General features: G+C 42.4%; 4 protein-coding genes across 9 annotated transcripts in view; 2 read left to right on the top strand and 2 right to left on the bottom strand.

Moving 5' to 3' along the window:
* Positions 1-3,798, top strand: part of HDAC10 (histone deacetylase 10) — a 19,639-nt gene extending 15,841 nt beyond the window's left edge. The window contains exons 17-20 of one of the 2 annotated variants that reach the window (XM_069850360.1): positions 19-103; positions 546-731; positions 2,457-2,616; positions 3,737-3,798. In XM_069850360.1, the coding sequence (XP_069706461.1) occupies positions 19-103; positions 546-731; positions 2,457-2,616; positions 3,737-3,762 (457 nt within the window). In that variant the 3' untranslated portion in view covers positions 3,763-3,798. Of the gene's footprint in view, positions 1-18; positions 104-545; positions 732-2,456; positions 2,810-3,736 lie in introns of those variants that run through there. The other variant, XM_069850351.1, reaches the window with a different exon arrangement.
* Positions 3,799-6,346: 2,548 nt separating this feature from the next.
* Positions 6,347-31,958, top strand: TUBGCP6 (tubulin gamma complex component 6). The gene is made up of 25 exons (XM_069850338.1): positions 6,347-7,187; positions 8,625-8,788; positions 10,158-10,368; positions 10,885-11,058; positions 12,072-12,193; positions 12,527-12,602; positions 13,112-13,221; positions 15,329-15,420; positions 15,518-15,657; positions 17,052-17,201; positions 17,833-17,914; positions 17,992-18,080; positions 18,265-18,380; positions 19,052-19,190; positions 19,280-19,396; positions 19,631-20,942; positions 21,350-21,405; positions 21,658-21,844; positions 22,111-22,279; positions 23,614-23,755; positions 27,145-27,339; positions 27,618-27,750; positions 27,984-28,197; positions 29,283-29,482; positions 31,271-31,958. The coding sequence occupies exons 1-25, from the start codon at positions 6,441-6,443 to the stop codon at positions 31,360-31,362; spliced, it is 5,229 nt and encodes a 1,742-aa protein (XP_069706439.1). The 5' UTR covers positions 6,347-6,440; the 3' UTR covers positions 31,363-31,958.
* A 5,282-nt stretch (positions 31,959-37,240) lies between these two features.
* SELENOO (selenoprotein O) lies at positions 37,241-52,677 on the bottom strand. 3 transcript variants are annotated; one of them, XR_011336814.1, is made up of 10 exons: positions 52,249-52,677; positions 51,163-51,366; positions 49,795-49,975; positions 46,813-46,943; positions 46,134-46,414; positions 45,665-45,815; positions 43,207-43,392; positions 41,285-41,441; positions 38,496-40,625; positions 37,241-37,919 (listed from the first exon to the last, which is right to left on the bottom strand). XR_011336814.1 is itself a non-coding variant. In XM_069850265.1 (9 exons), exons 1-9 carry the CDS (start codon positions 52,671-52,673, stop codon positions 40,431-40,433), a joined length of 1,911 nt encoding a protein of 636 aa, XP_069706366.1. In that variant the 5' UTR covers positions 52,674-52,677; the 3' UTR covers positions 37,241-40,430. The 3 variants fall into 3 exon arrangements, 1 of the variants encoding a protein (XP_069706366.1); XR_011336813.1 differs by having other exon boundaries at positions 37,241-38,566; positions 39,159-40,625; XM_069850265.1 differs by having other exon boundaries at positions 37,241-40,625.
* A 14,875-nt stretch (positions 52,678-67,552) lies between these two features.
* Positions 67,553-104,734, bottom strand: TRABD (TraB domain containing). 3 transcript variants are annotated; one of them, XM_069850371.1, is made up of 10 exons: positions 104,711-104,734; positions 93,889-93,951; positions 89,613-89,691; positions 88,468-88,634; positions 87,337-87,477; positions 82,437-82,547; positions 80,932-81,071; positions 78,520-78,692; positions 76,014-76,125; positions 67,553-70,749 (listed from the first exon to the last, which is right to left on the bottom strand). In XM_069850371.1, exons 2-10 carry the CDS (start codon positions 93,910-93,912, stop codon positions 70,548-70,550), a joined length of 1,149 nt encoding a protein of 382 aa, XP_069706472.1. In that variant the 5' UTR covers positions 93,913-93,951; positions 104,711-104,734; the 3' UTR covers positions 67,553-70,547. The 3 variants fall into 3 exon arrangements, with proteins under 3 accessions (XP_069706472.1, XP_069706482.1, XP_069706490.1); XM_069850381.1 differs by lacking the exons at positions 93,889-93,951; positions 104,711-104,734 and adding an exon at positions 93,754-93,852; XM_069850389.1 differs by lacking the exons at positions 93,889-93,951; positions 104,711-104,734 and adding an exon at positions 88,767-88,903.
* Between the last annotated feature and the right edge of the window lie 16,080 nt (positions 104,735-120,814).

Here is a 120,814-nt window from a genome sequence, read left to right as displayed (position 1 = left end):
TGTAGTTTTTATTTACAGAAAAATACTCATAATACAAATTTGTGAGAAAGAACAGTCTGGAAAGAGCAGCTCCAAACACTGTATTTCTTTAAACTGGAAAGAGGTAAGATTCACTTTCTGGAAACAACACAAGAGAAAAACTTTTTAACAGAAATGGTAGAATATATTTACATATTAGTAAAATTATACTGAGAATTACATGCTTCACAGCAATTTGGACCTTTGAAAATATTTCCTGTTCTTGCACTTGTCAGGGTACTGCTATTTTACAGATCTTTATAGTGAATTAGGATACATAGGTTTGAGGAAACCTTCACTAACTACAGTAGTTCATCCTCAAGAAGGCAGAGTTAAGAGTGTGAAGACACTAAGGAAAACATGAAAAATCTGCATGTTTAATATAAAAATTGCTGTGAAAGTGAATCAGTATCCTGTTTCCTAGGTTAATCAAATGCTTTTTCAGATTTGCCTTACTGGGGTTTTTTTTATGTCTGGGAATTTGAGGCTTTACATTTGTGCTGAACATTTTTTCATTATTGTTAAAGGACACTGAAGGAAATGACTTCTTTTCTGCTGTACTTGGATTCATTCTTCCTGTAGCATACAGTTATCAACCTAACTTGACGGTAGTAGCTGTCGGACCAAACAGGAGCCTTGGAATAAGTGGGATTTCTCTGCTTTTTACTTTATTACAAGGATTAGCTGAATCTCGAATTTTTGCAGTGATTGAGGTAAGTGTTGCTAAGCTGTGGCACTTCAAAGTGCCTAGGGCAGAACTTGCATCAGGCAGCAGAGCGCGTGGCATGAACTGCTTGAAGCTGCCCAGTAGAAAACACTGGCTGTATCTATACTGTCTTTGGAACCTCCGAGTTCATGATGCAGGTAGCCCACATTTCACTTCAGCCTGAGAACAAGATCTGACACAGGCGCATACCAAACTGCAGGAAGCCTGCATGACTGAGAAACTGAGGCATGAATGCAAGCCTGTGGTTATGTCTGGGGACTAACTTCTCTTCCCACCTGGGATTCACGGCTCAGAGTTGTCTCCTGAGATGAGACACTTGTTGTCTATTAATTATATGGCTTCTTCCCCCCATCTTTTATCACACACAACTTGCATCATGAAGAAAACAAATAAAACTGGCACATATCCTTTACGTGAAATTAATTGCTGTAATGCATAACTGAGAACAAATCAACCTGAGCTTTGTGTTTCTGATAGAGAGCATGGGAAAGGAAATAAAGAATATATAGATCTTTCCCTTATCTAGTGTTTCCATACACTACCACATTAAGGATTTGCAAATCTAGGAAGTCTAGGTCTGTATCCAGACCAGTTTGTGGTAGGTGCCAGTCTGTGTATCTTCTGTGAATTTTCCTCATCTCCTAAAAAACTCAACTGACACTCTTGGCCTTTGCAGCATCTTGTGGCTGCAAGTAACGCAATTTTCTGTGTGTTCTGTGAAATGGTAACTTCTGATTGCTTTTGTGCCTTCTAGCTCTTTAAAGAGAAACCATGAATAATTGTTAATGTATGCAATTTTATTATAGTCTGTTTCCCAGCAAGTACCCAATTAAAGGCATACTATCCATTAAGCTGCCAATTAAGTGAATTTTAACTTACTTTATTCTGTAATCTTCTCAAATGTTTTGCTTTAATTGCTGATCTGTAAATTGTCTAAGCTAATATAACCTATACATTGATATGCAGTATACAGAAACAGTGTATTTGCGTATTAGTAATTAGGAATATGAAATAGAAAGAATTACTGATATTCTGAACTCTCTGATATTCTCTGGTAACTCAGAGATAAAAGGAAGTTGAGTATAAATCTGTAAGAAATGACTGAGTCTCTTATATCGGTACTTCACAGGTAACTTCATAACTGGTTTATCTAATGTGAGGGGATTTTCCAGCTCATGAGCTTGGCTTTTTAGAATAATTGAAGAAAAATAAAATAAATTAAATCTTTTTTTTAAAAAAAAAGAGTTAAAATCTTCAGAAGAAATGTTAATAATCCTTATATGCTGTGGACACCTCAGAAAATAATTTCTGTGAGAAAATAATATTGATTTAATATTGATTTAGACTGTCAGGAATAAAAAGTCACTTTTTAACAGTTATAGAATAAATTATGCAGGAAGTTAACAAGCTCCATGCTCCCCTTCTCTCCTAATGTTTTCTACCTTTACCCAGCACTATTTGTTTTCAATCACAAAAGAAAAACTGAGGTTCTTCCTCCATTTGAAAAAAAAACAAGCGTTACAGGAGATAAAAATCAATTTATCTTTTTCAGAAAGAACTCTCATTTGACACATTTTTATTTTAAAATTAAAAGTTGCTCATTCTTGCTACTAATACTGACAGTGTAATTGCCAAAGCTTGTTTTAAAATATTTCATGTATTACTGAAACAAAGTTTGGTTCCCAGGATTATTTTTTTTCTTCTTAAATAGGACACAGATGAGAATTTAATGCAAAGTGTAGCCAAAGCATTAGTGGGTGCCTCTACACCTCAGTTTGGAGTTTATGTACCTCCTACCCAGGAGAAAGTACATAAAATAAAAATATTAAGAGAACAGTTTCAGCAGGAATGGAAAATGCTTCAGTGTTCAGGTAAGTTGTTTGTTTTTATTTTTAGTTCTTATTAAAATAAACAAGATTCTCAAAAGATGATGAAATCCTGTAAGTCAGTGAGATATTAAAGTCAGCGGGAACACACTGATCTAATGTGAAAGGGATGAAACTCTGAATGCATTTAATTCTGCCATTTGAGCCAGAAAGCACCAAATTTTATAGCATAACTGTGCCCTCGGGGACTTCAAGTACTGTTACTCGAGAACTTTGAAATTACTATCAAAATATTAAGTGTTTAAAGAATGGTTAATAAGATCTGCACTGATGTCCTGGGTTTGGTAGGGGGATAGTTCATTTTCACGTAAAGCTGGGAGCAGACACAGCAGGGGCAAGTCTCCCAAGTTGGCCAAAGGGATATTCTGTACTGTGTAACATCATGCTCAGTGAATAAGGGGGGTAGTTGGCTGGGTGGTGGGGTTGGTGACACAGTTTGAGGCTTAGAAGCATGCCAGGCATTGGCTCCCAGGCAGTGAGCAATTTGCAATGTGTATCACTTGTTTTGTATATTCCTACACTGTTAGTATTGTTGTATTCTCTCTCCCTTTGCTGCCCTTTTAAACTGGTTTTATCCCAACCCATGAGTTCTACCTTCTTTGTTTCCAATTCTCCTCTCCATCCCACTGGAGAGAGGAGTGAGTGAGCAGCCATATGGTTCTTTGCTGTTGGCTGAGGCAAAGCTGCAGCAACTGGCTCTGACTGCTAACCTGTTTTCTGAATGTAGTGCAGAATCAGATTATGGGGTTTTTGACATTTAACTTTTCCATAAATAGCTTCACTTAACTCCGTAGTGGTTAGACATGCTTAAAGTACATTGACGAATAGCTGAGGATCAGTTGCTGCATTTGTATAGGAATCAGGTTAGCAGTGTGTATGTTTTCAAGCATGCTTGTCTAGAAACATTTCTCTACTGAATACCTTTCGGTTTTCAATAAAAAAAGCAATTATAAATGTGGGCATCTCTGGAAGAAAGTGCCCTGCTTGATCACAGAAGAAATGGGCAAGAGCAGTGGTGTGGTTCCAATAAAAATGTTCTTATGGGGCTGGGAATTCGGATGTGAGCCTGATGAGTAACTGTATTTCTTATTGCTGTTCTTTTCAGTGAAAGACGGGATTCCAAGAAACTGAATTTGCTTCAGAATTATTTTACACAGCAGAAGAAAACTGTGGTGCTATTCACTTTGCCTTTTAAATCATCAGGAAAAGACACACTTAAAATCCATATTCTCAGCTGGAAAATTGTGCTTGCAAACTATATTAGCACTAATGATTCAAGAGTGACACTTGAAAACTCCTGTACTTCATTACTGCAAACTGGGGCCTTGTGTCATTTGTGACACTGTAAAGTCAGGCTTGCATATGCAGTAGCTTGCTTGCATGAATGTTGAGTCCAGAAGGCAGGAATCTGAAATGAGCAGTCATAATAGCCAAAATATTTTAATATTAGTCACCACACTACCCGAGTACTTGCATGGCCTTGCCTACCAAACCATGTCCTGAAGTGCCATATCTACACATTTTTTTAACACCTCCAGAGATGGTGACTCCACCCCTTCCCTGAGCAGGCTGCGCCAATGCTTGACCACTCTTTCAGTAAAGAAAATTTTCCTAATATACAATCTAAACCTCCCCTGGCACACCTTGAGGGCCATTTCTTCTCATCCTAGAGCTAGTTATTTGGGAGAAGAGACTGGCACCCACTTTGCTACAGCCTCCTTTCAGGTAGCTATAGAGAATGATAAGGCTTCCCTCAGGCTCCTTTTTTGACTCTGGACACGCTCCAGTACCTCAAGGTCTTTCTAGAGTGAAGGGCCCAAAGCTGAACACAGTATGTGAGATGTGGCTTTACCGTTGCCAAGTACAGGAGACAATAATTTCCCTAGTCCTGCTGGCTACGCTGTCTCTAGTACAAGCTAGGATGGTGTTGGCCGCCTTGGCCACCTGGGCACGCTGCTGACTCAGGTGGCTGTTGACCCACACCCCCAGGTCCTTCTCTGCCAGGCAGCTTTCCAGCCACTCTTCCCCAAGCCTGTAGCACTGCACGAGGCTGTTGTGTCCCAAGTGCAGGATCAGGCACTTGGCCTTGTTGAACCTCATCCTGTTGGCCTCAGCCCATCGTTCCAGCCTGTTCAGGTCCCTCTGTGGTGCCTTCCTGCCTTCGAGCAGATGACACTCCTGCCCAGTCTGGTGTTGTCTGCAAACTTGCTGAGAGAGCACTCAGGTGAGGGGTCTTGAGAGTCATGAAATTTCATTTCATAACCTGATTTAAATGCTTTAGATTGGAAACTGGGAAATGGCCAAACTTTAGCTGGGGAGGGACTGTTTCCAAAGGCTTGTAGTGACAGGACTGGGGACAATGGGTATAAACTGGAGAGAGGCAGATTAGATCACAGAATGGGTCATGGGGCACTGGCAGAGGCTGCCCAGGGAGGTGGTTAAGTCCCCATTCCTGGAGCTGTTTAAAAGACGGGTAGACGAGGTGCTCAGGGTCACCGTTTAGTGGCAGACAGGAATGGTTGGACTCGATGATCCAAGAGGCCTCTTCCAACCTGGTGCTTCTATGATTCTATTCTGTGATTCTTTTTTTTGACAGTTCAGCATTTTCAAGGGAAAAGCATTTTCTCGGCACTATCTGTTCGTTCCCTTTCACCCGAGTTCGTTCAACCCGCTTCCTACACCCAGCGTCTCAATAACGTTGTTTCGATATGTAATTTTCTGTGAACGCGATCGAATTCATTAAAACGTGAAATAAGAGCACAGAGCGTTCGCTGTCGGTCCGAGTTGGGAGGAGGCCGCGGCTCGGGCAGGGGCGGCGCCGGTGTCCGCGCCGCGAACCCGCCCCCGGCGCTGCGGCCCCAGCCTCGGGGCGGCCCGGCGGGCGCGTGACGTCACGAAGCCCCGCCCCTCCGCGGCCGGCGCGCGCGCGCGTGACGTCACGAAGGCGCGCGGGGCGCTGAGAGCGGGAGAAGGAGCGGCGGCCGGCGGCGGGGGAGGCGCGGGAGGTACGGCCGGGGCCGGGGTTGGTGCCGAGGCCGGGGCCGGTGCTGAGGCTCCAGGTGCCGGTGCCGAGGCTCCAGGTGCCGGTGCTGAGGCTCCAGGTGCCGGTGCTGGTGCCAGTGTTGATACCGGGCTTGGCGCAGGAGCCCGTGTTAGTGCTGGTGCTGATGCCGGTATTGGTGCTGGAGCCGGGGTTGGTGCTGGAGCCGGTGCTGTCAGCGTGCACTGGCGGGGAGGGGCGAGCAGGCGTTTCTCAGGGCTAGGAACCCTGGGCACAGCTCCATCTCTGGGTGAGCCCCCGCCACCCGGAGCTCCCCCGGGGCGGTGCCGGCACCCCCGCACCCTTTCGGTGCCCAGGGGAGCCAGGCGCTGTGCAGGCCAATCCTGCGCCACTCGTCACCATCAGCATCTTCCTGCTTGCTCCTTGTGCAGCCCCACAGACCCTGCCTCTCAAGGAAGCCGGCGCAGTAACGCGTTTGGAGTGTTCGCAAATGGGTCCTCTGTTAGATCGGGGCGAGCTTCTCAGTTCTATTTCAGTCTGCCCAGCAAAATCAGGTGTCTGGAATTAGGCTTGTACCACCGTGACTTCACTTGTGATCAAAGTCATAGTATTTTTATAGCGTGTGTCCTAAATATGTGCTAGGTCAGTCTTCTTTCTCATTTTGGGCTGTCTCAGTTTAAGTTAAAACACGCCCACTGATTTCTCATGCGTGTTATGAATTTTTCTTCCTTTTCACACATTTTTCAGGTCCCCACATGAAACCAGGGACCCAGACTGCGACTGCTGTAACCTGACAGTTTGATTTGAAATGGAGAGTATTACGCAGTTGTTCGGTGATTTGTGTGAAGTACACCTGGCTGGTTTGCCATGGAAGGTCCACTTGGGCAGGCGGAAGATCAGCAAGAGAAGGGCTAAGCAAAATTTGAAGAAGGTTGCTTATAATGCACTGTTCATAAACCTGTTTCAAGATGAGGCTCGTAAGCTGCAATCAAATGTTTCCAGGCTTCCAGTGAAGAACAAAATTTTGATGCTGTCTTTCAACTTGAGAGTTGGTGGTCTAGGTGCTCAAGCGGATAGACTGGAGAATCTTGTGGAGGAACTGGAAACAGCTGAACGCTTACCGTTTACTGAAGTTAATTCTGTCTTGGATCTCTTAGTACAGCTTGCTGGAACAGGTCCTCCCCAGCTTGTACCACATAAAAAGGACTATTTTGAGAACAACAAATATGTGGGGAGAAACGTCAAATATCAGGGTTATGATTATTATGATGTCAGTGTATTTGAAGCTGATATACAGTCTCTGATAACAAATGAAGAATGTCAGTTCAACGACACCATTCAAAAGACGCTTCAGATAATGGAGGCTGCACCTGGTACTGGACTCCCTGCTATAGGCTTATTCTCGCAGAACTATCCTGCTGGTGACAAGTTTGAGAAAGAAACGCGTGTCTCTCTCTTTGGTGCTCTTGTCCATAGCCGTACATATGACATGGACATCAAGTTGGATTTGCCACCAGTGCCTGACAATGCAGATCTGTCTGGACTTGCAATTAAAGTATGGTACCGTTTGTTTTGGGCTTAACAGTATATGCATGCTTTCAATATGCCACTTTGAAACTGTAGTTTAAAATATAGGTTATCATTTATTTTTTGATAGAAGCATACAGTGCCGGAATTTATGGAGCAGGGATCCTTTTATTTGCAGAGAACCAGTTAAGCTTTTCTGGGTACAGAGATGCATTACAACAAAAACTTTGGTCTTGTGTAAAAGACCATCACGTGGCCACAGGCTTTATGAAGTTAGGCCATCAGCTATGTCCGTGCCTTCCCCACCCTAGTAATCTTTTGCTTGTGCTTTTGCCTGCTTTGTATATTGAACTCCTTTGTGGTTTTGCTTGCTTGTTACTGTTCAGCCTGACTGCATAAGCGTTCATGTCTGAATGTATGGGTTTTGCTGTTCAAATTACATTACCTAACTTGTATTTTCTTGGCTTGTTGTATCTTAAACTATCTTTTTCAGTTATTGTATTTCATTGAACCTACTAGTTCTCTCCGCTCTTTCATCTTTTCAGTGTGTACAGTTTCTACTTTATCATCTTCCCCGCTTTTGTTGTCCATTCTGTTTATTTTTCCTGTTATCCTTATAAAGGTACTAGATGAATTTGTTGGGATTTCTCTCCTTTTCTCTGATAGGATTTTTATACTTCTGTACTTTTACCTGTTATTTTGTTGCATCTACTTTACGTATGGGTAGCTCCTGCAGTTCGCTTAACTCAGGGTCTTAATTAAAACTTGAAGGCACACATGTTAAAAAACAAGATCTCTGTGCCAGTCAATTTACACATGCGGATGTAAGCTGTAACTGAGGGGAGCCAGAACCTTTTTGAGTTAAGTGCTGCATTTTTTTCCATCAGGCTGGAAAATCTGCATTTTCTTGAAGAACATGCTGCTTTTTATATGGATATGATTGTCTTCTAGTAAAATTGAGCACTGTTCTGCACATACAACTCCCGTTGAGTGGGAGTGGAGGGTGTGGAATATATATTGTTTGGACACCTGCTGATCTGTTGCATATGAATAAGCATAAGGGAACAAAATATGTTAATCATAGTTAACAAAATATTTACAGTTTAAAGAATTAGAGCCTGGATCATTTGCTCAAATGAAATACTGAGCAGTATGATTATATTAGCGTTACTAATATTTTATTAGTGTTTACCAGAGGAGTAGGTTTCGTGTTTGACACCAGCAAACTTAGTGTATTATTTTGATGGTGATTGCTGGTTCTTATATAGGCGTTGATACCTGTAGAGACTTATCAAATTAAGAGAGTGCTTACAGGAGAAACTTAAAATAGATGGAAAAGAAGGGTGGACGGCACAGGTTGAGTTATGTAGAGTCACTTGATCACAAATGATAGCATCAATTCTTTATTAGCATATGTTCCTTCAGTAAATGTTTTCCTGTATAACATTTGAACTCTCTCTGTCAGGTTCCCCAAAGTATAGACCAGTCAGAAGATGAGGGATTCCAGTCAGCATCCAATCTGACTCCTGATTCCCAGTCAGAGCCAAGCATGACCCCAGACATAGACTTGTGGGATGCAGTGCTAACATATGGACCCAGCAAACGAAGATGTTGGGAAAGAATTGGATAGTACGTATCTGATGTTACTATGTATTATATGCAAATGTATGAAAGTGCATTTCATCTTGGTTCCAAAAGACTTCAGTATAAATAGTGAAATATGCATATTTAATTCACAGAATTCAGTATACTGCATTAATGACTGAGAAAGGAATAAAGGCTGTGCAGTTGCAACAAACTAGTTCTAAGACTGCAGCTGTTTCATAGGAAGAGATAAAACAAAATCATCTTGTCAAAAACACCAAAGGGATTATGGGAGCACTTTGTGTTTGTGTGAAATGCGACATTTTTTTAACTAGTGTGACTTCATATGCACTACACAATTTATCTCAGTCCAAAATGATTTCATATTTTCACTTTCAAAAGAGAAAGCGGTAGTTGTTGAGTACTAGAATAATTAGAGCTATATTTCCCAGTATTGTATTCCTTTTTCCCTGTCTAACCAAATCAGGAATAATTATAACAGATTTCTTGATGGTGTAGTTAGACTTGTAGATCTTTTGGCTCTTGAGTAGAAAATGCATCTCCTGAGAGGAAGGCTCGCTATGGACCTGTTAAAGCTTCCTAGCTTCCCTAAAATGGAAGAAAAAAAAACAAACCTCAGGTGTGGCAGATATCTTCCTCACATTCCAGGTTGACAGTGGCATACCTGATTCTTGGAGAAACTTTGCTCTGTATGTTTTCTGTAATTTTAAGTATTAATCTAGTGATGTGCCTGCAGCAGAGTTATACAATGCTTTTTCAACTCTAAGCCTGAGAAGCTCAGAAACTCAAAAGTTCCCTGATCTGATTTTTCAAAGCCACTGTAGCACGCTTTAGCTTTGTCCTAGTACAAGACAGTTTTTCTTGCTACCATTTAGACTGTAAGAGTCTTAGAGTCAAATAGACCATGAGTCTGACAGCTTTCATGTGATACACACAACTAGAATTAGGATTTTTTGTAAGAATTAGAAAGATAAATAGTTTTGGAGGGGATAGTAGTAATCCTCACTGGGAAGAGCTAAAATATATTAATACAAGTCATTGTAGCATTTTGAGCATGTTGTCCTTTAACATATTTCAATAATAGTATTACACGAACCCTGGAAATCTGGCATATATAGACCTAATTTCAGGGAAGGCCACAGAAGCAGATGGTAATTCTCTGTTGAGGTTTCTGTCTCTGAACCGATGATCACATTTCTTCACTGTATTGAGTCTGGGCTACAGTTTCGTTGACTGACTACGCATTCCCTTGAAATTGTACTATATTACTAGTAGCTTTCTCTGTGATCAATACTGGCTGTGCAAAGTTCTGAAATGCTTTTTTTTTTTTTATCAGATAAGTTTTCTTCTTTTTATATAACAACCTTGTAATATTGTGTTTACTCTGACACAGCCCACCTGGTAAAAAAGAGGAACCATACCTCACTGAAGCTGGGAGAGAAGCTTTTGACAGATTTTACAAACTACGGGAAGGGGAATTGCAGCAGTTCAGTAATACTGTACTTGAGCTTCCTCAGCTTGTGCTAATGAAAGAACCTGAACTGGTTAAGGATGTCCTGAATGTCCTCATTGGTGTGGTATCCACTACATTTTCACTCAATCAAGTATGGAAGATTTTCAACTGTGCTTCTTATTTGCATCTTTTTCTTTTTTTCTGTGTAGAGGTTTCCTTTTCTGTACGTTTATTTCTTTTGAGATCTTTGCAGTTGTGGATACTGTTAAAAACTTGAGTGAGACCTAATGGCGATAAGGCAGAATTTATGTATCACAATAATTATGTTATTACAATAGGCTAAGAGTATTTGTACTCTTCTAACTGAAAAAAGGTTTGTGAGAACTCGGAAATAGATCTGTAAATAGTTTTGTAGACTGGATTTACTTTAAGGAATTGGATAATGAGTCTTATTCTGTATGTTTGAAAATACCCTTCACACTCCTGAAATTTTGCTACAATTTAATATCATTATCACACTGTCCTAGCTATATTGTCTCAGTCACTGGGCTATCTAAACTGAAAATGTCTGCTGTTATTTTTGTGTGTAAATGTTTTCTATTTTAAATGAGACTACGACTATGAAATATTTGAATCTGCGCTTTTCTTCCTCCTTATGTCCTTTTAGGCTGCTCAGGCCTTTGTGATAAAGGAGGGGGTATATGTATCTGGAACTTCACCAGAGACAATGCACAACCTGCTCTCAGAAGTTGCAGAGTATGGAACCTATTACACACGACTAAGTCGGTTTTCTCTTCAGCCAGTTTTAGATTCTTCGTATAGCAAAGGACTTGTGTTTCAGGTAAAACAATTGTATTAAACCATCTAGATTTAAGGGGCCAGTTGTCTTGGAAAAGAAGGTAACTCTGATTTTGTTTGAACCTGGAATTTCTGCATTCTGCTAAGTGTTTTAAATATAGTACTCATCCCAGCGAGCAGTGCCACTGTATTTAAATCGTAGCCCTGTGCTTAGGGCTTGCTTGCACTGAAACAAATGGTAAAAGATCTTTGTTACCTGAAGTGTAATCTGTTTATTCGTGTTGTTTTGTTGAGGACTAAAGGAATATAATTTTTCAATTATTTAAAAACATTGCATATTTATACATTAAGATGTATAACATTAGAATACAAGTACTTTCTTGGTACAGTACATATAAATACTGTATATATATGTATGTTAAAACTGGAATAGAGAAATATGGTATTTAATAGCTTTCATTACATTTTTCAGTTCAGAATTAAATGCAAATTTTCCCCGAGTCCTCTGTATATCGCGTTGAACTGTGTTTACACTGTGTGAGGATTATTTCATCTCTTTTTAATGCATAGAATTGAGTTAGGATTGGTTATGAAAATGTGTTCCTTCTGAATATTTGATTTACAGCCATGTTAATAGAAACTGAATAAGAAGGTCTCTGTCCTTGTCATGCTACAAAAAGTTTTGGATGAGTTTTTTCCAGTATCCAATCTAGGCATGAAAGTGAGGCAACAGGTTTCCCTAGGTTCCTGTTATAGCTGTTAGACACCAAGGAGCTCCTCGAAGGGCAATTCAAAAAAGCAGAACCGAGATGCTTTATATTGTGAGTACAGGCTTCGTGCATTGGATGTATAAAGAGTTTAAAGGAGTCACCTGGCTAATTTGAAGGTCTGACATTGCATGCACTCTTATTTTCCCCTTACTTTGATATACAAGTCCCTGTTACCTGGGTATGCAAATTATTTTAGTAAAAGATTTGTTTTCATACTGATGCAATTGGTTGAGACATAGAAAACAGCACTAGCAGTAAGATGTTAAATATTCTCTGTTGATACTAGGCGTTCACAAGTGGGCTGAGAAAGTATCTTCAATATTACCGAGCCTGTGTTTTGTCAACACCTCCTACTTTAAGTCTTCTGACAATCAGCTTTCTCTTCAGAAAATTAGGTCGTCAGTTGAGGTAAGAGAATAACATGAAATATTTAAGCATTTCATAGCAGGAAAGAACTGCAATCCATTTCTTCATATAGACTACAAGAGACAGTATTACACAGGCATTCTTATGTAGTTTTTCAGTATTTTTCCTCTATCTTAACAGAAAAATTTCTTTATATCCAGAAGATTCTAGAAAAAAGATGTAAGGTCTTTACATTCAGTTTCTTTGTTATCCCTGTTATCATTCAGCTGATACAGTAGAATTGTGTGAGATTCAGCCTCTAACAAAGTTCGTCACTGTGATCTCAAGAGACTTCTGGTTGATGTTATTACAAATGTTTTAATATTTTTCTTTTAGGTATTTAGCTGAACTTTGTGGCATAGGAACAGCAGTGCTGGGGATCAGTGGTGGAGCTGGTGCTTCATTTCCTACGGTGATAATTAATTTGATGGTTTTATGTTTGTTTCGGGTTATAGTGTTAATATTCTTCAAAATTAGGTAGGATTTTACATCAAATATTTAGTGTTGCTATCTCTGCTACCAAATACATGACCATGAACCTCCAGTTAGAATACAGCGATCCTTTCCCCAGATATTTTGAAATTTGGAATTTTGTCCTGTGTTTTCAGTTCCTAAAGTAAATGAAGGACCCAAACTGAGGCTTAGAGTGCATTTCATTTCATTCTAAAGGAGATGTTTGTAGCAAGGCAAATGAATCCAACTCTGAATATATCTGTTTCCCTCTAGCGACTGTAAAGTGCGCTTAAGGTCACTAGCTCAGATAAAGTGATCTGAACTGCAGATAGCTACAGGAGGTGAGATGGATCCTACCTTCTATGCCTAGTGAAACATGTAGAGCTTTGTATTTATGAGTCTTTTGCAATTAAAGCAGTAGTGATGTCTGTTACCTAAAATTAGATTATTTTTCTTTTTTTTTTTTAGGGTGTTAAATTGCTTTCCTATCTGTACAAAGAAGCTCTCAACAACTGTAGTAATGAGCATTATCCAGTTCTTCTGTCTTTGTTGAAGACGAGCTGTGAACCTTACACAAGGTGTGTTCATACTGTTCTTCGCATAATGTGTTTAAGAGCAGTTCTGAATTAGTAATCTGGTAAGAAACTCTGCTGACTTAACAATGGCTTTTCACATTTTCAAAGAAAATACAAGATGTGGCTATATCTGCGAAATGCATTCGTTCTTTAAAATTAATTCATTTTGCTGAATCCTTCTTGCCCTTTTTTTTTCCAGCTCAGTAAAAACATGGGGCGTATATGTGTGACTAGATTAATAAATAAATACAGGTAAATAACACTTTTTCTTGCTGATGGTCCTGTTAATTCATACTGGACTTGAATAAACTTCTTTTTTTTTTCCTCATACCTCTAATAAAATCCTGGACTTGGCAGCTAACAGTTGTCTCTTGATACTGCACAAATTGGGAAAGTTCATGCTTATTCCCACTGTCTTTTTCTTATGGGCTTTCCAGTAAGCAAAATTATTTAAAATCATAGAGTAGTTTGAGTTGGAAGAGACATTAAAGATCATCCAGTTCCCAACCCCTGCCATGGGCAGGGACACCTCCCACTAGATCAGGCTGCCCAAGGCCCCATCCAACCTGGCCTTGAACACCTCCAGGGATGGGGCAGCCACAGCTTCCCTGAGCAACCTGTTCCAGTGTCTCACCACTCTCATTGGGAAGAAATTCCTCCTCGTATCTAGTCTAAATCTGCCCCCTCCAGTTTATACCCATTGCCCCCAGCCCTATCACTACAAGCCTTTGTAAACAGTCCCTCCCCAGCTTTCTTGTAGCCCCTTCAGGTACTGCAAGGCCCCTTTCAGGGGGGCTGTTGTTCTGTAAGCAGATGTAACTAACTAACAATAACTGTTCCTTGGATAACAACAGTTTTGTTAAGCAGTGCACTTCAATTTGAAAATTATTATTTTATTGACTTCTGAAGAGATGCTAATTTTTTTTAATAGCTATTTATAGGGTTATAGCTATAGTCCATAATCAGTTTACAGTGATACTTAACAGATGTAAAGATACTTGAAAAAGAAAACCAAAATCTGTCAAAATGCTCTAAATGTAAGATTCCTCCCGTGGTCGTCCTTTTTGGTTTTTCTTCCTTCTGCATAGAATGCTCTTTGGAGAAATTTAATTTTAGATTTACCAGATGACTCATTGAAATATCCTTGCGGCTTTTGCCCTGCCATTTATAGAAGGTTTGTAGAAGATCTCTGAAATACCAAGGGTAGGATGTCGTGACATCACAAGGAATCTAAAAAAACATGACAGTATGTGATACTTAAAGCATTGACTCCTAAATGTATTGCAGATCTCTGTCGAAACACCAATCATGTACAGTCAGGGCTGCTGTGGAAGGAGGCCTCCATCACCAGACAGAAATTAAATAATAGAAGTTGTTGCTCAAATGCATCACAGAAACCTCAGATTTAACACTTTAAAAGCTCTTAACTTTTTACTTAGAAGCTTAAAATTGAACTATGGTTCCTATGCTAAACGCTTCATGTTTGTTACACTCAGCCAGTGGCTAGAAACTGTGTTGGTAATGTAAGAAAAGAAAGTATTAACTTCAAAGTACTCCCAGCCTTTTTACTTATACCTTCAAATACAGAGGAAATATGAAAAAGCGTGAATAAATAGTCCAAAATAGTAGTTCTCGTTATTGCACATGTATTAAAAATGTCTCTAAGGTGGGGGAAAAGTGCTTGGTGTTGCGTATGTTTAAAACCCTCTCAGTTTCTCCGTGCTAATGTTGCCTATCTTTAAAATAAATCCTTCCTGCTTATCAATATGCTTTTGATGTGCTGCAAAGATTTCTAGACATTTTTAGTATATACTTAGTAAGTTAGTATACAGAAATAAAAGATTGGTTTAATTAAGGCAATGTTCTTTCATCTTAACTAATGATAACTGAAATGTTCTGTATAAAGATGGCTTTGTTTGAGAAAAATATGGAGACACAATCTTGTGTGTATCTTTAAATATCAATGTGACAGCACTTCATTGCTGTTTTTTATCCTGCCTATGGCTTTTGTGTTCTGATGTTTCAAAGAGTATACTCACTGTTTAGTTATAGTAAAGTTGAGAAGGATTAATTTTCAATGTTGTTCAATTTTTTTTATTTTTTTTTTTAGATTTATTTATGATTGGGTCTACAGCGGTGTATTCAGAGATGTTTATGGAGAATTTATGATCCAGGTGAATGAGGATTATCTTTGTTTCAGAGGTACAGTATGTATATGGAGCATTTCTAATTTATATAATTTTTGCTATTAATGAAATAATTGAAAATATTTTCTTTCATCTTTTTGTTTGATATGTAGATAAGCATTACTGGACTCATGGTTATGTTTTGATTTCAAAAGAAGTAGAAGATTGCGTCCCTGTGTTTCTTAAACATATTGCTAATGATGTATACATATGCGGGAAAACCATAAACTTGTTGAAACTGTGCTGCCCTAGGGTAAGTTTTGGGTTGGATCCTTGCTATTACATTGAGAAAAATAATGTCTCTTTAGAGCAAGTTTCTAGGTTTTTAGCAAGTTCATTCCTGTATTGAAAACTGGTATTGTGTAAGTAGGATATTGATTGATGAAAGGCATTTAGTTGCTCTCACATACTTCTGAGCTGATTATCCACTCTACTTGCTAATACTTCATTGCAGAAATATAAATTTTTAACAGCGTCAGATTTATTGTATGCCATGCACATGCTATATTTCTTATTTTCCTTTGTATTGAAAGCAGAAATATTTTAGGCTTCCAAGCAAATGCCTTCCATTTTCTACACAACCCACACTACCCTTTTTTGGTTTAAACATGCTTCACTTACCAGGTCTTGACTTAGTTCGACATAGCTCTTGTATTGTAGCTTTATTGGTGCATTTCCAAGAACTGCTTAATTTCTTCTGTTTATTCATATTTTGCAGAATGACTTTTGTCCTTGATTAAAAAAACATGCTAAGCTACTTTGTGTCTTCCCTGTTCTATGTATAACAATGACACAACCACAGAGGTGTCTGAAGTCTATAGGCAGTCTTTTCTAAGCAGCTAATATTCTCTTTCTTTTTAAGATCAGAGCTGCCCAATCTTGTCAAAGCTAAGCAGCTCAGCATCAGATATCTGATGTCAGATATCAGGCATAAGCCTAATATCTCAAACGAGGTGACCCTGTGCTAGTTCTCCTGAGTCTGCTCTCATAAGCGTTCTCAAACCATGATTCAGGTATGCCAGTAGTAATGGAACTTTTTATAAAACAGTGTCAGGCGTCATTTCCATGATAAACTGCAGCTTTATCAGTCACTAACACAGTATCCTAATAGACAGAACATTCTCCTAGGGTGTGCGCACCCAGGTTCAATCATCTTCCATCGGTGTGGAAGTACCAGTCACATTCCACGTCTTTCCATGATAATGCCCTAAATAGCTGGCTCCAACCTTTTACTTAGGCTAAACAGTCCTTCTGTGTTTTCTGCACGGAGTAGAACAGCTTCAGAGATTTAGGGTTGTTGAGGTCAAGCAGAAAGGCCAAAGATACTTAAGCATAATTTTAGGCATTTAGAACGTGGCTAGTATAAATGTATGTATCAGATTTTAGACTCCTGTCCAATTCAGTGGGAAAGGAAGGACCCTGAGAATTTGACGTGTGATCCCAGTTCTGGAACATTACACCTTTTTCTTCTACTTTGAATGACATAAACACTAAACCCAAAGATATTAGTAAAAATTTTAGCTACTGTGTAGAGGTTTGTTTCAGTATCTTGAAGCACTGCTAAATTAAAAAAAAACAATACGAGTTCATAATGTAACATTTTACAATTTTTAAAATGCATGTAAAAGGAAATTTCTCATTTTTCAGCATTATATATGTTGGTCGGATATACCTGTTCCCCGGATTTCAGTTATTTTTTCACTTGAGGAGCTGAAAGAAATAGAGAGAGATTGTGCAGTGTATGTTGGTCGAATGGAAAGAATTGCTCGATACAGTTCTGTAAGCAAGGAGGAAAAGGTAAATGAATAAAAGAGTAAAGACCTTATTGTTGGGATTTTTATTTAATACTTGTTTTTTGGTTTTGTTTTAACTTTGAAAGAATTTGTATTAATCGTAAGAAATTTTTTATTGGTCAATTGTTGTTATTGCAGCAGACATATATTTTATATAGCTCTTAAAAGTATAGGTGGTACGTTATCATTTGTTGGCATTTTCATATATTAAATGAGTTTTGGACTTTCCTCTTTGTTCTTTGCAGCAGCAGATTTGCTTTCCTGCTGAAATATACTGAAAAGATTGTTAGATTCTAATTTAACAAACATGACAAGGTGATTAGTAACCACATGAGACTCTTTTTGTGGTTTGCATAGCTAATTGCTTTTTCAGAACTCTTTTAGTTATAAAAAGATTTATTATAGTGTATATATCAGATGGATGTGGTTTGTCATAAGGTCTGGAATATTACCTTTCAATATTAGTTTATAGACTTTCTGTTTAACTACCTGCTTTAATCATATTTCTGTACTGTAATCCTAAATTGACGACCATTATGAGGTGTGTACCTGTCTTTGCAATGATGTATTTTCAAGTCTAAAATAAAAGGAAAAAATTCCAACCTGTGTTTTCGTTTGCTTGGGTTTTTTCCTAGGATTTACGCATGGAAATAGCCAAACAAGAATTAATTGTTCATGCTCGAGAAACTGCTAGCAAAGTACTAAAAGCCATTAATGGTAAGTTGCGGTGCTGTTGTACGTGTTTTCTAGTGGGTTTGTTAATGTAGACTAACAATATCTTTACTTTAATGCAGATCAACAAATATCAGAACGAATGGCTTTGGATGCAAAGAAACGGGAGCAGTTCCAGAAACTGAAAGAGCAGTTTGCAAAAGACCAAGAGGTATTTCTCTCTGTGTTTCTAAAGGCCAACTGTATTTCTTAGGCAAATATTTGAAAGGATATATTGATTTATTGTGCTGAAGTTGAATGAATAGCTTATGAGGTACAAATAAGAACTTCTTGAGTATGCGTGCATTACAGTTGGTATTAAGACTTCATTTTAAAAGTGTTAAATATTTATGCAGCGTCGCCTTGCGTTAAAGCAAGAGGAGATTGATGATGATTTCAGCTATGCCCGAGAGCTGAGAGAGAGAGAAAAAAGACTGAAAGCTTTAGAAGAGGAACTGGAAAAAAAGGCAAGGTAAGCATATCTGAGTAGTCTCAAAAACACCTCAGGAGAACATACTGGATGTTAAAATATATGATACTAGCATTTCCCAGACATTGCTCTGCAAAGGTTATGTTTGCAGTTAAAAGATGGATTTAAGGATTTTTTGTGGTTTAGGAATGGTTTGTGGCCCAAAAATCTGGGACCCACAGATGTGCGCCAATCCTATTCAGTCTGCTTTTTGTTATGACCATAATTTCAGGAAAAAAATTAATTGCATCTCACAATTGAAAGTTACCTGTGTGTCAAAGCAGAAGTAAAAAGCAGGTAGAGGAGCTAGACTGATAATTATTTGAATTGCTCGTAGTATGCATCTAGTTATATTTCACTTTCTTCTGTTATATCTAATGATATTTAGGATGAATGAGTGACCTACTAAGAGTAGTTATATTCTAATGACTAAGAATGCAGTCCTGTTTTCTCTACCTGTTTATTGTTTGTGGTTGACGCCTCTGGCTTCTCTTTTTAAAAAATTGCTTCTCCGTTCTGAAGGTCTTATAAAATACAAAGAATAAAAATATAAAAAAAATAAAATAATATAAAATATTATATAAAATATAATAAAAGATCTTATTCTTTAGAAGGGAAGATGAAAATCAGTATGTGAAAATCTGTAACTTGGCATTATTTTTACCTTCATTTAGGCAGGAATTAATTGACCATTATAGCAAACTTTCTGATGATGCAGCCCGTAGGGAGCAAAGAGCATTATGGAAAATCCAGCGACACAAGTTGGAAACAGCCCGTCTTAAGTTTCTATTCGAAGATCAAAAACGCATTGAGGTATCTTCTGGAAAAATTTAAGAAATGTTATTTAGAAAATTTGGCTCTTGGTACCTAAAGACTTCTGGTTTTGTCGTTTTTACTTACAGGAAATGCTTGAAAAACTTCCAGGTGGAAACTACAGGCAAAAATTAGATATTATTCCTCATAAACACTGCCAGTCTGCTTTGGGCAAAACCCCAGTTGTGAAAGATCCACATTCACAGGTGAGTTTATTTACTTACATAAACTCCAGATTGCTGTTCCAGATTGCCCTCAAGGGAGTTCATTTCATGATTTGTTTCAGTGAAGGTTCACAATAACAGCAGGGTGAGTACTTATCACATTTGTAGAATATATGAAAAATTGGAAAATTTTAATCCTTTGTTGTAATAAAGTGTCGCCCTGATAAGCAGGTTGATTATTTGTCTAGCCATACAGTGTAACTGTTTGGTTTTTAGGTGTCTTCTGTGAAACGTCTGCATTCTAATGAGACAGCTGGCAGAAAAGAATCTGAGTCTGGACTGGAATATGCTACGTCTGCTGACAAAGCACTGCCCATGCCAGAGCCGACAAATAATGATGCTGATCAGCATTTTCAGCCTAAAGCAGTAGGATCTGAAAGCACTCTCCAAACTTCAGAGAAGGCACACAGTCTTCTGTACACTGCTGATTCCTCGCCTGAATCTGATGTGAATATAGAAGATTTCTTATCAAAGCCACAAGAGGAACAACCTGTTGCTATTAGCATACAAGGATCTTTGCTAGATGAAGCATTCCGAAATATTAACTCAGATCTCTCTGAGAGTTCTCAAGTAAATGAACATCAGCCTGTCTTGAGAGGAGCACTGATAGAAGACAGTGCATCATTGCATCAGCAAAATGAGTATGATTTTAAAACAGTTCTCAGACCATCTGCAGCTTGGCAGGGACACATTAGAGTTGGAGAAAATGTATTTGATGTGGAGTACAGAAGGCCCAGGTGGAGTATTCATGGACATGCATCAGATGCCAGTATTAGGGTGGGAGAATATGTACCTCATGTAGACACGTATCAGCCACGTTCAAATCCTTACGGACATTCTTCAGACTCTCATATAGAAATCAGCAGCTATACTTCCAAAGGTGAATCTAGCCGACCCCGATGGAATGTTCACGGGCATGTTTCTGATGCTCATATTAAAATAGGGGAATATGCTTCAGAGGTAGAGCCCTCAAGGCCTCGGTGGAACATTCATGGCCATGCTTCAGAAGCCAATATTAAGATTGGAGAATACGTGTCAGATGTAGTTCCTACAAGGCCTCGATGGAACATCCATGGTCATGCATCTGATGCCAATATCAAAATCGGTGAAAACATGTCAGAGGTCATCTCAGCTAGACCTCGTTGGAACATCCATGGGCACGCTTCACAGTCGCACATTAAAATTGGAGAACTGGTTTCAGATACAGAGCCTTTGAAATATCGTTGGAGCCCATTTGGTCACACATCGCAGTCAAGCATTGAAATAGGGAAGTGGGCCCCATCTACAGAAGATGATCCAGTACCTCATCGTAAAACCATTTCAGGTCCTTCATCTGACTCCACAGTTCAGACAGTTCTGTACGGTGATCAGTTATCTCCTGCTGAAGGAAGCAGAAAGGAAGCAAAAATGTCACAAGTTAAGGAAAAGACTTTACCACAGTCACAGTCATCTGACAGTGTTACAGTCTCTCCTGATGCTAATATTAAAGATGACAAAAAAGAAAATATAATGGAAGAGAAACAAGAAGGTAAAATAAAATCAAGTTTATTCAGTCAGTGTTTGTTTAAGGGCTCATGAGAGTAACTGTAAACGTGTACGCTCAAAATGGGTACTTATTACTTCATTCCTCGCGTAACTTTTCAGGCACTGTTAAAATTCAGAGGAAAGAATTTGAGCTTAGTCTTGTCTCCTATGTACAAGAAACAGAGCATTAAAAAAGTTCTAGTCTGAAACTTCATGTGGACTCGTGTGGTCTCAAGTGGAGAACACACATGAAACTGCCTACGTGAGACTGTCAGCAGGGACTAATTGGAGTGGTTGGTTGTGTGATAATCTGTGTAGGAACGCTGAAGAACTTTGAGAGCAGATTTGAAGTATGAAGAGTTATGAGCAGGTCTAAGTAAATGCTGACTTTTAATTTACTTGTAATTACAGTAATTGCAGATGTGGTCAACAAGGACATTTCTCCAGATTCATCACAGAGTTTACAGGTAGGAAACAAAATAGTTGTTGATAAGACTTCCTTTTTCTTCAAAGGACTAAACACGCTGGTAGTTAAACTAAAGTTTCTGTGTTAATCTAGTAATCACTGTAATACTGTTTTTACATGCCAGAAAAGTAAGAGTGAGTAAAATCCTTTGGTTTTGGTTGGATCGTCTTAGTCAATTACTTGTAAGAACACATTAAGTGTGAGTTGACAAAGCCAGCGTGTCTCATGAAATTTGCCCATTTTTTTGTTTTAGACAGAAGTACCTGAAAAAGCAATTCCACAAGATACCGTGCCTCAAGAAACTTTGTTTTCTGAAGCTAGTGTACCCAAGACTAATGAGGAGGAAGGGGAAGATACATGGAAGAAAGAACAAGCTTATTTGAAAGCCTTATCGGATCAATATTGTATTGAAAAATATCAAGATAGTTATGATCTGATGTGTAAGTACAACTGTTGGTACAGTAGATAAATAGAAGATATGGTAAGCTAGAGCAAGAGAGCTGAGTGCCACCAAAATAACTGAATTACTAATAAACTACTGATATTATGAACTGTAGTTCACAATTTGCTTCTAGGCACAAAGATGAGAAATGTGTTTTGACATGTGATTTTCTAACTCAGAGGAGTTTTGTAGATTTTTGCAGGAACGTATTGTCAGATTGCTTAAATATAATAACTTACAGTGTTTATGTGTTTTTAAATTTAGCAGAACTACCAGTTTCTCATCTCTTGCATCATGTGATACCAAGATCATACACTTTTCCTGTGGATCCTACGGTACAGTCAGCAACAGATGAAACGGCTGTACAGCTGAGTGAGCTCTTATCTCTGCCAGTGCTAATGAAACGTTCTATTACTGCTCCACTTGTATCTCAGTGAGTATTTGTTAGTGATAGTGAATCCATAATTAGGCATCTAATATTGTGATCTTTATTACTTCTTTTTTGAGGCAAAAGTTCCACATAGGTCATTCTCTTAAATTTTCTCTTTGCTCCCAAAAGTGGCTCCGCGGATCATCTATTACTACCTAAAAAGTTCAGATTTACGTTATAAATAGTAACATAAACTTACATTTTTATGCTTAAATTAAAAATTTGAAGGTCTATTTGAAATACAAGGGCTTGAAGGGAAGTGTTTGCTCTCAGACTTATGGATTATGCAGCAGTGGTTTTGACACCATTGGTTTTCTTGTTCTTATAAAAAGATGTACTATTTATAATGTTTGTGCTAGTTTTTATTTGGCAGAGGAAAGATAAAAGGAATCAAAGAAAAATAATTTGATGATGTAAAAGCTCATACATATTGATCAAGGTATATTTTTGTTTTCTATGGAAACTCCAGCTTCGAGTCTGTCCTGAAGTTTAATAGAAGCTGTTCTTGTTACTTGTGGAATATGCAGGGAAATCACATAGGTTGGAGCATTTTATTAGTATATCTAATGATATCTTAAAGAAAACGTTTTGTTACTATGCACAAGATTAGCTTCTGCCATGAGAACACTTATTCACAGATGTGTTCAAATGCTTCCTGTTTTGGAATCTATTTTGTTGTAAGTTTGGATTTCACTTTACTGAGTATGCTGTACTCAAAGTTTGATGGAATGTAGAAAGATATAATTATCTAACTTAGTTTGAACATCCAGATTGGCTACTGGAACAATCTGTATACAGGTTAATGTAGTCAGCAAAGCAAAGTAAGTGAGTCTGAGTTGTGTGCTGATGGAACAAGCCTATGATAAGCAAGTTAAATTATTTAAAGTAGCTCGTATACCTATACTGTACTGCAACCTGTAGTATAGATCTGCCCACAGTATCTTCTGTTAGATCTTTACTGATTAGGATATTCTTCTCAGGGATCCAATAGTCTTTCTCAGTCTGTCTGTGGAGGTGACAGAGGTAAGACAGAAGGCTATTGATAAAATGTTGGTCCAGGCCCAGCAGCATGTTCTAAAGATCATTTTATGTAGCCAGTCTTGAAATACTTCCACAGTTCAAAACCCAGTTACCTGAAGCGGTAGGTTTTAATTCTGGTGTATTCTGTACGAAGACTTTTTTGTCTTTTTTTTTTTTTTTGGATATGTGAATATCATCCTGTCTCGGATGTCAGGGTTGAGTACTGGAGCATTAATCTGACGTAGCTACAGCTGAATGTTAAAGTAAGGAAGGAATAGCTTGTAAGAGTAACACCTTTTCTGTGTGTTTATTCTTAGCGTTTCTCTTGTGAACAAAGCAATAGTTGATTACTACTTTGTGGAACTGAATGTAGAGAAGCATTTTGAAGCACTGAGACACTTTTTGTTAATGGAAGACGGGGAGTTTGCTCAGTCACTCAGTGACCTGTTGTTTGAAAAGGTATTTACTTTGTTGTCTTAACTCTTAGGTTTGGGTTGTCTGCTTCAGCTTGGTGCCCCTGGATTAATTTGGATGGGAATGAGGGTACAGTGTGAATTAAAACCCTGGCTTGTGCTGTTTCTGCTCTTCTGCTATGTCAAGTAGTCTTGTAGCAAGGACTTCAGTTAACATTGTAAGGATCGAGGCAAAAGAAGGTCAGAAGTGATGCCTGTGCCCAAAAAAATCCCAAGGAAGACAGCAGCATTTCCTACTGCTAATCCTAGCAATAGAGAGTACATCGATTTGTCATGTTAGGGAGAGTAATGTCAAACTTTGACCGATAAGCATTAATGGAAGGGTTTTTCACTCTTTAGAATCATAGAATCATAGAATAACCTGGTCAGAAGAGACCCACTGGATCATCAAGTCCAACCATTCCTATCAAACACTAAACCATGCCCCTTAGCACCTCGTCCACCCGTGCCTTAAACACCTCCAGGGAAGGTGACTCAACCACCTCCCTGGGCAGCCTGTTCCAGTGCTCAATGACCCTTTCTGTGAAGAATTTTTTCCTAATGTCCAGCCTAAACCTACCCTGGTGGAGCTTGAGGCCATTCCCTCTTGTCCTGTCCCCCGTCACTTGGGAGAAGAGACCAGCTCCCTCCTCTCTACAGCCTCCTTTCAGGTGGTTGTAGAGAGCAATGAGGTCACCCCTCAGCCTCCTCTTCTCCAGGCTAAACAACCCCAGCTCTCTCAGCTGTTCCTCATAAGGCCTGTTCTCCAGCCCCTTCACCAGCTTTGTTGCTCTTCTCTGGACTCGCTCCAGAGCCTCAACATCCTTCTTGTGGTGGGGGGCCCAGAAGTGAACACAGTATTCGAGGACGGTCTCACCAGTGCCGAGTACAGAGGGAGAATAACCAACCTGGACCTGCTGGTCACACCGTTTCTGATCCAAGCCAAGATGCCATTGGCCTTCTTGGCCACCTGGGCACACTGCTGGCTCATGTTCAGTCGCTGTCAACCAACAGCCCCAGGTCCCTCTCCTCCAGGCAGCTTTCTAGACAGACTTCTCCTAGTCTGTAGCACTGCATAGGGTTGTTGTGCCCCAAGTGCAGGACCCGGCATTTGGCCTTGTTAAACCTCATGCCATTGGACTCTGCCCAGTGGTCCAGCCTGTTCAGATCCCTTTGCAGAGCCTCCCTACCCTCCAGCAGATCGACACTTCCACCCAGCTTAGTGTCGTCCGCAAACTTGCTAAGGGTGCACTCGACGCCATCATCCAGGTCATTGATAAAGACATTGAACGGGGCTGGACCCAGCACTGAGCCCTGGGGAACCCCACTTGTCACTGGCCTCCAGCTGGATTTCACACCATTTCCCACCACTCTCTGGGCCCGGCCATCCAACCAGTTTTCCACCCAGGAGAGTGTGCGCCTGTCCAGGCCAGAGGCTGACAGTTTCTGAAGCAGAATGCTGTGAGAAACTGTGTCAAAGGCTTTACTGAAGTCCAGGAAGACCACATCCACAGCCTTTCCCTCATCCATCAGCCGAGTCACTTTGTCATAGAAGGCGATCAGGTTAGTTTGGCAAGACCTGCCTTTTGTGAACCCATGTTGACTGGGCCTGATCACCCGGTTCTCTTGCATGTGCTTCATGATAGCACTCAAGATCACCTGCTCCATGACTTTCCCTGGCACTGAGGTCAGACCAACAGGCCTGTAGTTTTCTGGGTCCTCCCTGCGACCCTTCTTGTAGATGGGCACAACATCAGCCAGCCTCCAGTCCAGTGGGACTTCCCCAGTCTTCCAAGACTGTTGGAAGATGATGGAAAGGGGTTTGGCCAGCACATCCGCCAGCTCCTTCAATACCCTTGGATGAATCCCATCCGGCCCCATAGACTTGTGGGTGTCTAGTTGGGCTAGCAATGCTCTGACCACTCCTCTTGGGTCATGGGAGCTTCATTTTGCTCCTCTAGCTCCTGGGTTTGTACACAGACGGAATGACTTTCTTTACAATTAAAGACTGAGGCAAAGAAGGCACTAAGTACCTCAGCCTTTTCCTCATCCCCTGTCACTGTTCCTTCTGCGTCCAATAGGGAGTGTATGGTCTCCCTAGTCCTCCTTTTATTATTTATATATTTATAGAAGGATTTTTTATTATCATTCACAGACTTTGCCAATCTGATTTCTAGCTGAGCCTTAGCCCTTCTGATTTTTTCTCTACACAATCTCACTTCCCTCCTGTAGTCCACCCAAGAGGCCTGTCCCCTCTTCTAGAGCCCATAAACATTTCTCTTCTTCTTGATGTCACTCAAGATCTCTCTGTTCAACCAAGCTGTTTTTTTCCCCTGCTGGGTTTTTTTCCGGAACATGGGGATGGCTTTCTCCTGAGCTGCTAGGATTTCCTTTTTGAAGAGCTCCCAGCCCTCCTGGGCTCCCTTGCCCTTGAGTACTGTCTCCCATGAGACTTTGCCAACCAGCCTTCTGAAGAGTTCAAAGTCTGCCCTCTGGAAATTTAATGGTACTGTCCTGCTAACCACCCTCTTCACTTCACCTAGAACAGAAAACCCTATCATCTCATGATCGCTTTGTCCTAGGTGTCCACCTACTGCCACATCCCCCACAAGGCCTTCTCTGGTCACAAACAGCAGGTCCAGGAGGGCACCCTCCCTTGTTGGTTCACTCACCAGCTGTGCAAGGAAGTTGTCTTCCACGCACTCCAGGAGCCTCCTAGACTGCTTCCTTTCTGCTCTATTGTACTCCCAGCAGATATCAGGCAGATTGAAGTCTCCCACAAGAATGAGAGGCATTGATCTAGAGATTAACCCCAGCTGTTTATAGAAGAGCTCATCAGCTGCTTCTCCTTGGCTTGGCTGGATTCATATACCTGGTTGCTAGTGGAGGTACATGGCTGTAGGATAATTAATGCGTTTCTCTGGTTCCTAAGAATGCTTTAGACCCAACTGCGGAAAGTGCTTTGGGGATTTAGACTTGACAAATAACTTTATTTGTAAACCTCTGAGGGTGCTGAGTTGATGAGATAGGCAGATTGGAGTCAGATAGGTAATGCCAGTCCTGTCACTGGCTTTCTGCCCCTGTTAAAGCCTCAAGGCTGTATTCTCTGCAGTAGGGATGTAGAGCAGCTCCTGAACCACAGCAAATTGCAATCCAGTGTATCAAAATAAATTGGTACAGGTGTGAGGTTACCTTCATGTTGTGAACAGCAAATACTTCAGAAGTTGCTTCTTATGCAGTTTGTGCATCCCTATGGTAGAAGCAGAAACTTCCAGTTGGAATGGTGGGACGAGGCAGGACAGTCACCACTTTACCATTCTGCTTTAATTCCCCTGTGTTCAGGAATCAACATTCTTTATTAATAATGCATAACCAGGATTTTCTTTTCCCCCCTAGCTTGGCTCAGGACAAACACCTGGTGAATTGTTGAATCCACTGGTTCTTAATTCTATCCTAAATAAAGCATTACAGTACAGTCTTCATGGTGACACCCAGCTTGCTTCCAATCTTTCTTTTGCCCTCAAATACCTTCCAGAAGTGTTCAAACCCAATGCACCGGATGCTCTGAGTTGCTTAGAGCTAAGGTACAAGGTAAGAAATCATGCTAAAAGGTAGTAGTAGTGCAATTGTACCATAGTTCTTAGGTACCATGTGAGAGCGAATATGTTCTTATTAATGGATTAGCTTTAAGAATAGAGTAAAAAAAAAAGTGACATGGAAATTACGGGATTAACTTATCCCAGTCATTGCATTACGTTATTGAAATACATGTATTGATTTGTATGTCCCTGAAATACTTACATCTGACGTGTTCTTATGATTTATAACACAAAGATGTAGTATGATCTGCACTCAGTTATTTCTTTTAGGTTGACTGGCCTCTGAACATTGTCATTACTGAGAGCTGCATGAATAAATACAACAAGATCTTCTCCTTTTTGCTTCAGCTGAAGCACATGGTGTGGACTCTCAAGGATGTTTGGTTTCACTTAAAACGCACTGGTAAGTATAATGAGTGAACTAGAGAGCGTCCTGTTTAAAATGCTTCAGCATCCTGTGCTAGACAGTTGCTTATCAACAGTCATGTCAAGCTTCAGAAGCCACAGTTTAATAAATAAACTTCCTTGGCATTTTAAACAGGCTCTACTAATAGAAAACTTCATTCCTTTAAAAATCCTGATTTTAGACAGTGTCTGTGAGTGCTGCTGGTAATATATTTGTGTTTTTATTTTCAGCTTTAGTGAGTCGTGCATCAAATTCTGTTCAGTTTCGACAGCTCCAGCTGTATAAACATGAAATGCAGCATTTTGTGAAAGTTATTCAAGGTTACATTGCTAATCAGATTCTTCATGTTACATGGTGTGAATTTGGAAACAAACTGTCTTCTGTAGGCAACCTGGAAGAAATTCACAGAACGCACGCGGAATACCTCAATAAAGCAATCTTCAGGCAAGCTACCATGTTTATTTTTACTTCAAATATTTAAGTTAATGAAGTGGCCAGTATAGCCTAAGGTGTTTGTGCAAAACTGACTTCTACCTGACATATTAAGTAGTCTTTACACATGGAAGTGTTCTTATGTAAGGGCAACAAACTTCATGGCATGTTATGAGGCCCATACTTTGATGCTTTTCCTTAGCTATTTATCCTGTTTGTTTCTCTCCAGACTCCCTGCAGGCCTTCACCCTGCTTCAAGCTCCAGGTTCACTCAGGACAGCTCTAACCTGAAGACTAAGGGCACGCTTGCCACAGTTCTGTTTTCCCCTCACCCCATTCTTGTCGTAGCCATTGTAAATGAATGCTGCTTCATTTAGCCAGAGTAGTGTACATAAGTAAGCTGGGCTTGAGTATCTTAAAAAGCCTCCTCTGTACATTATATAGGTCTTTAATACATGTGCAGTGACCAGGGGTGGACTTTGAAGGAACAAATGTGGCCTTATGGCTCTGTCCAGATTCATCAGCAGTGCAAAAAAGACACCTGTCCTTTAGGAGTCACAAGCTTTTAGCCGTTTGTTACTTTGTATGAGGGAAAAAGGGTGGTTGGGAATAGGAGGAGAGCAGCTAGGGTCTATTCGGTTTGTCCTCAAAGGGTGTGCATTGGAATAATAAAGTAGGGAGCTAGAGGGAGAAGAGATGATAACAAGAAATCTGTCCTTTCATGTCTCTTTTTCAGATTTAATAAGAAAGAACTTGCCTAAAGCTGCTGTTTGGATACCAGGTGATGGGATGAGAGGAGATTAAAGTTTAAGGAAGCTCAGAGCGTGATAATGTTTTTAAATGTTGCCTCTTTTGCAAATGCAGATGTCATTCTAGAAATCAGATACACCAGTGCAAATATCAGTTTCTCGGAAGAGCAAGCAACCGATGTTAGTTTTAGGCACTATTTTTAAAATCACCATTACAGTTCACTGCAGTCTTGTGGGTTTTGGTTTTTACAGCAATTAAAGAAAGAGGATTGTCACCCCTTTGTATTTTTCTTCCTACAAGTAAATTAATGTCATCTACATTTCTGAAGTTGTTTTTTGTTTCATTAGGGGCCTGTTGACAGAGAAGGCAGCCCCCGTGATGAACATCATACACAGCATCTTCAGCCTCATTTTGAAGTTCCGCAGCCAGCTGATCTCTCAGTCGTGGGGCTTTGATGCAGGAAAGCAAATGGCTGTTCACCCCAACTTTGCTCTGATGCAGCAGTCGTACAATACCTTCAAGTATTACTCCCACTTCTTATTCAAAGGTAAGAAACTGCACGCATCCTAGATAGATGGAAAAGTCAACTGACAACTGAAAAAATTACAAAGAGGTTCTTGATGTGTAGCGTAAAAGTAGGAAGATGTGTGTACATAGTCTGTGTTAGAAACTGTAGTTCCCAGGTGAAAAACCGCATTATTGTGGTTTGCAAAGATCTGCATATCTGTCAATTAAAATGCCCTCACAAGAAATCTAACCAGATATCACCATAAGTGATACCATAAGTTTTTGCTAATTTTCAAAACAAATATTTGGTGTTTAGCTCTATATATGTGCTTACATTTTTCTTTTCTCTGGAATTGAGTTCTGGAAGCTTTTATTGGCAGCAACGAGAGACAGTAAAGATAGAAGTAATTTTAGACACATCTTACTAGTTGAGCATTACCATTGTTATGAGATTTGAAAATTCCTATTCCCATATTGGATTAAAGCTCAGAGAGCGTCCTAACACTAACTAGAGCTTCTATCCAGTGCTCCAGGCAAATACTTTTCAACTGTATGTATCATTTGCTGAATGTTCTTTCCTTTAACATGATAAAATTTCTTCTCACTGTCAGCTTAGCTTGTAATGCGAAGAAATGGTTCATCTGTATTTCTTCTCCATTTCTCTTTCAGATCTTGCTTGTGTTTTTAGTAGAAGTTACTTATCCTTCCCCCAAATACAAAGGTGGTTGTTCATGGGGTTTGGGGTTATTTTTGGAACTCCCTTAATTCCTGAAGGAAGTGCAACCGTTTCCCTTAGATCTATTTTTCTAGAATGTTTCCTAGTCAGACTATATTCTTCAGGAAATGAGCTGCCCTTTTTATTCTTTAAGGGTATCCAAAAATGGTGTCAAAGGACCAAAAACAGATATTTCAGGATGAGTTAGAATGGCTGCTTCCAAATTCTGCAGGAAGTCAGAACACCTCTGGGAGCCACCTAAGTCCATACTACGAGATCTATGGTTGCTTCATGGACAGAGATTAATAGACCATTCCGTAAGGAAATTTGCTGAGTGACCTAGTTCTTTACACCCTCTTTATTAAGCACTACAAAATAAATATGTGCTTGTTCATCTACACTTGTTCCTTCAGTCACTGTGCATTGTAAAGTGGTCTCTTTCACAATGGGTTGATCCAGAATCCATTGAAACCCAATACAAAGTAGTCTGGACTTCAATGGCTTTGGCTCAGGCCCTAACTTCTAACTGTACACTTTCCCTTCTTCCTTGCATGTTACTGCTGCTTGCTAATTCCCTTTATATTAGTGCATGGGATGTTTATGAGCTTTAGGGAGTTTTTATTGCCTTTTTTTCCTTTGTTAAGGATATTTAGAGCAGTCAGTTTGTTCAGACACAGAGCTTGAGGGGTTTGTCCCAGGAATTTCTCTTTGGTTTTCTCTCTCACGCTGGACTTCACTCAAGAAAACTTCAGCAGAACTGCTCCTTTCACAGAGGTCACCAGAGGACCTAAACATTCTTCCTGGTTAGTTAACGTTCTGATAAGAATACACCATCGTGTTGTGAAAGCAGTGAGAGAAAGCATTTCTTTATTAGACTAGTAGAGCTTGACTTAGAACCCACACGCAATCCTTCTCTTGCATCTTATTTGAAATTCTTGAAAGAGGTACTGGACCTTTCTTATGCAAAAATAGACATTTGTTTCCATTGTTTTCAGATCTCTGCATTAGGCTTTTTTTTTTATTGTTAAAATCCAGAGACAAGGTCAAGGCTGACTTTAGAATAGTAATCTGAGTTGAAGCTTGTTTTAACTTTTGTTTTTGTTTTCCTTGCAGTGGTAACAAAGCTTGTAAATCGAGGCTACCAACCACATTTGGAGGACTTTCTACTGCGAATCAACTTTAATAACTACTACAAGGATAACTGAATTGTATAGAATAAGGAACACTGATAGCATGGTAAAACAGAAACAGATAACCCTATATGCTCGTGATTCATAGAAGCTTATGCAAATGCCATGCAAGAGGCATTTTCCTTCAGTGAAATAACCTGCCATCTAATAGCTTGAAGAGTATAACCAACACATTCAGAGAATGATGCTGCTTAAAATCCACCACACCTACCACCTGTTTGGTCTACCGAGAACTGATGTTGTCATTATTGCAAAGATAGAAAAGCTGAGGGGAGAGGGTGCAAACTTGTATATCTGTGAATGTGTAAATGTTATATTTTCAGTGTTGTGAATTTCCTCCAGTGTAAATACATGTACGTGAAATAAATTAACAGATGCTTTCTAAAACTTTTGAGAGATGAATGTGAGGTACAAATATTCAGATATAAATATGTAATTGATGTGTTTTATTTTTCAAATTGATATTAAGTCTCAACCTAAACATAACTGATTTCTTCAAGGTGCAGGGGTAGTGCCTTGAGGCACCAGTCACAGTATATAAACAGCTTGCAATGAGGAGACCTGCAAGGAGATTCAGTATTTGATAATTAAAGCACTTGGTAATTACTGAATCACTTAAGCCAATCTTGTTTTCTTTCTTTCTGATTTAAGCTATCACCTCATTTTGTGATGTTTATGTATGTAAAACAACTAAAACATAAATTCAGCATCACTGAAGTGAAACAAAGCTCTAATTCCAAATATGTGCTGACTCCTGCTTTTGGCTCCAGGATCACACTTTCCATTTGCACATCATTTTCATTCTCCCTGTTTGGTTTTTTTTCCTTTTTATTTCATGAAAAGAGACAATTGAGCTTTTAACGTTGTAGTATGAAAATATTGTAGAGAGGCAGCTGCTTTGAATTTTCAGCTTTGCAATATGTTGATTTTGAGATCTTGAAGTCACTTAAAATGGGGGTGTATTCCACAGGAGCTCATTGCCTGCTTACTTAAAAGTACAGTCACATCTAACCTATTAGCAGTACTGGGGAACAGCAAATATGATTTTTTTCTGATAATGTGTAGATAGCTGTATGTAGTTTTTTTATCCTGAAACAGAAATTAAGCATGAGAGTATATACCAACTGTAAAGTTGGCCTGAGTGTTTCTGCACTTGCTCCGATACCAAAGTCAGTGTGAAAATGTGGTAGTGCAGAGTCGTAACACACATCATCTATGCCATTTCTTGAGCCGCGCTATATCTAATTAACTAGCATCCTTCTGTTCTACAGAATAGGAAATTGAAAGAGCAAGGGGCTTGCAGCCTGAGCTATTCTGTTGCTGGGGCAGGTGGAGAGCTGTTTGTCTACATGCCTTGCTCTTCAGGAACACAGAAAGTCAAGGCGTAGGTACATGTGCAAGGCTGTTGCAGACCAAGGCCTTGTCCTGACTCAGGACTCCCCGCTAGAGAGCGCCCGGGCAGCTTCTGTGAGAAGCCGGTGGCTGATGGTTGGGACCTTGGAGCTTGTTACTACAGTGTAACTGTAGAAAGAAAAGTTTTAGCTTTCCCCTGAACCCAGTGTAAGTCCTGGAGGAAAGCCACGGCGCCTGCCTGCAGGCAGCTCGCTGAAGTGCCTGAGCTGGCTGTTGATACAGGCAGCAAAAAGCAGCTAGAAAGAGGAAAGAGAAAAAATGTGATTCAGAGCACCTCAAGTAAAGTTGCAGCATCATTATAGTAGAGGACCGTCATTCTCTCCCTTGACCTCTAAAGGAGCCCTCTAAGATGAAGGAAAATAGCAGGATTAGCAGTAGCTAATAATTAGAGACTTTTCAAGTTGAGCCATGAATACTGCTCATCCTGGTCTCGCTGCAGACTGATGCACAATTCCCTTCCGTGGTGTGATAAAACACATCAGCCATTGCTGTTGTTGTAGTTTATTCACACACACCTCATACAGGCTTGGTGAAAGATACTACTTGTTCTATGTCAGTTTAGTGTTTCTTTTTAATCATCTGAAATGCTTTGGTTTTTTCTTAATCCCTGATACTCTGTCCATCATCAGACTCCAATTTTTGATTTATAAAAATAGTGACTTACTTGGGGCATCGCATTAGATGATCTCAAGAGATCTGTTCCACCATCACCTATCCTGTGATCTTTTCGATTCTGGTTAAATGCTGCCGTTTGTTAGAATTTGGGTGCATCATATTCCCTGTCCTCGCACTGAGCTCAGCAGTGCTGATAATTTTACCAAATCAGGTTGGTTTTTTTTTTATTCACCCAGTAAAAAAAAAATCTAGCAGCAAAGTTAAGACTTGGCACCCACCTCAGCCTACTCGCATCCTCCCACACACTCGCCCAGCAGGGACAGAGTGAGAGAAAGCGACAGCCTTGACCCTGTGCAAGCCCCGATCAGTCACAGCCAAAACGCTGCTGCCTTATCAGCCCTGGCTGAGCTGTAAATCCAAAACACAGCCCCGTACAGGCTGCTCTGAAGAAAGTTAACTCCATTCCAAAATGCCACTTGTTTAGGAAAAACCGTTAGGAAATACCAAGAATTGCCTCAAACTAAGAAAACTAGGGTGTATTTTCAATTTTGTGGTGTTATATGAGCACTTCAGTATAGAAAAAGTTGCAGTTCTCTGCTACTTTTGAATGCAGTGGACTGAAAGACATCTAGAAACCTACAAATCAGAATTCCCTTCTGGACCTCAGTGCTGGTAACTCCTAATTAAAAGCCAAAAGTCGGAAGACCAGAACCAGCTCAGCTGCAGGGCAACTCCCTCCTTGACCTCCTTTTGCCCTGGCTTCACTTATGGGGAATATGCTATCTCCACTTCTAGAGTTAAAGTGGATGGATCACCTTTCCTTTTTGGGCTGTGGCTGGAGAGAACTGAGGGGAGAAGCCAGTTTACAAGTAAGGAGTGTTGTAATGCCAGTCAGTGCCAAATTCCTTAACTCAAAGACCAGCATTTCAGATAGGAGGTTCCCCGTCCAACAGCCACTGGGGAAAGGCAGAGGGCAGCGAGATGGAAGCTCTTACACTGCCAGCCAGCAGCTCTGTGCCGCTGCTTGGCCAACCCTGGCTGAAAAGGTAGGTGCTGCCAGTGACCGACCCCTCCCCGCCTCAGCCCAGGGTCCTTCTCACTTCTGTACAAAGCTCACACACTACAAAAGGGCCACTTACTTAGGGGTGGAAAACCTGCTCAGTCACCAGCCTGGCCCAGGAGCCAGCACAGCTTTCCCATCATCAGCAAAATCACTTAATCTCTCAGTGCTGCAGATTCTCCATCTGGAAAATGGTAACTATTCATCTTTCTCTGTGCAACCTTTTTCTCTTTTAAAAAAAAAAAAAAAAAAAGAAAATCAACTCCAGAATAGAAAAATAAGCTTTGCAGGCCAGCTCGGCCCACTAGAACTGTTTCTGCTTACACTTGCACAAAGTATCATTGGATCTCACCTCTAGGTTTACCTGCTGAACACGCAGGCTTAGTGAGAGCTCTGCAGTGCTGCGGCACTGTCCTTGCCCGGCCAAAACAGCAACAGGGGAGGAAAGGAACAGCACAGAGCTTCAGATTTTTTGCGTGCCTTGGCTAGAGAGACAGATAAGTGAAACTCTTCCCCCTGGATTTCTGCTCCTGTTAAACAGGCGGTTACTGTAAAAAACTGAATGACTGGTAATTACGCACAGAAGAAAATGCAGTCCATACTCCTGTCTGTCCGGAAGTATCACTGCCCTTCATCTCCTCAGATTTTTATGCAATGGTACCTCTCCCACATCACAGGGCAGCTGCATCTGTCACTTGTAAGGCTGATCTGGGGATTGGGGAGAACAGAGCTGCTAAAAGGCAGTGGGGGTAGGAGGGGAAACAACAGCATTTTTACACAGTGGGAACAGCTGAGAACTGCCACTGCACAAAAACCTTCCCACGTGGTGCATTAAGCCAAAGGAGATGATGTAACATAGGTATCGCTCGCATTATTTAGAATATAGCCTCCACTGTGTGATCTTATTCTAGATGTGATAGCATTGTGAAACCTCCCCTGTGCAGTGTGAAATCTTCCTGCTGTGTTTACATCCATTACCCTCAAGCATCAACTAGCACCGCAGGGGTGAGTGCAGGTTATTGCCTCTACCTACCTCATACCGGCAGCTCTCTGGTCACAGGTAAAGCTGCCAAAGTTCCATCCACCTGTGTCACAAGAGCTGAAGGGTCCGTTAAGAAAGGGCCCTGTGGCTGCTTGACATGATATAGCATTATTGAGCAGACTGAGCATGTGGTGGTACATGACTTAACAAGAGCTGCTTTGTGGAGATACTCAGAAACCTGTGAAGCATAAATCTAACAAAGCAAATTCAGGATAACCAAGGCCTGAATTTGCTCTTTCAGTGGACCTTGGGGGTTGCCTCAGCCCTTTGCTTGGATGTGCTCCTTGCAAATGGACAAGCAGCAGGTTTGGCCTAAATCCATTTCCATTACAATTAAATAAACAGAAATGCAGAATACTAGAAACATACCTGTTCAACATGTACTTTGGAGGCTGGCGCCTAGTCCAATCTAAATCAATCCTTGAATAACACAGGCCCAACAGGACAAGGCCCTTTGCAGTCTGCTTTAGTGACACTGAGGATCACTAAGGACTGAGATGCCACCACCTCTGGGCAACTTGTTTCGAAGTTTAGCTGCCCTTATGGTGGAAAAATAATACTGCCCTTCTACCTACTTAATTTCCCATGTTGCAACTCTGTTCATTGCCTCTCATCCTATTACTGTGCTCCCCTGAGAACAGTCTGCCTCTACCTTCTTTGCACTCTCCCACTTCACCATGATCTTCTCCCAAGGCTGACGAAATCCGATTCTCTCTGCCTCTCCTACACACACCACACAGTCTATGACACTCTGCCCCAAACCAGTTTTTGGCTACACCACCACCAAGGCTCAAAGCAAGTACAGACCACTGCTCATCTAGCTGCCAGTGGCAAATATTTCTCCCCTTCGAACCCACATTTCTCCTTTCTCTCTCCTCTCTCCACAACCCCCATCAACACCACCAGGAAATGCATCAGCTTTGCTCAAGGAAGCCATGAAGAACCAAGTTATCTGTCAAAATAGCTGATTTAACATTAACAAGGAACTTAGTTTGGTTTAAAGCCAAGCATGGGACTCTGTAAACCTCTTGGCTCTGCCAATAATTAGCTGTGGAGTAACTGGAGTGTGATCCTCACCAATAAATTGCTTCCTGAGCCTCTGGGCCCTCACAGCTCCAAGGGAAGTCTCTGTATTTGGATTGCAGGAGTAAGAGGAGGCCCTATATGCTGCAGAACCAATTTTCAGATTGCTAGATCCTGATACACTAATTCCTCATATGCAATGGGGCCACATAGCAGGGCTTCCATCTCGTACAACATGCTCTATATTTGATGTTTTCCACATTGGAGAGTCCCCATTCTCTGATATCACTGAGAGGTTTGGAAAAAAACTATCTGCATTATGTACTCAATCCATTTTAAATAAAGTGCAGCTTCACTTTCTAAAGTGCCTATTTCTGTTAGCAGAGTTTAAAATCACATCCTGTATCTGTTGACATCAGGTTGGGTTTTATGTTTCCTTGTATCACTGGAATTAGAGGTGTCAGCATAGGTCTTAAGGCCAAGTAACTAAGAGGAAGGTTTCTCTGGAAAAGGGGAAGGTCCTTGCCTTGCTCCAAGCATGCTAGCAAAACTGCTGGCAAGGCAGGAGTCCGTATCTGTGCTAGTTCACCCCCCAGAAAACACAGCAAAAATAAAAAGTGAGGTTTCTGTGATGTGACCAGGCCATCTGACATCAACAGCAAACATTTCTGAAGAGCCTGTCTGCTGCACAGTATGGTTAATGGCAAAACTCTCTCAGGAAATAGGCGTGAACAAGAATATTAAAATTGCATATTTATTTTTTTTTTACTAAAAGAATCAAAGACAGATGTAGCAATTGCTTGGAGAAAAAAAAAAAAAGCACAACCATAAACACCCCAAAGTGAGAGCTGACTGTAAAACATTCAGCAACTGTAGATTTACAAGCTCATGAAGGAGAATTATGGTGAAATATGACAAAGTCATGAGAGGAGTCCCATGACCATGTGAGACTACCCAGAGACATCTCCAAGAGCTTCTCATTTCAGTTTTGTGATCTGAGTACTGCTTGCTTTATGCAAGGGCAGTTCAGGCTGTAGAGCCACAGATAAGTCTAATAGAAGCGTTTCCACAGAAAGACATTGATATGAAGAGTCACCAATCCATTTTGAGCACAAGTCTGTGATTTCAAACAAGCAGAATATTTGACTGATACAAAATATTATTTTCAAGTTTATCTGCTCCAAGTACAAGCTGTAAAAATCAAGAAGCAATTTATGATTCAAGTATTTAGACTCCTGGATGTTACAAGCTATATTCCCTTATCTCTGAAGAACTGAACTAAGAGATAAAAGTTCCTACCTGGAAAAGTCTGGTCAAATTGTCCTCAACAACCTCCTGCTCCCACGCTGCTCCAGAACAAGACCAGAAGAAACTCACTGTCAGAGATGTAACTACTATCCCTCTTTTGAAATGAGCATGCTGAAAGAGCACAAGCATTTCACTTGGCTTCTGATCATCGCACTTCTTCAAATACAAAGCATCAATATTATTGCATGCACAGAGAAACTCGAGCAGTTAAATGCCAGCACAGTCAGACTATGTGAACACCCTCTTAGTATTTCCACCTGTCGGTGAGTATAATACTGCACCTATTTCAAATACAGCTTTACTGAGTGGCACACCAGGGGTCATTTGTCATTTCAAGCCTTCTACACCTCTTGCACTTCATTTATATGTAAGCAAGGAAAGTACTTAGCAGGAAATGACACCACATTTTCATTCCTGACTGTTACACTGAATTTCTCTTTTAAGGATAAAATTGCTAGCAAAATGTATCTCTGCATGATTTTGGCATTATAGGTACAAAGTAATTTGTATCTTTATATGCAAAATAGTTTGGTTGTTAACTCAAGTTCCCCTGTGTCCAAACACATGGTTGTAATATCACACTCTTTCTCCATATAATTTTGAATAAAGATCTACTCAAATCCTTCAAATTAATATCAGAATGCTGTTGAAAAGACTTATCCTTTAGGTACGGTGTAAAATCATTACTTTTTAGATCATTCCATAAAGCCAAAAGCCTGGGCAGAACTCCTCCAAAACACAGATCCCCGCTCTGCCTCCTAAAAAGAAAGACAGAAATTTAGAAACAAAATCCTGCTGAGTTACTCCCTTCTGGGCCAGGCACAGCAAAAGAGAGCACTGGTTCTACAAAGTTGTCACATACACGGGTATGTTTGAAGCATCTTTCAAATTGCCAACACCCTCCCTTTCCCCATCCCTGCCCTGGCACAGTCCTTTTGACCCAGCACTGACTTTGTTAAAGCTTCCACTAAATAGTTTGGTTTCAGTACCCCATTCTTCCATGGAGTAGGTAAACACACTTTCAAGTTTGTCTTTTTCTGCAAGGACTCTGAAACATTACAGAAAGTGCTGCATTTATCAGAGATTCTGGTTTATAACAAATCATTACTCAACATCAGTTTCTCCAGGTCAAAGGCAAGACAGAATGAATGTTTACATTCAAAGCATCACTTCTTTACTGTGACAGCAAGGAGGACAAACTCATTATTAGCACAGACACATAAGCAGCAGCCCAACTGCTCTCCCTGTTCTTCCATGGCTCATATTTTGAAGAAGACTTAAGAGAGCACAATTCAACCTGAGCTAATATCAAGCTTGCACAGGGTGGTGGAAGAATGTACACAAACTCACAGTGTAAGAAAGCGGTCTCTTCCGAAAGAGAAACCTTTGCAGTAAACCAAACTTCTTCCGAGATCTCAGGTATCTGAACCAGTAATAAGAAGCCTTTAGAAAGAAGTTCAGAAAGCTAAATACTAACTATGGAACAACTTTTTGTTGCTGACACGGCTAGAATGGCAACCAACTTTCCCCTGAAACCACAACAAACACTATCAATAAGTAACTTGCATGGAAGTCAGCTCCCATCCTCCTCCCATGGCCTCTATAATTTTTACCCAAGATCAAACAGCATGTTCACAGTAACAGGTCAAATAGCAACTGTCAGGGTACAGATTTTCAAAGACCATGGAAGCAAACTAAATGGCAGAAGGCCAGAATGTGATTGGAAGAATCCTACTGACCAGTGTGCACAGACAGGTACCCCACCTGCACACCTCTCATACAAGGCCATTCTGTTAAAGTACACAAACAAATAGTCAAGGAACCTGGATTTGAGTTCTGGAGTAGTTTAAGGTTTGTGCTAATTTGGCTAACTGACTTTGTCCCAGCCAGCTGGCTTACAAATTATACCCATGGTTTTAGTAAATATTTACACATTGTATGAAAACATACTGAACCTGAATAAACTTTTCCATCCTGATTTTCACATGCAAAATATATAATCTCCCTTAATTCTGCTCTTACTATATTAAAAAAAAAGCAACAGCACATTCAATTGCTCCCCCTAAATCCCAGTCTGCAAAAATTCTCTAAAAATAGATAAATATGAATCTGAAGGTTCACAAGAAATGAACTTAATTAAATGAAACATAGCTTAGAACAAGCAACACTGAATCTATTCCTCCATTAAAGACTAAAAGTCCCTGCACAGAGAAAGCAGTAAATAAATGTTGGAAGTACTATTAGTTAAGACATCAGACAAAAACAGATCAGATTCCTGACTTGATGTTTTTGTCTTCACATAACAACTCCATTTGGATGTTCAAAATTCACCCTGCCTCAACATGAAATATTGCTTTCTACTTGTAATGTGGTATGAATAAAGGAAAGACTTTCAGTCTCAAAACACTTAAACTACTGATGAGTATGGACTGTTGATCGTCACTGGCTCGTTCCAGTGATCAGTGATGCTTCAAATTAAGCACAGCTGAAAACTGCTGCAGACGCATCCAAATGTAGGGTTGCTTCAATAACTTAATAGCACTTTGATGTCTGCCTTGCTGAATTCTTCACTGCTGAAGGAGGATCAGTCTTCAGTTTACAGCAAAAAATAAAACAAGGCAGTTAAGAAGATCATGTAACAGAGAGCTCTGAAGCCCACAGTGGAGGTTTACTGCAATATGGTAGTCTGCTTCTGATCTCTTGAACACAAGCAGCTGCTGCAGCAGTTGCTCCCTCCTCTTCTGCATCTTCCTTTACCTCCCTGAAGTCTTCTGCTTCTTGGAATGGGTTCTCCAATAGTTTCAGTACATTTCTTACCTAGAAAGAAAACATAGCACAGTTACAAGAATTTAGAAAGTAAAGACAAAAGGATGTAGAGAAGAACCTCACATCAAATAACGGGTGAGTACATTGTATTTAATACACAAACTCCAGGCAAGCTAAATATTAAATAAATGAACAATGTGTATCAAAAAGACTGAAAAGTGCAAAATCATAACTGCCTGATTTTGTATCTGTACAGAACTCAAGCTCTAATATCTTGTAATACAGGTCTTAAACACAAGTTCTTATATAATTTTTCAAAATAAATTAATATTCTAATTTTCTGCATGTAACGATACACATAATGAGCCTATAGGTGGAAACCAGGACTTTTGAAAGATAACATCACAGCAAGGAGCAAGTATAAATTTATCCTCCACTGCCTCCCACAGTGAACGCTATTCAGTCAAAGCAGGTCTAAGAGTCTTGTCCTGGGATCGGCATGTTCAAACGCAGATTTTCAGTTCCTTTGTTCTGCAGTCATGAAAACCACAGCTTCCTCAAAAATAATACTGACCTTCTGAACAGCAAACTCCCAGTCCCCTAACTTCCTGAGATGCCAGAATGACTCTCACCTAGCGTAACGTCAGTTATCAACAGCACCACTACACATCGATACAAACCCACAGAGATGTTGAGTAGTAACATCATACCTCTGAGAAATCCCCATTTTCAGCTGCTTCTATGGCATTCTGGGCGATATAATTTCTCAAGATATATTTTGGATTGTTTGAATTCATGACTTTCACACGATCAGTATTCCAGGTATCAGCATTGCTAAGACTTTCTACTTCTTTTTGCAAACGGACTCTGAAATTAAGCAAGTGAAAGCAGCTTGTTTGGTTCAAGATTCACACGTAAAAGATGAGTCATTTTGAAACTAAGGCCTATCTTAGTTTGCAGTTCTTAATAAACATGACACCATCTATAATTTGGGGACAAATGTCTGGAAAGCTGCCTGTCAGAAAAGGACTTGGGGGTGCCCAAGTCAACAGCCAGCTGAATATGAGCTGGCAGCGTGTCTAGGTGGCCAAGTTGGCCAGCACATCCTGGCTTTTATCAGAAATGGTGCGGCCAGAAGGACTAGAGAAGCGATTGTCCCCATGTACCCAGCACTGGTGAGACCACATCTCAAACACTGCGTTCAGTTTTGGGCCCCTCGGTACAAGGACGCTGAGGTGCTGGAGTGTGTCCAGAGGACAATGAAACTGGTCAAGGGTCTGGAGCACAAGTTTTATGAGGAGTGGTTGAGTGAATTAGGGCTGTTTAAGTCTTGAGAAAAGGAGGCTGAGGGGAGACCTTATCGCGTTCTACAGCTACCTGAAAGGAGGTTGTGGTGAGGCAGGTGTTGGTCTCTTCTTCTAAGTAGCAAGTGACAGGACAAGAGGAAATGGCCCTCAAGTTGCACCAGGGGTGGTTTAAACTGGATATCAGGAAATATTTCTTCACTGTAAGGGTTGTCAAGAATTGGAACAGGCTGCCCAGGGAATGGGAGAAGCTATTTAAAAGATACGTAGATGCGGTGCTAATGGACATGGTTTAGTCGTGGACTTGGCCATGTTAGGTTTATGGTTGAACTCCATGATCTTAAGGTCTTTGCCACCCTAAATGATTCTATGATTCTGTGATTCTCTCAGTTTATAAAAATCCAGGACAACAGATTAGAAAATACCACTTCATTTAAAAGCAGCACTACAGACTATCAGCAGGTCCCAACAGTGCTTGAGGAAGTGACACAACCTGCATATTCTCTGAAAAGTCAGATTAAAACACACCCCACCCCCATATGCAGAGTCTGTTTGGCATTGCTCTCCAAGAACGTTCAGAACTGAGCTTCAGTATTTCTATGCTTGTTTATTGGTTAAAGATTTTGATGTTTTGGTAAAAGTAACGGGATACAATACAGATGAGGCAGCATTAGCAGCAATACCGGCTATAACTCTCAGCTCCTCTGGAGAACGAGACCACAGGTATCCGGGTGAGGGAAGGAGTCCTGACCTTACCCACACAGCAGAAACAACTAGTGCTCTACTAAGGGCTTTTCTTTATGGAAAATCTCCTGCTTATGTTCAGTTTTTAGGACTTTAAATTACGCCTGTTAGAAAAGTTTTGACATTTGTTTTCTGGTCATGACTTCTTTTACAGTCATTCTTTAATTAAGAATAATCCTACTTTCTTTCTATACTAATACATGGATTTTTCTTTCAGAAAAGAAAATAATTAAAAGGATAAAATACTTAGAGATCAGTCAACTGTAGCTACCGAGCACTTATTGGCTCAGAGCTGAAATCAACCTCCTCTGCTAGAATCATTCTCAGTGCTCTTGAAGCACTTCTAATAACAGATTTGATGCAAGATGATTTCTATACCCCACCCCTCCCCAGAACCCAGTAAACAAAATCCACAGATACCTTCAACTTTCAAAGCGAACGCAGATAATGACCTTGGAGTAGATACTATTTTGAGTCACATACCCCTCACTTCCCTACCAATCTGTACATTTTTGAGACAAGCGCATTGCTCTCAAATAAAAATGCAGAACAAATACACTGCTCTGAACACTGAGAAGCCTTACCTGTATTTCTCCAGCCATTCTTTCCAGTGTCGTTTATTTCTGCTCAGTAAATCATCTGCTGTTAACTGCTGCAGTTTAGAGAACTGTTCAATGCGTTCTAATTCCTTATTTATATTAGCTTTTGTTCCAATTAATGCAAACAGCTGAGGATTAGACTGAGCCAACATCAGCATCATTGACAGTTGTCTGGGAACAAGAGAAACAAACACGTTAGATATTGAAGTTGAACTGCCTGTCAAGTACCAGGCTACCCAGGGAGGTGATGATTCACCTTCCCTGTAGGTGTTTAAGGCACGGGTGGACAGGTGCTGAGGGGCATGGTCTAGTGTTTGGTAGGAATGGTTGGACTTGATGATCCGGTGGGTCTCTTCCAACCTGGTGATTCTATGATTCTATCTTTCTGCAACCATAAAGTAGATACTAAAACATTCACAATAACCTATGATTTCACTAGAGAGGATAAATAACAGTACTTTATCATTAACAGAGCACATTTATAATAAATTATACTAATTTTACTGTTTATTCTCCCTTCTTCAGTGTTTAATTCACATTTCTGTGGTACATGAAGTGTAGACAGTATATTTTCAGAATTACCAATTGGATTTAGATGCGCAGTTCTCAACAAAACACCCTTGGAGCTTTGCAATGAATTTGGAATAAGGATTTTTATCTTATTTAGGTAACAAGATAATGCAGAACCCATAGGACTAGGATTTTTAAAATTTCTTTTCCTCATCTTAACGCTGTAACAGCATGCAGAATAAGGATATAACACCTACTGATTTTACTAGTGCTAAGAAAAGCAAATCAAATGGAGAAGTTACCTCAGTTAAATCATATGAGACAATAAGACAACAGGCTTAAAAATCATGGAATGAGAACTGCTTTGTGATAATAACTTCCTAAAAATATCCAGGCTATTTTGCTGCAAGTTTGACTAGGATTGTCTGGTGCTGTACAACAATAGTTTCACCTTATTTTCCATACGTTGCTAGTCAACTTTTATTTTTCCTGCATTAATAACTGCACTATGGCAAAAAGTAAAATTAAAAAAAGGAAGAGCGTTAAGTGATAGCGTATCACAAAACACTAAGTATTTTTATTTCCTTCTGCGAACGCATTTATAAGTGCAAGAGAAAACCCTGGCCTCAAAACAGACAACATTATTTCATATTATATTCTTCTACTTGTAATTAGCAGAGATAAGCTAAGTGCTTTGATTTTTGAGTTTATATAAACTCAGAAGTATCATCTGAATCTGATTTACCCAGTCGATGAGCCCAGCTGTACATTATCCAAGTGCTTTGATAAAAATCAGTTAGATGCTTATTCACTTTGACACAGTATTATGGCCCTACAAAGCTTTACATCCACAGAATGATGATTTGCAGCTACTTTTCATGTTCCTCTAAAGCTGAAAGTAGTTTTTTTAAAAAAAAAATTGTTTCATCTGTCACACAAACTATCTTCATATTGCATGCTATCTGTTTACAATTTCACAGTAGCTAAAACCTGGAACTTAACTAAATAAGCAGTATGCACTGCCTTAATTTAGTTCCCTTTCATTTTAGTGTATCATTGCTAATATTTATATAATCAATAATATCTCCAAAATTATAAACAACTACAGCCAAACACCTTGGCATAAACTGCAAACTTGTATGAACCAGTTTCACACCAGCGCATCTTCTTAACTCCCTGCAAATTAAATGTGATGCCAACTCGTAGAAAAACCTGAAGAATTTGGTGGGTTTGTCATCTTCATGAACATTTATTAACTGGGGGCAAAGGGTGGCAGACACAGCACCCTGCCCAAAATATCCCCACTTTAATTTCTTCCCCTGTCTGGGAAGATGCCAAAAACCAAAATGACACATTCACAGGTCACACTCATTCCCTGGTTCCACCGATACAAAATGTCAAGAACTGCCGCAATCACCATTATAAGCAGCTGTTCCATGCCCAGAGCGGCTGGGCTGTAGAGCGGCTGGGCTGTAGAACATAACATATCACATAGGACATGAATGCCACCACACAGTTTTCAGAGCCTGAGTGTGCCCTTCGGTTACATTTGGCCCAGGATGTGGTGATTATTTGCTGATAGAACACAGCAAATCCATTTCTTCCATAAAATATATCTGCATCACTTCACTGTCTGGGACTTTCATTGCCATACTCAGCAGAAATAGTGGAGGAAAAAAAAGGCGGGGCGGGGGGGGGAAGGCCAAATAAAAGCTCAGAAAACTTTAGCCCAAGAGCCAACTGCCACAATTCACTGCTGAGCATTCACTAGCCACAAAACATACACGAATTTGCACTGCTGTAGATCATGATGCACCTACATGAGTGAAATTTCCAAATTTAGTCAATTATTACATAGCGTGCAGAGTTCACTATGGTTATGATGAAAGTAAAAGCACAAGCCAAAAGCATTTAAGTAAAAAAAAGGTATTACCTTGGATCCATCTGTGGTTTGAAGGCAACTTTCAGTTCTTCCAGAGAGGCACACTGACTTGTAAGTTTTTCTAAGTAGTCTTCCCATCTTGAAGGATCAAAGTCTACTGAGAATGAACTCAGCAAGTAGAAAATATTTGTGAAATCTCCACCTGAAAAAGTAAACTCTGAGTAACGCAACTAATAAATAAGCAGGAAAAGAGATCCCACATTTTTCTCCTATCCCAGGGCCCTCAAAGCAGCACAACTTGTCTTTCTGAACACGTAAATAAACTGCTCTCTCAGTGAGGGTGCAAGTATGAGACAGAACTACTCTATATCAAGGCAAAAACTGCCTATAGTGCAGGTACTTATTTTTCAGCCTTTTGTTCTTTCCTCAGATGGCAACATACTTGCACAAGGCTGCTTTCTTGCATGGTCAAGACAAAAACCATGTTATTAAATGATAACTCACTGTGTTCCTCACCAACCTGTGACATGCATGGTTTCAAGGAGTTCAGACACCAGCTTACTATCTTCTTCTAATTCCAGCTGGATTAGGCCTAGTTTCTTCCTCATCTTCTGCAAATAATGTTTCTCAAATTCTGCATCATATTCCTCTTCCAGGATGAGTTCACTTATTTCCAAGGGTAGCTCTGGAACTAGAGCTTCAGCAAGCTTCCCCAGGTTCCACTTGCAAATCTCTGGCTGTTTGTTGTAAGCATAGCGCCCTGTATTATCAGAAGCATTGCAAACGTGCTCAGGGTCATATCTACAAATGAAAAAACAGTTAACATTCTTCTAGTTATTGGGACACCAATACCATGGGAAGTATGACTGTTATTATTTCAGTCTCCTCTAGGAAACTAATAAAATTAAAAAGGGAACTCTCTTTACATTCTTTTCCCAGTCATGTTATTATATATTTTCCTTCCCTCTCAAATACTGAGAAACCCGACCTCCCAGGACACAAGAACAGTCTAACAGTTACAGATGTTGTGAACACAGTTAAAAAGAAGCTGAAAGAAGAATTACAGGACAACTAGTACTAAATTAATCTATTTTGCAATAAATCTACTTTAGACTTAAAATATTAAAGCAATATGAACATCAGGATTGCTCCACACAGCAAATGCACACAAGCATTTCAAATAACGATGCCACACTGACCTGTCCATAAATCCAAAAGGGCCGTAGTCAATGGTGAGTCCAACGATGCTCATATTATCTGTATTCAGCACGCCATGACAAAACCCAACGCACTGCCATTCAGCTACCAGTCTCGCAGTTCGTTTTGTTATCTAAAAAAGTTTTTTTTTTTCCTTTTTCAAAAAAAATATCTTTCAATACATTTATGTGTTTCCAAGCATTTTCTAGTCCAAACAGATCTTTCTACAGCTCTGGTGGAGTCAGATTCTGGCAGTATGCCATACACAATCTATTAAGGATACCTCGCCTCTCTCCTCCTGTTAGCAATTACCCTGTTTCTCACTCTCACATTTCTGCTTGCTTCCACTTCTTTTCTTCCATGCTTGATTTCCAGGTGAACTGAACAGCTTCAAAAACACCACCGGAGACAGAACACTGAAATAAGGTAAACTGACACCAGACTTGCCCACTATTGTAGACATTATATAAAGACATTTTTTTGCTTACTCTTAATTTTAGACCCTTTAACTACAGGCAGGAGGAAACAGAAGCAAAGGCTAAGAAAAAAAATTAACTCTATGCAACAAGGTCCCATGTAAAGTGAGTTTTTTGGTTTACCTGGTACATAAGAGTGATTTACAGGAAGGTAAGTATTTTATACAAAAAAATATACCCTGCTAAGGAGTTTCAGCACTGATAAGCACTTCCATCAATTTGTTGAGAGTGGAAAAAAGTGACAAGGTTAAGTAAAAATATTCCAAGAATGATAATTATATTTAAATGCAATTCTTCACTGAGTGCATAGCTGAGAGTTACTGATGTGAATCTTTGACTCTAATGATTGCATGTGCCTCATTCTTCAAATAGTATAATATTTTAACATAGTTCTAGTTATTTAATTGAATTAGCTCACTTGTCATTTGCAACTAGATATGCCCTATGAAATCTAAATGAACTACTGTAAACAAAAATCGTTTAGTCATTAGCTAAAACTTTTAAATCAAACTATTTTCACAGCTAAAACCACTCATCTTCCCAAATAGCTATAAACATGCAGAAATTTAAAGCAACTGTTCTCTGCAGATGCAATGTAAGTGCATTTCTTTATGGTTTAAAAAACGAGCTAGTTAACAGAGGAGAAGGCACTCCAAGTAGCTACATGTGTCCAAAACTGATAACTGGCATGCTAGAAACCAGTGTAAGAGGCACACCCTGCAAGATAACTCTGTGCCAGGAAGAGGGTAAAACTCAAAAAAAACCCAAACCCAGCCCACCAGGGTTGGGATGAAAGTACAGCAGCAGTAAGGCAATACACGACTGCTGGATATCTTTATATGAATGCATCACACACTGCCAGCGCTTCAATAAAAAAAATAAATTCTGCTAATGAGAACACCTGAAAGCAATTAATGCTTGGGCAAAACTCAAATATGGGTATGTTAATTAGAGAAAGATGGCTTTGTAATCGCTTTGACCTTTACTCTTCTTTGATCACGTTTTTCTACTGTTGTATATGTAAATAAGAGCACTATCTCAAGGACATGCTCATGTGAACTTAAGCAACAAATACAAATTATTTGAGAAGCACAGATAATGGTGTTTGCTTTCCAGACAGTGTTGTCAAATGCAATCACTTGTACTTTTTTCCTTCATTTCTTCAGCAGTGCAAAAAGAAAGATAAAATGTGTTAGAATTGAGCTGACAGCACTTCCCCACTCCTGAAAAAGACGGACATGTTTGTGAAACTAGGTAAGGGACACAAATTCAAACCCCACAAAATTTAGTGTCGGATTTTAAGCCTGTCTTTTGACACCTTGTCGGTCTGTTACGAAGATGTACAATGTTGCAGCCATTCCCTCAGTCCCTATCACATCATTTCAGATCTCAAAGCACCACAAGCACTTTTACACAGGCTAATTAAATGTATTAGACTGGTATTTTTTAATTATTATGTTTACAGGCTAGGTAAAGCACTTTTATTTGGGTCGTAACACTATTTGAACATCAGGTGATCCGAACCAGAGCCTTTATTACAGTTCTCCACTAATATCAAACTTGATTCCTCCTGCAAGGTTAGTATTACTAATCACTAAAACACAAAAGACAAGAGTCCCCAAATTCCCTCTTTGCTCACTGAGACAAAGGAACATAGCAGTAGAAATCCAATGTCAAGAACATCAATACAATATCAGTAGCGAGGAAAATGGTATAGGAGATAAAGTTTAGACACCAATTAACTTAGCCATGTTTTACTTCAAAGAGAAATATAGCAGTTCTACCTTTACTAACGCTATAGCCCCAATTTGTATCACAGATCTCTCTCCCAGTAATTATTAAGGTCTAAATTTATACAGTAATTGAAAACAGGTTCAAAATGGGTCTCTGAGAACTCACCCAGCCTCTCTGCTGGGGTACAGCAGTATGACTTGATACTCCACTGCATCTAAGACACGTTTATCTCACCTGATCTCATCATTTCCAAAGCTGAATGTTTTGCAGCTTCCCCAGACAAGCCCCTACAATGCTTGACTGCCTTTAAACATTTCAGTTCTAAAGCCTGATGCTGAAGTGACTTGCAGTCAACATTACCATTTGTACTTTGGAAAAGAAGAAACAGGAAAGGAATCAATGTTGTCTGTATTTTATAAGATGCTGCCTTGTAAGTTATGTCTCAGTACTGTCAACTCATCATCTACCAGTCTGGGCCAGAAGTTCCCCTTGCAGCCTGAAACACTCTCGGCAAACAGAGGTAAGTCTTGGGAAGCTCTCCCAGAGCAAAGAAATCATTATTAACTATTTAAAATGTTAAGCTGCTTCTGCTGGCTTGCTCAATACTGCTTTCATCAATAAGCAGTTCTATTAAGACTGTTTTTTCCAAAGAAAAGAACATTTCAGGCAATCAGATGACACAATGTTTTAACTGACTCCAGTCATCCCTGCTCGCAGATGAAGTTCCGAAAGATGACCGCTTTGGATTTATAAAGAGAATCTAATCTTTCTTACCTCTTTGAAGAAAGCAGCATTCCTCTGGATACTGTTGTCTGAATAAGCCTCCTGGATTTCTGGATAGAAAGTGCCAATCACATAATCAAGCATCTGTATTCGAATATCATTTCGGTTAACACTAGGACCCTTGCGTCCTGTGTACTCATCGGGAGGTTTAAAAATTTCAAAAGAACCAAATCTGTTTTAAAATAATAAAACCGTGTTTTAGTATTATCTGACACTATTAACTTAATTTAGTGTTACACACAGTGAAAACATTTACCTTTGCTGCAATAACACCACATCACCTCTTAACACCCATCCTTCAACTGCCCAAGAGAAAAGACTCACAAGGCTCCTACACCGAACCTAGTGAGGTTGAGTGACTCAATGCAAGGAAGCACATACACCCACGTGTAACTGAACTGACAGACCAAGAACCCCAGCTCATTGAAGTTTCTTACAACCACTTCTACAGAAAAATCCTTATCCTGAGTAAATATACAGGCACAGAACTTATTTTAAATACTAGAATCACAGAACGGTTTGGGTTGAAAGGGACCTTAAGCATCATCCAGTTCCAACCCCTCTGTCACGGGCAGAAATCTTCCACTAGATCAGGTTACTCAAAGCCCCATCCAACATGGCCTTAAACACTTCAAGGAACGGGGCATCCACAGCACTTCTGGGCAACCTGTTCTGGTACCTCACCACCCTCAAGGTGAAAAATTTCTTCCTTATATCTAATCTAAGTCCACCCTCTTCCAATTAAAAGCCGTTACTTATCATTACTACACTGTAGTAGAATGTAAGGTAAGACTTTTTTTCCCCCATATATACATCCACACGCACATATACACATACATATACCTGCACATATTCCTTATGCCTCACCTTCCTCTAGTATTCTGTTTCCTAACAGGAAGTTAACTGCAATGCAGCTTCCTGAAACATCTAATGGCTGTGTTAGAGCAGGAATCTCCACTTCTCAGGCAGGGAAACTGCACCCAGACTTTGACAGTACTACATTAAAATAGCTTTGTAACTAAGGGTAAAGCTAGAATCCACCACGACTACCAACACCAACACCAAAAAAGCATGTGTATTCTGTGCTGGCATGAACATGAAAAATCTCTTCTGAGGCCTGCAGAACTTCCTTCTACCAGGCACACATTCTTGGTGTTTATCTGTATGAGTGCACAGACACCAGCTCATCCCATCTCCTGGACAAGGAGAACAGCTTCCTACAGCCTGACAAAAGAGTTGCAAGTCTTCAGAACAAGAAATATGCAAATTGTGTGCAGAAAAACACTTTAAAGGATAACATAAAAGACTGCTGTGCGTGCTTTTAAAAGAACACAAAACATCAATAAAGTAGGCTTCTACCTTAGAAATGTAGGAGCTATTCTCAGAACAACTGTACACTTTTCCCTTTTTGGATTCCCATCATAAAATACATCACGGATGACTGTCGAGTCAGATGTCACACATGTTCCAGCCCTCGTTGTTGGTATTCCTAGGTGAAACATAGCCTCACTGCACAGGAACTCCCGTATGCTTGACCGCAGGACTTTCCGACCGTCAGCTTGTCTGCAACAAGAAGACATAGCCAGACATTAAGTTTTCAGGCTATAAAGGCAGGAACTCCTGTCTCCCGCTTAGCAGTGGAGAAACAAAAGCCTAAGAGTGACACACTCTGCCCACAGCCACACAACAAAGTAGTTGTGTGGATCCTCAGCACAAACCAGGCTCAGAAGCACCTCAGCAACGCCGTCAGCTGGTGGGGCAGCCTGCCCTGTCCATAGAGGGCAAAGTCTGGGTGCTTCAAGTCACAGAACACCCCGAGTTGGAAGGGACCCACAAGGGTAAGGAGTCCATGGACAACTCTGACATTCACACCGTGTGTCTGAGCGCTTTGTCCAAACGCTTCTTGCCCGGCTCAGTGCCATGGCCACGTCCCCGGGGAGCTGTTCCAGCGCTCCCACACTCTGAGCGAACTCCTTCCCAATATCCAACCCAGTCCCCCGCATCCTCCACCGCTCTCTCGGGTCCCATCGCCACGAACCACCTCCTCCACCTCCCTCGGGAGGAAGCAGCGCCCGATGATCACAGAATTATAGAATAGTTTGGGTTGGAAGGGACCTTAAAGATCATCTATTTCCACCTCCCCTGGCATGGGCAGGGACATCCCACTAGCTCAGGCTGCCCAAGGCCCCATCCAACCTGGCCCTGAACACCTCCAGGGCTGGGGCAGCCACAGCTTCCCCGGACAACCTGTGCCAGCGCCTCCCCACCCTCACGGTGAAGAAATTCCTCCTTATATCACGCCTAAATCCGCCCCTCTCCGGTTTACAGCCGTCCCCCTCGTCCTATCCCCGCGAGCCTTTAAGTAAACAGTCCCTCCCGCGATCCCAGAGCTCGCTCCCAGCGCGGCGGTTCTCTGACCGCGAGGGGCCGGGCGCGGGGCCTCACCGGGAGAAGGGGGTGACGCCGGCGCCCTTGAGCTGGATCTCCCAGCGCCGCCCGCCCGCGCCCAGCACCTCGCCCAGGTAGAGCGCGGCGCCGTCGCCCAGCTGCCCCGCGAAGCTGCCGAACTGGTGCCCGCAGTAGCAGTGCGCGGCCGGCTCCGAGCCCGCCAGCAGCCGGTTCCCGCTGAAGTACAGCTCGGCCTCGGCCTCGTCGGCGGCGCCGCGGGGCTCGGGCAGCCCCAGCAGCGCCATGGCGGGCGGCGACACGGCCACGAGTTGCGGGCGGCTCAGCGGGGCGGGCCGCGCGCGGCTGAAGCAGGCGCCGGGCACGAGCCGCGGGCCGCCGCCCTCCGCAGCCTCCACCGGCAGCGCCCGCAGCGCCGCGTTGTCAAAGCGCAGCGCGCCCAGCCAGCGCGCGCCGCCCGCCATCGCCGCGGCCGGGGAGGAGCGCCGGGGCCGGGGCGGGGCGGGGGGGGCGGGGCGGGAGGAGGGGGCTGGGGGAGCGTGTGGCGACCAGAGCGCTGGCGCGTGGGTCGGGCGCGTGGGGCTCTAGAGGGCGGGAGTGTGTTACCAGTCCTGGGCGACGTGAGGGACGGCTCTCCCTCAGTCACAGACTCATAGAATCGCTAGGCTGGAAAAGACCGACCAGATCATCGAGTCCAACCATTCCCATCAAACACTAAACCATGCCCCTCAGCACCTCATCCACCCGCGCCTTAAACACCTCCAGGGAAGGTGAATCAACCACCTCCCTGGGCAGCCTGTTCCAGTGCCCAATGACCCTTTCTGTGAAGAATTTTTTCCTAATGTCCAGCCTAAATCTCCCCTGGTGGAGCTTGAGGCCATTCCCTCTTGTCCTGTCCCCTGTCACTTGGGAGAAGAGGCCAGCACCCTCCTCTCTACAACCTCCTTTCAGGTAGTTATAGAGAGCAATGAGGTCTCCCCTCAGCCTCCTCTTCTCCAGGCTAAACAACCTCAGCTCTCTCAGCCGTTCCTCATAAGGCCTGTTCTCCAGCCCCTTCACCAGCTTTGTTGCTCTTCTCTGGACTCGCTCCAGAGCCTCCACATTCTTCTTATGGTGAGGGACCCAGAACTGAACACAGTATTCGAGGAGCGGTCTCACCAGTGCCAAGTACAGAGGGAGAATAACCTCCCTGGACCTGCTGGTCTCGCCGTTTCTGATACAAGCCAAGATGCCATTGGCCTTCTTGGCCACCTGGGCACACTGCTGGCTCATGTTCAGTCGGCTGTCAACCAACACCCCCAGGTCCCTCTCCTCCAGGCAGCTTTCTAGACAGACTTCTCCTAGTCTGTAGCACTGCATAGGGTTGTTGTGCCCCAAGTGCAGGACCCGGCATTTGGCCTTGTTAAACCTCATGCCCTTGGACTCTGCCCAGTAGTCCAGCCTGTTCAAATCCCTTTGCAGAGCCTCCCTACCCTCCAGCAGATCGACGCTTCCACCCAGCTTAGTGTCATCTGCAAACTTGCTAAGGGTGCACTCGATGCCTTCATCCAGGTCATTGATAAAGACATTGAACAGGGCTGGACCCAGCACTGAGCCCTGGGGAACCCCACTTGTCACTGGCCTCCAGCTGGATTTCACACCATTTCCCACCACTCTCTGGGCCCGGCCATCCAACCAGTTTTCCACCCAGGAGAGTGTGCGCCTGTCCAGGCCAGAGGCTGACAGTTTCCGAAGCAGAATGCTGTAAGAAATTGTATCAAAGGCTTTACTGAAGTCCAAAAAGACTATATCCACAGATGACTACATCTCATTGTGTCCAACAAGACAAAAGCTGGGCACAGAATGTATTTCCCGCTTATGTGCAGGTGTGACACTGAAAATGCCAGCACAGGCTTTCTGACATGCCTCTTTGAGTTCTAGAAAGCGAGCATACTTTATCAGTCCTGGGTGACGTGAGGGATAGATCTCCATCAGTTGCGTCCAATGAGATGAGAGCTGGGCGCAGAATGTATAATTATTCCCTGAAATCTTAATGCATATTCTATTAATTTCCAAGGACTAATTTTAATGCTGTTATGAACTTCACAGCAGTAAAAACTCATACTAATTTGGAGCTTCAGAGCAGCTTTCTGCTTGACCTTGCATTTGAGATAAAGACTGCAAACAGAGGATGTGGGGGATGATGTGATTGAGACCAGCCCTGAGGAGAAGGACTGGGGGGTGCTGATTGATGAGAAGCTCTATATGAGCCGGCAACGTGCAATCGCAGCCCAGAAGGCCGACCGTATCCTGGGCTGCATCAAAAGAATTATGGCCAGCAGGGCGAGGGAGGTGATTCTGCCCCTCTATTGCTCTCTTGTGAGACTTCACCTGGAGTACTGTGTCCATTTCTGGAATCCTCAACATAAGAAGGATATGGAGCTCTTGGAACGGGTCCAGAGGGGGGCTACAAGGATGATCAGAGGGCTGGAGCACCTTCCATACGAGGACAGGCTGAGAGAGTTGGAATGGTTCAGCCTGGAGAAAAGAATGCTCTGAGGAGACCTTATAGTGACCTTCCAGTACCTGAAAGGGCTAAAAGAAAGCTGGGGACGGACTGTTTACAAAGGCTTGTAGTGATAGGACTAGGGGCAATGAGTATAAACTGGAGAGGGGTAGGTTTAGACTAGACATAAGGAAGAATTTCTTCACCATGAGGTTGGTGAGGCGCTGGCACAGGTTGCCCAGGGAAGCTGTGGCTGCCCCATCCCTGGAGGTGTTTAAGGCCAGGTTGGAAGGGGCCTCGGGCAGCCTGATCTAGTGGGAGGTGTCCCTGCTCATGGCAGGGGGCTTGGAACTAGATGATCCTTGAGGTCCCTTCCAACCTAAACTATTCCATGATTCTGTGATTACAAAAGAGACATCTGTTCATCACAGATCATACTTCACACAAGATGTTATCACCTCCAAAGGCTGAACAGCACCTGGAAAAAAAACCGTTCAAAAGAAAACGTGCTATCAGTGGGACATTTTGTCTAACTTTCAAAAATCTGTGATTACTTAGATGAAACTTTACTTTAGCCTGAACCCAAAACAGTCCACCTTGTGTAGCAGTGAGTGCTCGTTGTACCGGCGGGGCTGGAGGCGGGTGGGAGGGAGATGCATGGGGGGACTCCCCTGCGGGAGCCGGGCGGGGGGAAGCGGGGGGCGGGCTATAAGAGCCGTCCCCGCGGCGGGGCGGGATCATCCCGGCCGGAGGCGTCGCGGGGGCGGCAGCGGGAGCCGCGGCAGGTGGCGGGGTCGCTGCGGGGTCGCGGTGCGGACGATCCGCTCGGCTCGGAGGGGGCGAGCCCCGGGCGGGAGGGGAGGCTCGGGGGGTGCTGCGGGGCTGCCCCGGCTCGGCGCTCGCCCGGGGTGGCCGGCAGGAGGATGTCCTGGCTAACGAGGGGCGGCAGATCCAAGGAGAAAGAGGAGCCGGAGGGCTCCCCGAGCCAGGAGGGGAGGGGCGCGCTGGTGCAGGCCATGCTGGAGCACGGCGGGGACCCGTGGGACAGCAAGGTGGTCGGGCAGGAGCCCAGCCTGAAAGCTGCTGAAAGGCACTGGCTGAATTACGTGTCGCTTTACCATCCCAAGGGCGAGAAGAAGTGCTCGGCCCTGCAGTGGCTGCTGTTCAATCTGGCCCGGGCCTTGCAGGCGACGGTGGAGGAGAAGGAGCAGCGCATCCAGAACCTCCAAAACAACCTGCAGGTGGCTCGCAATGAGGTCCTGGCGCTGCGGTGTGACAGCTCGGTGGTGAGCAAGCAGGCAGAGCAGCTCCGCAAGCTGAGGGAAGAGCTGCGGGCTGAGGCTGCCGAGAAGGGGCAGCTGAGGAGGAGGGTGCAGCGCCTGGGCACCCTGCTGTCCCTGGAAAAGGGGTTGGATCGGAGGAAGGCGGCGGCTCTCAGTAAGGCGGACTGGGACCCCGAGGTGTGGGATGAGGACGGCTGGAGTTCGGAGGGGCAGGAAAAGTCGTCGGTGCCGGCGGTGGTTGCTGTGGGTTCGGAGAAGGTGAAGGCAGAGGAGGGAGATAGAGGCCAGGGAGCGGGGGATGCATCTGGGAAAACAAAGGTTTGGAGGAAACAGAAGGAGGGATGGCCCGTGTGGGTTAACCGAATTTGGACCTTGGAGCAGTGCACGCCCTTCACGCACGAGGCGTCAAAGCAAGTGGTGGTGACCATCGGGTTGTCTTGGCCCAAGGTAGGGGCGATCATCAGAGCCCTGCCCACGGAGGAGGTGCTGGGAGGGGAGATCTTGAGGCTGGTAATCAGAAATCTGGGGGAGTACGAGCCTCTCAAAGATAACATGGAGGGGGCGCCTTGGAGAGATGTCCAGGAGGCATCAGCCTACCTGTGTGGCAATGTCTTGCTCCGGGTATTAAAGCAAAGGGAGAAACCAGTGACCCCCGACTTTGACATCTATGGGGTGACCGTGGAGCAGGGGGATGTGGGGGTGCTGGCCTGCCGTGCTCCTGAGTTGCACAAGGGGTTTTTCATCAGCCTGGGGTCTACCTTAATTGGCCGCCCCCTCGGTGAATGCATGGCTACTTTGGAGAACATGGGGACCCTGGTAGAAGCCAAGGGGAAAGGGAAGGCAAAGAAAGATGGGACAGGAGCAAAGAGGAGGAAATACATTCCTAGAGGGACGATTTGGAGATATTTAATAAATGAGGGGGTGAATGAAGGAGAGCTAGATAGTCAGCCCACAGGAGTTTTACTTGCCAAAGTGAAGAAAATCTTTCAGGAAAAGGGGATGAAGCAAGAGGAGATTTGGGAAAAACTGAAACAGATGAATCTATCAGCTTTTCCCACTGTCCCAAGGAGGAAACCGTACCCACCCTTGGGCAACACTAAAGATTAGGAGTCCCAGCTCCTAGTGTCAGTGGGATTAACCTCCACCACACTGACCTGATGTGCAGGGGGAAGAGGTTGCATGGAATTATGTCTGTTGAACATGGGGTGGGAATTTAGTTGCTATAGGATCAGAGACCACACTATTAGTTTATAAGGATCCTCCACTCCCAGCAACATATGTCCAGGTATTGGGAGTGGGAAGGGGAAAAAGGAGGGGAAAAGATGAAGCCCAGTTGTAGGTACAGGAAGATAAACTCGATGGGTGGATAGTTCTGGTAAAAGCGGGGCAAACATTTTAGGAATGAATTTACTGTCTTGGTGCAAGGTAGTTCTGTCCAAGGGAAAAGTGTAATGAAGGAATCATCCCGAAGTCAGTGAAGTGCTGGTCTAAATGTAAAACAGAGCAGAGGTGGTAAATGAATACTGGGAGGTGGTTCCAGCTGGAGACCCCTCTTTGTGTCCCAGTAACCATATGGTACTGAAACACTGGAATGTGGCGAGGAGGCTCAGGGTGTGCAACAAAGGCTTAGTAGATTCAGGTTTAAAATCCCTGTTTTTATGATTTCTGTGGAAGTCTAGGAATGTGGAGTATGTGGATGGTGGAAACCCCTTGCAGTGAATTTTAAATCCACATTGGGTTATGCTTTTGACCCCTGGAATGGGCACCACTTTAGCAGTGGCAAACTGGTTGAGTGGGCCCCTTCAAGAGGTCCAAGGGGGCTTTGTATTGGTTTGTATGTGTCGCCATTGAGAGAACAAACAAGATGGGTAGAGGCAATGACAGCTGTGAGGCTATTGCGATACCACAGTTTGGTGTCTATGTGAAGTATTGAATGGATGTGTCCATCCAATCTTAACTGATGCAGATAAAGGAAATCATTTAACTGACACATCAGTCCAGGAGTTCCCAAGAGGAGTAGGGGGCACATCAGTTAACTCACATTTCCTACAATCCACAGTCCTCAAGGACAGTTAACTTGTCAAAGAAAGGGGGCTGAACTGGAACAGAGCACTTCTAGTTGCGTGCTAGGCCATGGGAGTAAAGAGCTTTTTGGGTACCACTGCAGCTTTTACAGCAGGTCTGTGTCCCTGTCCCGCAGGCGGTCATCCAGCAACCAGCTGTGTGCCTCTGATGCTGATCTTATCCTGGTGCGGGGTTCTGTCGGCAGAGAGCGTGGGCTTATGCTGCCCTCTGGAGTTGCACAGCTCAGGGACAACTTGCTGATAAAAAGCAACATGAAAATGTGGCTCGATTCACAGCCCATGTATGAGGGGGACGCCTAGAGAAAATTTAGGAGTGATTGTGTCTCATGGGTTGTGTTATAAACACACTCTGGAAACCAAAATTCCGAGAGCATAAAATATCTCTTATTGTGAAATAAAGTCAGCAAAGCAAGATACACAGCGCTGGGCGTGTGGCTGAGCCAGGGCTGCATCTAGCCAGAGGCGCCCGGTCCAAGCTCCCCTCCCCTTTTTTACATTTCTTTTTGGTGCAAAAGCAGTTGCTCCTCTGTCCTCCATCAGCAAGTGTTTGGGAGGTCTTGCCACGTGTCTTTTGAGAGGGATTAGCTCAGGCAGTCTGGTTGGTGCTGGCATCACCAAAGAGAGAAGACATTCCACCCCATGGCTTAAGCATTTGTCCTAAACTCAGGTACAGCGATCAGGATCAATACATTTGGATCTCTACCCCTCTCGACCCTCCCCCACGTTCCTTTATTCAAGCCCAAATGAATAGCCTGTTTATTACAATTTCCCCCTCTAATATTTGATCTATTTTTTTGGCTTGAAAATATCTTTTAATAATTTTTAATTCCACCACTTTTCTTCCCACCATTTTTCTAACCCATCCCATGTCTGAACTAGAACATGAACAATCCACTAAGATTTATATAACAATTAGTGAGGTTGAATTTTCCACATACTTCACTTTTGGTTGCCAACATTTAATCCAGGGCTAACTGATTCAGCAAATGGCTATTCTCGTTGAAAAATACAAGTCCCATACCATTCATTGGTAATTCACTGTAATTCACAGATCTAATATAACCCTTCAGAGACTTCCCACCCAATCTTTTGGGGAAGGCTCAGGGTCTAGTTCTGCTTCTCTTATTCTCAATCTCTGGACCCCACTTATTCCAACCATTTAAGTTTCCTTTTAAGACATTGCCAGCAGAACCTCCCCATGATAATTTCCACTGGCTGTGTCTTTTCGGAGCCACTGATCTTTCCCAAAGAGATCTATTTCTTGTGATTCCCTTGGCCATTGTTACCCCATGTTTGTCCCTCTGCAAACATAGCAATTGGTAACACTAAGTGCCTTTGCAATATTTTCCGTGGAGTTAAGTTCGGGGCGACCGTTGGGATTTCGAACTTGGCCTCTGTTTTCAGTTTTTCGTGAAAAGAGTGGAAAACTAGTTCCGTTTCTTTGTTCTGGGGTCTGATCCCCATTCGTCAAATTTATATCCAGTTGTTTCCCCGATTTACTCTTTCTCACTTCTTGTTCCTATACATTCATAATGAGTGTGGTATATCAGGGATTCGGTGACCTTCGACTTGTATTTGTTTCAATTCTCAAACCACTGATGATTGTAAAGAGGAGCATAAATGTCCAGCGACTCATCTCTCCACCCATCTCTTGGCCTGTTAGGTTGCAACGAACAGCTGAGGCAATGATCTTCTTGGAGGCAGAGAATTTTTGCCTGCAGGACTGATAGCTCCTTGATGACAGAGTCAGAGGTTGTAGTTCCGATGGGTTAATTGTCCTAGTGGTCTGGCTCTTTAAGCCTGTTTTCTCTTTTAATAGATTTCTGCTTAAAGCACTTTTTGTACCTTTCAGTGGTCTTTTCCCAATCCTTCTCCAAAACATCCCAAATTTCAGGGATTAATTTATTCCTCCCACACTCAAATTGAATGATATTGGCTCCTCTTTGTTCAGTGTTCCAATTAAGATACTTAAAGCTGGGTGCCAAGTTTGAGTCCCTTCGCCTCCTTGAGGTTCTAAATTCCCACAAATAAGACAAGGTATGTTTGTTCCAGCCCAGGCTGGTGGATGAAACACCTCTGACAAGTGCTGCTCCCAATCAAAGGTTACCACCTGGTCTGAAGGGGTCAGGTAAATCCCCTCATTGTCCCCTCAGGTTCTGGCTCATCCACTGGTCCCTTAACCTGCAAGGCATTAGACCACCCTCGTTCCCTGGTCTGTGCAGCGGATTCTGTAGTCAGGAGAACCTGAAAGGGACCTTCCCATTCTGGCATTAAGAGATTGTTCCTTCCACCCTTTTATCAATACCCAATCCCTTGGGTTTATTGAATGTCCTCCTGTAGGGACTATCCCGATCCCCAGTTGGGTCTGTAAATGTCTTCTCTCAGCAGGTCGTCCTGCTATCTGGCCATGACCGAGTCACAAAAGTGATTTTGAGTAGTTCTCACCCTGCCTCTGACTCTGGGCATGTTCTGTTTCACTCTCTCCAACTGTTCTGTTGGAGTCTCCTCCTTATACTGTTGAATTCCCTACTAGCATTCTGTCCCCTAGGTATGGCTTCTAAATTGTCCCTGCTAAAGGGGCAGCCACAAATCCTATGCCCCCTTCCACCCTAGGGGCCTGTGTGAGGATTGTACCCGTGACCTTGGCATTACCCTATGCCCCCTTCCACCCTACCTGGTGGCCCGTGTGCACAAATTCCCTCAACATCCTCCGTAATGGACTGTCTGGAGGGGAAACGCAGAACTAATTGGCAACAAAGAAGTGGGGGACTATGGTAAATGGGGCCCATTGCCAGGAAATCAAAGAGAATATTTTAACTCAAGTGTAAGTAAGATTAGTTTTCAGGATCAAATGTAGCTTTGGGATCGATAATAGGTGTGGACTGCAGAGAGCCTCAGTGAGAACAGTCTTCGAGATGCTCATCATTGTGTTAAGATGGCATCAGGAATATTTTTAAAGCATCGCAGGTCATAGAATCAGAATCATAGCATCATAGAATAACCAGGTTGGAAGAGACCCACTGGATCATCGAGTCCTGTCAGTGTGTTCTGCTGGCTTCCAGGTGTAACAGTGGTAGACACTCAAAAGCTGTCTGGAGACAGTCCTGGGCAACTGGCTCTAGGTGATCCTGCTCGAGCAGGGGTTTGGACCAGATGATCTCAAGAAGACTCTTCCAACCTCAACCACTGTATGATTCATTCTATGAAAATGGAAGCAGTTTTGAATCTCATACAAGATAAATAGGTAACAAACTTCAGGCAGTTGTTTGGTGCAACAGCAATGATAACTACCTGGGATAACCAAATACAGCACATGGTAAAAACAACTGCCAAGTTAAAAAAACAAACCAACAAACTTCAAAGGACCGAATTAAATAATATCCCTATTGTACTCGAGCTCAATTGTTACCTCTTAATACAGCTTTTTCAATTGCATTAGCTCTGTTCTCATGGGTACAACAAAGTACAACAAGGGAAGTTTCACCAACTGCTCTTGCAAATGGACAACTAAATGAAACTTACTAGTTCTCCACAGTTGTTTGTGGACCACAAGAGGATATTGTCACACATCTGTGGAGCAAGTCAGTGTGGGAATGCCGGTGGTGTTTGGTGACAGTGCAGCCTATGTATGTGTTGCCTTGCCTGTAATGGGATAGTGGAAGGATAACAAGACCTTTGTGACTCCAGGAGAAGATAAAAAGTGTGGCATTACATCCGTTGGCGATACACATTCACTTGCCTGTTCTCAAAAGCAGGGTTTTATGCGAGACCAAAGGACTAATGACGTCTGTGTGGGAGCTGAGAGGCCTCACTAGGATGAGGTGTTTAGGCAATTGATGGTATACAGAAGGGAGCCAAGAAACCAGAAAGCAGACAACAAATTGCAAGCCTGAGGACCATCTTGGCGAGTAAGGAACTGTGGAAGTTGGGACTGAAATTGTGAACTGTACATTGTTGGTATGACATACCTACCCATGGACTGGTTTCCAAAAGCTACTGCTGTTCAGCACTTGCTAATAGTTATGATAGAAATCATGTTATTTTTTATTCTTACCTATATGCTTTGCTTGTTTCAAAAGGAAAGGGTGTGCTCACATGACTAACTGAACATCTTGATGTACATTGCCAGCCTAACAGCTGTGGTGGCTTCCAGTCAGAAGGGATTGAGCTTACGAGCACCCAGAGTGGTCTGAATGTCCTCGGAGGAGGTCAGGCAGACCAGGGGGTTGCTTGTGAGCAAGAGGTCCTACTGGAGTATGTAGCCCCACAGAACTGAGGCCCCAGCAGTGCTGGCGGAAGGATGACAAACAAGTGCCTTTGCTGCTGCTCTCTGGTATCTAAACTGCAAGATAAGGGCCTGCAAGCACTTCATCAGTGTGCATGGGGATCAAGGCTAATATGGAATAGTTGTGTCTGGTAATTTCAGGAGGTAAACTAAACCCAACGGGACAACAATGGAGGAGTTGTGGGGAGCCAGGCTGCCTGCAGTGCTTATCCTTGCCAGTAACACTGCGTAAGGCTGTGACTGCCTGTGTAATTGGAGGGTAGAGAGGCTCTTCAAAGGGATTTGAACAGGCTGGACTGCTGGGCTGAGACCAATGGCATGAGGTTTAACAAGGCCAAGGTCCAGGTCCTGCACTTGGGGAACAACAATCCTGTGCAGTGCTACAGACTAGGAGAAGTCTGTCTAGAAAGCTGCCTGGAGGAGAAGGACCTGGGGGTGTTGGTTGACAGCCGACTGAACATGAGCCAATGGCCGTGAGCCAAGAAGGCCAATGGCATCTTGGCTTGTATCAGAAACGGTGTGACCAGCAGGTCCAGGGAGGTTATTCTGCCTCTGTACTCGGCACTGGTGAGATCGCTCCTTGAATCCTGTGTTCAGTTCTGGGCCCTTTGCTGCAAGGAGGATGTTGAGGCTCCAGAGAAGAGCAACAAAGCTGGTAAAGGGGCTAGAGAACAAGTCTTACGAAAAAGGAACTGGGGTTGTTTAGCCTGGAGAAGAGGAGGCTGAGGGGAGACCTTATTGCTCTCTACAACTACCTGAAAGGAGGGAGCTGGCCTCTTCTCCCAAGTGACGGTACAGGACAAGGGGGAATGGCCTCAAGCTCTGCCAGGGGAGGTTCAGGATGGATGTCAGCAAAACATTTTTCACAGAAAGGGTCATTGGGCCCTGGAACAGGCTACCCAGGGAGGAGTTTGAGTCACCTTTCCTGGAGGTATTTAAAAGATGGGTGGATGAAGTGCTGAGGGACGTGGTTTGGTGGTTGATAGGAATGGCTGGACTCTGTGATGCTGGAGGTCTTTTCCAACCTGGTGATTCTGTGATTCTGTAATGTCAGAAATACCACAGTTAGGTATGGCCACAGCAAAACCAAGACTAATGGAGAAGAAATGATCAGGAGCAGGTTGTTTATTTGGGTGGAGGAAAGGAGGTGGCAAAAAGGTGGGCCCTGATGCTGAAGAATGGAATGTGAGGTATGAAATCCAGTGAAGATGACCAGAGGGCTCCTGCTGATGGTAGGAGTGTGGACACCTACAGCTGACCTGCAGACTCAAGCCCTGGGAGGCTGGAAGGCATTGCCTCGGATAATCTGCTGGACTTACTCCCTCGGGTCTCTGGGGGGATGAAGCTGCACCAAAGGACTTTTACAGTCAGCCCTCAATGACACTTTTCTATGAGACTCAATTTGAGACTGAGAGCTCGTGACTTCAAGCTGTGCCTTACAGTTAGCATAAATATGTAACTTGACCAGTAGTGTGGTACTTAAATTATTGATTATTTTTCTGTTTTTAGTTTCCTTGTAAATAAACAGTGTGCCTCAGTTATGTCTCTGGTAGCTGGTCTGAAGAGGAGAGCCACACCTTGGCACAGTCACAGAACTGTGATCCACGTTGGGGGAGTTCTGCCTGCCACAACTCTTCCTCTAACAGGCCTTGGCATCCCTGAGAGCATGTACAAGACAAGGTCTGATTGCCACATGCCCAGGAATGCCATTATTGGCCTGCCCGTGCACAGAGAGGCAGAAATCCATCTAGGTAGTGTCTGGTCAGAAATTTCTGGTAACAGCAGTGAACCATCAAGGCTACTGCAGCTTCCCCGAGTCCTCCTACTCTGCCCCATGTTAAAGAATGGCACCAAGAGCCTGCCAGGTTGATTGCTGTAAATGTGGTTTCGGTGAGAAGCTCACAGAGCTTCCAGCTGCCTTAGAAGAGCAACAGCCTACCAATAAAACAAACAAAAATATCTTAAACTCTCAGAAAAATGTGAGTAAAGGTCTGCTGAGGTCGGGTCTTACATGATGAGGAAATTAAGACTACCCTTGAAATGTTACAATTGAAGCAATCCATGCTTATTTCAATTGTTTTAAAATCATAATCCTTACAAAAGAGTAAACTTAAGGTGTGCTATCTCCTCAGAGCCTTCTCCAGGCTGGACATTCTTTTCCATAAAGTACCCTAGGAGCAACATAATCATGCTTTTTGGCAGATATTTAAGTGAAGGTTAATACTTTATAGCAGATTCATCAAGAATCTGCCTCTCAAGCATCAATATGGTCACAAGAAGAAAGAGGAATGGGTGTATCCTACAAGACAGTAATTGTCCAGGATGCTCCTGTTTTGTGTCAGTTTGCTTAATACCAGGTTCCACATAGGTGAGTGAAAACCAAACCTCTCCAAGGTATGCACGCTTAACAACTCTGAAGACCAGCCTCAGGGTCCAGTAGACGCCTCCACTTAAAACCAAAGATGGCACCTACACCATCTGCAGTCAGTAGATGGCACTCAGTTATTACTATTACTTGTATTTTCCAGCTAAATCAGAAGGCAAAATAAACCTGCAGCACTGTGTCTCAGCTCCACAGAACTTGGGCTGTAAACATAAGGCAGGAGACAAGATGGGGCTGGAAGCAGGGAGTGGCGTGCAGGGAGGTGGAGGGAAGATGCTTACTGGCAGGTGGTGTATGTGTCAAGCACTGAATGGTCCTGCCAACCCCTGCTACACACACCAGAGACTGAACAAATACTCTTGCGTGCGGGCCCTGAAGATGGCAGCGGGAGAAGTTCAGTTTCTGCAGAGAGACAGTGCCGTAATGATTTCCACGCTCTAATCAAAATGTCACTCTTCATTACTTTCCCTGGTTTGTGAATCATCTGTATAGTCAAAAGCAGGCACATTTTACCACTGAAAGAATGTCACTTAACTGGGAGGAGGCACAACCTACTGAAACTGGGACAAGTTTTTAAAACCTGATTCTTTCCTTGTTCCCTCATGCACCAGTTTTGTTGCATTGGCACCAAGTATCTTGGATGTGAAATCAGTGATGTGCACCTTTTCCCTCCTCTAACACCACTAGAGATTCCCTGTACAGCACTAAATGAACGAACAGACAAAACATCAAGCAAAAGCATTTCCCCACATGGTAGCACAGTCACCCCCAGCATGAAGCTACCCTAGAAGGAGCCAGAGCCATCTGGCAAGACCCAAGGACAAGGTCAAAGGACAATAGAAAAGAGCATGCATGGCCCCAGTTGTCACTTTTTTTCCCTGCTGGGAGTGGGGATAATTCTAGACCCCATCTTTGCTGCTGTTGCCTCCTCAACATATAAAAAGCTTCATTTGCCTCCTGTTAGTAAGACTGGAGCAAATGAAAGGCAAGTGACAAGGGAGGGGATAATTAGAAACCTCCCCATCTCCCCCGCAGCCTCTTCAGCTAGGGTCTGCTGAACAGGACAGCTCCAGCTATTCCCCATTATCCTTCACAGGCAAATGGGCACAGAAGATCTGCTGCTGTAGGGATATGTACAGTAGTTGTATTGTTTTCACCTGAATGGTCAGTAGACTAGTTTCAGCCTTCTATCTCTGGAGCTACATGTGTCCTTAGGTTGAGATCTTCCATGCACATTTCCACAGCCAGCTGAAAGGGCTCAGCATCACACTGAAGTCTGTCCATCAGTCAGAGTTGCAAAAGTGACCCTTCTCCTGCAAATACTTCAAAAAATCCAAATCGCACAAATAAAATCAGCCTCAAAACATTCAATTCTGAAATTAAAGTTTATTTCAGTTTCAGAAACAGGAAGATGCATACATGAGTATTTTAGAGCTACACAAGTGACAGTGTGTTGCTTCTTTTCCATGTGTAGTTCCCACCACCACCTAGCACTCTGAGATAATTCGATATATTTCTCAGTGCCTTTTAGATGTTTTACAATACACAGAGAAAAAAATGCTTCCAGTGGAAATCTGGGCAATATTAATCTGCCTCAAAAATCAATTTTTTAAATTCAATTCAGTATTCAGTATAGAAAAGACACATCATAAACACGACCTAGGGCAGCAATATGCACATAATGCTGGTGAATGACACACTCTGAAAGCAGCAGCTGCCTTCCCCGTGTGAGGGAGCGCCAGCTCTGGCTGCCTGACTGAGCAACGCTTGACAGCACTGGACCAGGCTGCCCAGGGAGCCTGTGGAGTCTCCTTCTCCGGAGATATTCAAAGCCTGCCTGGACCTGTTCCTGTGCAACCTGCTGTTCAGTGAACCCGCTCTGGCATGGGGGTTGGACTAGATCGACTCTAGAGGTCGCTTCCAATCCAACCGTCCTGTGATCCTGTGACAGCTCCTGTGCTGAGCAGCAGCTCATCTAACAGTCCCACAGGCAGTATTTGACTACAGTATTTAATTTTTTTTTCTTCCATCTAAATGCCTAACCCAGCACTTCTTTGCAGACGCAGCTCAAGTGTAACCGAAGGAAACTTTGCCTGATCAACAAAACCAGGACTGTACTTTGCTTTACACACGTACAATCAAAAAGTACGGACCACTTGTTGATAAAGAATACAATCAGCAGACTAGTCAACTGGTATGTTACTGTATGGAACACAGCTTATCATATATATTTACTTTCAGTATGAATACAGGTATGAATATTATTTTTTTTTTAAAAAAGTAATGTGTATCAATTTACCTGTTTCAATTTGAAAGATTACACTCTTTTTGCCACTAACTCAACACCTTTTCGACTTAAAGGGTCTTTAATTCCTATGCAGAGGTCAGCACTGTAACCACAAGTGACTGTGCCTAATGTTAGGCCTGTTTTGAGCGCTTTGCTGGACTGGGACTAAGGCCATCGGCTCCTTCCACAACTGCACACTGGAGAGACGTTAAAAGAAAAGAAACAACAAGTCCGCTCAGCATGTCTAACTCTGAATTCAGGTACTAACATTGAGAAGTCAGTCTTCCTGCATGTTCAGCAGGGCAGGAAAACATCCTTTCCTCTCTTAACCAGTTTCACACAGTAGGTAAAGAAACCAGTTTCCCTACATCAGCACTACACACAGATGCCCCTCAGTGGGAGGTATTTACTCCAACTGACCTTGTTCAGAGAAATGTGTGAAATGGTGAAGTTATCATGTACTAGATCTAGCTAACCAGTGCTTGTTTTCAATAAAAATACTGGTTAATAAGGAAAATAAATGCCTTCAACAGAAATGGTGGTTAAAATATTTTATTTTTATATCATAGAACATACTGCTGTTTCCTTTAAATCACTTTAGAGTAAAGGCACACATTTTAAAAAATACTTCAAATTTACATCACATGTACAAATGCATAAAACAGATGTACATGTCACCAAAAAAATACAATATGGCTTCATAAGGTAGAGGTGGGGCTGGGACAATTCAACACATTTAAATTTTACAGGATGCTGTTAACACTGAAAGGACTGACTAGAACAGAAAAGAATGGACCTAAAACACTGGCTATGTTACATGAACAGTACAACACATTGAATATACAACATTGAGCATTTTCTTAGGGATTCCTAGGACTGCTAGTTCTGCAAATTCATCAGGCTTTCCAGTGCCACCAAATAAGCAGTGCATGCGTATGGTCTGCCAGCTTGCAACAGTGGGAAGATAAATTGCAAATTCTCCATCCACAAACAGGCTCCTTGAGGAATCTGCTGATATGCTTTGTTAAAAAAACGCCAAAACCAAAACAGGATAATGAACGGACAACTTACGTGGTAATCACTTCTGGCAAAAAAGCATGAAACATTAAGTCTGCAAGAATGCTCCATGACAATAATTTAGCGTTAGTCCCGCCCAAGTTTAAGGCTCATATCTAAAATTTTCCTTAGATTTGTTTTCCTTTGTGTAAAATTACCTGAGCACAGATATCAAAGATCTACAGAGCTTTTAAAATATCTGAAGATACCTTAAAAATCTGTAGATAACTTAAAGCAAAACATCAATATATTGAATTCTACCAGCTAAAAATTCTCAAAAAAAAAAAAACAACCAACAAAACAGTATTTTGGTATGTCAGTAAAGCCAGAAGAATGAGCTTAAGCTTTCATCTTTAAAACATGTACATAAAATGTAATATTCAAGCAGGACTGCTTAATTGTAAACAATATATTACACCTTTACAAAAAAAAAAAATCAGGAATCAAAACTCAGGCAGTCACTTCAGTCTTCTATAAATTGTTAACAAATGCTGCTTTTCCTCTTGCTAGAGATGTCTGGTTGTGTCTTAAGCACTGAGAGATGGAAAATAAAAGGACCCACATCCACTGTATTCCGTATTATTGTACACACTTTGTGTCCAAGAAGTGCGAATTGCTGCCACTCTCATTCGCTAAGGTTTATTCCCTGCACAGCTCTATTCCCTGGCCCAGATCCAGAAGAACACCCAGCGTCATCTTTAAGAGCTGCAGGATTGGGTTAGATTTAACCGGTTTAAAGATAACCACACATTTCAATGATTTGCTGCACTGGGACTCCGGAAATTTTCAAAGTGCAAGGCATAAATGCACCAGGTTGCACGGACAGACCAGTCCCCGAAGTCAACGCCACCAGAGAGGAGCATTAGACCCTTAATTTGATTTAAAAAGCTTGACAAAGACAACACTGCACAGAAGACACATGTACATACTTTCAGCAAACAATAGACTGTATGGAAGGACTTCCAACACAAGGCTTTGGAAATACAAACCTACTAAAAGTGGTTTCTTGATTTTATTGAACCAACCAAAACCAACAAAACCACAAAACACATCACTTTTCCCCATCCTGCCTCACACACTGGTTCCCATCTTTCATTTTCAGAAGAAATTAATATAGACAAAAACTTCAGTTTAAGCAATGAGCAACTCTATGCGAGCCTGAGGAGCAAATGGGCCTCTTCTATCCAAATACATCAGGTTAAAACTTTGATATGACAATTACAGGTATTTGAATTGTTGAACTGGGACTAGCTGATGGCAGAGGGTGCTTTACAATCATTGACAATCCTGTATAAAGGGTAAAATAGAAGAATTCCTATGAAATATGAACCCAAGATTAAAAAAAAACAACCCAAAACCAGATGGATGACTGTCCTGGAAAATTAAGAAAGAAAATCACAGCAGTCTGAAGTACCCATAATTCTATGTATAAATAGTATGTAATCCAAATAAAATGCTACAGCTAGTTTGAAAATCTAATTGAACACTGCTTTTCTATTAAATAGATTGAAGTATTTGTCCATGGAGAAATCACACTGATAAATAAAATATTTTCATGTATCAAAAAATGAGGGGCATGTACTATCAATTCCAAACTTCTTGTTTCAATAATGAAAGGCCCGAGAAATAAAAGTAAATGAAACAGTAGTTCTAGTTTCTTAAATTTACAATACTGAATCCAGCAGGATTTGGCTACATAATACAGTTTAAATAAGCTAATCTAAAGGAACAGTGTCCTGTAAACATCTGACAAAAACCACATAGCGTTCTGATGGTGTGGCTATATCTTCTCTATGCAGGAGAAAGATGATTCAACTGGTGGTGGTAACAAAGGATGTAATCTAAAGGCAACGTTCCTGTTCTTCAGTAAGGCTTGTAAAAAATTTTGAGCAGTGTACGTATGACAGCCTGTACAATTCTGAAATTTTTGGAAAGCTCTAAAGTTTAAAAAAAGCCTAAATGTTTTAAGTATAAAACACACACTGAGAAGATGTCCTTCTAAAATATGTGTAAAAGTGTCTGGCACCAGAAATGACCGCTAGGTATTATTATACCCAAGCTAAAAAAAGCAAATAATCTCTCAAGACAAGTGTCCCTGAACTTCAGAGCAGATGCAGCCAATTGGGTTACTTGTGTTGTTCTGTTCCTCTGGAAAAGAAGTCACAAACAGACACTCTTTAAGCTGTCTGTACTACGTCATCAGTAATATATATATATATTATATATATGTATACTGTATATATAATATATATTTGCATACATAATTCTTTCACCTCAATTTGGAATCATGTGGTTTCATGCAACGCACTTAAACCAGGAACCAAACCTATTCATTAGGTCATAGCTGGTGTAACTTTAGTACCAAATCTTTTATTATACAGCAATTCAACGATCTCTGACTAGAATCCTCATCTCACTCTTCTTTCAGTCCAGCTGATGTTTGTTACCTCTATCACCCTTTTTCAGCCACCTTCTTCACACAGCGGCTCCACTCGGTGTCCAATGTGAAGACCTTATTTCTGTCAGCTTCTGCAGATAGCTCTGTGCTGCTGGCATCGAGAGAATAAACTGAACTGTCCTTTGACCTATTCGGTAGCAGCCGTAGCCCATCAGTCCAAAAATGGTTGCTTTTATGACAAATTTGAAAATCTTACTTGAAGCTGATGGAGGAGGCACACTGAAGCAAAAGATAAAACAATGTTAACATCTGCACAGCTGCAAAGAACAGGAATTTTTCAATCAAAACAAAGACTTTTCTCCCCTTCCCCTTACAGCATAGTAGACTTTCAGGTGACAAGTGTCATGAATAATATATTCTTTCACATTGGAGGCCTACATCCAAATTAACCAGCAACAATAATAAGTTATAACAAAGCTTTTAAACTTATGTATGATGCCACATTAATGGCTACTGACTTGCTCATCATCCTACCAAAATAACTAAGACATCAAGACATCTTGAAGAGTACCAGAAGTTAACAGTGTTTGTCAAACTGTTTATACTACTACTAGGCATATCTCTGCACAGAGACAAAAGTCAGAAGAAACAGGACTCAGCCTTAAGCCCAACACCTCTACAGTCACTCACTGTCACTAAGGGTAATGGAGGAAAACAGAGCTTGCATATTCTGAATAATGTGCGTCAGGACCTGGTCAGGCTTGAGCAGCCAGAAGGGATAAGACTGGAGTGAGGCTGACCCCGCACAGATTCGGGGAGGTGTTTCAGCAAGGCGCGCCCCTGAACTCACAGAATCATAGAATAACCAGGTTGGAAGAGACACACCAGATCGAGTCCAACCATTCCTATCAAACACTAAACCATGCCCCTTAGCACCTCGTCCACCCGTGCCTTAAACACCTCCAGGGAAGGCGAATCAACCACCTCCCTGGGCAGCCTGTTCCAGTGCCCAATGACCCTTTCTGTGAAATATTTTTTCCTAATGTCCAGCCTAAACATCCCCTGGCGGAGCTTGAGGCCATTCCCTCTTGTCCTGTCCCCTGTCACTTAGGAGAAGAGGCCAGCACCCTCCTCTCTACAACCTCCTTTCAGGTAGTTAGAGAGAACAATGAGGTCTCCCCTCAGCCTCCTCTTCTCCAGGCTAAACAACCCCAGCTCTCTCGGCCGCTCCTCATAAGGCCTGTTCTCCAGCCCCCTCACCAGCTTTGTTGCTCTTCTCTGGACTCGCTCCAGAGCCTCAACATCCTTCTTGTGGTGAGGGGCCCAGAACTGAACACAGGATTCGAGGAGCGGTCTCACCAGTGCCGAGTACAGAGGGAGAATAACCTCCCTGGACCTGCTGGTCACGCCGTTTCTGATACAAGCCAAGATTCCACTGGCCTTCTTGGCCACCTGGGCACACTGCTGGCTCATGTTCAGTCGGCTGTCAACCAACACCCCCAGGTCCCTCTCCTCCAGGCAGCTTTCTAGACAGACTTCTCCTAGTCTGTAGCACTGCATAGGGTTGTTGTGCCCCAAGTGCAGGACCCGGCATTTGGCCTTGTTAAACCTCATGCCACTGGACTCTGCCCAGCGGTCCAGCCCGTTCAGATCCCTTTGCAGAGCCTCCCTACCCTCCAGCAGATCGACACTTCCACCCAGCTCAGTGTCGTCCGCAAACTTGCTAAGGGTGCACTCGATGCCTTCATCCAGGTCATTGATAAAGACATTGAACAGGGCTGGACCCAGCACTGAGCCCTGGGGAACCCCACTTGTCACTGGCCTCCAGCTGGATTTCACACCATTTCCCACCACTCTCTGGGCCTGGCCATCCAACCAGTTTTCCACCCAGGAGAGTGTGCGCCTGTCCAGGCCAGAGGCTGACAGTTTCTGAAGCAGAATGCTGTGAGAAACTGTGTCAAAGGCTCTACTGAAGTCCAGGAAGACCACATCCACAGCCTTTCCCTCATCCAGCAGCCGAGTCACTTTGTCATAGAAGGCGATCAGGTTAGTCTGGCAAGACCTGCCTTTTGTGAACCCATGTTGACTGGGCCTGATCACCCGGTTCTCTTGCATGTGCTTCATGATAGCACTCAAGATCACCTGCTCCATGACTTTCCCTGGCACTGAGGTCAGACTGACAGGCCTGTCGTTCCCTGGATCCTCCCTGCGACCCTTCTTGTAGATGGGCACAACATCAGCCAGCCTCCAGTCCAGTGGGACTTCCCCAGTCTTCCAGGACTGTTGGAAGATGATGGAAAGGGGTTTGGCCAGCACATCCGCCAGCTCCTTCAATACCCTTGGATGAATCACATCCGGCCCCATAGACTTGTGGGTGTCTAGTTGGGCTAGCAATGCTCTGACCACTCCTCTTGGATCATGGGAGCCTCATTTTGCTCCTCTAGCTCCTGGGTTTGTACACAGACAGAACAACTTTCGTTACAATTAAAGACTGAGGCAAAGAAGGCATTAAGTACCTCAGCCTTTTCCTCATCCCCTGTCACTGTTGTTCCTTCTGCGTCCAATAGGGACTGTATGGTCTCCCTAGACCTCCTTTTATTATTTATATATTTATAGAAGGATTTTTTGTTATCTTTCACAGACTTTGCCAACCTGATTTCTAGTTGAGCCTTAGCCCTTCTGATTTTTTCTCTACACAATCTCACTTCCCTCCTGTAGTCCACCCAAGAGGCCTGTCCCCTCTTCTAGAGCCCATAAACGTTTCTCTTCTTCTTGATATCACTCAAGATCTCTCTGTTCAACCAAGCTGGTTTTCTCCCCTGCCAGCTTCTTTTCCAGAACATGGGGATGGCTTTCTCCTGAGCTGCTAGGATTTCGTTTTTGAAGAGCTCCCAGCCCTCCTGGGCTCCCTTGCCCTTGAGTACTGTCTCCCATGAGACTTTGCCAGCCAGCCTTCTGAAGAGTTCAAAGTCTGCCCTCTGGAAATTTAATGGTACTGTCCTACTAACCACCCTCTTCACTTCACCTAGAACAAAAAACCCTATCATCTCATGATCACTTTGTCCTAGGTGTCCGCCTACTGCCACATCCCCCACAAGGCCTTCTCTGGTCACAAACAGCAGGTCCAGGAGGGCACCTTCCCTTGTTGGTTCATTCACCAGCTGTGCAAGGAAGTTGTCTTCCACGCACTCCAGGAGCCTCCTAGACTGCTTCCTTTCTGCTCTATTGTACTTCCAGCAGATATCAGGAAGATTGAAGTCTCCCACAAGAACAAGAGGCAGACCAAGGCCCTGCAGCACTCTTGGCGTCTGGAGATGCACAGAGAACAGTGCAGACATATTAGAGACTTTGCAGGGCCTGCAGGTGTTTCTGGCTTTGAGATATTCCCAGAGCCACTTGTAAATCTCTACACTGGCCATCGGGAACCCGGAGGACAGAGGACAACAGGCACACCAGGACTACCCCGCCTTCAAGTAGCCTTATTATCTTAGTGTACAAAGCAAGCAGTTAATAGTACCTTCAAAATAAATCTGGCTTTGAAAGCACAGCCAGATGCACGTGTAGCCCTGCACCTTCACTAGTAGGCTCTGCAGCAGCTTAGCTGGCCCAGCATCCACAGCATGTGGCTCAGATGATCCTCTCGCAGGGGACAGAGGGCTCTACATGCCATTTCAAAGAAGCCACTAGTTCTTATTTATTTATATCTAGAAAATATTTCTAATATATTAAGAAGCAATCGGTTACAGCAGTGCAAAAACACTATGGGCCCACTCAAACCAGGTTAGATGCACTGAGATTAGGCTACAGCTAGATGGAGTTCACATCCACGTGCTCAAACCAGGGCAAAGTTACTACTGGTGAGATTTTGCACACTAAGGGAATATATATGAAGTTTTAAAAAAGCATACACATTGAACAAAGGATGGGGTAAAGCCTCCCTCTACACCTTCTTACATGCCTCTCTGTCTATTCTTTTTTAATTTCAGTCAAAAATCAATTTGTAACAATCTGAAGCAAATAGTAAGTTCTGCTCAGTTGGCTTCAATGCATGAACTTAAAATCTAGAAGCACGAGAAATGTATCTGTTTCTATCCAGACAATTTTCAAGATCACTTTGCAACTTGTAAAACCTAACTAAATACCTGTAAAAGTCTTAAAAACTTTTCACTTCAGAGGGATGACAACCAGTAACACACAAAATACCCCAGTAACTCTGCTCTGCAGTGCAACAGCACGAGGGATTAAAAAAGTTTAATAAGAAATAAGTCTCAAATACAGTAATCTTATGAATGACATTTGCTTCATTATTATTTTAGAAAGTCAAGTTAATGCAAGTTAATGTCTTATGAGACATACCAGTAGTCCTTCCACTTATTTATAGCACTGGCACAAAAAACACCATCAAGTCAACCTAAATTTAATGAAAAACATCCTCTGCGTAAACTTGGAGACATGTAGACAGGCTTTGGCCTATTCAGTTCTGTAGTGTCAGTGATGTAACCAACATTAACCATACAATTATATAGATTTGGGCAACCTCATTTTATAGGTTATTTGCAAGGGTGCAGAGGAATATGGACATCTAGTTTGTGACTCCAGGTGAGGCTCAGCCTTGGAAAAAGACTTAGAAATGGCCAGACAGGGCTTCTGTACATTCTGTTCTTGGATCCAGACACCAAAGATCTCTCTAAATCATATTTTACATGTCTAAATACATCATTTAGGTGGGGGACAGTATTTTCTGTTTTTCAGAGTTTCTGAAAAGATGGGCTAGGTCCTTCTATAAACACAGAAAATTGATGTGATAAGACAAAGGCCCAATATTTGAAAGTCTCTATTATCCTAAACCACTGCACACCAGTACTACTACAGATCATACTATAATCTCTCCTAGATTTCTGATGTCCTGACATTTGTGGCTTTATAGGATACACATAGTCTGAATATTTTGGTTCTTCAATTCCTTCTTTTACAAAGCACATACATCTATTTTAATATTTTGGAGCAAGAGTTCACCATACATATGGCTTAAATCTGCCCATATTTAGATATACACATTAAAACATGTTATTAGTTACATGTACAGTTAAAAACAGGCTATGAGCAACTGCAATAGCAAGCTTGACAGAGTGAGCAGTGCCCTGACACAGCAAAAGCTTTGAATCCAACAATTTATATTTGTCTAAGCTAGACTGGAAGCCTGGTTTTGTCTTCACCACCTTCCACAGACCTCATTCGAATTCTCATTTTAAAAGCGTGAAGTGTGGATCAATAAATTTTTGTTCTAGACAAGGGCATCTTCTAATCTCTACTTCCTTTGATATGCAACTATTTATTTTTTCCTTTGCTGTACGCACAATCTGCAAGCACTGCACAGCAAGTCAGTGAGCTGACAGGGCAGGGATGACAGTAGTGGTGTTTCCTCAAGCTGGGAAAAACAACCAAAAAAACCATCCAAACAAACCAAGTATTGCTGTCTTTTAGCAAGAGAAGCTGACAACACATAGGAGCTACACCAATATGTAGGAAAGGATGACTGTTACCTCATTATTTCCTGGATGTTTAAGTCAGAATTCCAGTTCTTTTCAATTCCAGGTACATGACCCATCCCAACAACACCAACTACAACAGCTGGGGTATATTTTCTAGGTTCAGCTGAGAAAGAGATTGAGAGAAAGGAACACATCAGTAAAAGAACTAATTTCAATCAAAAATTAAATAGGTAAAGCATGAGATTGCAAAATAGCGTTTTCCAAGAGGTAAGGACTCTTACTACCAGATATTAGACTGTTACATACTAAAAGTTAACACTTGTCTCACCTACTACCTCATATGTCGAAAGTCTAAAAAAATCAGCACTGTTTCTGGATTTCTCAGGAAATATTTGTCTCCTGAATGTAAATGGAACGTAAATGTACCTGGGCAGGGCTCACACTCCAGGCTCAGGGTGAGAGGCACATAGGTGCAAGCTAAACTAATTTCTTTCCTTCCTCATATATGTCATGTTTCTCTATTGCTTATCAGGAACAGACCTGGTCTTTGCTGTCTTCTGAACAGGGAAACTCCTCTACCACTTTCTAAGTAATAGTGATCAGGCTCCTTTCCTATGGGGACAATGATACATAAATATAATGCATAAATATAAAATGTGGGGAAATTCCACTTTCTTCCTTTAAATAAACACCCTTGGATTCTTCTAGTAGTAAGTAAAAAAAAATAGGAAAAGCAGCATCCTCAAAATGAGACAAAACTGTATTGAAAACACTAGAATTATTACACAGATTTTTGAAATTGTTTGTTTGGACATGTCTTTTCTCAGTCTATTCTAGGGTTGCTCTAAACAACAACAGAAGCAGAGCACAGCACCTCAGCAGAACAGGCTGCCCACAGCACATGTCAACTGCTCATCACCATCCGTATAACCCTGCCTGCTTCTGGGCAGGATTCAAAGATGACACTGGTAATGTTTAAAGCCCTGTCTGAAATTTAGCCCTGGAAGAAACTTACTGTTCCTTTTCCAGAATATTTGGGGCGAGTAAAGACAGAATGAAAAACTAAATGTGAAAGTTTTATTTGCAAGCTCTTTAAAAGAGCTCACCCAGGCAAGTAGCCAGATGAAGGCCAGGAACAAATTAGGCCTAGTTTAGGATTATCTCAGACCCAAAATGTATCAGAGTCCTGCAAACAGTGTCCAGGATTTTCCCCTTAATAAGTCCCAAAAATAGCAAATTTGGACAATGGTGATGATGACCTATTTCTGCTCACTTGAATTGCGGGGTTTCGTATTATACCATGAATCTTAAGTCTATAACTTGCCTTTTTTGTTTGTTTGCTTGTTTTGCCTCTAGTGAACATGAATGCATAGAAGAGATTGCATGTATATAATATAAATGCATAGGATACAAACAAATCTGTCCCTGGCATTGCCTTGTAACTAAGAGACTGAAACATATGATGACCAGTCTGGTAGTCCCTCACATTCCTCTATTTGAGGGTCTTGTCCTCTATTTTAAGGTCTTCACAATGCATATAAACCCCTTCCAGTTTCACAGGCATTCTCTAAGCCTGTGATCCAATGACTGAGCTTTTAAGAAGGTAGATTTAATGGGGGGAGGGAGGCAGAGCAGGAGAACTATTAAATAATTCCTCTTGTGACTCATGATCCAGCCAGAACCAACAATAATAAATTTTCAGCCTGCTCTTTGGACCAAGAAACTGAATGCATCTGTGCCTCCGTCAGCCTTATTGACTGAGCTAACAGGAAATATGACGTTTGGACACACTTTATGAAGGCAGCATTGAGGTAATTAATATTAGGCGAGGAAGACGCAAGAGCATGAGCACAATCCTCTTGCTCTTTCTTCCCATCACAAGACAGTGCCAGATGTCTGCACTGAAGTGATTACAAACAGCATCTTCTTAAGGTAGTAAAAAAGTAGTAAGCCATACTTCAGTATGCTAATACATAGAAAGGGCATGCAAATCACAGATGGCAGCAAAATACTTCCAAAAGCTAGAGAATGCAATTATTCTGCATGCCTATACCTTGCTGAAACATGCAGAGTCACACATTTCATCATCATTGCCACATCATTAGGGCACCTACCAGTCTAATTTATAATAAGCCAAACATGAATAACACTGAAATTAGAGGTAATTAATTTAGCAAAGAACTTGTCCCTGAGCAGCTAGGGATAACAATGAATTTGGTGAAGTAACAGGGTGTGAGATAGACAAAATGGGCCTAGACTGTCCCATGCTACGCTGTGATACTAGATGCCTGGCTTTTGAAAAAGTTGTCAGGATACAGAGTATTTTCCAGTCTTAAATAGCACAATGAGAAAGGAATCCTAATTTGGAGTCTACTGCTCTTGGTGGTTTCAACAGAAGAGTTATATTCCTTCTTAATTTTCCGAGCACTGTAATCTTATGTGACATGTGGCTGCTACACATGAACAGAACATCCCAGATCTCCTGAGAAGAGCTGAACTTTGGACGGGTACACAAAGAACACCTTGCTGGGTACTATATCTGCTTTAAAACAATTACTTTCTGAAGCTCGAGGTAGTTCTATCTGCTTTGCTGCTTGCTTCAGCATGTAGGTCAAGTAAATATCTCGTTCCGAGACAATCGTTCTATGAAGATCAGGGAATTCTCCAATCATTTCTGCCATCATCTGCTCCAGTAAATCCTTCTGTTTGCACTTCTCCACATCATCTTTACTGAAAGAAAGGTTAAGTTTTCTCAGTATCTGTTATGCTTTTAAAGTACAGTACAAACAAACGAATGAATAAAAACAATTGAGTATTATACAGATTATTCACCTAAACCCATGCTCTACAGTTCTCCTCCCCCAGTCCTCTCCCAGAGTAAATCAATCTTTCTAAACCTGTAAAACAGGATACCTAAACAATGCTTCCACAGTGAGGGAAAGGGAAAGAAGAGAAGTCACTTGCCTTTAGGCAGTTCAACTGGATTTTCACCCTTCCCAGTTTGAAAACTGACAATTCAGCCGAGAAGAAGCACTAGAGCTTCAAAGGAAATAGTTATCATGGTGCCCCACTTTCAGTGTCTATTAATAAGCTTAGAAGGGACAACACTGAGCACTTCTGAGGAAGCTGATCTGATCACTGAACACACAAAGGTTCTATTTAAGGAACTAAAAAAGCACACCATAAGGCACACTCTGAGGGGACACAAAGCGTTCTGCAGGTTCCTAGTGTCAATCACAGGTTTTCAGCAGGGAAGTACAAGTTTTAAATCAGTTCCCAGAAGAGTATGAAATGGGTAGGAATAAACAAATAAAAACCTACATGAGTAAATATAACGAGCTTTTACATTTTTATACAGCTGCTGTTAACCTTCTGTCTGCACCCCCAGCTGTAGTACAGTCACAGTTTGTGGCAACAGAATCAATCTGCTTTGCACCACTGTTTACGGAAGAATGATGCCAAACATGCTTTCTTTAGTTTCCAAATCAAAAAGACTACAAATACCAACAGGGCGACCAAAAAGAGAAATGCATTACTATCTTTCAATAGATCACAGACATGCCATCAGACTAATAAAAAAGTGATGTTGAATTATAACCCCATTTTCCATAGAATCTCACGTTCAAGGCAGAGTGCACAATAACCCCCTTCTAACAACTTCCCTATTAAACAATTTCCTTTTCAATCCCTACCTACTTTATTTTTAAAAATCAACATAGCGGATCAATCAGTTGTAGAACAACTGAGATGTTACGTCCAACCTTCAGTGGGAAGCTAATGTGTATATACTATCTCAATTATCTTAATATTGCAGTTGAAAACCAAAGTGTTCCTAGGATGGATAAAAGAACAGGAGAAGTTGCAGAGAAATACATCCTCCAAGGTCTTCAAGAGCCTACAAACAGTTTTGTGCCGGCAACAGACTAGTAAGAAAACTTACTTTGCACATGAACTGTAGTTCATGGATTTTAAAAGGGTAAAACTTATTTTACAGATTAAAGTAACCACAAGTATTTATAGGAAACAACAACTAAGTAATTGCTAAAACTGGAAAATGGAAGGTTTGATTGTACTGACTACAGGTTGAACCCTGGCCCAATTTTAAAAGCCAGGGAAAAAAAATGCCATAGATCACTTCATGAGCTCTGCAGAGCTTCGGTCACAGGGTATGAGAGGGGTGCTGAGACTCAGGAACCACAACAGGGAACCCATTTCTGGGAAGCCTCCCACTACCACAAACCTGGTTGGAGCACGCTGAATTTAGAAAGGTAGCCGCACATATGTTCTCACCCAGTTCAAGCAAGTTATCACACAAGTACTTGTGAAAAGAGAAAGTAAACTCGGCACAGGGATGTCTCTGAAGGACAGGGGAAACCAAAGTCAGCAAGAGAATAGCTGCCTGAGGAGTATTACCATAAGGCAAAAGTTCCTAACAATGTCCCTTTATGAAGGTAACCATCACGAAGAGTCGTGTTGCCCACAGACTAAAACATTTTCACTTGTTCAAAATCCAGCTCAGACAGCAGATTCAGTTCTAAGAGTCCCTTTGATGCAGCTGTAACTTAGCACAGCAGGCCCAAGTCCTTTGGAAATCTTAATGGAGTACTAATTAGCATACTGAGGCCCTGTTCTTTTCTGTTTAGCATATCCACACTCAGCACTAGGAAGGATTTTATTTTCAATATGAAAAATAATTTTTTTTTTTCTTAACTACACTAAGAATTCCCCAGGATCAAATCTTTCACTTCACCTGGAAGTAATGTACTGGAAGACAAAAAAAGCTGGAACAAGATCAGAAAGACAGTTTTCTTCTAAAAAATATGGATTATTGCAGAATAGTTTGTATATTTACCCTTCTCACTAACTTCAAGGTTTTCTACATCAGGCTGGTTACCAAAGACTTGTACTGAAGTCACACTGAAGAGCCAAACAATTAACCTCGACAAACATATGGGATGCTTATTCATACCTGATTGGGTCAGATAAGAAGCAGAGGCCCCATGCAAGCTTGACTTTTTGCCAGAAAGAAAGTGCAGCAATTGCTCTCTTAAAAGTAACAGGGATGGGTCGGTCTCCAAGATGGAATTTACAGAAAGGTACTTTACTGGCCTGAAAGAGAAGATACAAATCACTAGTTCACATTTCATACTGCAGCACAGTACATCCTTATTAAAAGAACATTTGTTATTATTGTCTTATACAAGATATCTTAAAGAGCAAGCAAAGTCCTACCTCAACATCAAAAAAACATTCTGGCCTTGCAGTAAATTAAACTTCAAAAATACTACTTCATAAAGGGATACATTAAGTTGTAATGCCACTCTCTTTAGGTCACTTTTACTTAAGCAGAAAGCTCCTGCTTATGACTACTTAAGGTGAACAGATGGGGCTCGATACTTATCTGGGTCTCACAAATGTCTAAGGAGAAACAACTGTAGGCATTTTGCTTTTACCTAGGATTTGTCAGGATGACTAACCTATCAGTTTGCCATGGTAAAATATATTCCAAGATGGAGCTTATGAAACAAGAACTGATGCTAAATACCACAAGATAATGCAAGGTGAGACTTTGCTGTAGCAAATTTTAGCACAGTGCAGAATTTCTAGACTGCTCTTTCATGTGCATACCTGTTTAAAAATTTCAAACAGCAGATTTAGAACAGGACAGAGGCAATACACGTATTTTTTTCTTTCCCAAAATGTGAAACGATTAATATTTCACTCTGGTCTAGAATGCTCAGGAAAATAAGCCTCGAAACAGTTTTGTTTTCATTTAGGATAAATACATCAAATTATTCCAAATTCTTTACAGCTATGTCATCTCAGCTTCCTTACTAGTATCTAATCTACACAAAAATAGCAACATACATTCTGCAAGGTGGATACATACAGTAAAAATAATGTCTGAGTATTCAGACACATTAAAATTGTAGCTGTAATACACAGTAGAAGTCCAGCTACTATTTACTTCCCAGAATTACAGCTGGCAGTAGTACAAAATGGAATGCGAAAAGACCAAATATGACTAACAGACCAGTCAGATATATCACTTCCCCAAACAATCCTTCTAGATGAAGGTGTTAGATCTCATCAAAGCTACAGTGTTGGTTTTCACAGCCTGAAACCCTGACACCACCAACAGTGGGACCAGCATCCATAACCAGAATTTAAAAGCGATTATTTAACAGGAACAAAAGTAACTATTGAAATGAAAACAAATGCCATCAGAAATGCCATCATGAAAAACTCTTATTATTTGAAGCCTTTTTGGCAACACTGATGCCACTTAGGGCTACAAAACTCCGTACTTTCCAGCAGACTTTGAAGCCAAAGATAATTCTTACTGCTTCACAGACTTCAGCACAACTATGTGTTTTTTTTTTTCTAGTTATTAACAAATGGTTTCATTTAGTTTGACTCTAGAAGCAAAAGGCCAGTAAATTTGACCTCAGAAAAACCATTTCAAGTTCACACCTCTTTGAAAGCCTCTCTGAATTCCCCTCCTGGGGCCATTCCCAGCTGTTCTGTGATGTGAGCAGAAACCTTCAGAAGCAGCATTTGCATCAATCCAGACATGACTCCATTCTGAGGGAAGAGGTAGGAAAAAAAAAAAAAGAAAAAAGAAAATTAACAAGCTGTGTGGATTTCTCAGAAGAATAATGCACTGTTCACAGTCATGAATTATCTCAGTGAAGCAGCAGCACTGAGGCAAATTTACTGATCAATATAGCTCTCTTATTTCAGTTTGTCTCAGTTGTGAAGTGGCATTTCACCTCAGTGTGCAGCGAGTTTTCTCCCTTTCAATAAAAATGTATGGCAGGGTTAAGAAAAGAAAGGAGGGCAGCCAGACTTACTTTAGTCTATATTTACTTGACCTGCTTGAAGAAAGTGTGTGAATAACTGAATGGTAAAACAACTCATACTGTTAAAAAAAAAGGGACCACAAGACTACATTCCATTGACTGTACATGAACGCCATATTATAGAGATACTTAAAGGAAAAAGGGCAACAATCCTGAAAAACACTGGGCTGAGCACTGCTTAGGTTAACATTGACACAGAATCCAGCTTTTTGCAAGAAACCACAGTGCATTACTTCAGCATATAATACCTTAGAAAAGTCCTGAGAGCATGACTCTCTCCGAAGAAGACTAAAGGCCTCTCCTCACACAGTCTTATTACGTTCTGAAGAGAGACTTCAAATGAAGATTCTTTAAAAAGAAAAAAAATCTCCCAAATATGATTTGCAAAATTTCCCTTCCCTATTCTTTCACAAAAAAGAATGAAAAAACATCTCAAACAAACTCATTCAGAGCTGTTGCTTCTGTCCAGCTTAGGCTGTCCTCAACCAGTCATTCACACAACTAAGATTCAGTGACTGAGTGTTATCCGTTCCTTGGTGTGTTGGTGTGTTCCTCCTTCCCTCACCAAAGGTTAATTTCCTGCTCAATCCCCACAGCTCCACGCAACTGAAGGTGAGGTTACATGGGATAGCTCCAGTTAATATAACTACCTGAAGTTACCAGAGGAAGGTCCTAGTCTCCACTCCTTGTTCCCAGGGCCATGCTCAGATATCCCACCCTGTTCCAGATCTGATCCTTGCATGACCTCTCTAAAAGCTGTAGGCAGTTTCTGCAGTAAAGCAGACTTGAGAGTCACTGAGGACCTGAACTGGGAAAGGAGAGGGGCTATCTTCAAAGTCAAATGAGTATCTGCTTTATCATGCTACAAACTAGCAAGCATGGAAGAAATACAGAGTGTTGGGCTCCTGCAGAGAGAAGAAAGAGGGCAATGAGAAAAGGGATTTTCAGGATCTTTGAGATCCAGTTCAAAAGCCTGGGGGACAAGGGCTCCCAGAAGCTCCAAAAAGGATACCCATAAATAAAAGAAAACTAAGATAATGCAGCCTGAGGTTATCTGCTGGCTGCTGTCCACTTCAGGGCTGATGTATTTATTTGAAGTGGCATTTTCATATGTGACAGGAAGATTCATCCTGGTGGCTAACAGAGGGATCCATCTTTGAAGCGTGTCTGAGACATTTGTGTTCTTAACCTGGATGAAACTCAGTGGCTGTCATATGTGCTCAGCATCAAGGAGATAAAAGATGACAAGCAGCTGCATGTAGCAGCAACCAGCAACAACAAGCCAGCCTGAAAGTGCTGGGGGATAAAGAACACAATGTACAAAAAAAATGATGGAGCAAAATTTCAATACCAGATTATTCAGTGTCAGATAAAGGAAAGCTGACCACAACAGAACTGAGTGGCTGGCAATAATTTCATAGGTTAGATTAACAGCCAAAAACACAAAGCAAATGCACAAGTAGAAAGAAACTTAACTGCATCAGCAGAGGGAAGCAGAGCTATTAGCACACAGGAGAGAGAATGAAAAATACCAATTTTCAGTCCAGTGTTTAACAGCAGTCAGAAAAAGAAGAGTGAGAGGGATGATTAGGAAAGGGAAAAAACAGAAATCTCAATGTACTGCTGCTCAATCTTTAGTGGATTCTTGTCTTGAAAAGAAGACACTTGAACTAGAAAATAAGCAAAAAAATACAATCAGAAGTGATTAAATGTATTAAATGCTCATGATGACCAATGAAAGGATGGCTGAGGAAGATATGCTCTACTGGCGCAGAAACACTTATGAGAACATAGCCTAAGGAGGGGGCCTTGGGGCTACTCCTCAACCGTGTAACAAGTAACAGATTCAGACCTAACTGCAGAACTGTGGACAGAAACAGTTTGTGGTTTAATCATCTGAATTTCTCCTTTAAAAAAACCTAATTCCTATGGATGCAGCCCTGTGCAAATACAGCCTTGTGACTTGGAGCCTAGAACTGGTTTTCCTACTGCTGCAAGTGCACTGAAGGTTAGACTTTAACACAAAAGTGAAGGTAGCAATGGCAGCAGCCTGCTCCTGTCCATAGGGATGTACACAACATCTACCAATTCACATTATATCCATTTTATTTAAAAGGACAATCTTGTAGGCTACCTAAATATGAAGGGCTGTATTATCTGGTACAAAACGAAAGGTTTTTCACTGGCCAGAAGCCTTACCAAAACCACGAAAGTATATTCCTGCACAAGTAACTTCAGACTAAAGGAGTAGGTTTAAAGAAGTGAGGTTGAGCTAAGGTTTTGCTTCCCACCAGATCACTTTCTCTGATGCCCCAGAAATAGGTTTTTCAGCTCTTCTACTGTGTCAGAACCAGCCATAACAGAGCCACACAAGGATACGATGAGGCCAAAAAGCAAGCCCTGTTCAGACTGCTATGTGATTATGGTATGGACACAGACGGGACAGTGGAAATAGGAATCAATAGAGAAAAAAAGACAAAACCTGTCTTATCAGTTTGGTTTAAGCCACCTGTGCATCTTTGGGTCATCTGCATTGGAGCCAGACACCCATCTGCACTGTTGCTTTGCCTGACGGAAAGCAAACAGGCAATTCTCTGCAAACAACTGTGAGGATTTTGAAATTCAAGGAGGCTGTTTTTAACCTTGTAACAGTTGCTCAGTAAGCTGTGAATGCTAGTGACCCACTGCAAGAGTGTAATGATTTCATATTAATGCTGCTCAGTTTCCAACTTCAATTAAGAGCACGGAAATGCAATTTTACTGCTTAAAATTTTTACAAGTGATTAAAAAAAGACACAATTTTCTTTCCCTAATTTGATACTGAAGGATCAGTTACGAGCAGTTTTGACATTTGGTGTAAATTTTGGGCCAGAATGCACATTTTGATCATGGGAGAGGACAACTGAAGCATGACTGAACAACTTACCAGCTGGCTTGATTTTTACTAGAGAAAAACAAAGACCCTATAATTTAGCATGAGACAGTTGGACTGTTTTTCCTGCTTTTTCCCTACGTAACCCATGCTACTACTGACTCAAAGTGGGAAGGCTGGAGGTTTTCTGTGGTTGAGACTATAGATGGAGAAACAGATTATTTAAAAGGCACAATGTCCAAATTTTATGATTATCTGTATTCTCTCTGGTGTTAAAGGAGACTAAGATTGATATGTAAGAATATGAAGGACCTTTGTATTGTTCTCTAGCTTTGGAGCCAACACAGCTTGTGTTTCCTACCGTCTGCAAACAAGATCACTTCAAGCCCTGGTAGAAAGTGTGAATTACAAAGCTGTCAACGTGGATTTACATCACAGAGAAAAAAAAAAAAAGTCTGCCATTTTATTTTCATTGCCCTTTTCCTCTTAGCAGAGAAGCCCAGCAAATACTGTTGCGTTTAGCTTTCATATTTAAAAAAAAAGGCTTCTATGTCTGTTTACCAGGTCAGAAGACCCTATCTCTGCTCCTCTGGTTGTGTGAACAAGCATTCTTTGGGCTACATGCATCAGAACAACCCACCTTACCTAAAAGAAACAGATGAATACAGTAATTCATTCAATATGCAAGTGTCTTGCAATGTTCTGTCCTCTGATAGGACACAAAGAAAACAAGACAGATGAATTATTGCTTCACTGAATCAGAAAGGCTGCACTAAGAAACCACGTGCGTGCACACGCACGCAAGCAGACCAGCCCCTAGCCACTGCGAGTGCTTCTGCATGGATGCAGATTACATTCTTACGAGGGGTGCAATCCTGGAAATTCCCCAATTACATCAATAATACAATTCTAATGCATCACTACTGCACTATACAACCAAAATAACAATCTGTGAGTGTGTTCATTCAACTGGACACTGGAACCCCTTTTTTCTATTGACCACATACTGCCACTCTAATCAAACATCCTGTCATTTTTAAGTCAATCTGTTTCATTGTGCCTAGATTAAAATTACTTAAATATAAACTAGCTGTGTGAAACAAAAAAAAAACAGGACAACACTCGCTTTGCGCACACATCCCAGAGAGCAAACTGCTAGAGTAGTTACAATTTGAATAGAATCCCACACTCTTCAGCCCAGATTTTTCCAAACTCTCCCTCAAGACCCACTGTCAAAGAGAAACTACCCAAAAGACAAGCAGATGGCAATTAAAAAGAAAGTGCAAGTAGGATGAAGGAGGAATGCAACTAAACAGATCTCAACACCAACATTAAGTGCTCCTTAAACACCAATGATATAGAGCAGATTGCAGGGCTAACCACAGTATATATGTATTAGTAGAGAATTACAAATACAAAGTTAAACTTGACTCCTGAAAATGGAGTGACTGTTAAACACAGGAGGACTCCTGCCAAGGTCAACAATAGCCTGAAAACAAAATATCAAACCTAACTTTGGCACTGTAATGGTACTTGAGAGTGGTGAACAGTTGTAGGTTCCCTGCTAGACTGGTTTTGGTTGTAACTTGACAAAACTGCTCTTAACACAAACCTTTAATTCTCACTGTGGGAATCATACCTGCTTTATAGCTTGTTGAAGTTTTTCCAGATTTATTTCTTTGGCTTCCTTTAGCAATGTCTTTTCATCCATCTTTAACATAGAAACTCTATACTGGCACAGTTCCACCACAACTACATCAGGCTGCACTTCTTGTATTGTCTGAAAAACATCAATTTATTTACATAACTTTAGGAAGGATTATACAGAAATGCAGCCAATATTGATATTTTCATGAGAAAAGGGACTTAATAAAAGCACATTAAAGCAATCATTTTCCATTAAAACAATAGTGAAAGAGTCAACAAGACTTCTCCATATACTGAAAAAAACATTAAGGAAGCTGATAGTAAAATGCTTTAGCTACTGAATCCTTTGGGACAGGAAGATGGAGAATAAGTTGAGCTGGAGTAGGGGGAAATTAAAACTGGACATTAAACTTATACATTCAAAGTTCTGTTCCTTTGACCATACTCTGCAATCATTTGCAATCCAAGTTAGAATAAGGTATCCAAGAATCAGGTTTGATTATTCTGGCACAGGATTCCTCCTGCTCCAGCTCCTGGAGAACAAAGACACTGTAAACTGCAGACTCTGTACAAGGTATATTATGAAATAGTTCCCACTTTCACTAGAGCTTCTGACATATTTGTATCTTTCATTCCATTCTTAAGTTTGGTGCAGCATGGTTTTACAGCTCAGCATTATATACTCTGCACACAGAGAAGCTGTAAATGGCAGTTTCTGTTCCAGGCTCCACATCTTTCCAGCACGTCTCCATCACAGTGACTATGCAACAACCTCAGTACAGTCAATGTGATGTGATGCTTTATTGTTGACAGACAGGGTGAACTTCAATAGCAGGACTTCTACTTTTAACACCAGCACTGTGTCTACATTTGTTGTTCAAGGGTAAATAAAAATATTTGGGATGGGAGAGCAATGTATTGCATAAAAAAAAATTACTAAGATAACACAGCTGCCTCTTAGTTCATCTCACAGCACCGTTAGCCCTCCAACAGCTAACTTGAGAAAACAGAGTCTGGAAGTTACAGCACAGAATGAAGTCAGAGAGCTGGACTTCATTCTACTTAATGTTTGGTCCAACAACTTCATAAGCATTCTGCTGGAGGACTCCCACTTAGTGTATACCTTCACTACATCCTTTTTGCTGCTGTCACTGAAGTGGGCTGTTCCAACCACATATACTTTAGAACCATCCTCGGTGTCAAGCTCAGTCACAGTGCTTGGTAAATTAGGTTTTTTCTGCCTCTTCTTCATCTTCATCTCCAGAAGAATTTTAAATGCATCTGCATCAGCTATAAATGTAAAGAAAAACAGAAAAGCACACATGACTATAAAGTGCAGGTAAGTAAAGCAGAAAATAAAAATATCATCGCTAGACAGCAGAGCAGAGCTAAAAGGCCATTGATTTACCACTGTAATCTTACATTCAATTCTGAGGCTACATCATTGAGAGTGCCATCACTGGAGAGGCTGCCTCCAAGCATGGGTCTCAGTCCAGGTTTCCTACCCTGTGGACACTGGGACAGGTTGTCCACGCAGTTCAGTAAGGGAAAGAGAGAAGCTGTGTGGCAGGTGAGGTGGATAGAGAAGCAAAGAATACTTAGAAAAGGTATACACTAAATCAGAAAAAAAGAAAAAAAAAAAAGGCATTCTTTTCATTCTAGAACAAAAGTGTTCCCTTCTGGGATTTTATCCGTATAAAAGATAGCAACACATGTACAATGGTGCGAGTATGCTGGTAAAGTCACCTGCAGATATTGGCACATACAGGATACCTACAGCAACAACCTTAGCCTTTCCTGTGATCAACACAATTGCAAATTAAACCTTAAGAGGTATTCTGGTTAGGAAAGCAATCATTCTTCCCTAGTATCAAGAACAAACTATTTAAGAGAAAAAATAGCACAACATGAGTTCAGCCCATCTATGTCAAGCTTGCCATGAAAATTAGGAAAATCTATGGGTTCCATCACAATTGCTTGTTAAATGCCAGAAAGCCTCATTAACAGAAATAGAAAAGCTTCAGTTTTACATCAATGAGAAATATAGTAACTTTGAATGAAAAAGCTGAAATGCATCTTAAAAAAAAAAACAACAAATCAAAAAACCAACAATTAGGAAAGTAGAGTTGTTTACAACCAACTCTTTCTCTGGAAAGCTGCTGTTCTGTGCTAAGAGCCACATCCTTATTAGGTAATGAAAAGGCATGGACATTTAGCTTAACATGCTTCCAACGTGATACACCCTCCCCAGCCAAACCAGAAACATACAGATATTCTGTGACACACTTGATGGTTCCTTTGGGCCATCTTCTGGTGCATCAGAGGAGGACATTGGATCTGCAGCAGCCTGTATGAAAAAAATTAAAAAGGAAGTTAGGAATTATAATGAAATGTTTTAATACGCCTCTCCCCCTGCAAGTTTGCTCAATTTGAACCTACATATAATATTCAAGTAAGTAAATAATTTAAGCAGTATTAACAGTTTAAAGCATCCGTGACTTTATAAACTGATTTTCCCCTAACTGGACAAGTATGAGGAAGAACGTGTTAAAAGCTAACTACTTCATGCTTATTTTAAAAGATAATATTTAAACCTAACATGGAGCTTTTTTTAAAAAAAATCTAATTCTAGAATAAAAAGAACAAATTTATCTCTAACGCTACTATAGTGTTTTCTGTGTTGGAAGCTAAAACGTGCACTGATTATTATATCATTGTCATTTATAAAATGGCATTTTTGACTCAACTACAAGTCAGCATTAGTCAGGACTTTGACAAAGTTAATCAACACTCACAAGAACAAACATATCCATTCAAGGAGAGTCTACTCAAGTATTTTATTCTGTGAGAATAAGTGTAAGGTAATTACATAATATACACACCCAATCTTACAAAATTTACAGGTATCAGAGAATGATGGGGTTGGAAGGGACATCTGGATATCATCCAGTCCAAAGCCCCTGTTAAAGCAGGTTCACCTACAGCAGCTTGCACAGCAACACGTCCAGGCAGGTTTTTAATATCTCCAGAGAAGGAGACTCCACAGCCTCCCTGTGCAGCCTGTTCCAGTGCTTTGCCACCCTCACAGTAAAGAAATCTTTCCTCGTGTTCAGGTCAAAATTCCTACGCCCTTCATCCTGTCTCTGGGGACCACTGAAAGGAGTCTGGCTCCATCCTCTTGACATCCACCACTTAGATATCGATAAGCATTGATAAGATCCTCTTTCAGTCTTCTCTTCTCCAGGCTAAACAGACCCAGGGCTCTGAGCCTTTTCTCAGAAGAGAGATGCTCCAGTCTTCCCATCATCTTTGTGGCCCTCGGCTGGACTCTCTCCAGTAGTTCCTTGTATTTCTTGAACTGGGGAGCCCAGAACTGGATGCAGTACTCAGACACGGCTTCACTAGGGCAGAGTAGAGCGGGAGGATAACCTTCTGTAACCTGCCAGCCACACCCTTCTTAATGCATGCCAGGATACCACTGGCCTTCTTGTCCACGAGGGCACATTGCTGGCTCATGGTTAACTTGTCCATTGGGACTCCCAGGTCCTTCTCCACAGAGCTGCTTCCCAGCAGACTAACCGCTAACCTGCACTGGTGCAGGGGTTTATTCCTCCCGAGGTGCAGAACCCTACACTTGCCTTCGCTGAACTTCATTAGTTTCCTTTCTGCCTAACTCTGCAGCCTGTCCAGGTCTCGCTGAACTCCAGCACAGCTGCCTGGGGTACCCGTCACTCCTCCAAGTTTTGTAGCCTCAGCAATCTGGCTGAGGGTACACGCAGTTCCCACATCCAGGTCATTGCTGAATATGTTGAACAAGGCTGGGCCCAGTACTGACCCTGAAGGAACACTACCGGCCACAGGCTTCGAACTAGCCTTTGGGCCACCAATGACAACCCTCTGAGCTCTGCCACCCAGCCAGTTCTCAATCCACATCACTGTCCACTCATCTGACACACACTTCTTAAAGCTTACCTAGGAGGATGTTGTGGGAGACAGCGTTGAAAGCCTCACTGAAGCTGAGGTAGACAACATTGACTGCTCTCCCCTCACCTACCCAGTCAGTTATGCCATTATAGAACACTATCAGATTGGTCAAGCATGATTTCCTCTTGGCAAACCCATGCTGACCACTCCTAATAACCTTTTCTTCCAGATGCTTGGAGATGACATCCAGGATGAGCTATTCTACCATCTTTCCAGAGATGGAGGTGGCTGATCAGCCTGTAGTTTCCCAGGTTCTCCTTCTTGCTCTTTTTGAGGATTTGAGTGGTATTAGCTTTTCTCCAGTCCTCAGGCATCTCTCCCATTCTCCACAATTTTTCAAAAAGGATGAGGCAAGGTTTAGCAGTAGCATGTGCCAGCTCCATCAGCTCTCTGGGGTCCAACCCATCAAAGCCCACAGACTTGTGGGTATCCAGCTTGCTTAAGTGATCTGTAAGCTGATCCTCCTTGATAAAGGGACAGTCTTCCTCTCTCCATACTTTTTCTTTCCCTCAGAGCCTGGAATTCCTGAGGATTGGCCTTAGCAGTAAAGACTGAAGAAAAAAATGGTATTGAGCAACTCTACCATCTCATTCAGCAGTGGGCCCAGATTTTCCCCAGTCTTCTTTTTCCTCCTGAGGTGCTTGAAGAAGCCTTTCTTGTTGCCCTTGACCTCCTCTGTCAGATTTAATTCCAAGTGGGCCTTAGCCTTCCTTGTTGTGTATCTACATACTGTGACAGCATTCCTATATTCCTCCCAAGTGGTCAGTCCCTTTTTCTACCCTCTGTAAACTTCTTCCAGTTTTTTCCAGAAGCTCCTTACTCATCCGTGCAGGCCTCCTGCCTCTTTTGCTTGATTTCTTCCTCCAGGCTCAAGATTGGTAAGAAGTGCTTGAATACTGCCTAGCTCTCTTAGACCCCTCTCCTACTGTATTCCTCCCAGTCAGTCCTTGAAGAGGCTAAAGTTTGTGCTCCTGAAGTCCAGTTTTGTAATCCTGCTTCTTGCACTGCTTCTACTATGCAGGATCTGGAACTCATCCTATCCCTGATATGCTGACTTTGTAGACATCACAAATCAAAGACAAAAGGATGAAAAGCATCTCCATAGTTTTCTCGCTTAAAGGATCAGAAGTTTATTGAAAACAATCCCCAAAACTGATTTTTAAATACTATCACTAGCAGTATGTGAGGCAAGCCTTTGACTAACAAAACCTTTCTTAATTATAACAGACAAGTTTTAAAACCCATGCATAGAATTCAAACAATCCCAGTCATTCTGCCTATGCCATCCAAGCAGGAGTAGCAGACTTAGTGCAGAGACTTCAGTATCAGGGAAAGCTCAACTATAAACTATCTTTAGGCAACTACATTAACTCAAAATTGAATCAGGAGGACTGTTGGGGGCATTTGGAATTCTTGAACAACGTTAAATCAAAAAGTTGGAGCCGGGATATGAGTACGTATCATCATTCCAATACCTTCCAAATGAAAGGCAGTATTAATGAGTAAGCAAGCAAGCAGTCAAATGTTCCTGAAGGATGTCAGCTTTTTAGTTGAATGACTGGTTTATTTACTTTGTACTTCATCTGGTAAAATTTAAAACAGGACTGTACAAAGCACATTCAATTGTTAAGAACTTTCAACAGCAGTAGTTTCTTATTGCATTCCATTATGCCAGACATTAATTTTCAGATAATAAATCCTGGGTATCTTACCTTGGCTCCACTGAGGGGGGCAAGGCAAAATCTATCATGCATTTCATGGAGTAAGACCAAAAAGCACAACAGCTCTACAGTGCAAAGTTTCATCCTCTTGCTACAAAGCAAAAGTCTGTTTATGGACAAGTGCAAACTGCAATTACATTCACAAATTTAACACCAGCTCAGCTTTTGATCACAACATATGGCTTGACTCTACTGCTTGCACACCTAACTTAAGTCACAAAAATATTTTGAAAAAATGTATCTATCTGTAACATACGGAATCAATCCCTTCACTTATGCTGGCTTTGTCATCAGAACATTACAACTCTGCAGTGGGAAAAGCACTGAGCACCACAGTAAGTCTGCTGGTTTGTTTGTTCCATTTTTTCCCCCCCAATTAACTAACACTAAGGAACTAACATTCTTATCTCACAAGAAAAATTCTTCCTGAAGCACCTCAGTTTAATTTGGCAAGTTATTTAAAGTACGTACAGTGAGATCATTCATATACAATTTGTGTAATTTACTCACAAAATATTTTTTCCACCTAAAGGTTTAAGCTCATAGGTTAGGCTATTTTCTGCAATTCTTCACTTGCCAGTAAATGAATACAAAAGACCCTTTTAGGTTCTGCAATTGTAAGCAAAAGGACCTTGAAAAGAACAATGGAAATGTCAAAAAGCAACAGCACTCACCCCTCCACCCCTTTTAAAAGGGGGACTCACCTCAGCAGTCTCTACCCCCTTCTACTTCCACCTTTGCAGACTTTCCCTGACGATGAGTGGAAGAACCTGGCTGATTCAGAGTCTTGACCCTCCCTGCAATTCTACTGAGGAAAAAACTTCAGCCCCAAGCCCTACCTCAGGCTGTTGCTCCTCTTGCATCCCTGCAGTGTCAGCTTATTTTCAACAGCCCCACAAGAACTGCAAGAAGTAAAAAGAATGGAAGAGAATTAAAAATTAATGGCATAACCCAGAATATTTGTTAAAGAACTGTAAGGATAAGAAAACAGGTGTCTCATGTGATAATCAAGTAATAAAAGTGACAAACTGAAGATGCATAGATGCCACTCTGCTGCTGTCAAAAATCAACATAATTAGGATTAAACTAGTCTGTCTCAATCCAGTTTGAGTTGGCTTTAAATTCAGAGCATAGTCCTTGTTCTCACACACATTGATAATACCATGACAAGGGCGGATTTCGCAGGAGCTAAGAATCTGCTCTTTTTGCTGTCTTAGATGCTGCAAAAATGTGTTTTTCCTCCACACCACTCGTAAGTAATTAAAGATACAGGATGGCTGTCAAAAAGGTTTCAGCAATAGCAAAAATCTCACTCAAATAGATCAGTACCTCAGTCTTGTCCAAACAAACTACGTGAAGACAGTTTTCAGGCAAATTTTAGGAATCGTCTATATTTCTGGGATTTCACCACTAAAAGGAATATGAAAATAATCACAGTTTAAATACTGAACTAGAGACCACACATGACCTGATCTGCAACACATTATCACGTATATATTTAGACATATGCCAGGATCAGAACATCAGTAAGATCATGTCTGTATGAAAACCACTGGGAATTGGGTTTTCAAACTTGTAGTGAATGGTTTCCATGTCTTACTTTAAAGATTCCTTCTTCCATCCATATTGTTCAAGCCCCGAAGTTCTCCTTGAAGCTGGTATAGTGCTATAATTTGACTTTGATGGTACTCTAAGGGGACTGCAAAGCTACTGAACATGAGACAAATGCTTATTCTGTTTATTCCCACTGCTACCCTATTAAAATTGAAGCACTTGAAGAGAGTGCTGCTTTTTTTTAATACAGCATTTTGGGTTACCTCCCTTAGACTTGTCTCACAGTACATATGAACAGTATTTTGCTTTATTAGGCTGGAGTGCTGTCCTGACCAATTTACTCATACAACATGTTTGCAGCCCTGTTCTGAGGACCAGAGGGACAAGTTAGGCTCCTGCCCTGCACCCAGGTGAGGCTGGAGGCTGAAGGAAAGCCGGCTGACACCAGGGTCATTGCACATTCCAGTAAGTGGATGTGATGGCAAAGGACCCTCTGCCCCCTCCCTCCAATTGCAACAGCCTCCTTGAGTCTGATTAGCACTCTGCTTTCAGGTTTCTAGCCTCTGTTTTCAAGTGAGTTGTTTTGCTTCCTAACATATTTCTAACGTATGTTTCTATAAAGAGTGTCCACCTAGGCAACATGAAGTATGCAAGTTTAATTCAGAGAGCTGGCATACCTCCCTCCATGTGTGTATGGAGGGACTTCAGTAATTCACACCTTTGCTTTGTCCACTGCTAGTCAGCAAATCGGAGACCATAGATGCAGGGCATGAAAAATGCAGAGTGGCCAAGAATCTGGCTTCTGAGCACTCCCTGTAGCAAAATACCCCCAAAATCCAAGAGAGCCCCATACCCCAAAGCAGGCAACAGCTACAGACACAGCTCCTGAGCTGCGAAGCAAACACATTGTTAAACCAAAAACTGTACACTGCCTACAGTCCAAGAGGTTCAGCCAAAAACTGAGAAGTCTTTACAGGCAATGTTAAGCACTCTATGGTTTTTGCCACAATGCATAACATAAATTTAAAATCAGGACCGTGCCTTCCCCTGTTTCCAAGCAATCAAGTCAACGAAACTTGGATGGCAGGCTAAGCCGAAAAGGCAGGTGAAGCTGAATTGCTCTTCCCTGCTTCAGTGCCTCCATGATTTACACATGGTGTGGACAGCTCTAAATAAGTGAAGCAGCAGGAAACCCCTGTCCCAAGACCCACAGCCTGAATGAGGACACACCAGCCCACTAAGGCCTCAGGAAGGACAGCCTGGTCAGAGCTGTCTGGTGGCAATGAGGGCTAAAGTGAACCAAGCACCTCCTTTTATCATGTCCAGCCCTGACAGACTGGTATAGCTATTTGTACACTTGTGCAGTAAATCAGACTGGAGAGCAGATTCTGGTTAAAAGAACCACCTTTTTTTCCCCAACCCTCCTGTTTGGTTAGATGACCAAACAGCTGTAGGAACAACTGTGTCAGCAGAACTGAAAGGACAGCCTGAAGCAGAGACGCTGAAAACAACGCTGCCCTCTGAGAAAATATTCAGTCCAACTATAAGATCACTCAGGTGTCTACCAGTTCTCAGACGCTCAGCTCTGGGCTTTGTTCTCAACTGCTTTATGTGCAAAATGCCACTGTTTTTCTGACAGTCAGTCAGGTGACCCTGAATACAAATTGGTTAAGGCCTGCTGGGGTTTGAAAACATGTCTCTTATCTATGGGAGTGCGCTTAAAAACAGTAAACAACAAGTTTCAGTTAAAGAACAGATTTCTATACAAATGCACCAAGTGATTTTTTCCCACCAAGTGGTATTTTAGAAAACCTCACCCTGTTGTCACCACTGGGTAAACAATGCGTCTGATACTGAGGAGACAGAGGTCTTCTCTGAAGTTTACTCACGCTAGCTAGCGCTGTTTTCCACCTGACCTGTACAGCCTTTGAAGAAAGCAAAGCTGATTGTTTGGTGTGGTTCCCAGCTCCACTGTAGTGGGTTCCAGCCTCTGCAAGGAACCCACAGCCCAGTGCTGCAATGGTCAGGTGAGATGTTGGGCAGCCACACTGACAGACAAGCCTACCACTGCTTTATTTTAGAAGATCTTGTTCTCAGGTGCCGAGACCTGCTCAAGCCCCACTGGAGATGAAAGTTTCCATGCAGAAGATCTGTTCCTGGATTATATTCCCCCCCACTGCGCCGGAACATGCCCAGGAACTCAGGTTGTTCAGTCAACATTAAGAAAACTCTTACAACTGGTTAACAGTAAACTAAAACTCAACTGAACAACTGCTGTGAAAATCTGTGCGTTCAAACTCTTCTTTAGCACAAGAGACAACAGGTACAAGACGTGTTAACACTAACAAGGCTGGGTACTCAGCTAGCCAATACCCTCATCAACAATATAGGAGAAAGTACATGTATTCTGAGAACCAGTCAAATACCATGGACACCAGGCTGACCTAGCTCATCTCCGTGGAAAAGTTATCATTCCCGTACACCAGTGTATTCACAGAAGATATCCACACCCCACAAATCACAAAATATAATCCTGAAGCCTCTGAGAGAGGACTGAACATACCTTGCTTTTCCACCAATCCGGAACTGAAGTGTATGAATTTGCAGGCACTTCCTCCCACCATGTCTAACAGTGAGAAAAACGGGGTCGATTCAGACCAAATGCTGGCAAACATCTGGGCAACTCAAATCCAAGCATTTCCAAATTTCTTAGAGCTTGATTTTCAACCCTGCAGTTTCTTTCTTTTTTTAATTAAAGTTTAACTTCCTAAAGAAATGAGACTTTATAGCAAGGCAGAGCTTATTTGTCTGTACTTGCTATCCCACAGATGAACTTTAAGCAAACTAGGTAGTGAGGCAAGAGTCTCAGTCATTCAGAAGTGGAATGCACAGCACCACTCCTGCAGGAAAAAAACCACTGCAGATTATAAGGGGTGGTGCATGTGTGTGTGACAAAGAGGAGGTCAGCAGAACCTGCCACGGAACAGAGGGAAATTCAACCTGAAGCTGTAAAGCCACAGGCAAAAGCAGCTGTTCAGGCAATAATTTATTGTGCTCCATAAAATGTATACCACAACATCTCATAACCTCAAGTTTTTCTAATTAGCATGGGATTTGGCATGAACATGTGAAACCCATCAAACCCCTCTCCTTCAGATACTTCAAAGGCCTGTGAGAGGCCCTTATGAGAAATCACAGACTGAAACTCTCAGATATGCCGGTGCCTTTCTTTCAGACAAACCAGGAGATGCAGCTTCTAGGTACTCAGAGATCAGAGACTACAAAGTATTTCTGTTCTCTTATCTGCCAGAAGACTGTCTTAATCTGGGATGCATTCCTCCTCATGAGTGCCACCAAGAAAATTCCTGGAGCCAGAAGAAAGGCAAGGAGCCTCACCTGTCTCCTTATGATCCAGCAAGATTCAGTTTTGCCTCTGGAATTTTCTTGAAAAGATTCCTTGATGTTTGAATTCCCAATTCAATCCCCAGTTCAATCACCTTTTTGCCCAGCAAATGGAATTTTTGTGCCTGTTTCACCTTCACTACTCTTAGAGGGCTTGCCATTCACTGGGTGATTAAATATTGTTCTTTAGGTATACGTGTATGAACAAATAAAAGCCCTTTCGCAACTCTTAAGATGCTTAGGCAACCAAACAGGTATTTTTGAGACTACCCAAAGAACTGCAAGCCTAAAACTTAGCCATTATTCATCTTACTGATAGGCACCTATTTCCTTTCAATGTCTTCTTGTCCTGACAGTACATGCAGGACAGCCATTCACACTGACCACAGTGCTGTGGAGAAAGGGCTACATTCTTCACCAACACTTTGGGGATTATTTTCCTCCTCCCAACACAAGTTCAGAAAGGAGCATGCAAGGAAGAGCAACATCCTTCTAGCAATGCTGATCTTCCACAGTGGATTACAAAAGCAGAATGAGAAAGACCTCCCTGCCATGCTATTTCACATCAGTCCTCCAGCTTTCCTAATGTAAAACAGCTTCAGCAGAGCTTCCTCTTTGCACGAGATCTGCTCATGAACTACTAGGTCTTTTTTCACACTGAGTAGTCTCAGCTGACCAAAGCGTTTCCATTCCAGCTGCACAGTTACGCATCTGAAACTCTTCGCTCGCAATCTCGAGGAGATGAGACACACTCACAAATCAGGGGCTCTAACAAGGCAAGTTACTGGCACTAAAACATGAGCTGCCACTAAAGAACAAATCCTCTTTCTGATTTTATTTCAACTAGGTGGTTCACTGAGAAAATTCACAGAGGAAAAAAAAACCAGAGGGGTGGTTCACTGAGATATCCTCCTACAGCAGGAGGAGGATATTCTTCCTTTTGTCTTGTCTAAATTTGCTTCCTCCAGACCGTGATTCAACTGAATCAATAAAAATACTTTTTAAAAAAATATCTCCTACCTACAAAACACCTAGTCAGCTACTCTTTAAAAGGAACATTTTTATTGAATGTTTTCTTCTTTCTGAGCTATACAGAAATTCAGAAGTGGCATTCGCTTTCCCCAACATGTAGACATTGTAGAAAGGAAATAAATTTCTGTATAGTCTTATAAATGCTCTCTATTTTCCAGGTGTTATATGTGTATCAGTATAACTAGTAAAAAACTAGAAGCCACAAAAGTACCAGAACTTGTTTCACCTTTTATTGAAAGGTAACGTCAATGCTTTTGATTCCTTGCCCCAACGAAATCTAAATGCATTTATTACTGCTTTAGAAAGTTACACTATCCATCAGCATTTCAGAAGGTATCCACATCTCTCAATACTCAGAGAATTAATCCTGCAGCTTCTGAGATGAGATTGTATGTACTTCCCTGTTTTACAAATAAGGAGCTGAGACAAATGAATACTTGAAGACACCTACAAATTTGACCTCTGGAATCTAAACAAGTAGTCTGGAGGCTGCTAGAGCTTCCAAAGCATTTCAGTTTTGCAATGGTAATTTTCCTTTGCTTTTAACCACTGGGTCTTCAGAGGAAGACCTCACACCACCCCCACCCCCAGCAGTTTCTCACAATAACATGCCAACATCGCTCATCCTTGTTCCACTAGAGTCATTGTGAGGAAGATGAGAGGTAGGCTAAGGACTGAATTTGATTCAAGAGCAAGCTGGCAAACAACAAAGCGGGCGTCTTCCAGTGAGAATTTAGCACAGCTCACACAGGTCAGGCTGTAATTGAGCCAGAACTGAGGTGTGCTGGATGTAAGCCACAGGCACAGGCAAAAGACTTTCACTAACTGCCTCCTGATCTAGCTCTCTAACAACAGTATCCCCGGTTAGAACACAGCCTCCATCTGCTCGGCATAAGATGCAGCAATAAAAATTTACTTACATCAACACGCACTAAGTGTGCTGCATTCCTTTTATCCTCTAAACCTGCAGTTTCACTAGCAATAGATATTTGGTTTGGCTGGTACAGCTCATGCACTTCAGATTCATATAGTGCACTACATAAACACATCTTATTTGAATGCTGTTACCCATTAGCAGGGCCATTTGTTTTATGTAAACAGAAGAGGTGTGTAAATACTCCTGAAGGCACAGACACAACTCTTCTCCCACTGACAAACCACTGCATTCATTACTTGCTGTCTGGAATACCTAACAAAACACCTTCCATGCCTAACATTTAACCTGTGAAGAGGGGTAAACCAAACCAACAGATGCCCATTTATGTCTCAGCAGTGACCTCTGCAATGGAAGCAGACCAAGTATTTAAGATTGATGAGACTTTCCCCATGCTTACGCATGGAAATCTTAAAAATGTTTACAAACTATCACCAGCTCCAAATGGCCTCTCTTTTCTGTTGTTAGATTGCTCATACTCCAAAGGATGTATCAGCTAAAACCTGACTGCCAATTAATGAAACAGTCACAAATTCAGAAATTGGAACGCGTTTCAAAACCATCACCAAAGTGACCTACTCTGCATATTGCATGCATCTCTTTGACACAACCCACGCCTTTGAAACTTAACTGAGCAACAGGTTCTGTGATCACAGATGGTTGTAGATTGTGGCTCTGGTTTCTCATGACTCAGAAGTTCATAAATTTCAAAACACTGGTTTTTTACCCTGAGCATCAGTGAGATGATCCTGCGACATGAACTATGCTGATGTACACAGACTAAACTCAGGTACCTGCATGCTGGAGCCAACACCCATTTATACTTAGGAAGCTAAAACACAAAAGTCACAGACAACTAAATTCATTTTGTTTGAAAGGTGGTGTTGGAACATAAGACTATCTAGCCTGGGACACCGATGCACTGAAAACACTTTTATCAGTGAAAGACAAGAAGGCATTCTTGGAATATGTTTTGTGTTTTAGAAATTATCGCTATTAGATAGACTACAGCTACGAGGCAAAATGGAAGTACAAAGCGAATCAGGATGCTAATGTAGAGCAGAATTGAGAACAAACAATAGGCTAAATGCTTACTGTTTTAAGAAGCTGTAAAGAGGTAGCTAGATTTAGAAACGTGGGACAGAAAGACCAAACTGACTCAGCCCAAATCTCATTAGCCACTCAAACTCACACTATCTTAGAACCTACACACCTACCCAAGCCACTTTTCTACTTTATCTCAAGATGAATCTTCTGAATTCAGGGAAGTTTTGGAACCAAAATAATTTTATTAGCCTCTCCTGCCATCAGCAGATTGATGTAAGATGTCCACTGAGCACATGTCCTTCCTCCAGGCCATTCAAAATCATGAACAAAGTGATACTTCTGATTCTGGGAAACCCTCTGTAAAACACTCCAAGGCCGAGCAACAGGAAAAGAGCACAGCTGCTGCATGCGCAGTTTCTAGGGAGTTCTACACCAGTGCTCCACTTTTTTCATTATCTACAAGCAGACAGCACAGGAAATGGGTAAAGAAGTTCTGCCATAGACAACTGACTACTGGCTTGGAAGATATTTGACTGTGGGCCACAAAACTGTTGCAGAAGTCTTCTTAAGCTCCACATACACATTTATTCTATGTGCCAGTGTCTGCCTGCCAAGTTATGCAGAATCTGGGTCCCTAGAGACACATTTATTCATTTTGTTATGAACACTTTTAAACGCAACCCTACAAAGGCAAAACTGTGATTTTTGTAGGACAAAATAATTTTGCTGAACGGCCAAATACGTTATTCTTTATTAATGCTCTTCTGCCTGCCCCTTCCACCCCAGTCTCCAAACAGCAGCTGGGAAAAAGCCGTATTACCCGTTTTCAAAATCACTGAGTGATCACAAAAGCTGGAAAGGTTGTTAGATGACAGAGGGCCACCTGCTGGCAACAAGCAAAGACACACAGCTGTGCTGTGGCAGGGAAGAGAAGAAAGGGGGTCAGGTTTCAAGGCAGACCTGAAAAAGACAAAGCCCCAGGAAAACAAGCTAATTCCAGCCTGGGGGCCTGCGGACACAGGCGCCCCACATGTTAGCACGATCCATTCAGTACTACAGACACATGCTAACCAGGAAAGTCGTCTGGTCCATCCAGCTGCTGGCACTGCTCATTTCATGTGTAGAGCCCCCCGAAACTTTACAAGCTCAGTAGCTGAAGAGGATTTCCCCTCAAAAAAGTGATGTCTATTTCCATTCCCATCTGCTGCCCTCCAAAGAAATGAGAAAACCCCTCAGCAATTCCTGATCCTGGTTCCTCACACACAGGCCTTGTTTATCGCTTACCCTGCAACTCGCTGTCTTACTGTCCTTCAGAAGGACGGCTCCGCGTCGTGCAACACATGAGATCCCGATCTTGCCTCACGTGTATCTCCAGATGTACTGCACAGATGACTGGGGACCTTCTTTCAGCTTCACCTATTTGTGTTGCTGTTCAGCTGTGGTGCAGGCTCTTGCTCCCTCTCACAAGTGTGCACACCCCTCCTGCACAGGCACAGACCTCCCAGCACGTGTGCCATGTTGCACTGTCCTGACAGACAAGGTTATTTTGCAGGCAGCCTGTAGGGCTGAAGCACTGGAAAACAGAAACTCCTGGAGCTCCAGTGTAGTCTTTCCAGCAGTTTGATATGCGGTGTCATCAGGACACTGAAATACTTCTATGTGGAGATGCTAAGTCAGTGATTTCAATCAAACTGCACAGCACATCAACTGAAGGAGGCGGGGGGACGGAAGGATGCAGAGAAAACAGCCCATCTAACTCTTTTGTTTTAGGAAAATAAGTGGAAAGGAAAAGAGCTTGTCACTGAGTGCACACGTTTTTGTACAAACCTATAAATTGCAGTTAACATTAAAGTTATGCCCCCAAGTCACATTGCAGGTAAGAAAAAAAATCGTATTTGTAGAATGCGTAAGCTCAAATGCAGAACCACTGTATTAATATGTTCACAGCATCTCAAATTCGAGTGGCCATTTACAAAAACTTTCAATAACTGAAAGGCTGACCTCAGACACAATTCACATTGGAAATCCATTTGCAAACACCTATTCGGTAATAACCATTATGAAGAGAATTTCTTGGCGAGTTCTTAGTACTAAATCATCTCTGACAGACAATGGGTGCTGCTAACCAGCAAGACTTTTCCCTGGCAGTACAAGGAGAGCTGCAGAATTCCTTTTTCCTATGAGCACGGGCTGGCAAAGTGCATGCTGCGATATCACTTCCAACAGCTGTCGTTACATAGCACTCTGAAGAAAGCTGGAGCACACTTATCTCTGGCTTGCTCTCATTCCTTCATTTTTTAAGACGGCCTCAAATCTCTTTCTTCACTTTTTCTGAGTAACAAATCAGGAAAAAGACAATGCTTTCTGAAAACTACTATTATTTAAAAAAGCAATAGGATGAGTCTCCCACAAATAAGATGCCAACACCACTGTGCTTTATTCACAGCTGTGATGGTGGCAGCAGCAATGTTTCATCATATTTACCATATGGAAGAAGGAATGCACTGAAAAATGCGTAACTGTCCCAGCGCTGAATTAAACAATATCTGAGTTCACAGCTAAGACACAAAAGTGCCAGACGCTGTGACAGCTGACAAGTTTACAATCAGCAAGTTACTGAAACTTGAAAGCCTACTGAAAGCCACGAACAACAGGGCACAAAGTACTGCCACAGCCATAACCCAGTATTTTCAGTTAATAAACTCATTTAGCTCAGGATAATTAAATGTACATGTGTTTTTCCCCTACTGCTTAAGGTCTATTCCCTGCTAAAATACAGCAGTGAATTCCCTGACATCTGTTTGCTCTGGGATTTTTCCTTTTTTTTCCTCTTTTTTTTCTTTGTTAGCTTCCCAAGAAGAAATACATGTATTAATAAGCTGAACAGTAGGTGCACTGATACACACCTCGACAAAATGGAGAAGCGAGGCCATTCCAGGCACCGCTGATATTTCTTGGGACTGCTACTGACAGCATCACACATGCAAAGCAGCACCTAAACTTTAAAAGCTCATCCTCTTGCTTTTCCAGCCAAGCAGCAACCACTCTGCAGTTCAACTTTCTGCAAAGTTTTACCAAACAGAAACGTTCTCTTTCTTCCTGAAAGCAAGCAAAGAACCGACCCCCTCGGCTGGGGGCATCCCAGTGCACAGGCCCAGCCGCTGATATGTTCTCCTCACCAGAGAAGCGCAGGCTGTGCCCGGGACAGGAGTTATTACCAAATAACCAGAACCATTTCCCAAGGAGAATTCAGAAGCCTGACTCCACAGTTTATCGCACGGGATGCGCAACGCGGGCAGCCTGAGAACATCACAGCTGCTTAAAGACCGGAGAAAGAAAGAAGAAAGACGGCAAGTCTCTGCTTCTCCTCCTCCCTCCCCACCCCGGCTCACAACCAAACCCCACGCTCCGATCGCGAAACGCCCAGAAACGCGGAGCAGCGCTGGGAATCGGCCGAGGCCCCGCCGCCCCGAGGCCGCCCCTTCCCCCGCCGCTCGCCGAGAGGCGCCACCAGCGGCCTCCCCGCTCCCTCGCGGCGGGACGAGCCCGGGGGCGCCCCCAGCTCCGCGGCGGCCGCCCGGGAGGCCCGGGCCGGGCACCGGGGGGTCGGCGCCCCTCGCTGCCCCTCACACGCCCCGGCCCCCGGCGGGACGCGGGCGGTGCCCCCGCCGCCCCCCGCCCCGATCACTTGCCGTGCTGGGCGGCGAACCCCGCCGCGGGCCGGGGCGCTGCGGGCGGAGGCGGCGGCGGCGGCGGGGACACGGTCGCCGGACAACGTGCTGCATTAGCGAGGCGCGGGGGCGGGGGCCGGCGCCGCGGGGCACGGCGGGCCTTGTAGTCCCTCGCCCGTGCTAGGACCGCGCGTAGAAGGGGCGGAGCGGGCGGTCGCGAACTACAACTCCCGGGGGGAGCGCTTGGCGGGAGCCTGTGTCGCGGGGCACTGTGGGACTCGTAGTCCCTCGCGGGAGAGGTGCTCGGCAGCGGAAGGGGCGTGAGCGGGAGACCGCGAACTACAGCTCCCGGGGGGCAGCGGGCGGGCGCGTGGGCTGCGGGCCTCGGCCGCCGCCTTTACCTGCCGGCCGGGCGCTGCCTCTGCGGGAGCCGGGTTGCGTCCTCTCGGCGGCCGCTTCGCCCTGGGAGGCTGGGGCGGCGCCGGGGCGCTGAACCTCATTGTGGGCTCAGGGCTCATGGCGCGGCACCGAGCTGGCGCTGCCCAGGCTGGGCCTGCCGTGAGCGCTGCGGGGGCTCCGGCCTGCGGGGCGCCGAGGGAGCCGGCGCGGAGACGGGCACGGGGACAAGGGAGCTCCCTGAGCCGTGGGGCTGCGCCGGCTGTCCTTGTGAAAACGCGCTGCTGTCGTGGCTCCATAGAGATGGAAGACGGGGAAATCGGAATCACAGAATAGTTTGGGTTGGAAGGAACCTCAACGATCATCTAGTTCCAGCCCCCCTGCCATGGGCAGGGACACCGCCCACTAGATCAGGCTGCCCGAGGCCCCTTCCAACCTGGCCTTGAACACCTCCAGGGATGGGCAGCCACAGCTTCCCTGGGCAACCTGTGCCAGTGTCTCACTACTCTCACCGTGAAGAAATTCCTCAGTATGCCTAGTCTAAATCTGCCCCTCTCCAGTTTATACCCATTGTCCCTAGTCCTGTCACCACAAGCCTTTGTAAACAGTCCCTCCCCAGCTTTCTTGTAGCCCCTTTCAGGTACTGGAAGGTCACCTTAAGGTCTCCTCAGAGCTCAACAAGCCCAACTCTCTCAGCCTCTCATCGTCTGGGAGGTGCTTTAGCCCTCCTCTGGACCTGTTCCAACAGCTCAATATCTTATGTTGAGGAATCAAACTCCTTTATCTCTGAACCTACCTGTGACTTCTCCATGCAGTTCTGCTTCTTACCACTGCTGTTCTGCCTGTTCCATTCGTCTCTTCCAGTGGGCCTTTCCTTGTCTGTTGTGGAATAGCTGATGTTTCACCCACAAAAAGTGAAAATTCTGTGTTGCACCACCTGTAGAAGTACAGGCGGCATTTGATGTTACTTAAATTATTAGACTGACACATTTTATTGGGCAGGAACACTTATTTCAAAAAAATGTGTCAACTGTTGATTGAAGCTACTGATGATTTTCTGAAATTTGTTCTATCCTATTTCCTGCACCTCTGTTCTGTTTCTGATGGGTAATCTTTCAATGATAGTATGGCTGAAACACCTGTTCAGTCTGAGCACACATTTATTATCTAAATAGAGTTCCACAAGAACAGATCTGAGGGTACTTTTTCGATCTTTAATGAAATACTTCATGGATACAACCGAGCCAGGGTTAATTTAGGATTGGGCTGAGCTTTGGAGGTATGTGGTATGTAGAAATCAAGTGCAGGCACGTGCAGATAGTTGGGACTTTCACTTCTTATTTCATGTAATAATAGTTTCAACTTGTTGTAAAGGCACAGGGGATGCATTTCATGCACGAACATTCAAAACGCTCATAATCAAGTAAAGGTATAAGCTATTCAGACCTTCACTTCTGAGGGAAAAAGCCGTCCAGTGTCTATAGATAAGTGAAACAAAATAACTTTGGGCACTTTAGGCTAGTGCTGTATACTGATTTCCAATATTCCAATACCTTTTTTTTTTTTTTTTTCCCCACGACTGGAGGTGAAGGCCACTGGGAAAGATGGGACACTGTGCTGGACAAGAGCAAGTTGGTTGCTGCTTTCAGGGACCGTCTTTCTTGGCATCTGAGGGCACTTGCCCAGTCTGAGTCCTGCCATTTCCAGATGCAGCTGCTCCCTGCTGACTGCTTCCGAGTCTGTTTCTATTTCCACTTATTCTAAGCATCAGACTTGCCCAGCCACAGGCTTTCCATTGCACTGGATCCACCGCAAGGCTGTAGTGTAGCAGGTAACAGGCATAACACTGTAGTGCTGGCTAAGCAGTATGTGACAGAGGTCCTGTGGCTCAGTGACCTGAATGTTCAGTCACGCTAGTGTCCCTTACACAGATGGTCATACATTTTATCCTCCCTTAGTCTGATTTGTTCAACTACCAATGTGTGCAAGGTGTGTGCTCAAGCTCTGGTTATTTGCTGTGTTTAGTTGAAGCTGTACATCTTGAACGATAGTTTAACATTTTTTTAAGCTGCAGCTCCTACTGCTACACCACCGCTGGTGTCTTGTGCAAACTTTTTGAGCCCTTTAGTAGACTACAGACCTTCCCACTTCCCAGCCTTCCCACTGTTTCAGCTGCAAAGATTCAATGATTTTTGCTCAGAGCTGGGAAGCGCTGCCTTAGCCTGCAGGAAGGACCTCAGCTGATCTGACTGGCAAGCCCTCTTTTTGTGGGAGCAAATCTCGCGAGCCTGTTTATCCTTTAGCTCATGATGCTGCACCTGGACTGTGTCAACCCTGCTTTTGCATATGATTACTTAAGGCAGTGTTTCCTTTCCTGCCTCAGCAAGAGCTGAGGTGGTTGAACATGCCTTTACAAGGACCATGTTAGGATGAAGGTCTCTACTGACATGAGGGAGCCTGATGAAACAGAGATTCTGCTGGTGCTGTTTTAGCCTGTTCTATGACACACATGGCTTCTGAAAGTGGAGAGGGATCACTGACACAGGAGGAAGTTGATCAAGCCACCAGCATTGGCTGTGGCCAGTGATCCCAGGGGAGCAAGACTCTGCAGCACTGGGAGCACCAGACATGCTAGTATTGTTAGACGTGCTTCTTGCCAGGATTGTGTCAGCGATCCCACTGACGGCTGTGATGTCACCGCAGGACTGGGTGTGACTGCAGATCGTGCTCTGATCCGTGTTTGCACAGGGCTGTGGTAACTGAATGCCCCATTAATTAGCAATTACAAGATGGGTCACTGGTGTCTGCTAAGTGGCCTAGTGTGACATATAAATCTGGTTCTTAACAGTCTGAATGCTTTGAATATCTTCTTCTTTAAATATTAACATTAACATGGAATTGTTTTGAGTTCAATGGCAGATGCCAGTAGTGAAGAGAGAGCTTGGCAGCTGATTCATGGATTTCTTCAGTGTTTCAACTTGACTTAAAATGCATTATGCTTTTTACCAAAACTGAGCCTCACTCAGTATCTGAGTGAGTAGTCACAGTATCTGAGGTCATTCTACTATGCAGAGAGTCAGAAAGGTTCCTTATGCACAGGATAGCGCTCTTAGGTATAGGTGTTTCCAGGGTGGGGTAGGAGCAAGGAGGTGAGCTAAATGTACTTCTGCCTGCTCTCCTGTTCTTCCTCCTTGCTTCTTTCCTTGCTTGCTTCCTTCCTTCCCTGTTCCTTCCATCCCTTCCTCTCTCTTCTTCCTCTGTCTTTTTCTTGACAAGTTAATTTTACATAAGATTTCTTAGGAAGCGATAGTATTGAAGGTGGCATTAGGTAAAGTTGCTCAGTCATCTGCAGTGATCTCTGGTGTGTAGAAAATAGAGACCCAGTGCGATGTTTGAATCAACTGCTGAGCAGATTGCTGGGGAAGTCACCCGGCTACCTCCTGGACAGGCACTTGTCTCCCTGTCACAACAGGTTCTTAAGAACTTGCAATAAGAATGAATTCACCATTGGCACCCAAAACAACTCTACCATTAAAAACCTTGAATGTTAGGAAGGTAGTTCAAGCATCTGTATGGGGCATGACAGCATCCAACCTAAACAGGTGTTTGCTTGCATCCAAACCCAGTAGCCCTTGCCCCCCTCCTTCTGGGTATGGAGGACATCTTTATCCCCATGTCTTTGTAGGAGGCTTTATGTGTTGAAAGACTGTCACATCTCCTTGTGCCTTCACTAGGCTAGAGAGTCTTAAGACTTCCTCCACAATGCCTGGTCTCTGAGCCATGGGGTGGGTATCAGGCCCCAGGCCTGGGCTTGTGCCACATCCCACATGGAAAATGTGCTGGAAATGACAAGTGCTGAGGCCCTCCCCAGCTCAGCAGGGTCCTTCATCATGTTCTGGCTTTCCGGCAAGGTGACAGTGTCAACTTTGGCGCTGTGGGGGCTCACAGGGGCCCACAGGGACACAGATGGGGGCTTTCACAGGTGACCTGGGGTGGCACTGGAAAACACAGGCCAGGAAACAAACTTGGAAGCCTTTGTTGACCCTTGCTTCATGATTACTGACTAATCCCGACTTATGCACTATATCTGTGTTCCCTTTACCTGGCTCATTTTAGAGAATTCTCTGGGAATATAAAGGGCGAGATTTAAAAAAATGCTTATTTGATAGCGAAAGTGATTCTGTCCCTCCCTGCCCTCCTGTCACCCGTGGTGACTGTGGAATTTACCCAGCGGCCGCTCTGCCAGTCAGCATCTGACAAAACAGAGAGAGCATCCCGGGGGAGCGCCAGGACAGGAGAGCCAGCTCTGGATGCCACCCTGCTGGGGCAAATCGCATGGGAGGCAGGGAGACACAGGCCATTGGCTCATGTTCAGTCGGTTGTCAACCAACACCCCCAGGTCCTTCTCCTCCAGGCAGCTTTCTAGCCACTCTTCCTCTAGTCTGTAGCACTGCACAGGGTTGTTGTGCCCCAAGTGCAGGACCTGGACCTTGGCCTCGTTAAACCTCATGCCATTGGTCTCAGCCCAGCAGTTCAGCCTGTTCAGATCCCTTTGAAGAGTGTCCCTACCCTCCAATTAGGCAGGCAGGGCAGGTGGTGTCACCCCCGGTGGCCTCTGTCCGTCAGCCCCACCGCGGCCCCGTGCTCCCTGCCCAGCTGTATCACTGTGTCCGAACGGGATTTTGGGGGAGACCATCCGCAGCGGTGAAGGAGGTGCAGACCTCACACATTTCTCTCTGTTCTTTTGATTGGCACGGCATACAGAAGTCACGTTAAGAAAACACTATTGCTACCACTGGCTTCTTGCATTCAGGCAGATCTTTATACAGTTTCTAGGTTTTCCGACCTTTAGACAAACAGGATGCTTTTGATTTTGTCTGTTCCACACTCTCGTGACTATTCTTGGCCATATCTCCAACTCACTTACTCCCAGGCGTTTTTTTTCCCGCCTGGCCATCTCACACCTTCAAGATGCGTCATCCTATGTGCCTAGTTCAGAGCACTCGGTCTTTTTAATAGTGTTTATTCCAATATGCTTGATACCAGCTTCATGCTTTATCTTAGTCCAAATTAATCTTCCATATACTTGGTATTGCTCCCACATCCATCCGTTTCAGACTGCGGGCAAGAAGTGAGACAGGTGCTGTGGCAGAGGGGTTGGAACTCGGTGATTTTTAAAGTCCCTTCCGACCCAAAACATTCTATGATTCATTGTATGACTAGGAGCTCCATAGAATTTATTTGGCCAGCATCCCTGGAAGACAGACAAGTTTATATCATTTCAATCTCACTCGCTGCATTTTTATTATCATTCAGAGGAAGCATCTGCAGGCCAGCTCTGATGTACTTCCTTCCCTAAAGTCAAGAGTAAGGAGTGTATTTGTCGCTCCAAAATAGCTTCATCTAAACCGCATGCAATATGATGAGAGGGAAATTAAAGGGTGGTTCTTCAGAGAAGTTGTGGATGCCCCATTCCTGAAGGTGTTCAATGTCAGGCTGAGTGAGGCTTTGAGCAGCCTGGTCTAGTGGATGGTGTCCCTGCCCATGGCAGGGGGGTTGGAACTGGGTGATATTTAAGTTGCCTTCCAACCCAAACCATTCTATGATTCTGTGATATGGCCATTCTATCACTTATGTGGAGATGGCCAAGGAGGACAGAGATTGCAGACTGCTGTATCAAAAGATCACCAACCAGACCCTACACCATATCCATGTATCTGCCTCTGAAGGCTATGACCCACAGCAACGCCTGGAACATCTCAGAGTTATTCTTTCATCACTGCTTCTGTGACTGTGAGATGCTGCACATGGCTAGAACTGGCACCAACAGAACTGATTTGGTAAATCAGAAGAACAAAATCACACACTGGACTGACTTGATTACCTCTGAACTTCACAATTTACTCTTAAAATCTGCATGATGCTCAGTCCTTCCCAAAAAGTTGCTGCAAAAGGAAGCTGTTTGCTGTGGTCAATGCTTTCATGCCTACCCAAAGTCCAGCCCCAGCTGCTGGACTGGAGATAATGGCGTGGATGCAGCTAGATGTGCTGCCTGCAGTGTACATGTGGAAGATGGTGGTGCTGAGGGCAGAGGGGGTGGAGGTGCTATAGCCCCATTTTTCTTTTGCATCACCCTCTTCCTCTCCCCCTTTCCACAAATTTGCAGCTGACCTGCACAGCACAACGCTGGGAGGTGCAGAGGCACTCCAAGTAACTGTGAGAAACGCAGCTTGGGTAGCAGAAGCAGTATCAGCACAGGGCTGTCTTTGGGGTCATTTGTGTGGGAGGTATGTGGAGCAAACAACGCAGCATTGCTGTGACAGTGAGATGAATGTGAGAGACACAGTCTGGGTTTTCCTCATCCAGGGAGAAGGATTACCCAAGAGGCAAACCAGAGCTTTGTGCTTCTCTACAGGTAAGTCAAACCAGAAGGCAAACCAGAGATGTTCCCCTGTGAGGGATTGCATGAGTTAATCTTTCTTTTCACAGGAGGAAACCATAAGTCCTGCAACAGAGCCTAATGCCTGTAGACTTTGGAAGACAAGGAGACACAATGGAGCTTTTATATATGATGTTGTTCCTACACAGGAACAATTAAATCACACAGTGCTGTTTTCAGCTAATAGCAGGCTGGATTAGAGCTACAGACTGGAAAAATCTGGGCTAAAGCCAGTTTGCAATCCTTAACGCACATTAGTTTGCCTCAGATTTGAAAGCTGTATGGCATTGTGGGGGAATTTGTGTGCAATCCCTGTAAATAAATAAACAAATGAGTGGAAGATAAAGGCCGGATTATGAAACCCGGAAAATCCCTGCTAATGTCCATGTGAGATGTGGACAGAATGAATAAAAGGATGGGTCTGGAATCTTGGTTTAAAGTTGTATTGAAAACCCTGATTTATCAGTGGGACTTTTCTGTTAAATTCCTTCTTTTCAAAAGCCTTGGAGCACACATAAAGACTAACAGCTTGTCCTACAACAAGTAGTGCTGGGGATTGAAAAAGCAGGGTGCTGCCTGCTCTCCACTGACTCCCTGGGGATTGTTCAAACCAAAGAGTTGGTCTGGGGTAGGTGGTACCATGGCTTCCCCACACGCAATGTCCATATGGAGAATTAGTGAAAGTCCTGTAATCAACTCTCCTGCTCCTAACTCCTCTGTCTGCTTAAGGCTGAAGATAAGGCTTGCATAACTAAAGTCCATGGGAAAGGTTTGCGCATTTCAGAGACTACAGAACCTGGCTCCAGGAGCTTGCTGCAAGTGGGCTAAGGCTGCAGAGCATCAATATGGTTAGCATCATATTTCCTTCAATTGTGTCATTTGATTAAGAAAAATCAAACTTGACACATGATTACAATCCTTTTATTGCTTATACCTTGAAATATTATAATTCACAAATCCCAGCTGATTTTGCCTTCATAGATTAAATGGGAAAAGTGCTTGACTCCTGAAAAGCCTCTTTGTAGTGCCTTTTCCTGAAAAAAATCAAATCATTAATTAAAATCATTAGCCTACCCTAATGTTACCTTCTGTTTGTGGATGTGTTTCATTAGCAGGTACAATGCAAAATCAGAATGTAAAATTCAAATTTAAACCTATTGCATATCCTGGATCTGAGTCAAAATATCAGCTTCTGTGTCCTCTAATAGACCTTGAAAGAAGGTGTGAACTCCAACAAAGAAAGCTTGATCAAATTTTCTGCAGAAAATCCTTAGGTGCATACCTAAGGGTGAGAATGAAGAGAAGGAAGGAGACATTATCAAGAAAGAGAAATGCTTTGTATTTGCTATGTTGAGCTTAAGCTGAAGGTGTGGAACATCAGTGTCTTGAACATGCTTGAGCTGGACACAGCAATTTCATCTTAAGCCAAATGTTTTCTGAGAAGTTGGAGAATTTATGGGCAAACGAGGGCAACAAGTTTGAAAAGGACTCTGCTGGGGGAAAAAAAGAGGTGAAAATAGCATATTACTACAATGGACAGCTTCCTTCTGCCTGCACTAGGGCTTGTGGATCTAGTAGAGTGGTTTAAAGAATTACCACTGTTCGCTTAGAGGTTAGTACTCCTAATGAACTTGTGAGGATTTATGTAAATCCATTCTACCTGGCATGACACTGGCCTTGAAGCCATCTCTTAATCTGTCCCTCCTTCTCTGGTAAGAAGCAATCTCGTAATCTGTCCCTCCTTCTCTGATAAGAATCTACTAACTAACAGCAGTAACTTCCTAAACCACTTGCCCAATGGCTGCAAAATACCTCCAAGCGAATGCTCCTCAGCCCGATTACTGCCTAAATTTGCTGCCAAAACAAAATTACAGCAGTATAAAAGTGTCTGGTTTTTATGGCTTGGGCATTATACAAAGTAAAATATTTTAAAGCAGTGTTCACAGATGGCACACAAGAGTTAAAACCCATGTCCTCCAAGTGTTGTAATAAACACGTTGACCTCAAGCTCCTTTTCTTCTTGATATCAGCAGAAGACTGAAATAATCCTACTTAGCTGTCAAGGAAGTAGACAAGACACACCAAAGAAGAGGACTTTGCAAACCCACAGATGGTAAATTTCAGTGCCAAGAGCTTTACTCAGCATAATAAATGTCATGTTGACATATCTCAGAGCTGCCATTATGAAGCAGGAACATTTGTGGTACAATATTTACAAACAATTATAAATCTGAAAACCCAGTTTAAATTTGGAACTTACTTTAACACGTGGAGATTCCACATCAAAAGTGAAGTTTTTCTCAAGCAAACTTATCTTCGGGGTAGTAAGAACTACCAGAACTGTGTTAGAGAGCTGTGATCTAACATATAAATCTGCATTTTTTCATAAGTACTTCAAATAACCAAGCAAGAAGAGGATTGGTGTAGGTTCCCCATTTGTCTTTTTTCTTTTAATTAAATAATTGCCTACAAAGCTGTCAGAGAACAGGTGAAGGGGGCAAAACAGAGGTGTGGCAGGTGATGATAGCATCTAGATATTTTGAATGATGATGAAAGGTAAGATAGAGTACCCATCAAAGATTACAAGTTTTAATTCCTCTGTTTACTCTGGCTTTGCATCAGCCCAATACTGCTGTACTTAGGTTTGGACTTGCTTTAAAAGAGTTTTCCATGCAGTGAAGAGTCAAGTGTTATATGCCTAAGGGTATGTTCTGCTGTACCTACTTGCTTAGGAAAAATTCAAATATTGTTCTGTGGCAGAAATCGTCCTTTAGCTCAAAGATAAAAGGATGTATTTTTAATCTGTAAGGTTCTGTAAGGATGGATTACTGTATTTTTTTATTATAGGGAAGAATTACACATCGCTGAGTTGACTGCAACAGTCCTTGTTCCTTACCAAGGGTAAAGGAGGAATTGTCTATAAATAAGATTCACTGCAAATTTTGAATCCATTACTAATGTAAAATAAGAACTCTCCTTTTTCTCCAGTGTTGGATATCATAATTATCTTATTCCTTTTATTAGTTTTCACTTGTTTTATAGAACTGGATTAATCTATCTGCATTATACCCCGATGAAGCAAACAACATGAAATTTTAGAATGAGGAGCAGTGCACTAATTTTAGATAATCCATCTGAGACACCTATAAACCATCTGAGTCACCTGAAACTCTATAAATCAAAAATAAACATGTTCACAACTCAGTTTCTATGCACTGTCTCCTGGAGAAGACAGACTAGTCTGAATTGGAAGACTGTGTCTGTCTCCACATCTCATTCCTCTTCCTCTCCTTCTGATTTACAAATCTCCTCTGATTTCCTGCCCAATTAATTTTGACCCATGTCTTTCTCCCAAATTACTGGCATGTCACCCCTTCTACAAAGCCAAACTTTTCCCTTTGTCAAACTTCTGTCACTCCATTTTTACCTATTTCTTCTTCTTACTTGCTTGGGTACCATTGGCAGTAACATGAAGAGCACAGGAAAATTAGAATTCCTGTACTTGCCACGAGGGATGAAAGTAGCTGAGAGCATAGGTTTCAGGGAAAAAAACCTGAAAACCTTGCCTGGACCATGCTCTGAAGATGGCTCCAGCAGTTCCAAACAAAATCTTGACCGAGGAGATGTGAAATGAGGTTGCAGAGTTTTATAGTTTGTCAAATATAACCAGTTTCAAGTGAAAATTGCAGAAATAAATCCTTCCTAGTCCTTTGCCAGCTTTCAAGTCTGTGGTCTAAAGCCTGGAAGTGGTATAAGGATATGATCTACTTTTAAAGGAGAAATTAGTACCTTTTACCCTAATCTTGTTGAGTTTTTGTGGAACCATTGTTGCTGGAAGTTAAACAAAATTTGTAGTTCAGACTCAGATAAATATCCGCCCTGGGAAACTTCTGCTCAGGTAGTTGAAAATTCTCTCTCTCAATAAAAGGAGAGATTATTCGGTAGCCTTTCCTATAGGAAACTCCAGGAAAACTTCCTGTAATCCTCATGTTCACTAGCATACTCGTAAATGCTTTATAGCTCAGAGGCAAGCTATATAATTAATGAATAGTGCAACAGGCATTTTACAAAGAAAATAATAGTAAGAATGTTTAAGATTTTACCATCACAGTAGAGCTAAGCAAGAGTTTAATTTATGAGAGATGATATGCAGGCTGACAAACCATTGTCCTGATTAAGGCAATGATGCCAGCGTGATTTGTTGTTTGCATGGAGACTATTTCCTTTAAATAAATCTTTCCTGACCTTTACAGCAGGTAAGAGTGATGCTTGCTTGAGGACAGCACACTCCATGTGAGCAATACAAGGAAGCTGTAAAAGTCCATGGATCCGGACCCCGAGGCTTGGAAAATCCTCTGGTGCTCTGATGTTGTATTACAGAAATGCCCTAACCATTCACCTCAGCAAGGACACAAGTTTCAGTGATCCCAGGATAATGGTCTGTGCCCCATGGCATTCTTTGACCAGTCCACAGAGAGTACACGGTCACCTTGCCCTCTACCTGTGATGGCATTATCTGTCAAAATCTAGAAATGTGGCAGAAATAAAGAAGATATATGTGCAGGTGTGAATCAGCTGGTGCATGTGAAATACCTACCTTTTTATTGGACCTCAGTTTTCACAGAATCACAAAATGGTTTGGGTTGGAAGGGACCTTTAAAAGTCACTTCATCCAACCCCTTGCAGTAGGCAGGGACATCTTCAGTGAGATCAGGTTGCTCCATTCAACCTGATCTTAAATGTTTCCAGGGATGTGGCTTCTACCACCATCTGGACAACCTGTTCCAGTGTTTCACCACTCTCATTATAAAAATTCCTTCCTTATATCTAGTCTAAATATACCTTCTTTTATTTCAAAACTGTTACCCCTTGTCCTACAACAGGCCCTACTAAAAAACTTATCCTCATTGTTTATAGATTCCATTTATGTATTGCAAGGCTGCTATAAAGTCTCCCAGGAGCCTTCTCTTCTCCAAGCTGAACAACCCAAACTTTCTAAGCCTTTCTTCATAGAAGAGGTGTTGTGATCATCTTTGTGGCCTTCTCTGGACTTGCTCTAGCAGGTCCACATCTTTCTTGTTCTGAGAGCTCCAGAGCTGGATGCAGTACTCCAGGTGGGGTTGCACCAGAGTGGAGTAGAGGGGCAGAATTGCCTTACCAAAGCGGCTGGTCACACTTCTTTTGATGCAGCCCAGGACACAGTTGGCGTTCTGGGCTGAAAGTGCACATTGCTGGCTCACATCCAGCTTTTAATCTGCCAACACTCACAAGTCCTTTTGTCAGGGCTGTTCTCAGTCTCTTCATCCCCCAGCCTGTACTGAGACCGGTGGTTGTCCTCACCCAGGTTCTGGACCTTGCACTTGGCCTTGTTGAACCTCACGAAGTTCACACAGTCCCACTTCTTAGGCTTCTTCAGGTCCCTCTGGACGGCATCCTTAGCCTTCCTGACCCCATTCCTACACAACTGGGCAGCATCCCTCTACTCTTCCAAGAATACCTGTCCCTGCTTGCAGCATGTTCCTTTTTACCCTTTAGTTTGACCAGCAGGTCTTGGCTCATCCATGCTGGTCTCTTGCCTTCCTTTCCTGTTTTCTTATGCCTGGGGACTGAGAGCTCTTGTGCTCTATGGAAAGCAGCTTTTAAAATCTGTCAGCTCTGCTCTGCTCCCTTGTACCTGAGGGCAGTTTCCCAGGGGGTACTGTGGACTAAGTCCTTGAAGAATTTTCTGCTAGATGCTTCTGTTGTGGCAATTATCCATGGGATTTCCCAGTTCCTGACACAAGGACCCAGAAAGCATGAAGTTCACTTGTAACAAATTATTTCTCCTCCCCACTAACTTGTACCAAGCACCAGTAGGAAGCAAGGAACTAAGGGTAGGTATATGTTGATGCATATATGTTACCGTCAACGTAATGATCATCTCTATATATCAGGTTGTGTACATAATAATTCCAATATAATCACCAATGACAGTTGTTCATTCTTTAAAGCTACACTTAGAATATTACTAAAAAGTCTACTGTCCATTGATTAACATATCAAAATAATATTACATGGTCTATTGTGGGTCTAGCGTATGCACCCACAGAGGAAGAATATTCCTCTCCCTTATACTACTATCTGGCATCAGTATTTGTGAACTGCAAATCTCCAGTGTTGTGGTAAAAGCAGACAGAGAGGTGGTTGTGCTGTGCTACAGGACTCCCTAATTTACCCTGATTGATAAGGTCTGACACAAAAAACCCGAGACTAACCCTGCAGCCTGGGAACCAAGAATGGGAGGGGAGAGATAAAGAGATGGTTATAGAACATTTTCTAACCTGTCACAATGAGACAAGGTTCAGCTTGATTGCTTCACTCAGTACGTGTGGACATGTGTTCCAATATAGATGTTTTCTTAGCCTCATTTGGAAAATGTTGGTCCACAAGGGTGAACAATTAACATCAAGTTTCTTGTGAAACTGAAGGAATCTGCAATTGAAACTTTTAAAATCGTGACTGAGGCTTACTGTGAAGAGATCCCAAAGATCAAGTTGGTGCTCAGAGGAACTAATTTTTTGTTGGCAGAAGATGAGAAAGCAAAACCGACAGATATCCTCAATAGCCTTTCAGAAAAAGATCTGTGGAATTGCTGGGAACAAATGCTGAAGGTGACCATAGTTGGTTTTCTTAATTTGTTGAATAAAAAAATTATAGGCACAGTCTCTTCTTTTTTTTTTTTGTGTCAGACATCGTATTTTGTTTTGGATTGGCTAGTCCACAATTAGTATAATGGTGTTTGTTAAGACAAGAGGGAAAGAGAAAGAAGTGTTTTAAAGAAACAAGGTCTTTAGTTTTCAAAATGAGCAAAAGTGATAAAAAATTATACCAATCAAGTGAAAATCAGAATAGACTTTTGCTACTGCAGATTTTGGAAATCTCCCTTATATATGGAAATCCATATTGATAAGTGTAGGTGAGCATTATATGAACGATGACTTGCTAAGTACACTTAACTGCTGTCAATATGCACATAGACCCCAATATGTGAAATACTTAATACCCTCAGCTCCTGAAACAACAAGCGAAGATCGAGAATTATTAGTAATCAACTCTTCTTAAGGTCAAGCATAAAATTTGGCAATGTTTAAATCTGTCTTATATCTCTATTTCTCCCTGAAGTGAAAAGCCTAAAGATCTATGTCTTTTTTAATTCCTCTGATATGTTATTTTGGTGACCTTTCCCACCTATCTAGCTTGAATGGTTTTTTGGATATACTAGTGTTGAAACATATCTGATGTTCAGCACACAACAATTTGCTGTGGGGTGGCTGGAAAGTGTATAGGATTTTCCTTGAGAGACTTGCTCAAGGCATGGGTCTTATTATCCTCTGTAGCTCTGGGGAAGCTACAGCTAAAAATAAATTTAGTGTTTTATTTTAAGGTTGAAAAACACATTAGAAGTAAATCATTAAACCCAAAGGATCTCTGATTGTTGCTATTAATAGTGAAGTTGCTGATCTAGAAAAGAGATTGTATACCTGAGTCCCTAAAATAAACTCAGTGTGAAAAAATAGCACTCGTGCTACTATGGTACATTCCAAGAAACAGCAGGTTGAGTTCTGCCTTAGGATCATACGTGCTGCAGGCAAAGATGTCTCCTGCTCAGCGATGCAAGCTGGCAGGAATCCCACCCAAATGCTGCTCTGGTCTGCTCAGGCTGCGCCCCTCGGCTTTGCTAATAGAGCAGGATCAGTATCCAATATTTCCTCTTGGATCAAGGGTTTGCAAAGGGACCAAGAGTAGGTGGTATTACATAATCTTTTAATTTTCCTTGAAGGAACTTGCAGCTGGAAATGAGTTTTGTTATAAAACGTTAGCACACTCCCTTCTCGGAGTTAATGTCAAAATCAAGGGGAAATTCTCTCTTCCTCCAAGTCCATCTTCTTTTCCCATCCAACCTGGACCTGCACTGCATCCATGCTGCACTGTTCCATTTGATTCAATTTAGAATAAAGATATTTAGGTTTACATAAAAATAATTGCAACTGGATTTTCATAACTTTCCTCACACTGAATAATTGCTTTTCCTATTAACAGTTCTACTGAATTCAATGGAACTGAATTTTTAGTGTAAGAGATCACTCAACCTGAAAAAGCATCACAAAGTCCGACTTTAAGACAAGAAATCTTTATGGTTTGTATTTACAAGGATTCCATCCAGTAGGCATCTTGTCTATGGAAGGGGCACTTAAACACGCCACTGGACAAAACAAATACCAATAATAAATAGTTACAACATCAAAAGCAAGGTGGTGTAATATCAGCAGTACTCCATGGTGGCATCACAGGAGTTCTATTTTTCCCCAAGGTAAATAAATGCCTGTACTTTGGCAGCTATAGTACCTGTCCATGGCTCATGACTTGAAAACCTCATTCAGATGTCTATGGAAAGCATACTGGTGAACACTAAACTAATACTGCTTTTTTGAAACTACTCTTGTTATCCGTATTTTTATGATAAAGTTCCAAACTACATGATCTCGCTCTCCGTGCCAGTGCTGCCACTTCTTCTTGTAGCCAGAGCTACCTTAAGTAACTGGGGACCACAAAAGGACTCAGCTCCCTTGAGAAGCCACGTAGAATCCTTGCGTTGTTTTTCTCTCTGTTACTTCAGAATTGCAAGTGTAAACTTGGGAAGAAAACCCACAGAACGTGGAGATAGAAAACTATTAAAATTATCATGCCTCTGCCAGGGAAGAGAGGTAACATTTAAGGTACACCCAAGCCAGAACAGTAAGGAAAGGAGATTCATGCTTCAAGCAGATTTCTTTTCCTTGCCAAACAGTATTGCAAAGAGCTGCCTATCTGCTATCGCCCACATATCCTTCAGGTGCATTGTTCAGCAGGCTTCTTCCTGCCACCAATGACCGGTTTTCTCTAAGATGTATTAATTTTCATTTTCCAAGGTAAATCGCACTATATTTGCTGCCCAAGTTTCCACTCTTCGATAATTGGTATTGCTGCTCTCACTAGTGGGTAAGGCCTTTCTGAATCCTCACTCCTTTATAGTATTTCCAATACACTTTGCTTTCCAAAACAGTGTGAAGGAACATCACTTCTCTTTCATCAGTTGTCAGTCCAAACATCACATGCAGTATCACAAACATTTATTTACTGGTATGATTTAATGAGATCCTGTAGCAGTTTTCTTACTAAGATGTAAACTTATTTTGTGGTTCTTCCAATGTCTGAAAGAAATTAAGCTATCAAGTAAGATTATTTTTCAGACAGTGATACTTTTTCATTTT

Source organism: Phaenicophaeus curvirostris, chromosome 1 (genome assembly GCF_032191515.1).
Source record: "Phaenicophaeus curvirostris isolate KB17595 chromosome 1, BPBGC_Pcur_1.0, whole genome shotgun sequence".
NCBI classification, from domain to species: Eukaryota; Metazoa; Chordata; class Aves; order Cuculiformes; family Cuculidae; genus Phaenicophaeus; species Phaenicophaeus curvirostris.
This window is presented reverse-complemented; position numbering and strand designations above follow the sequence as displayed.

Coding starts and splice junctions, on each gene's coding strand:
- TUBGCP6 (XM_069850338.1), top strand. CDS start 6,441: ATGGAGAGTATTACGCAGTTGTTCGGTGATTTGTGTGAAGTACACCTG. Junction 7,188..8,624: donor TGTCTGGACTTGCAATTAAA/GTATGGTACCGT, acceptor TCTCTCTGTCAG/GTTCCCCAAAGTATAGACCA. Junction 15,421..15,517: donor GGATTATCTTTGTTTCAGAG/GTACAGTATGTA, acceptor TTTGATATGTAG/ATAAGCATTACTGGACTCAT.
- TRABD (XM_069850371.1), bottom strand. CDS start 93,912: ATGCAAGAGGAGCAACAGCCTGAG. Junction 81,072..82,436: donor TCAGAGAGGCTTTCAAAGAG/GTGTGAACTTGA, acceptor CTTCTCTTTCAG/GCCAGTAAAGTACCTTTCTG. Junction 76,126..78,519: donor ACTACCTCGAGCTTCAGAAA/GTAATTGTTTTA, acceptor TCTCTTTCTCAG/CTGAACCTAGAAAATATACC.